We start from the raw sequence: 103,364 nt of genomic DNA, 5'->3' as shown, positions 1-103,364 counted from the left end.
TCTTTGTCTATGACTATTCTATTGATCCCAGATAAAATCTTCCTGGTGAGGCTTATTTCTTACAGGGGGATTTAAGAGTTTTTTTTTTTTTACAAAAGTTGAGAAGATTGTATAATTCAGCCTACCTTGCTCTATTTATAGGTTACTAGACCAATGGGGTTACCTAGTGCTATTTGAGTTCCACGGCAAGTCTTTCTTGTTGCCCCTTCACAAACTGAATTTTCTGCTGCCCCTTCTGTTGACATGTTGCCCCTTACATACAATTCCCAAATCCAACACCCGTAGCTCTTCTCTCTGAGATCCCTGGGTCAGTAATATTGGCCTCTCAGCTCTAGGGATCCCCTGCTGCAGAAGCTCCTTTCCCCAGTGCCATATTTTAAGATTCTTTTAGTCCTACAGTAAGAAATAAAGTAACATATATTTCTACAGGGGCGTAACTACAGAGGAAGCAGACCCTGCGGCTGCAGGGGGCACCAGGAGGCATAGGGGCCCCATGAGGCCCTAATTAATGAGCAATTTCAAAATATATTGGTAAAGAAGGGCAACTTGTGCTTATGTTGGGGGCCATAAAATGAATTTGCTATGGGGCCCAGTAACATCTAGTTACGCCACTGTATTTCTACACACTTTAAAAAAAAAAAGTGCTTTTAGTGCATTGAGCCCTGGTGTTGCCATATCCCCATGTGAATTTGTATCAGGACATTTCACTATAAAATAACAACGAATATAACTGTCTGAACACCAACATCTAATGGTCTCAACAGGTGAGTAAAGGTGGTGCCAAACGAGCGGATCTCTCCTCGATATGCGGTGGGCAATATCGGGCTGATCCAATCGTGGGCCCTAGGGCCCAACGATCGGATCCTAATGGTGGCTTTACGGGCAGTCAGATTGCGGGACCGCATCAACGAACAGATGCGGCCGCGATCCGACGGGATTTTTAGTCCCATCCGATCGAGATCTGGCTGACTTTCGGCCCGTCCATACATAGGCCAATAAGCTGCCGACTCGATCTGTTGGGAGCTTTTATCGGCCAGTGTATGGCCACCTTTAGAGAATAGAAAGGGGAACAGATACCTTGTTTGGGTGCATTAAAAGGATTCCAGTGCTGATAGGCCAATATTACCAGTAGTCTGAGATCTTCTTTAAAATCCACATGCACCAACTGCTTCTGTAGAGACATCTGTGCAGTTCTTATATATAAATATGACAACATAGGAGGGCTGAATATTTTGACTTCCATCCATTGTCATTTCTTGCCACCATCAGTCTCATTACATAACTCACAGAGATACCAAAACCAAACATATTTAGTATTTATGGGAATATCCAAACACACTCCTGAAATTCAGCCAATTGCTAATGTTTTCGTCTATGTCCATTCAGGTTGGTGTAAAATCCTCCCAGTGTGACAATGATTGTTTGAGTACGTAGCAGTGCCCTTGTGAAATCAGACTGCTGTAATTATATATAAGAATATAAAATCCCTCTCTACCCAAGTTATTAGAAGGGTTAGGGTGGAAGTGGCTCATCCTCACTATGGCAGAATTGTCCAAATCAGTGTTGGGTCAGTACCATTTAAGGAGTAACTTTCTGTTGCTGATTAGGGTTTCTCCACTCAACTTATATAGAGTAGACCAAGAGCAGGATCTTTGGGGACATGGGAAACTGTAATAATTTACTCAGCAGGCAATTACTAATGGGGTATATGCAAATAGCCAAGAAGGTCTGAACATTTTTTCATGACCCCTCAATTTGACTTTCTTTTAGCCTTAACACATTTATGTGTGGACTCTGTTCTTTAGCCTGGTAGTGGAAGCCAAGGAATTTTTCAATCGCTGTCTCCGAATCAGAAAGCAATTACTACCCCTTCTGGGACAAATTGGAAACATCTTCAGATCACCCAGACATTTGGTAAACACTATCTGAGCAACGTTTGCATTAGAATTACTTTGTTACTGTGTGATAAATGTGAGGCTTCCCAACAACTAGGGGTGTAACTTGAAGAGCCCTAAAAATCCTCAGTTACTTTCAGCCTTTCGAACTATCACCTCCATCTAGACCTATTTTTAGATCTTGCTCTAGTGCCACCATCTCTTCTTCATGGCCTACCATTGCCATCTTGCTCTACAGTCTCCCTTTTTTAACATGTTATGCTACTGTTGACTCTATGGCCTAATGGAGCCATACATGCCTACTGTATCTATCTTGTCAAACTGTTACCATGTTGCTCTTCCATTTCTATCTTGATCTCCTGTCTTAATCTTCTCCACTGACTATTGTCTTTGTCTTACCAACTGTCACCATGTTGCTATTCCATTTACTTCTCGATCTTAGTCTACTTTCTACCCAGGCTACTCTTTGGTGTGTCCATCTTAGCCTAGTGTTGCCATCTTGACCTATTGCCACCATGTTGTCCTATCATACTTGTGCAGCCCACTTTTAAATCGTACCGCTGAGCAATCACCTTTATTTGACCCACAAAAGTCAGATTTGTTTAACACCATGTGTTTGCATCCACAAAACATTCATAGCTGGCAATAAGAGTTGTGTTACGTACAGCAAATGAACAACTATGGAGTGTAAGGAACAGTTAGAAGAACCTTCCGAGATACTGAGTTGTAAATGAAAAATGTTATGCCTGACCATACCCTACATCTCAGTCACATCCCATAAAGCGCCATCTGGCCTAAACACCCAGTTTATGCTGCAGAAAACAGCAGAAAAAGCCTGACCTGCCAGTGCCACTACTACAAGTGCTCCTCATAGCTCTATGTCCCCTCTTACAAGCAATTTTGCTTGGTATATGGAGTTCAGGAGTTCATTTTAATATTCATTAGCCTCACTTGGGTTCTCTCCTTGGGTAATACCAAATATTTACATAGATACAACTTACTATGCAAAGCCAGACTTGCTGCTGGGAGCCAACAACCTCGCTCCACCCACTGGACTTTGGGGTAAAGAGAAGCCAAGACTGCCTGGGTTTTTTTGCCCCATCCGATGGGCAGGTTGAGGTTGTTGACCCTTAGCTGCAAGTCTGGTGTTATTGGCTAGCCTACAGTTAAAGGGCCAGCACATATGCAACTACTAGTATATCTTGAAGGTCTTTTCATGTGGTGAGTTTGGTAAGAAGCTGAATCGCTGGGTATGTCTGAGAACACTGGAATATATTTTGCTCACCTTTTGCAGCACTAACACTTTTTGATAAGTGACTATTGGCACAGCAAATATTTTTCAGTCTTGTCAATAGAGATGACTAATTTTATATAGATATGGTTAATTATTAAAGATAAAGCATGTTTGCACTTTGCACCACTGGATAAATAGCAGCAACACATTGATATGAGGTTCTCATCCACTTGACCTTCCTGGTCATAGGAACCAACTTTCACTGTCTGGCCTTGTGGCGGGAGGATTTTGGGACATGATAGAAACATCCATATTATAAATGGAAAGATCATTTGACACATTTTGGGCAAATAGCAAAATCCCAAATCCCATCAGTGGGACTGGGCCTCCAAAGAATACTATATTCTGTAGAGAAGATCCAACTTTTGTTGCACCTTGCTCTTTTATACAGATGTGGTGTGCAGATCCTATCAGAATCTTGATTTGATACTGGTATTGACTGGATCTGTTGGCCTGTTCACCAACATTTTTTACCCGTGAGACACATTTAAATGTAAAAGGAGTTGGGGAGCAACACGAGCATTAAAAATGTTCATGGGGGACTTCAAGGACTTTGATTGGCTAGTTGGCAGCCAGCATACAGCAGGTTCTGTTTGGCAGTAAACATGGTTTTTATACAACCAAAACTTGCCTCCAAGCCTGGAATTCAAAAATAATCTCCTGCTTTGAAGCAACTGGAGCAGCATCCAAGGGGTTGCTCACAAGCCACTGGATGGGTATCACTGGTCTACACCATCTCTCTTGCTTCTCCATCACTGCTCACGAGCCGACCATCCCTTACAGGTGGCTCGGAACCAGTGTAGACGGTAGGAGGTTTTGTTCCAAACAGCTTCAAAATAGCCCAATGAAAGGGTCCCAAGTTATTAAACGTGTACATTATAAGTACCGTGTTCTGATTTCATACAGGGCAGCAGCAACTCTAAGGAAAGCCTTGGCTTTCAGCACACTCAACAATTGGCAAAGTAATGACCAATATAAATACCAGTCATATAATTACTTGGGTTTCTAATCAGGACATCTGCCTGTGTCTAACTAATACCACCCAAGAGGAGTTTGGTCCAGCACTCAGGAAGGGATAAAGAAGCAGTTAGTGCAGCTCTGGTGTAACCTGTACCCACAAAGTTTTAAGCCAGGTGAGTGCATTTAGACTGGGGTTGTGCCCTCTATTCATAATTCAGCTGAATGACAGAACTTATTGAAATATTGGGACCCAATGTCTGGCTTAATACATAAAGTATTTATATTTATTTTATCCTCAGAATGGGCACAGCGTCCGGCATCAGTGTTACATGGGGTTAAACGTTCCCGTGACAAGAACATGGTACAGATTGAGAAATCTCCTGGCATTGATCTCCGTTGGTCCCATTTATCATGCGATAAGAACATTTATCAAGAAATAAAGCAAACCCCAGAGGAATTCTTGCTTCCTGGTTTACAAAGTAGAATTTTAATTGATTTTGCACTTGATTCCATGCCAATATGTGCCAAGGGGCAGTCACTGGAATCTGAGGCCCTGGCACTGAATTGTACCTATAAGACTTTGTGCACCCCCTTCGGTGTTCATGTATTGGACCATATATCTATATGTGCAGTATAGGTATATACATCTCCTGAGTACAAAGTAAATAATATTCCTCCTGATACCCCATCAAAAGCCTTGCCTGGTGTTTTGAGATTAATTGGAGCTGACAGTGGATAATGGCTCTTTGTATATGTTAAAGTCAACCCTACTGCCCAACAGTTAATACCATTTCACAAGCAGATCTATACTCCACTGTCCTTTCCTATACAAGCCCAGTGCCAGTTACATAATTAGATGATTCTCAGTCATTTGCCCAGTCCCCTCCACAGAGAACACACTTCTAGTGCAGAACAATAAGCGGACGGCTGATGGAAACCTTGGTGTAGTCTCTGCCTACATGTGCTGGGAACTGGGGCTAGTGTAAAATGCTGGCAAAGAATAAACATCACATGGCTTGTCCTTCATAGATGGGCTAAAGCCAACGTTCACAGGCAGAGCAAATTGTTTTCCATGATAAAATATTGTGATTTTGCCTCAGGTTGAATTATTAGGAATACTTTTCATCAGTCAAATACATTTGACCCTCCAAAAACTGCTCCAAGTAGTTGTGAAACATATTGTAGGCTGCAGGTTGAGAGAATTCTAGAAGACTATAATTGACTTTATCATCGTTTTCTAACTTGCACATATGGCATCCAGCCCTTTCATGTGTCTGACAGTACCAATACTTCAGTGCAGGATTGGACTGGGTCAGCCCGATCCCCACCAGCGCCAATCTTCCACCCCCAATGCGCTGAAGGTAGGGTGGGTGGGGGCTCCGTAGGGGCTCCTTGGGGGTTCGGGGCACCTGCCAGTCCAACCCTGCTTCAGTAAATACTTTACTCTTCTCTGTACTTTTCTGCCTCTAGTTCTTTAATATCTTATGCAACACTGGAGATCTAAACTGTACAGCACATTCTAGATCGGACCTTCCAGTGATTTGCCAATGGGCAGAATAAGTCTAGAACAGGGTCGGACTGGGGCCGGCGGGAAACCGGGGAAAAAAAAAACGGTGGGCCCCATCTCTTTTGGGCCCTGCTGGCCAAGACCCGCTCCTGCACTCCCTTTCTTTTTTGCCACAGAATTTGCGGCACAGATAAGTTTGCGGCTGGGGGGCCCAGAGGATGGTGTGGGGGGGCCCCTGAGGCTGCAGGCTAGGTGGGCCCCCCAGTATGGAACTGGTCTAGAAGCTACATTTCTTTTAATACAGGACCTTGCTGGCTCTTCCTGCTTCTGACTGGCACTGTATGCTACAGTTTATTAGCAATAAGTACCCCCAGGTCCCTCTCCATCAAGGATCTGCTTAACTCAGAGTTCATGTCTGCATATGCTTAAATCCCAGGTACATAACCAAACCCTCATCTGCCACTTATCAACTTAAGTCTCTATGTGGACTGAAAGCTTACAGGTTGGTCTGTCCGGCAGTGCACCTGTTTTTATACAACCAAAAATTGCCTCCAAGCCTGGAATTCAAAAATAATCTCCTGCTTTGAGGCCACTGGGAGCAACATCCAAGGGGTTGGGGGGCAACACGTTACTTATGAGCCACTGGTTGAGGATCACTGGACTAGAACATAAAATGCAGCCTGGGGTTTTGGATCACTGAGACCATTGCTACAAATCCAATATCAGCTCCATGAATGATTGATAAACAGTAGTTAACGTTAATACTTTTATTATCAGTGTTAATGGGTCGTTTGCTCTTTATGAACTGCTTTATCTGCCCGACTGTAACAATTAAGGAGAGATATGACTCCCTGTGATAAAGAAGGTTTTATGGTGATGTTATTGTAAGGAATGCTCCTGTCTCACCATGAAAAGTGAATTGTTGATAGTCTTAATGGAAAGGAAAGCAAAGGGAAGGTGATTATGTGAGGTCAGGGAAATGACCCGGCTACGTTTCTTTTGCCTTGATAAAGGTCAGACATATCGATGTGCAGTAAACTCAACCTGAACATGACCGTAACCCACAAAATATTTCCATTGTAGGAGCAGAACCAAACTCATGTTATCCTACTCTTTACGTTACTTCTCTGCTCAACCCATTACTCACTAGTCAGAAGCACAGGGCACCCAGTTCAACCCATTCCGTTGTGCTTATACCTATACTAGATCTACAATCTCACATTATGGCACTTTAACATTCTGTCCTGTCCTACTGGAACCTCTTGCTTTGGCCATGAAACTTTCTATTCAGCACTGAACCTCCTCTTATACATATGGACAATTCAGGCATGTTATATGGCAACCTAGAAAAAATGCAGCTGCAGCACCTCTTTGTTGCAAAAGTGACAAGTTGATTTTATCAGGTCAGAAAAACGGGCAACGTTTCAGGTTTAGTGTCACGCTTTCTCAATCCTGTCTGGTGATACAATGTCCAACCTTTTTATTCCTACCATACCAGGACCCGCTCCCAATCATACATAAACCAATTATGTGTAGCCAAAGTGCATATAAGTCAATAGGTCAATTTCGATTCACTGAATGGTCTTTAAATCACGTCATAAAACAATTTCTCTAGAGCTCTGGACTGCTCAGTACCCCACCCACGGGGCTTTATAAGGTGCTTGAAGCACACACAACCTTTAACAATTTTGATATATGGGAACGAGACATGTTGTCCATGTGATAAAATGAATTTAGTACTTACCTTAATTCCTTTTCCCTCAGTCCCGAAGGCAGCACTTACTATAGAGAGAGAGCTCCGCCTTTGGGTAGGAAAACACCGCCCAGCATAATAAAAAACTCCTCCCATGTTCCCTATAAAAGGTCCCTTCACCCATATCCCCTTCAGTGATAAATAAGCAATAACACACCACGAATGCCAAAATATTTTAATAAAGGGGGGAAAAAAAAATGTGCTGCCTTCGGGACAAGGAATTTACAGTAAGTATTAAATTAATTTTTTTCCTCACGACCCTTGGCAGAACTTACTATTTTTTGAGAGTTTTTGAGCAATTTTTCGGGAAGGTTTAATTTGCTACAGTACTTAATACTGCTTTTGCAAAAGCCACTTCCCTGGGTGTACCAACGTTGAGCCTGTAATGGTCCGAAAAAGTCTTGAAGCTTGACCTGGAGGCTGTCCTGCAAATTTGGTCCACAGAGACAGCACTTTCCACCCATGTTCTGACACTGCCCGAGTCGAATGTGAACACAAATCCTAAAGGAACTGGCTTTTGTTGTGATGTATATCCAATAGTAATTGCGTGTTTTATCCATCAGGATATTGACATCTTTGATGCGGCCTTGCCTTTCCTAATACCTGTATGTGCTATAAACAGGTGATTTGAAATTCTAAATTGTTGCACCACTTCCAGATATTTGAGGATAGATCTTTTCACATCCAGTAAGTGTAGATTCTCTTCATGCTTACTTTAAGGCTCCTGATAAAAATCAGGCAAGACAATTTCAAAATTGATATGGAAGTCTGATGAAACTTTCGGTGTAAATGAAGGATCCACTCTAAGAATTATCCTGACTTGAAGAATTTGTAAGTAAGGTTTCATGCAGGATAAAGCCTGTATTTCGCCAACCCTTCTGGCAGAGCAAATGGCTACTAGAAATACTGGTTTGATTGTAAAATGGAATAACGAGGCCTCTTCTAATGGTTCAAATGGAGCTTTCTGTAGAACTTTAAGGACCATATCCAGAACCCACACTAGTGTTAACGGCTTGCTTTTTAGTTTGATGTTCTGCATTGCCTTAATCAATCTCTTCACCAGTGGATGTTCTGCTAATGCTGTATTCTTAAAAGCTCCCAAAGCTGCTATTTGTACTTTAATAGTGTTTGGAGCTAGATTCTTCGTGAATCCATCATGTAAGAAATCCAAAATTTTCGAAATGGAAGCTGTCTCTGGAAGCAATTGTCTTTTAACACACCAATTTCTGAAACTTGTCCAGATTCTTTGTTAAATATTGTTGGTCACTTCTTTCCTGTTACATAGTGAAGCTTTTATCACCGCTGGGGAAATGTCTTGTAAAATTAATGCATCCCTTTCAGTCTCCACGTGGTCAGTTGTAGCGGAATCAGATCTGGATATGAGATTGGCCCTTGAGTCAGCAGATCTTCCCTTCTGGGCAAAAGCCATGGTGGGCTTACTGACATTTGAATTAACTCTGAATACCAACTTCTCCATGGCCATGCTGGAGCTATTAGAATTACCTCTGCTGAGGTCAGTCGTATTTTCTGGACTACGTTACCCACCAAAAGGAATGGTGGGAACTGAAATTCCATGGTTGAGCCAACACGTCCACAGCTACCTCTCCCTGACCACTTGTCAGTGAGAAGAATCTTGGCACTTTTTTGTTTTGCCTTGATGCCATGAGGTCTATTTCTGGAAAACCCCACTTTTTGCAAATTTGCAAAAATACTTCTTGGTTTAAACTCCATTCTCTTCGATGTATATCTCTGCGAATTAAGAAGTCTGCTTTGAGATTTGAATGGCCTGAAATGTGACGAGCAACAAAGCTGTTTAGATTTTGTTCTGCTCACTTGAATATTCTTTTTATTTTTTGAATAAGGTCTTGACTTCTTAGAACTCCCTGGTGATTTATGTAGTAAGCTGTTGTTACATTGTCCGTGTGGATCAGAACATTCTCGTTTCTTATATATGGGCTGAACGCTCTTATGGCCCTCCACACTGTCTCCAGCTCCAAAGAATTTGCTGAAAGACCTACCATACCATCTTCCTTGTTTTGACAGCACTTGAAGTTGAGCACCCCAGCCTCTTTTGCTTGCATCCGCTGTAATTCATTTTGCGGGAGTAGGAAACAATTGGGTCCCTTTCTCCAGATTCTCTATCTGTAGCCACCAAGTGAGCAATCTCTTTAGTTCCTTTGGTAGCTGGATTTTCTTGTTTAGAGAATTCTTCTGGTGGTCCCATATTGAATTTAGGAATCTTTGTAAATCTTTCATATGAGCCTGGGCCCAGGGGATAGCCACTATGGCTGCCGAAAAGAGTCCTAAGACTTCTATGACTTGTTTTATAGAAGACAGTTTTCTTTCTCGTAATAATCTCACCTTGTTCCTGATTTTGATAGCCTTTTCTAATGGTAACGACACTTTCCCTATTTCGGTATCCAGAATCATGCCTAGAAACTTTATATTTGTTGTGGGATGAAGATTGGATTTTCCCCAATTTATAATCCATCCAAGCGTTTGCAGAGTTTGAACAGTTACATTTAAGTGTTCCTGCAGAATGGCTCGAGATTTCGCTTTTATGAGACAGTCGTCTAAATATGGCATTATTGAGACTCCTTGTATTCTTAAAAAGGCTACAGCTGTCACCAATATTATTGTAAATACTCTTGGGGCACTTCCAAATGGAAGTTCTGTAAATTGGAGATGTTCGATAAAAGTGGGGCCTTTTATTGCTATTCTTAAGAATCTTTGATGACATGGTTTTTTTGGGACATGTAAATATACATTTTTTAAATCTAGCGTCACCATCTCTTCTCGTTCTCGAAGAGCTTGAATTGTAGATCGCATGGTTTCCATTTAGATTTTTTTCTTTCTTATAAAGCCATTTAGATATCTCAGTCTATGACTGCTCTGAATTTTCCTTTTGATTTTGGCACTAGGAAAATGGGAGAATAGACTCCTGAACCCCTTTCTTCTTGAAGTACTTGAATTAACACCCCTTGATCCTTGAAGTCTTGAATTGCCGAACATCTAGCTTTCTTTTCTGTTTCTCCTTTTGGAAGATATGTCTTTACAAATTTTGTTGGAGGAAACGAGTCGAATTTGATGGAATAACCTTTCTCTATTGTTTCTATTACCCATTTGTCGGATGCTATTTTCTTCCATTCTGCTACAAATCCCTTCAATCTTCCTCCAACTTGTCTGGCGTCATGCTGAAAATGGTCTTTGCTGAAAGTTTGTACGTCCTCTTCCTCTACTGGATCATTCTCTTAACTGACTAAAGGATCTATCTTTTGATGTCTTCTGACTTCTCCAGTCTTGCCGATATTTATATGAGGTACGAAACCCACGAAAGGGGCGTTTGGAAGCTCTTCTATCCTGAGGTTGACACCTCACTTTATCATCTGATTTCTTCTCCACTAGCAGTTCCAGTTCTGAACCTTCAAATGGAAGGTTAAGTAAGCGATTCTTCAATGTTATATCTGCGATCCATGGCTTTAACCATATAGACCTTCTGGCCGATGTTGCGAATGCTGTGGATTTTGATAAAATATCTATTGAAGCTAAAGTTGCTTCAGTGAGAAAATCAGCTGCTGGAAAACATGGGAAGATCTGACAAAAACTTGTCCCTTGACACTCCTTTCTTCAATGCCTTCTCCAATTGCATGATCCATACTTTCAGTGATCTACTGTAGCTACTGAAGCCACGGCCGGTTTGAATCCTTCTGCTGCTGCTAGAAAAGCCTTCCTTAATGCACCATCAGCCTTTCTGTCCATAGGGTCAATGAGACCTGCACTGTCCTCCAGGGGAAGCCTTGTTCTCTTAATTGTCTGCGCCACTGGAGGATCTAACTTCGGAGCATTATCCCAATCTTTAGAATCAGCCCCATCTAAGTTAGACCACTGATTTTTTATTTTCCCTTTAATAGCTTCATCCAGTGGAAAACATGCTTTACGTTTATTAATATTTGCAAAAAGTTTGCTTGTTTTTTTCGGTGGTTCCGAAGTATCTTCTAACCCCATTGTTTCTCTGACCGCTAAAATCAGAGATTCTATATCCTCCATGGGAAAAAAATCTTCCAAGTCAGAATATTCTGATTCGGAATCCAGTTTATGTTTTGATGAACATGGTTCATTTGAATCATCTGAAGAAATATTTTCATAAAGGGGGGTGTCTTCAGTAGATACATCTCTATCCTGCTTAGCTTGATTAAATGACTCCAAAGCTTGAAGCATTGCACCCTTCATCCATGACACTAGTTCATCTGAACTAGTAGTTGGGGTTGCTGGACTATTTATCTTTTCTTTACAGGTCAGACATAGTTTATTCCCTTCAGTGGATACAAATTTATTATCACAGCCGAAGCAATTCATTGAAGACATTTTCTTAGTAACATCTTTCTTATCCTTAGGTGATTCAAGATTTTTTCAATCTTTATTTTTGGTCTTATCCTTCATTTTGCCTTTAACTTTCCCTCTGTGTCAGCCATATTGTGTGGCGAGTGCACAGCGTTTGGGGACCTGGACAGCAAGCATACACCCAAGAGCAGCGATCCGCCGTTACATGGCATGTTGTATATAGACGCTGCCGAAACCTGGAAGTGACGAATGCGTCGGCGTCACTTCCGCCGCTACGTCCCACAAAGCTCTCGGCTATTGCGTACACACTAGGAGGCCGGTCATCTGACGGGCGCTCAAACTTACAACCCATTGTTCCTTTTCCACCGGAGGCATATCCATCTGAATAGCGGATGGTTATTCCTATTACCTTATGTCGAGGGCACAGTCATCAGACAGGCGCCCGCAGTTTTCTTGCCAGAATTTTTTCTAGTCGTCTTCTGCTCAACGATGTTCCTCATCCGGTAGGAAATTTAACACTGAAGGGACCTTTTATAGGGAACATGGGAGGAGTTTTTTGTTATTTTTTATTATGCTGGGTGGTGTTTTTCTACCCAAAGGAGGAGCTCTCTCTATAGTAAGTGCTGCCAAGGGACGTGAAGGAAATTCTGTTCTTTTCTACCAGAGCATCATATTATATCCATGGAGCCTTCCCTAACTGTCATGTAATACTCTGTTCTATTGTACTGCCTCCAGCTGGCGTTTCCAGGCCACCTACGTCCTCCCTCCCAACTGGCAGGTAGAAGAGCAGCTTGGAAAGGGGAAATCACTTCCAGCTATAGAGGAAGCAGACCCCTGTTCTCCCTCGACCACGGGACTGCTTCCTCTATAGTTACGCCACTGATGACGGGTTAAAGGAGAAACAAACCCCTTATTAAAAAAACCCCAACCCCACATAGACCCCCCCGCATCATAGTCGTGTCCCCCGGGGAAATGCCCTTAACTTTTTACTTACCCCTCGGTGCAGTTTCAGGGCATTGGAGTTCACAGCAGCCATCATCCGGGTCTTCTTCCGTCACTTCTGCAATTTTCGTCCATTTCGGCGCATGCGCAGTTGTCACAAATAAATTGCTCCAACTGCACATGCGCCGCTCCGCCGGTCTCATTCTCAGATTACCGAAGACCCCGAAGATGGCTGCTGTGAACCCCAATCCCTGCATCTGCACCAAGGGGTAAGTAAAAAGTTAGGGGCATTTGCCCAGAGTAACAGCTATGCTGGGGGGGAGGAGGGTCTATGTGGGGTGGGGGGTAGGGTTGTTTTTTTATAAGGGGTTTGTTTCTCCTTTAAGTATCTCCTGTGTAAAACCTGAACAAAATCATATTATCCCTAACAGTTATGTTGGGATTTCGAGATAAGTTGAAAATAGGGGTAAAGAAGCACTTGCCTAGGGTGCAATGGTGTAGGGGTACGAGTAGGGCCGACGTTAGAAATCACCCGGCCCCCAAGCCCCGCCCACTTTACATCACAGTTAAAAGACCACACAGACATCAGCGCTAAAAAAACAACCCCATACAAGTTAAAAAAAAAATTTGGACCCCAAATATTTTTTTGGGGCCTATAGAATATTAAAATAATACATCGGTGATCAGGGGATTAAATAAAAATACACAAATTGGTGTATATGAATAGAACTCGTGGCTTCAGGACTTCAACTTCGCCTCCGTGAGTGACTTCAGGTCTTTTCGCTATTTTCGTGACTTCGGGTCTTTTCGCCGCTTAGGGAGTTTGGCTTCGGCTGTTTTCGTGGCTTCGGGTCTTATTGCCGAGTTCAATTCAAGCTATTTTTGTGGCTTCGGGTCTTTTCGCCTCTTAGGGAGTTTGGCACTTCTGCATTTCGGGTGATCGGGACTTCGAAAGGGCGGCACGGCTTTGGCGCTGTCAAGGGGAGCCCCTAAAAGTTCAGCACTCCCGGACGCAGTACACTTGTACCCCCCTGTCCCCCACTGATGGCGGCCCTGGGTACGAGGCACATACCCTCCAGACTACCCACATGTTTTGGTGAGGGATGTCAGTCAGCAGGGGGAAGTGTATCATAGGTATAAACTGTCACCTCTCTGCTTTTCTATTGAGTCTTATGACTTATATGAACTGATTTAAGAGTAGAGAGCGGCTCCATCACTAGAGCAAGTAACAGGGGTAAAAGGGGAGCAGAAACAATTGTGATATTGTCATTCCTCTTTGAAGCGTACACACGTGTGCTTATGTAACACAATGACACTGGAATTATGGAGGGAACATGCTGCATTTATGAATAAATAAGTCTCTGCACACTGCAAAGCAATGAGTAAATGAGCCCTATAGTATTAATGTTGAATCTGTTCCCATGGAAAAGAATGTTCCATCCTACAGACTGCAGCAGTTTTCATAGGGAAGGGCGCCACCGGGAGGCTGGTTTGTTTCCTGCACTTTCAGTACTGTCTAATAATAAAATGTGACCTTGTGGTTTATTGAGAATCTGCAACCCCACAAAAAAAACAGAATTTATAGAAAAGGAAACATTGGAATATAAGTGAATTGTTTTCTTCCAAGTTTAGCCATTGCTTTGATAACACATACACATTACTTGTGCTCCTTGGGGTTGATACAGGGACATTACTGGGTGCTGCCCAATATGCATGTGACAGTTGTGTTGTCTTGTGCAGAAGTTTGTGGAGACCCTTGTGCTGCTGGTGGACACCTATTAGTGACCAGACACATGGCTGTGTATAAATAGATTTATCATACTCAAATTTGACTATTTGCCACCTAAAAATATACCCCTCAAACAATGTAGGTCTCTATAAAAAAAAGATATTGCACAAAACAGCTCATATGTAAAACCCTGCTTCATGTAAATAAATAAATATCATAATGATATACTTTTTTAGTAGTACGTGCCATTGGGTAATCATAAATAGAAAATTTCCATTTTAAAAAATAAGGGCCACCCCCTGGGATTGTAGGATTCACGGTGCACACAAACAAACCAAACAAACCATACTTGTTGGGTCACATGAGCCAATTAACAGATAGAGTTATGTCTTTTGCTTCCTCACTTCTTCCTGTTACAGTTAGAGCTGCAGTATTTCTGGTCAGGTGATCTCTTCCTGTTACTGTTAGAGCTGCAGTATTTCTGGTTAGGTAATCTCTTCCTGTTACAGTTAGAGCTGCAGTATTTCTGGTCAGGGGATCTCTTCCTGTTACAGTTAGAGCTGCAGTATTTCTGGTCAGGTGATCTCTTCCTGTTACTGTTAGAGCTGCAGTATTTCTGGTCAGGTAATCTCTTCCTGTTACAGTTAGAGCTGCAGTATTTCTGGTCAGGTGATCTCTTCCTGTTACAGTTAGAGCTGCAGTATTTCTGGTCAGGTGATCTCTTCCTGTTACAGTTAGAGCTGCAGTATTTCTGGTCAGGTGATCTCTTCCTGTTACAGTTAGAGCTGCAGTATTTTCTGGTCAGGTGATCTCTTCCTGTTACAGTTAGAGCTGCAGTATTTCTGGTCAGGTGATTTCTTCCTGTTACAGTTAGAGCTGCAGTATTTCTGGTCAGGTGATCTCTTCCTGTTACAGTTAGAGCTGCTGTATTTCTGGTCAGGTGATCTCTTCCTGTTACAGTTAGAGCTGCAGTATTTCTGGTCAGGTGATTTCTTCCTGTGCCAGTTAGAGCTGCAGTATTTCTGGTCAGGTGATCTCTTCCTGTTACAGTTAGAGTTGCAGTATTTCTGGTCAGGGGATCTCTTCCTGTTACAGTTAGAGCTGCAGTATTTCTGGTCAGGTGATCTCTTCCTGTTACAGTTAGAGCTGCAGTATTTCTGGTCAGGTGATCTCTTCCTGTTACAATTAGAGCTGCAGTATTTCTGGTCAGGGGATCACTTCCTGTTACAGTTAGAGCTGCAGTATTTCTGGTCAGGGGATCTCTGAGGCAGCACACAGACCATCACTAAATAGTGGTTCAAGGCAAGAAATGTTAAACTGCAAGATTTACTTAAATATATATCCCAGTTTGGTCAGATTCTTTAATATGCCACTTAATATGATATAAACTAGCTGTTGCTCTAAGTGCTAACATTCGAGTTTTTTTGGGGGGGAAAAAAACTCGATTTTAGTTTTTGAGTCAGAGTAATTCACCCGAGTTTCTCGATTTTTATAATAAATCTCGACTGGTCGAATTTGGAGTTCATTGGGGTTTTAAAAAACATTTGGATTTTAAATTCGACCTTTGATAAATGTACCTCTAGTTGCTCTCCAGGCGCATAATTAAACTCAAAAACAAACGACTGCAATCATTTTGTAAACTAAATATTTATTTTGCGGCAAACAAAATGACTCCTTAAATTTCTGTTATAAAAAGAACCAAAATCGTTAAGGCTAAAAACAGAAATGCTTCCTAGAAACTAATAAATAACTCACGATTTTCGGCAATTGTAGTTTGTCCAAAAAAATATAAAAAAGGGACATATTTAACAGAAATTCCTATTTATCCATTTTTTTTTTTTGTTTTGCCTGCAGCGTTGTCATAAAAAATATCCGACAACCGTTTTTATCTTGTGTGCGTTCTCTGAAACTCCAGAAGTAGATAAAAGTAGGAAGAAATAATCATTTGCACCTAAACTGGGAAAGTGCCTCCTAATACTGAAGTACAGAACTTTATGTAGCATAAAGCACTGGGGCCAGAAAAAAAAAAAAATATGATGATGAATTATGACTTTTAAACTAATTATGATTTTTAATCTCATAATTATGACTTTTAAACTAATTATGACATTTAATCTCATAATTATGACTTAATCTCATAATTATGATTTTTAATCTCATAATTATCACTTTTAAATGAATTATGATTTTTAATCTCATAATTATGATTTTTAATATCATAATTATAACATAAACTCATAATTATGACTTTACAAAATCCAAATTATGACTTTTAAACTCATAATTATGACTTTTACTCTCATGATTATGACTTTTAAACTCATAATTATGACTTTAAAAAATCTAAATTATGATTTTTAATCTCATAATTCTGACATTTAATCCCATAATTATGATTTAAAAAAAATCGAATTTTTACTTTTAATCTATAATTATGATTTTGAATCCCATAATTATGACTTTTAAACTGATAATTATGACTTTAAAAAATCGAAATTATGACTTTTAATCTCAGAATTGACTTTAAAAGTAAAGATTCAACTTTTTAAAGTCAATTCTGAGATTAAAAATCATAATTATCAGATTAAAAGTAAAGATTCAACTTTTTAATCTGATAATTATGATTTTTAATCTCAAAATCATAATTATGAGATTAAAAGTCAGAATTATGAGATTCAAAATCATAATTATGAGATTAAAAATAATAATTCATCAGAATTTTTTTTTCTTTTTTGCTGGCCCCAGTGCTCTTCTGTACTAAAGCTATTCCATATCGTCTTTCTGAAATAACGCACGTTTTTTTTTTTTGTTTGTTTCCGTTTGTGTTCCCCACAAACATAACCGGTTAGTAATACAGTTTATAAGAATCAAAGGAAATAAGTATTAAAAATACAAAAATAAACTAAAATATGACAATAATTTATAATAGGCGTGAGATCTAGGGGAAATCGACTTTTATGTTGGTCTGTCGACTGGAGAGAAGGAGCTTTGTCTGGTGTAGGCGGGACAGGGCTGTGGAATGTTTGGGGAGGAGCTCTGTGGAATGGGGTGATCGTATGTTTTGGGGTACTGCTGATAGTGAGGGGGGTAGTGAGGCAGGTACTGGTGTGTGGGTCCATTGTACATGTGAGGTTCTGCGTAACCTTGTAACAGTTCCAAGATCTGTATTTTGGCCTTGGTTTTCCTGTGTTGGGGAATCATTTTAAATTCCGACACCAGGGAGAGTAGGAAGAGTCGGTCTTCATCTTGGTCGCTCTCGTAGTTCTTCTCCCGGACGTACTTGAAAGACTCGGCGATGGTGATGGTCTCTTTATCCGCCACACAGTCTGGGACGTTCTTCAGCTTTTTGGCGTGTTTCCCAGAAGGCATTTTGGGCGCTCGGTTTATGGGAGATTGCTGGGACAGTTCTTCAATATCACACGACGCTACTTGTCCTGAGGTGGATTCATCGTCGCTGTCATCTGTATAAATGTTTCCTGAAGCGCTGGAACACATTTATACACATCCGCTTATTATATATGAGAAATAAGTGAATGTAAAATGGATGAGGGGGCTAATCTAAGCACTGTTGTAATGTACATTCATTATTTATTTTTAATTCCAAGATATTAAAGGAGAAACGAAAATTGACGAAAAATTTCGGGGCATGCGCAGTTATTCGGGACAGAAAATCACTCCAACTGTGAATGCGCTGAAAACAAAAGTCTGCTTCTGAAGTCGGCTCATGCGCAGTTGGAGTGATTTTCCCGTCCCGAACAACTGTGCATGGGCCGAAAATTTTCGGCGCATGCACTGAAAGTCACGACAAATTGCCGAAAATTTTCAGCGCATGCACAGTTGGTCGGGATGGGAAAATCTCTCCCAACTGTGCAAGCGCCGAAAACGAAAGTATGCTTCCAAAGTTTAACGAAGAAAAGAAGATGGCTGCCGTGAACTGCGGGGGACAGGATCTGCACCGAGGGGTAAGTAAAAAATTAGGGGCATTTGCCCCGGGTACCACCTAGGCTGGGGGGGTCTACAAAGGGTAGGGTTTTTTTATATTACGGGTTTGTTTCTCCTTTAAGGTATACATGTAGTGTTAATATGAATGAATTTTGTTACAACAGCGCCACCTGCTGGTCAGTTTCCCACCAGTCTGACCACCAAGTAGTCAAGGAAGTTGTCAGGAGAAAGAAAGAGGCTGATGTTCTTCTGCTTAGGAAAGATGTGAGAAAGGTTTCTAATTTTATTCCTAAGCAGAAGAACATCAGCCTCTTTCTTTCTCCTGACAACTTCCTTGACTACTTGCTGGTCAGACTGGTGGGAAACTGACCAGCAGGTGGCGCTGTTGTAACAAAATTCATTTATATTAAAAGTACATGTATCCCTTAATATCTTGGAATAAAAACAAAATAAATAAATAATGAATGTACATTACAAAAGTCCTTAGAATAGCCCCCTCATCAGTTTTACATTTGCTTATTTTAAAGGTTTACTTATCCTTTAAAGGTAGCAGAAATGGAAATCATGGAAATGAATACCCCTACCCTGCAGCTAGATAGATGTATTCACTACTGTATAAAGACTCTGCATCAGACAAGTGAGGTTACAGAAGTGAGAGGATGACTTATTAGCTGGAGGGCTGCACTGTTGTTTTATAAATATATATTTTAACATGAGTGATGTCACAAGTGATGTAAACATATGAACGCCCTTGTCCTGAATCCCAATATACTCACGGTTTAGCTTCCATGGTGGGTAACAGGAATAAAAGATCATCAAAATAAATGTAGATTTTTCTTTTAGACGGGGAGGAGCCGCTTTTTCTGGCTTTCTTCTGAGCAGCCAACTCTCTTCTAAAGCAATCCTTCAGTGACCGCCATCTCTTCTGGACTTCTTTCGCTGAAATACAAAGGGAATTTTTATGACATTTCACATTACTGCTGTACTGCAAGGTAGAAATATATCCCTAATACCTGTAGGTATAAATATATTAGGGATGCACCCAATCCAGGATTCAGTTCGAGATTCAGCCAGGATTTGGCCTTTTTCAGCAGGATTCGGATTCAGCTGAATCCTTCTGCCCGGCTGAACCGAATCCTAATTTGCATATGCAAATTAGGGCGGGAGGGAAAGCGTGTGACTTTTTGTCACAAAACAAGGAAGTAAAAAACGTTTTGTTTGTGCTGGAATCAGTGATTTCAGTGAGCTCGAATACATCTCGTAGGAAAGGGACCCCCCCCATAAAAGATATATTGGATCTAACTGTCAATCCTAATCTGACCACAACTCCTGCATGAAGAGAGGGAGATGCTGAGAGGGGAAGTGAAGGGAAACGATTGAAGGTTGTATTATTGTTTTTTAAAATGTTCACAATAGTTCCCATTTAAAGGATCATTAAAGGGATCCTGTCATTGGAAAAAATGTTTTTTTCAAAACGCATCAGTTAATAGTGCTACTCCAGCAGAATTCTGCACTGAAATCCATTTCTCAAAAGAGCAAACTGATTTTTTTATATTCAATTTTGAAATCTGACATGGGGCTAGACATTTTGTCAATTTCCCAGCTGCCCCCATGTGACTTGTGCCTGCACTTTAGGATGGAACTGCTTTCTGGCAGGCTGCTGTTTCTCCTACGCAATGTAACTGAATGTGTCTCAGTGGGACCTGGATTTTACTATTGAGTGTTGTTCTTAGATCTACCAGGCAGCTGTTATCTTGTGTTAGGGAGCTGTTATCTGGTTACCTTCCCATTGTTCTGTTGTTTGGCTGCTGGAGGGAGGGGGGTGATATCACTCCAACTTGCAGTACAGCAGTAAAGAGTGATTGAAGTTTATCAGAGCACAAGTCACATGACTGGGGGCAGCTGGGAAATTGACAATATGTCTAGCCCCATGTCAGATTTCAAAATTGAATAGAAAAAAAATCTGTTTGTTCTTTTGAGAAATGGATTTTAGTGCAGAATTCTGCTGGAGCAGCACTATTAACTGATGCGTTTTGAAAAAAACATGTTTTCCCATGACAATATCCCTTTAAGCTTATAGGGGTCACTTACTATGAACCTGAGCTTAAGTGCTAAAGCAGTAAGGGCCTTTAAGAAGCACTTTTGTGTAAATTCAATGCTGGGTGCAGAAAGCTGTGCAGGCAGCCCCATAGGGCAAGTGATAAGTACAGGGCTCAGTTGTGGCCTGGGCCATTGGCTCTTCCTAATTCGCACTTCTAATCTCAGCGAAAGTTACTGGAAAGGATTGGGGGAGACAACTTTGTACCTGCACCTATGCCTGATAAAGTGTTTTATAAATAGGGCACAGGTATGTCTCTGAGTTTGTGCAAAAACATGGCAGACTGTGCCCGCTTTATAGGGTCCAGTATCCCTGTGATTTTGTACACAACAACATGTAGTTACATGAAGAGCTAGCAACAGTTTTAAAGGTAAAAACCTACAATTGAATGGTTAGTGGAGGCAAATAAATTCAATACATGAAGTCTGAGTGAGCTGCAGGTAAGATGATTCATTAAAGGAGAACTAAAGCCTAACTAAAGAAGTAGGTAGAAACGTTGTACATGATGTTTTGTGCTTCTGTACCAGCCCAAGGCAACCACAGCCCTTTAGCAGTAAAGATCTGTGTCTCCAAAGATGCCCCAGTAGCTCCCCATCTTCTTTTCTGCTGATTCACTGATTCACATGCTCTGTGCTGCTGTCACTTACTGAGCTTAGGGAGCCACTCACAATATACAGTACACATAGAATAGAAATGTCACAATATAAGGCTGATTAGTAATTAATACACATAATTACTACATGGCAGCACAGAAACCAGTGCAATTAGCATCAGAATTGAATAATCAGCAAACCTGTAGCATCAGCTTATATTACAGCCAGGGAAGCTCATTTTCTGCTGCTGGATAATTAGTGACGAGCCCTAAGCTTAGCTTCTCAACAGCCAATCAGAGCCCACTGAGCATGTGAGTGTCACAGACACTTTCCAAGATGGTGACCCCCTGTGACAAGTTTGAAGTCCTGGATCATTGCTGCTATTGACAAGCTCAAACTTTAGCCTCATGCAATAAGTTCACTATATAAAATAGGACATTTTTAGCCACATTCATTTTTAGAGTTTAGTTCTCCTTTAAAGATGGGGTCTCTGGGCTAAGGATAAATATGGGGTGCTCTGTATTCTATCGCTATCAGACAAGCACCTACTTCTTTCTGCTTTCTCCTTCTTGCTAAGTTCATACCAATCTGGGATCAGAACTTCACACACTTCATCCCACAATATTTTCTTTTTGTACTTGTCTCCATAGTCTGGAAAAGTCTTGTTGAACAGTGCGGGTCGTTGCTGTACCTCGTGGATCAGCAGTTTGGTATTGATGTTCAGCCTGCTGCAAAACGGCCTGCTGGACAAGTACGAAGAGCGGTGGTGAGCCAGCTCTGAAACACACATTGGATACCAGTAAAGAAAAGGTCCAGCAGATAAAGCAACAGGCAGGCACAGGGCAGAATCATATACAATTCCAAATATATATTTAAACTCCCTGTTCATAAAGCACCAAGAATTCCATCAATATTAAAGGGATCCTGTCATCGGAAAACGCATCAGTTAATAGTGCTGCTCCAGCAGAATTCTGCACTGAAATCTATTTCTCAAAAGAGCAAACAGATTTTTTTTTATTCAATTTTGAAATCTGACATGGGGCTAGACATTTTGTCAATTTCCCAGCTGCCCCTGGTCATGTGACTTGTGCCTGCACTTTAGGAGAGAAATGCTTTCTGGTAGGCTGTTGTTTCTCCTACTCAATGTAACTGAATGTGTCTCAGTGGGACCTGGATGTTACTATTGAGTGCTGTTCTTAGATCTACCAGGCAGCTGTTATCTTGTGTTAGGGAGCTGCTATCTGGTTACCTTCCCATTGTTCTTTTGTTTGGCTGCTGGGGGGGAAAAAGGGAGGGGGGTGATATCACTCCAACTTGCAGTACAGCAGTAAAGAGTGACTGAAGTTTATCAGAGCACAAGTCACATGACTTGGGGCAGCTGGGAAATTGACAATATGTCTAGCCCCATGTCAGATTTCAAAATTGAATATAAAAAAATCTGTTTGCTCTTTTGAGAAATGGATTTCAGTGCAGAATTCTGCTGGAGCAGCACTATTAACTGATTCATTTTGAAAAAAAAAATGTTTCCCATGACAGTGTCCCTTTAAAGGGAAACTATCGCAAAAATAAAATATAAGCTTCATCATACTGAAATAAGAAACTTTTTAAATACAACCAATTAAAAATTCTGTGTCATTTCTGAAATAATCAAGTTTATCTTCACTATTCCTCTCTCAGCATCTGTTTCTCTTCATTCTCTCTTCATGCAGCAGTTGGGTGTAGAGATGCATTGAATCCAGGATTCGGTTCGGGATTCGGCCTTTTTCAGCAGGATTAGTTGAATAGTTGTGCCCGGCCGACCTGAATCTGATTCCTAATTTACATGTGCAAATTATGGGCGGGAAGGGAAATCAAGTGACTCTGTCACAAAACAAGGAAGTAAAAACATTTTTCCACTTTTTCCTTTCCAGCCCCTAATTTGCATATGCAAATTAGGGTTTGGATTCGGTTCGGTATTGGGCTGAATCATTTACGAAGGATTTGACCAAATCCCAAATAGTGGATTTGGTGCATCCCTAGTTGGGTGTCAGATATTCATTGACAGTTAAGAGCCAATATATCTTATAGGGGGGCTCCTTTCCTAGCAGATGAATTAGAGCTCACTCAAATAACTGATTCCAGTACAAACAAAATGTAACAAAATAACTGCCTTTTGCACAAATCCTGCATGTAGAGAGACATGATGTCTGGTGAGTTTAATAGAGTGACCTCTAATACATCTTCTAGGCAAAAGGAGCCCCCCTATAAGATATATTGGATGTAACTGTCAGTGAATATCTGACACCCAACTGCTGCATGAAGAGACAATGAAGAGAAACAGATGCTGAGAGAGGGACAGTGATTTGATTATTTCAGACAGAATTTTTGTCTTTAGAACGTTTTTTATTTCAGTATGAGGAAGTTTATATGAAATTATAATTTTCCTGATAGTTCCCCTTTCATAGAAAGGACAATTAGCACTGGAATCTGTATCTCTATAATATAATGTTGGTGCAATCCCATTACTTTATACCATTTTGATGACTTTGCCACAGCTTTTCAGGTTGGTAACTTTCACTCATTTTGCCAAAGGAAAAGTCTTCCACTTCCCGCCCGCAGGAAATCATGGATTTCGTCAGCTCTGGAGGGAAGAATAGCTTGGTTATATAACATCGGATGGAATGTTTTATAAATAAAAACACATGCACTGATTTTCAGCAAAACTGAATGATAAAAGCACATGAATGAGACACATGCCCCAGACTGCAGATCATTTGAATGGTGGAATATGATGAGATATTATTAAGAAAGTACAGAATGTTGATAGGAAATGGTTTTATCTTTGCAGAATGAGAAACCACAGAAGGAAAGACCTGCCTCATGCACTAGTGAATATATCAATGAACAGTGTTAAAGGAGAAGGAAAGCTAACGAGGCAGTTAATTGCCAATAGATTAGCCACAATAATGCACTATATTTAGGGGCAAATTTACTTATGGTCGAATATCGAGGGTTAATTAACCCTCGATATTCGACTGTCGAAGTTAAATCCTTCGACTTCGAATATCGAAGCCGAAGGATTTACAGCAATTCGAAAAATCGAAAACCGTTCGATTCGAAGGATTTTAATCGTAATCGAAGTAGTCCATTCCATGGTCGAAGTAGCTAAAAAAAATATTCGAAATTCGAAGTTATTTTTATTCTATTCCTTCACTCGAGCTAAGTAAATGGGCCCCTTAGTCTGCAGAATGCTTTACCATAGCTGAGTAATCAGCTCTAGAAACTCTGTTTGTTTAGGATAGCAGCTGCCATATTAGCTTGGTGTGACATCACTTCCTGCCTGAGTCTCTCCCTGCTCGCTTATAGCTCTGAGCTCCAATTACAATAGGGAGGGGGGGAGGGAGAGAGGAGCAAACTGAGCATGCTCAAGTCCTAGCCCTGGAGGTTTAAGCTGAAAACAGTTAGTCTGATACAGAAGCCCATGAGTACACAATAGAAGGAAAGAAATGTGCTGTTTCTTTTGTCAGAGGACTCAGAGCAGCATTACTTTGAGGGGTTACTGGTGTATTTATATAGACCTTTCTGATAAAGCTTACTTACTTTTAACCTTTCCTTTTCCTTTTAAAGGGGAAGGAAACCTAGTCAGCGCAAACCCCCCACCCCCCTCCTGTTTGTTGCCCACCCTCCCCCCTGGCCTACCCGTCCCGCTGGGCAAATGCCCCTAACTTGTTACTTACCCTTCTGCGCAGGTCCAGTCCAGGGAGTTCACCGACGACATCTTCTTCCACGCGATCTTCTTCCTGCTTTGAACGGCGCATGCGCAGCAGGATCATTTCGCCGGTACGATCTACTGCGCATGCACGTGACTTTTGGTGCATGCGCAGTAGATCCGTACCGGCGAAATGATCCTACTGCGCATGCGCCAAAACGCCATTCACAGCAGGAAGAAGATCGCGTGAAAGAAGATGTCGTCGGTGAACTCCCTGGACTGGACCTGCGCAGAAGGGTAAGTAACAAGTTAGGGGCATTTGCCCAGCGGGACAGGTAGGCCAGGGGGAGGAGGGAGGGTGGGCAACAAACGGGAGGGGGGTGGGGGTTTGCGCCGACTAGGTTTCCTTCCCCTTTAAGCACCACAATAATGAGACACCTACCCCCATCAGCATAGGATAATTCAGGGCTTTTTATTATGTTCAGATAGTCTTCAGAATCCAGCACATCCTTCTCTGTTTTTATCTGTAATGCTTCTGGTTCAGTCTCTGGATACCCTGCTGTTAAAACATGAGCAAAACTTTAATGTAGAGATGGAGAAAGGGGATGACAAGTAATCAATATGGAGAGGCTGCTAAAGCAACACATTCTGTACACGGGATAATTGTACTGCAAAGGTTTATTCATTGCCATATCTGTTCCACATCGTCTCTCCCTATCTCTGTCACTGCCCATTCTTACTCCAGCTTGAAACTGTCATGTTCATGAGTGACTGGGGTTTCATCTAAGCAGACTTACCCTTTAAACTGGAAAAATATAACAAAAACACTGAAGTATTCATTGAGCCAACTTCTGCTTATTAAACTTTCTTTTAATCAGAGGGGCAGATTTATCAAAGGTCAAATTGAAAATTCAAATTCAAAATTTCTGTCAAATTCGACTACGGAGTTATTCAATTTTTTTTTAAAAAAAAAAAAAATTAAAAATTAGATTTTCGAGATTTATCATAGTCTGGCCCTTTAAGAATTTGACTATTCACCACCTAAAACCTGCCGAATTGCTGTTAGAGTCAATGGGAGAGGTCCAGGGATCAATTTGGAGTTGGTTGCAGCCTTCCTGACATTTGAGTTTTTTAAATTCGAATCAAATTAAATTTGAATTCAATCCGAGTTTACGGGTCGATTTAATTCATCCAAGTTTTAAAAATTACATTTTTTTTTAATAAATTTCAAATTTCGAATTTATGTGAGGTTAGGGGAGTTTTTAAAAGCTCACATGAATTCGAAATTCGACTTTTGATAAATGTGCCTCATAGTGTCTCTACACAGCCCCAAAAGGCCCAGCAACACCAATACTGATGCAGAAAGGGCAAGATGGATCTATCACTTGCTGTTCCTGGGGTTAATCACTGACAGGAGAATGCAAGAACTTCAATTTCAAGAGGCATTTCAAATACTTTTTTTTGGTGCTAAATGTCTCCTTTAAAAAGATAAAGGGGCGTGGCCCCGAAATGTTGCACTTCCGCACTGCAATAAAGCAAGGTTTTCCTGCTAACACTTGCCTGTGTGCTGGAAAATTTGTTTGTCCTTTAAAAAGACACATTTCAAGCACCATATCAGACATAAATAAATGTCTTTAAAAACCTTAAAAATAAGTGAATGTAAAATTGATGAGGGGGCTATTCTAAGCACTAATAGACATTCATTATTTATGTTTAATTCCAAGATGTGCTGTTACTATGAATGAATTTTGTTCCAACAGCGCCACCTGCTGGTCAGTTTCCCACCAGTCTGACCAGCAAGTAGTCAAGGAAGTTGTCAGGAGAAAGAAAGAGGCTGATGTTCTTCTGCTTAGGAAAGATGTGAGAAAGGTTTCTAATTTTATTCCTAAGCAGAAGAACATCAGCCTCTTTCTTTCTCCTGACAACTTCCTTGACTACTTGCTGGTCAGACTGGTGGGAAAATGACCAGCAGGTGGCGCTGTTGTAACACAATTCATTCATATTAACAGTACATGTGTCCCTTAATATCTTGCAATTAAACATAAATAATGAATGTCTATTACAAAAGTGCTTAGTTAGAATAGCCCCCTCATCAATTTTACATTCACTTATTTTAAAGGTTTACTTATCCTTTAATTAAATGATGTACGATATTTTCAGTCACACAGAAGATTAGTCAGCGGCTCGAAAATCTGTAAACTCGACTATGACCCTGAGTAAGAGTAAAGGTGGAGGCTTTCTTAATGTCACGGTGCTAATGTAATGGACCCATAGCCACTCAATGGCCTAGGACAGCATAGTGATGATAATAATAGAGATATGGGATCCATTATCCAGAAAGCTCCGATTTACAGAAAGCCTGCCTTCCATAGATTTCATTATAATCAAATAATCCAAATGATTTCCTTTTTCTGTGTAATAATAAAACAGTCGCTTGTACTTGATCCCAACTAAGATATAATTAATCCTTATTGGAGGCAAAACCAGCCTATTGGCTTTATTTAATGTTTATATGATTTTCTATTAGACCAAACTACAGAAAGATTTGTTATCCAGGAACCCCCAGGCATTCTGGATAATAGTAACAAGATATAGTAAGAGCAGCAACAGAAATAATACTACTGTTGGTACTAGTAGTACAGGTATGGGACCTGTTATCCAGAATGCTCGGGATCTGGGGTTTTTCAAATAAGGGATCTTTCCATAATATGGATCTCCATAGTTAATTCTACTACAAAATCATATAAACATTAATTAGACCCAACAGGAGTGTTTTGGTTCCAGTAAGGAAATCAATAAGAATAGTGAAAGGAAGAATCCTTCTCGGTGCTAGCGGGTGCCACACTGCTCTTCTATTCATGGAAACGTGAAATCAGCGGATAAGATCACTGGTACTGACCTTCATCTATAAACGTAACGGAAGCGCTGGAGCTCTTGTCTAAATGAACATCGTTGGCCGGTTCTTTCTCGATTTTTATCTGCAATATTTCTGGTTCAGTCTCAGAGAAACCTGCCAATAAGGAAGAGACATTTCATTCCTCCATTTTGTTATCACCCAACATTTATCCTTCCCGTAGCATCCAGTCTTCATGTTGCACTGGGGTTTGCTACGTTTTCTTCTCCTCCAGTGCTGAATATATCAGGACACGTGTTACATATCCTCCTAGAACAGTATAAAGGCAATTGTAAAAAGAATAGACTTAGGGTGCCCGCTGCGTAGGGTTCCTTGGCATACGGCACTGCTGTAAAGACTGCCGATATTAAAGGGGAAGGAAACCTAGTCGGCGCAAACCCCCCCACCCCCCCTCCCATTTGTTGCCCACCCTCCCTCCTAACTTGTTACTTACCCTTCTGCGCAGGTCCAGTCCCGGGAGTTCACCGACGACATCTTCTTCCATGCGATCTTCTTCCTGCTTTGAACGGCGCATGCGCAGTAGGATCATTTGACCGGTACGCTCTACTGCGCACGCACGTGACTTTTGGCGCATGCGCAGTAGATCCGTACCGGCGAAATGATCCTACTGCGCATGCGCCAAAACGCCGTTCACAGCAGGAAGAAGATCGCGTGGAAGAAGATGTCGTCTGTGAACTCCCTGGACTGGACCTGCGCAGAAGGGTAAATAACAAGTTAGGGGCATTTTGCCCAGCGGGACGGGTAGGCCAGCGGGAGGAGGGAGGGGGCAACAAACGGGAGGGGGGTGGGGGGTTTGCGCCGACTAGGTTTCCTTCCCCTTTAAAGTGGACCTGTCACCCAGACATAAAAATCTGTATAATAAAAGTACTTTTCAAATTAAACATGAAATCCAAATTCTATTTTTTTTATTAAAGCATTTATAGCTGTTGTAAACGCATTTAAAGATCTCAGCTGAAGAAAGGAGCAGGAGCGCTCTAACCCCCTGCCGTATATTTAATTTATTGGACACTTTTTCTTTTAGCGGTCAGTGTACTAAACTGAAAACTCGCTCACCACAATTGCATATTGGCTCGGGTGCACTTGACCCGAACCCTCCGCTAATAACACTCCAAAACAGAAAGTATGGGTCACTCACCGCTCCTGTTCAATGACCCGGATGCTGCACCCGAACCCTCAGTATATGATTACGAGTGTTAACACACGAAACACGGTAGGATGATTTATGTTTGTGTAATAAATTGAAGTGATTTTAACCGGCGTGCCAATCTGCCGGTTAAAAATCTCAGCTGTCAATCAAATACTGTCTGCCCCTCCTCTATGCCTCAGGCAATCGCCCCACATTCCCCCCAATCTCTTCACCATTTAATTGTGTAGCCAGGACATGGGGATGGACATCAGGTCCCCCATTCTGGTGCACAAACAAGATTCTGAGATGATACAAGGCTTGTCTTAAGCTGCTGTGTAGCCATGGGGGCAGCCATTCAAGCACAGGATACACAGTAGATAGCAGCTTCTTTAGATAAATTATAGTAGTACTTATCTGTTATCTACTGTGTATCCTGTGCTTGAATGGCTGCCCCCATGGCTACACAGCAGCTTGTTTATATAAACTATAGTAGTACTTATCTGTTATCTACTGTGTATCCTGTGCTTGAATGGCTGCCCCATGGCTACACAGCAGCTTGTTTATATAAACTATAGTAGTACTTATCTGTTATCTACTGTGTATCCTGTGCTTGAATGGCTGCCCCCATGGCTACACAGCAGCTTGTTTATATAAACTATAGTAGTACTTATCTGTTATCTACTGTGTATCCTGTGCTTGAATGGCTGCCCCCATGGCTACACAGCAGCTTGTTTATATAAACTATAGTAGTACTTATCTGTTATCTACTGTGTATCCTGTGCATTACCAGTGCAGAGCAACACAACATTATACTGTCATTCCTTTAAAATGCTTTCGTTTGGTGTTACTGTTCCTTTAACCCAGCCTGGTGCATGAGTACATTCAGTACCTACTTACCTCCATCATTAAGTGTAACTGACGGGCTTTTCATTGCTTTCAGGGGACCTTCAGAATGTGGCTCCTGTTATATTTCCAGATCAGCCTCTGGGACACCTAATGACACAAACAAGCAAAGTTTGACATCGCTTGTAACAACCAAGGGACTTACATGAACATTCTGAAAATGAAAGCGAACTGCGCAAAATGTTGGCTCTCTACAAATAAATTTTAATTACAATAACTAAACTGGCAGGCACAATCATGACAGCAAGGAACAAGAAAGAACAAACACCCCATGATCCGGTTATATCTGTGCCACCAAATGCAGAGAGCTGCCAGGTCACAGCAAACCTGATGCCATTTTTGAATTATTTGCCTTTTCCTTCACTTTCCAGCTTTCAAATGGGGGTCACTGACCCCATCTAAAAACAAATGCTCTGGAAGGCTTCACATTTATTGTTACTTATTATTAATTGCTCACTTTTCTATCCAGGCCTCTCCTAATCATACTCAAGTCTCTTATTCAAACCAATGCATGGTTGCTAGGGGAATTTGGACCCTAACAACAAGACTGCTGAAATTGAAAACTGGAGAGCTGCTGAATAAAGCTGAATACCTCAAGGTATGAAGATCCAAATTATGGAAAGATCTAGGTTTTTGAGGTATTCAGCTTTATTCTGCTAGAAAATCATGTAAATATTAAATAGACCCAATAGGCTGGTTTTGCCTCCAATAAGGATTAATTATATCTTAGTTGGGATCAAGTACAAGCGACTGTTTTATTATTATACAGCAAAAAGGAAATCAGTTTTAAAAATGTGGATTATTTGGATAAAATGGGGTCAATGGGAGAAGGCTTTTCCTTAACTGGGAGCATTCTGGAGAACGGGTCCCATACCTGTATGAATAAAAAAACATGCTACATGAATGTATTTGTTGCAAACTAAAAAGTGAACATTTCCTTAAAATCCTGGGAATAAAAGTATATACCTACTAAAACTGCTACAAATGAGTAGTAGGTGTGTCCAAACACTCCTTGCCTAGTACAAGGGCCAATCACAACGTGGCCTACACAGAGAGAAGACTGCTGTTCCCTTTCAGATCCACCTAGCGGCTGATTGGTGTGTCGTAACAGTCCCTGCCAGTAGCACAGTAGGAGGGGGACAGCCAATCACAGCCCTGCAGTCACACAAGCACAGACAGAATTCAGTTCCCTATTAGGTCCAGCTAGCTGCTGATTGGTTCCTGTCCTACAGTGCAGTGAGCTGAGAGCTGCCCTGCACAGCCTGGGAAAGGAGGCAGCAGCCAGTGGAACACATGGGCGGGACTAGGAGGGTAGTAACTAGAAACAACTTTTTTGGGAGTCACTTGGGGGTGCTGGGTCATACCGGGACTCAAAATACTTTGGAGCATGCACTCAAATGAAAGCAATTTTTCACCAGGTTTTTGAAGCAAAGTAAAAGTTTATTGTGTCTACAGCCATACAGGGACTCACTCAGGGGTGCTGGGTCATACTGGGATACATTTGTGGGTGCTGGCATTCACTCGGGGGTGCTGGGTCATACTGGGATACATTTGTGGGTGCTGGAATTCACTCGGGGGTGCTGGGTCATACTGGGATACATTTGTGGGTGCTGGAATTCACTCGGGGGTGCTGGGTCATACTGGGACTTAGGGGCACTGGGACTCACTCAAGGGTGCTGGGACTTAATCAGGGGTGCTGGGTCATACTGGGACTCACTCGGGGGTGCTGGGTCATACTGGGTTATTTAGGGGTGCTGGGACTCACTTAGGGAGGCTGGGTCATACTTGGACTTATTTAGGGGTGCTGGGACTTACTCTGGGGTGCTGGGTCATACTGGGACTTATTTAGGGGTGCATGGTCATACTGAGACTTAAGGGGTGCTGGGACTCACTTAGGGGTGCTGGGCCATACTTGGACTTATTTAGGGGTGCTGGGACTTACTCTGGGGTGCTGGGTCATACTGGGACTTATTTAGGGGTGCTGAGACTTACTTAGGGGTGCTGGGTCATACTGGGACTTTTTTAGGGGTGCCGAGACTTATTTAGGGGTGCTGGGTCATACTGGGACTTATTTAGGGGTGCTGGGTCATACTGGGACTTATTTAGGGGTGCTGGGACTTATTTAGGGGTGCTGGGTCATACTGGGACTCACTATAGGCCACATACAAATCATACGAAAAGGAATGTGAATGTGCGGCATGTGCTTGTGATGTGTGAGTTGAGGGTCAGTACAAGTGACATATGGTATGGGGGGGATTTCCCAGCATCCCCTCATTAGCCCGAGTCCTGGGGGCACATCCCCGGCGGTGGGTCAGAGGTAAAGAAGTCTCGGGGAATTACTTGTGAGCTGCACAATCAGTTGCCTCACTATTGGCCCCGGCTGCATTTCTCTGGGTCTCTCCTCACAACTGAACTGTCAAGTCCCGCTGAGAGTGCGAGTGTCCCAGTCACAGACAAGTCCTGAGTCCGCCCGTTACTGTGAGGCCATAACGTGCCACGTACCGCCCAACACTCCCGCTTTTCCCGCAGTTCCCGGATGACCGCATAAAAGTCCCGCAGCGCCAATAAACGTCTAGCGCCTTCACTCTTGCCGCACAACTAATCCCAGCGTCTCAAGTCTCATCTCGCGAGGCTGTGACGTCAGCGCGCACGTAGCCGCGGGGGGAGTAGCGCGTTCGTGTTACAGAAGGGCAGGCTGTGGCGGCTACGGAAAGCCGCGAGTTTCCGCTCAACAAAAGCCATTGTTTCTGCTCGCAGCTTGGGCTGAGTCTGTGAGAGAAACATGTTGTGTTCTTTATGGTGTTGCCATCCGTGCCCTGTGCCCCTATAGTATCAGCGCTCGATTATACAGAACTGAGAACTCATTTGTAGGAAATCTTTCTCTTTACACTTTCTTATTAACTTGTAGGGACTTGATTTTCCTTCTGGTTATTACCAGGGCTTGAATTGGGAATAAAAAGGTGAAGAGATGGTGTGTGTCATGTCTAGCCACGCCCACACGATAAAGCCACGCCCAGAAAGATCACACCCCTTTGTGGTCACGCCCCCAACCAAAACCAGGATGGGATAATGCCATTCTAACCCTTCCATTGCTCCTTGTGGGGCTGATAAGTAAATGGCTGTATTACTGGCTTGGGTACTGATTTACTGAAGCTGGACTGGGACTGTTAAAGGAGACATATAGGATCAATGAAAAAACCCTAATTGTGTAGGCAATTATAAGTAATATATGGTGTTGCTTTTACATGGTGCTAAAAAATTATATTATCTTTAAAAATAGCCCCTTTATTGGAGCTCCCTATAGATGCTCTCTGGTCCCTGTCTGTGTTTCAAATGAGGGGTGGGCGTGTCCCTGCCAGAAGCACAGTAGGAGGGGGACAGCCAATCACAGCCCTGCAGTCACACAAGCACAGACAGGCTTCAGTTCCCTATCAGGTCCTGCTAGCTGCTGATTGGTTCCTGTCCTACAGTGCAGTGAGCTGAGTGCACAGCCTGGGAATTCAGGGAGCAGCAAGTGGAAGAGAAGGGAGGGATTATTAGGGGTTTTGCAGAAATATTCAATAAATCAGCCTGAAACACTACTTTTTTATATACAATTCTTCTATATCTAAATGAGTATAATGCACTGGTACACTCTTATTTTTTTTTTTTTTTTTTACACAAAATGTCTCATTTAACATAGATAATAACCTTTTGCATTTGTATTTGGGAAAGGAAAAAAGGGAACCAGATAACTACAGAACACCTCTACTGCGTTTACTAAAAAGTCACCCCTATATCAGGGCCTTAAAAACCTTTACACTTCCATCTCCCCATGTGTTTTATCTGCAGCTCAATTGTACCTGTAAAAAGCACATATTGTATACAAGAGACTATACCAGAGTATTCAATTGCTCTAAATACAGAAAATGATGCGTTTCATGCTGCCTCCATTCCCAGGCTGTACAGCGGAGCTAGTCTCACTGCTCTGTAGGACAGGAACCAATCAGCAGCTAGCAGGACCTGATAGGGAACTGAATCTGTGCTTGCAGGGCTGTGATTGGCTGTCCCCTCATACTGTGCTTCTGGCAGGGAAGGATGCAGAAACACAGGAATCTCCATTAAAGGGAACATTGTTAAAGAGAACATTAGCCCATAAGGAATCTGTTCCTCACAGTCGGGGAATTGATGACGTAACGCCACCTCATACGTTGTTTCATTACCTCTTACTATTTATAGCTTTCGAGGTTACATTTCCCTGAACTTCCCACACGCGCAGTCGCTTCACTAAAATAGAATTCGGTTCATGACCCAAGTCATTTCCGCTAGCTTGCTGTACCCTCCCCCTTGTGACGTCTTTGCGCGGTTAGAGACCTCCGCTAGCAACATGGCGAGAGTTGAACTTCAGCTTTCACGCTATTGGCCCGTGATCTGTGGGCGGGGCACAGTCTGTTCTGCCTGCTGAGAGGAGATTAGAAGCATCCTGGGGCCTAGTGTCGCTCACGATCAACATAAAGATGGAATAAATCGGTGAGTGAAGCGGTTAACGCCCGTGTCAGTCCGCTGCCTTATTCCTCTGCCGCTTTATATACGAGGGTTATTATGTGCGGTGTTTGGATCCGCTATGCCGGGCTGTATGAGGAGAACAGGAGCCGTGGGTATAATTGCTGCTTGGATGAAAGGACTGGGGGCGGGGAGCTGGGAAATAGTCCTGCGACCCCTGACAGAGACAACTGGGACTTTATTTCTCTTATTCCTCTGTCTGAGGCACAAGTTTTACTGTGATCTCTCAATGTCTCACTTCTGGGCTATTTCCCTTCACACAAAGGGGAACTGCTGGGGCACTAGTTATATTGTGTCTTGTCTGAGTGCTACTGACCTACTGATAGACTTACATAGTAACATACTAATAACTGATAGACTTACATAGTAAAAGAGTAACATACTAATAGAGTAATTTAGTAACATAGTAAGTGAGGTTGGAAAAAGACCTTCAAGTTCAGCCTTAAGTCTATATATAACCTGCCTAACTGCCAGTTGATCCAGAGGAAGGAGAAAACCCATCTGAAGTCTCTTCAATTTGCCTCAGAGGGGGAAAAATTCCTTCCTGACTCCAAAATGGGACCAGTCCCTGGATCAACTTGTACTATGAGCTCTCTCCCATATCCCTGTATTCCCTCACTTGCTAAACACCATCCAACCCCTTCTTATACCTATCTAATGTATCAGCCTGTACCCCTGATTCACTTCCCAGCTCTCCCTGTAACACCCCTTTCCCTCCTCTAATCTCATTGGCTCCCTCCTGTCTGCTGGGAGGAGCTACTGGTGAATAAAGCATCCGACCCTTCCTTGTACCTATCTAATGTATCAGCCTGTACCCCTGATTCACTTCCCAGCTCTCCCTGTAACACCCCTTTCCCTCCTCTATCTCATTGGCTCCCTCCTGTCTGCTGGGAGGAGCTACTGGTGAATAAAGCATCCGACCCTTCCTTGTACCTATCTAATGTATCAGCCTGTACCCCTGATTCACTTCCCAGCTCTCCCTGTAACTCCTCCTTTCCCTCCTCTAGTCTCATTGGCTCCTTTCCTGTCTGCTGGGAGGAGCTACTGGTGAATAAAGCACCCGACCCTTCTTTGTACCTATCTAATGTATCAGCCTGTACCCCTGATTTCACTTCCCAGCTCTCCCTGTAACACCCCTTTTTCCCTCCTTAATCTCATTGGCTCCCTCCTGTCTGCTGGGAGGAGCTACTGGTGAATAAAGCATCCGACCCTTCCTTGTACCTATCTAATGTATCAGCCTTTTACCACTGATTCACTTCCCAGCTCTCCCTGTAACACCCCTTTCCCTCCTCTAATCTCATTGGCTCCCTCCTGTCTGCTGGGAGGAGTACTGGTGAATAAAGCATCCGACCCTTCCTTGTACCTATCTAATGTATCAGCCTGTACCCCTGATTCACTTCCCAGCTCTCCCTGTAACACCCCTTTCCCTCCTCTAATCTCATTGGCTCCCTCCTGTCTGCTGGGAGGAGCTACTGGTGAATAAAGCATCCGACCCTTCCTTGTACCTATCTAATGTATCAGCCTGTACCCCTGATTCACTTCCCAGCTCTCCCTGTAACTCTCCTTTCCCTCCTCTAGTCTCATTGGCTCCTTCCTGTCTGCTGGGAGGAGCTACTGGTGAATAAAGCACCCGACCCTTCCTTGTACCTATCTAATGTATCAGCCTGTACCCCTGATTCACTTCCCAGCTCTCCCTGTAACACCCCTTTCCCTCCTCTAGTCTCATTGGCTCCTTCCTGTCTGCTGGGAGGAGCTACTGGTGAATAAAGCATCCGACCCTTCCTTGTACCTATCTAATGTATCAGCCTGTACCCCTGATTCACTTCCCAGCTCTCCTGTAACACCCCTTTCCCTCCTCTAATCTCATTGGCTCCCTCCTGTCTGCTGGGAGGAGCTACTGGTGAATAAAGAAATCCGACCCTTCCTTGTACCTATCTAATGTATCAGCCTGTACCCCTGATTCACTTCCCAGCTCTCCCTGTAACTCTCCTTTCCCTCCTCTAGTCTCATTGGCTCCTTCCTGTCTGCTGGGAGGAGCTACTGGTGAATAAAGCACCCGACCCTTCCTTGTACCTATCTAATGTATCAGCCTGTACCCCTGATTCACTTCCCAGCTCTCCCTGTAACACCCTTTCCCTCCTCTAGTCTCATTGGCTCCTTCCTGTCTGCTGGGAGGAGCTACTGGTGAATAAAGCACCCGACCCTTCCTTGTACCTATTAATGTATCAGCCTGTACCCACTGATTCACTTCCCAGCTCTCCCTGTAACACCCCTTTTCCCTCCTCTAATCTCATTGGCTCCCTTCCTGTCTGCTGGGAGGAGCTACTGGGGGAATAAAGCATCCCGCCTTCCTTGTACCTATCTAATGTAATCAGCCTGTACCCTGATTCACTTCCCAGCTCTCCCTGTAACACCCCCTTTCCCTCCTCTAATCTCATTGGCTCCCTCCTGTCTGCCTAGGAGGAGCACTGGTGAATAAAGCACCCGACCCTTCCTTGGGTACCTATCTAAGTATCGGCCTGTACCCCTGATTCACTTCCCAGCTCTCCCTGTAACACCCCTTTCCCTCCTCTAATCTCATTGGCTCCCTTTCCGTGTCTGTGGGAGACTACTGGTGAATAAAGCATCCGAACCCTTTCCTTGTACCTATCTAATGTATCAGCCTGTACCCTGATTCACTTCCCACCCTCTCCCTATAACACCCCTTTCCCTCCTCTAATCTCATTGGCTCCTCCTGTCTGCTGGGAGGAACTACTGGTGAATAAAGCATCCGACCCTTCCTTGTACCTATCTAATGTATCAGCCTGCTACAACTGATTCAGGGAGACAATTCCACATCTTCACAGCTCTCACTGTAACAAACCCCTTCCCAATATAGCTGGAACCTCTTTCTTCTAATCGGAATGGGTGACCTTGTGTCAGATGGAAAGACCTTACTGGTAAATAAATCATTAGAGAGATTATTATATGATCCCCTTATATAAAATTTATACCATAGTTAATCATATCACCCCTTAAGCGCCTCTTCTCCAGCGTGAACATCCCCAATTTGGCCAGTCATTTCCTCATAGCTAAGATTTTCCCTTTACCAGCTTAGTTGCCCTTCTCTGTCCCCTCTCTAATACAATAATGTCCTGTTTGAGTGATGGAGACCAAAAAATGTAGGGCATATTCTAGATGGGCCTTACCAGTGCTCTTTTACATGGGACCCCTCCTCCCGTGGACTCTCTGCCCCATTTAATACAAGTTCAAGACCTTATTTGCCCTTGATGCTGCTGACTGGCATTGCTGCACAGACAAGTTTATTATCTACAAGGACTCCAAGCCTCCGTCTCCATTATGGATTTGCCTATGCAGTCCCATTAAGGGTATAAGTGGATATTGTTACATCCCAGGTGCAGGACTTTACATTTATCATCATTGAATCTCATTTGCCACTTAGCTGCCCAGATTGCCAGTTAGTCAAGATCCTGTTGCAAGTGCCACATCCTGGATGGAATTAATTGGGCTGATAGTTTTGTCTCATCTGCAAACACTGACGCATTACTTACAATGTCCTCCCCTAAGTCATTAATGAACAAGTTAAATAATTGTCCCATTAACAACCACCCTCTGTACCCGATCCTGTAGCCAGTTTCCTATCCATGTGCAAACTACTTCATTAAGCCCAACAGACCTTAGTTTAGAAAGCAGTCGTTTGTGGGGAACAGTATCAAATGATTTGGCAAAATTCAAATAGATCGCATCTATACTACCCCCCCCTACTGTCCAGCATCTTACTTACCTCATCATAAAAAGCAATCAAATTAGTCTGACATGACCTGTCCTTCATAAAGCCATGCCGATTGCTGCTCATAATGCCATTCACTAGGACAAACTTTTGAATGTGATCCTTTAACAAGCCTTCCAATAATTTGCCCACCACAGATGTCAAGCTTACTGGCCTATAATTGCCAGGCTGAGATAATAATTCCTTTTGAAATATTGGAATGACATCAGCTTTTCTCCAATACATAGGTACCATCAGAAAATCAGAAATAGGGACTGGTCTAAAACTGAACTAAGCTCTTTTAGAACCCGAGGGTGTATGCCATCAGGCCCTGGAGCCTTGTTTACATCAATTTTTATTAAAGCTTTATGAATCATATCCTGAGTCAGTCACTGACTAGATTGAGCTGAGCCATTAGTGCATCTATGAAGTGAGCCTGGGAACTCAGACTCTTCTATTGTATACACTGAAGAAAAGAACTGATTTTGCACATTTGCCTTTAATCTATTACAACCATACTGGTACCATTATTTAAAGGAGCAACACTCTCAACCTGTCACTTTTTACTATTAATATACTTAAAAAACTTTTTGGGATTAGTCTTAGCCTCTGCCGCAATACGCTCCTCATTTCCTATCTTTTCCTTCCGGATTGCTGATTTACAACATTTATTATATTGTTTATATTTATTAAATGCAGCTTCTGTCCCAACAGACTTGTAGTTTGTAAATGCCGTTCTCTTATTTCCTATTAACTTTTTTACTTCTATATTAAGCCACATAGGGTGGAATAAATTGAGAACAGTAATGATTTAATATCATTTTAAATAACAACCATTTCTGTGTTTTTAGCTGAAAACCTAATGCCCCAATCAATACTCTGTAGGGCAGCCCTCAAGGCACTAAAATTAGCTTTTCTGAAATTCATGGTTTTTGTTGCCCCAGTATATATTTGTTTCTTGCACCAGACATTAAATGATATAACATTATGGTCACTATTTCCTAGGGGTTCAATAACTTGCACATTAGAGATCACTAGATCCAGAATAGAAGAATAGTACTATTGTTGCCCTTTGTGCTACATTACAGTAAATTCCCACCAATTCTTTGCTAACACTGCCCATCTGTTCCATTCCCTGCTGCTCATTTTCCACACTGTATCGGGGAGCAGCACTGTACAGTGGCAGCCAATCAGCAGCTTGCTGAACCTGATAGGGAGCTGCTGCTAATATCTTTTAGGGTGAAGGCAACCTTGTGATTCGCTGTCCACTCCCTACTGTGTTTCTGGGAAAGGACCATTACTATACAAATGATGGGAAGCTCAAATAAAGGGGTCATTTTTAAAGGTCTATCTTAGCCCAAACTGAATTCAGGCCCCATCATTGCCTACAAGATATGGACCGAGAGCTCCTTATACAGAAGATATTCCCATGCCTCATAGAACTGCCTGAACAGCACAAATGAGAGGCCTTTAACCCTCAAATTATGGATTAATGGCGGAGACATTCAAATGGCTCTTTAAAGGAAAACTATACCCCCAAAATGAATACTTAAGCAACCGGTAGTTTATATAAAATTAAGTGGCATATTAAAGAATCTTGCCAAACTGGAATATATATTTAAGTAAATATTGCCCTTTTACACGTCTTGCCTTGAACTACCTTTTCTTGATGGTCTGTGTGCTGCCTCAGAGATCACCTGACCAGAAATACTGCAGCTCTAACTGTAACAGGAAGAGATCATCTGACCAGAAATAATGCAGCTCTAACTGTAACAGGAAAAGATCACCTGACCAGAAATACTGCAGCTCTTTTAACTTGTAAACAGGAAGAGATCACCCTGACCAGAAAATACTGCAGCTCTAACTGTAACAGGAAGAGATCACCTGACCAGAAATACTGCAGCTCTAACTGTAACAGGAAGAGATCACCTGACCAGAAATACTGCAGCTCTAACTGTAACAGGAAGAAGTGTGGAAGCAAAAGACACAAAGCTGTCTGTTGGCTCATGTGTGGTTTGTTTGGGTGCACTGTGAATAAAATCATACAATCCCAGGGGGTGGCCCTTATTTTTTAAAATGGCAATTTTCTATTTATGATTACCCAATGGCACATACTACTAGAAAAGTATATTATTATGAAAATGGTTTATTTACATGAAGGATTTTACACATGAGCTGTTTAACTCAATATCTTTTTATAGAGACCTACATTTTTTGGGGGTAAATTTTCCTGTGTAACCAGAAGCCCTGGTTTCATAGAACAGATAACACAGTTAAAGTGACACGTGTGGGGACAAACAATTTCTTCTATTTCAATGTGATTCTATGTGTGTGTTATTAGATCTGTCCAAAAACCAGCAGAGATGGTGTTATAATGTATATAATGCCCAGAAGCATCTGTCCCCTCCCCAACCATTGGGATTGTGGGCGGAGCTATCACTGGGATTCACCTCTTGTTCTGTCTCCTCCCATGGTTATTAATTATTGTGCCAGTTTATATAACGTTTGTATGTTGTTTTGGATACATTACTGGGGATCTTTTTATTATGGGGCCATTTGTATTCTCTGTTTAATGTGAGCTCTGTCCCTTTCTTATTCTCAGGACCAGAACTAAAAGGGAGCCAGCAGTTACACCAGGAAGTGGCCCAAGGACAGAAGCAGTTACACCAGGAAGTAGCTCAAGGGCAGAAGCCATTACACCAGGAAGTGGCCCAAGGGCAGAAGCAGTTACACCAGGAAGTGGCCCAAGGACAGAAACAGTTACACCAGGAAGTGGCCCAAGGACAGAAACAGTTACATCAGGAAGTGGCACAAGGGCAGAAGCAGTTACACCAGGAAGTAGCTCAAGGGCAGAAGCCATTACACCAGGAAGTAGCCAAAGGCCAGCAGTAGTTACACCAGGAAGTGGCACAAGGGCGGCAGTTGGAAGTGGCCCAAGGGCAGCAGCAGTTACACCAGGAAGTGGCCCAAGGGCAGCAGCAGTTGGAAGTGGCCCAGGGGCAGAAGCAGTTACACCAGGAAGTGGCCCAAGGGCAGCAGCAGTTACACCAGGAAACAGAACAAGGGCAGCAGCAGTTACATCAGAAGTTATGAGAGGCCAGCAACAAAACTGTGCTGCCCAGGAGCAGGCTCACCAGGACCACATGAGAACTGAGCTGCAGATGGACATGGAGTCTGGGATTCTGGAGCAGGAAACAGACAAGGCTGCCCAGGAGCCTATAGAAAACCGGTTCACTCAGACGGAGCAGCGGGGCATGGTGGTGCAGAAGAAGAGGCTGCAGACGATCTGGAAAAGACCTGCAGTGATGGAGTACAGGACCACCTCTGCTTATAAGACAGTGCAGAATCTATTAGAGAAGATGAGCCCGGACGATGATATTGAAACCTTCCTGGCAGTGTTTGAGAGGGTTGCAGAACACTCAAAGCTTCCTCACGACGAGTGGGCTGAAGTCATTGCTCCCTATTTGTCAGGGAAGTCCCTGAAGGCATACTTAGGCTTAAGCAAGCAGGATGCCAAAGACTACACTAAACTCAAAGAAGAAATCCTATCCAGTGAGGGGATCACGGGCTGCCGTGCGGGAGTCTTGCACAAATGGAGCTACTCCCCCGAGAGGTCCGTCCGCTTCAGATGTACGGGCCTGATTGTCCCTGGCTAACAATTGGCTCCAGCCAGAGGTCTCTACACAGTGGGCCCCGGGTTATAGAGAGGATCGTGCTGGACAAGTTTGTCAGGATCCCTTCCTCCAGCATTCAAGTTTGGATTGCGTTAAAAGGGGCCCCAGAGATGTGGATCAGTTGGTGTCCTTGGTGGAGTGGTACAACGCTACGGTGGATCATCTCCATGGTTCTTCTCCAAAGTCATCCTTGATGGGCGGAACTTTTCCTGGAGTCCTTGGTTAGGAACATTGCTTTCTTACGTTTATTTTCCTGAGCATGATTTCCCACTTTTACTAAACCCTCTTTGTTCTTATTACCAGGCTACCCAGGGGCTGAAGGAGATTTCTTCCCAATAAAGGTGGAGACAGAAGAATCATATTCTGAAGATGAACCTCAGCCAGTGGAAAATGCACTTTCTGGACGGGGTAATTAGCCAGGGATCTAGCAATGTATTCAACATTTCCTGCATGTCCTTATGTATGCATGACAAACTGTCAATCAAGGGTGAGAATGAATACAAGATGTGAAGTAGAGTCCTGCATCGGGACTCAGCCAGTTTATACTTTTTGTGCCTGTTGTTTGGGTGGGCAGTGGGTACCTGATCCGCTGCAGTAAGGGGGACTACAGGAGGGAGGAAAACTATGCTTCTCAATGTAAATAGTCACGGCTGTGAGGTCACTTCCAGTTATGGCGACATCACTTCCGATTTCTGCAGAAGGCGGGTAAGAGGGTTCGTGTATGGGTTAGGCTAAGCTGGTCTGGGTTGAACTTGGGTCTTAAAGGAGAAGGAAAGCTACAGAGGCATTTTATTGCCAATAGGTTAGCCACAATAGTGCAAGCTAGAATGCTATATTTATTGTGTAGACTGTTTTACCATACCTGAGTAAACAGCTCTAGAAGTTCTCTGTTTGTTTAGGATAGCAGCTGCAGTATTAGCTAGTTGTGACATCACTTCCTGCCTGAGTCTCTCCCTACTCATTTATAGCTCTGGGCTCAGATTACAGCAGTGAGAGGAGGGAGGGGGGGAGAGGAGCAAACTGAGCATGCTCACGCCTGGGGCAAGGAGGTTTAAGATGAAAAAAGTTATTCAGATACAGAAGCCCATGAGTACACAATCGAAGGAAAGAAATGTGCTGTTTCTTTTGACAGAGGACTCAGAGCAGCATTACTTTGAGGGGTTACTGGTGTATTTATATAGACCTTTCTGATAAAGCTAACTTAATTTTAGCCTTTCCTTCTCCTTTAAAGGAACAGTAACATCAAAAACAGAAAGTGTTATACAGTAGATCACAGATAAGCTCTGTACTATACAATTACAACTATCTATTATCTACTGTGTATCCTGTTCTTGAATGGCTGCCCCCATGGCTACACAGCAGCTTGTTTATATAAACTACAGTAGTACTTATCTGTTATCTACTGTGTATCCTGTGCTTGAATGGCTGTCCCCATGACTACACAGCAGCTTGTTTATATAAACTATAGTAGTACTTATCTGTTATCTACTGTGTATCCTGTGCTTGAATGGCTGCCCCCATGGCTACACAGCAGCTTGTTTATATAAACTATAGTAGTACTTATCTGTTATCTACTGTGTATCCTGTGCTTGAATGGCTGCCCCCATGGCTACACAGCAGCTTGTTTATATAAATTATAGTAGTACTTATCTGTTATCTACTGTGTATCCTGTGCTTGAATGGCTGCCTCCATGGCTACACAGCAGCTTGTTTATATAAACTATAGTAGTACTTATCTGTTATCTACTGTGTATCCTGTGCTTGAATGGCTGCCCCATGGCTACACAGCAGCTTGTTTATATAAACTATAGTAGTACTTATCTGTTATCTACTGTGTATCCTGTGCTTGAATGGCTGCCTCCATGGCTACACAGCAGCTTGTTTATATAAACTATAGTAGTACTTATCTGTTATCTACTGTGTATCCTGTGCTTGAATGGCTGCCCCCATGGCTACACAGCAGCTTGTTTATATAAACTATAGTAGTACTTATCTGTTATCTACTGTGTATCCTGTGCTTGAATGGCTGCCCCCATGGCTACACAGCAGCTTGTTTATATAAACTATAATAGTGTTTCCAAAGCAAACACAGCAGTTGTACCATTGCAGGGCAACAGTACATTATATTGTCATTCCTTCAAAACACTTTAATTTTTGGTGTTACTGTTCCTGTAAAAAACAGACCCATGCAGTCTCTAGTGTGAAGCCTGGAGCAATTTTAGGCAATGCTTTATGTGGAAATCACATGAATTAGTCTGTGTGAGATAAGATTGAACCATTTCACAGTAGGTACATTGGGAGTGATTTGAGGGAGATGAATACTTCTGTAAAACGTAATGGGAGGTTGTTTATAAACACTGGGCAAATTGTCACCTCAGCAGTAACCCATGACAACCAATCAGACGATTTTCAGTGTCTAATTTACAGCTGATTGGTTGCTATAGGTTATCGCCCAGGTACAAATTTAGCCACTATTTATACATGAGCCCCGAAGTCAGCTGTTGCCTCTTGCTAGGGTATTGTTACTCCTAATCTTATTTTACACCAATAAAAATAATAATTGATAATATTCTCTGTTTCGGGGGGGGGGGTAAATTAGGGCCACACCTATCAATTAAAAAGTCAAGAGTAATTCAGTAGAGTAAAAACATACTTTTTCCTGTCTTGGTGCAATTATTATGGCTTGTTCCTTATTAACAGGTTTCCCTGAGGCTGATCCTGATGTGTTACAGGTAAAGGTAGAGACACAAGAGCAGCTGAACCCAATGGGAAGCTCAGAGATTACATTTACAGCCGGGGGTAAGCAGCATGGAATCCTTTAACTAGAACCTACAACTAAAGGATAAGAGTAAATAGATCAAAATGTAGCTTATATATATATATATATATATATATTAATATACATACACATACATACAGTCTATTTGGAAAGAAATTCCAGGACCAGCACTACCCCTTGTGTAGTTTTAATTCACAGACATCTAATACAATTCCGTTGTTTTTGAAGGATATAATGCTATGTGCAAACTGTGTTTAAATACTTAAACAGTGCCTCAGAATTACGGAAATGCTCCCATAGACTCCATTTTATCCAAATAATCATATTTTTTAAAACTGATTACCATTATCTGTGTAATAATAAAACAGTCGCTTGTACTTGATCCCAACTAAGATATAATTAATCCTTATTGGAGGCAAAACCAGCCTATTGGGTTTATTTAATGTTTATATGATTTTCTAGTAGACTTAAGGTATGAAGAAACATTGATTATCCCAGGTCCCAAGCATTCTGGATAACAGGTCCAATACCTGTTTGTGTGTATGTATATATATATATATATATATATATATATATATATATATATATATATATATATATATATAATAGATAGATAATTAGATATATATTAGACAGATAATAAGATAGATAGATAATAGAGGATAGATAAATAAATAGATAATTAGATAAATAATTAGATGATATATAATAGATTATTAGATAATACATAGATAATTAGATGGATACTAGAGGATAAACAAATAAATAATTAGATAGATATATAATTAGATGATACATAATAGATAGATGGATGGACAGTTATATAGATAATAAATAAATATCTATATACCAGAAGGAGGCTCACACTCACAGGTCTTACAAAGAAATAACGGTGTATCTTTTGTAAGGCTAGAGTACTAGTTAGTTCTTATTTTTGACTAATAAACACCGTTATTTCTTTGTAAGACCTGTGAGTGCGAGCCTCCTTCTGGTATATACTTATCCTTTTGGGCTTTATTTGCTCCCCGGCACGAGTTGTGCCGGCATCCAGATAGATATATAGATATATAGATATATATATATATATATATATATATATATATATATATATATAATATCAAAACAGGGGGGTTGTGGGAGCACTCTAAAGGCTTTAAAGTATAAATATAAGTATAATAAATGCTATTGCATATGTACCCAAATAGGGGTTATTTTGTTACAAAGTTATGATCATAAAATTGATAAGCCACCATACCACGTCAAGGTAAACCCCGAATGGCGGTCCCTAACTTGTTTTATATTTTATGTGCATTTTAGCATTACCTGTAATCAATGTCCATTGAACGCTGTTTTTTATACTAATAATATATATAAAATAAGATAGATGATAGAGGATAATTAGATAGATAATAGATATAAGTAGATATTTCGATAATTTCGATAATTAGATGATGAATAATAGATAAATAGACAATTAGATGGATGATTAGATATATAGATAAGTAGAAAGATGATAAATAATAGACAATTAGAGGATAATTATATATAGGGATAGATAGATGATAGAGTAGATAGATGGATGAATACAGTATCAGATAGTTACTGTAGATAGATGATAACAATTGGAATTAAGTTCACTTGTGATTCGTGTTTACTCACTTCTTATTACCCAATTTCAGGCTGTGTAGAGGTATACAGTATATACTATAACAAGATTACTGAGAACAAGAAAAAGCAGTACAACCCCACACTTCCTTATTAAAATTAATTGAGATCTACAATTCCATTGAGATTTCTATGGATCCAAATTGCTGTTAAAATGAAAAAGTAAGATTTCAGTAGGATTTAAAAAAAAAAAAAAATTTAGGCTTGAAGGCTCACCGACGCGCGTTTCGCAGTACACTTTATCAAGGCAAATGGGCTTTTTCTCCATCACGTAACTTTTTATTGCTTCCGCATGTGACGACATTAGGATCTTATTGAGATCTTGCGAGATTCTTACAATGTGAGGCCGCGTCATTGCGCTTCTGTCAATATGACGCTCACAGTTCCTCCCTCACTCGGACCCATCCAAATATGTAGGCATGACGACCCAAATGCTGAAGACAAGAGTCCAGCAACATTGCAGTTCCATACGCAATGCTGGTAAAACCAATAAAGCCGATGCAACCTTATCTACAGTTGCGTGGCATTTCAAAAAATTCCATGATATGAATCCAATAGACCTAAAGTTCTGGGCCCTGGAAAAAAAAAAAGTATTATGGGACTTATGTACTTCATGTGATTAAAATAGATTCATCAGTTGCCAGGTAAAATTTCCATGGTAACCTGCCCCGTTTCCCTAGATTCGTGGTAAATCATGACGTCCCCTGTGGGAGGAGATCGCTTGGTTCCTGAGCTTGGATAGGTCCGAGTGAGCGTCATACTGACAGAAGCGTTGTCTCACAGTGTAAGAATCTTACGAGATCTCAATAAGATCCTAATGTCGTCGCATGCGGAAGCAATAAAAAGCTACGCGGTGGAGAAAAAGCTCATTTGCGTTGATAAAGCGAAACGCGCGTCGGTGAGCCTTCAAACCTAATTTTTTTAAAAAAAATCCTACTGAAATCTTACTTTTTCATTTTAACAGCAATTTGGATCCATAGAAATCTCAATGGAATTGTAGCGCTACCAGCGCAGCATTCATTCTCCTTGTTCTCATTGAGGCACTGAGGATTAGTTGGATTTATAGCAAAGCTAGGTCTCTTTTAGACAGTTAAATGTAGCAACGAGACCGCAGTCCTCAGTGTTCTGCCTTTCTCCCACGTGTGATGTCCCAGGGCTCAGAACAACTCAGACAGTTTTTTTGGGACAACTCCACCTCTAAACTATTTTCCAATTTCTTAAACTATTACTCATGAATTGCCGACGCCAATTTTTTAACTGCTTAATATTATGAACTCACTTTGAATTATATTTATAGCTCTAGCACTTTAATTTATTGAAATACGGATAATTAACTTTAAAGGAGAAGGAAAGCTACGGAGGCATTTTATTGCCAATAGATTAGCTGCAATAGTACAAGCTAGAATGCTATATTTATTCTGTAGAATGTTTTACCATACCTGAGTAAAAAGCTCTAGAAACTCTCTGTTTGTCTAGAATAAGAGCTGCAGTATTAACGTGGTGTGACATCACTTCCTGCCTGAGTCTCTCCCTGCTCTGGGCTCAGATTACAGTAGAGAAGGGAGGGGTGGGGGGAGAGGAGCAAACTGAGCATGCTCAAGCCCTAGCCCTGGAGGTTTAAGCTGAAAACAGTTAGTCTGATACAGAAGCCCATGAGTACACAATAGAAGGAAAGAAATGTGCTGTTTGTTTTGACAGAGGACTCAGAGCAGCATTACTTTGAGGGTTTACTGGTGTATTTATATAGACCTTTCTGATAAGGCTTACTTACTTTTAACCCTTCCTTCTCCTTTATGTTGTTAATAATTGTGCACAGATCTAAAGAATAGCTTAGCACTTAATTTATCATAGCACTTTAAACGAATGAATACATTCTATATAGCATCATCGATTGAAATCCCATGAACTGTACGCGGGTGTGAAATGAATGTGATTACAATAGCACTAAGCACTTTATATAATTAGATCTCAATTCGTTTTTAATAAGGAAGGGGTTGTCCTGCTTTTTCTTGTTCCCAGTAATGTAGATGGATGATTATTAGATCAGAGATCATTAGATCAGAGTAACTGTAGCAGATCTAACCCTTTCATAGATTCTTTGTGAATGTTCATATCAAGCACATCAGTGTATATGAGTGTGACTCAGTGTGGGATGTACTTAGTAGCCACATACATTTTATGACTCTCATGTGTTTTCTCTCTCAGTAGAGAGTTGTCTGGAGCACAAGGCAAGCTGGGACCCAGGAATGCACCGGATTGATTTAGCTCAGCAGAATTTACCTGTTCCCGAAGCCAAGGCTTCCACACACACCCCGGAGTCTTCCCAAACCTCCAGCGCATCTGCCGCATTTTCACTTCCCAGGGAAAAGACTAAACCGCAATCAAACGTGAGCCCGAGAAATGGGCAGCGTTCAATGAGGTGGAAAATGACACATTTCCCTTGTTCCAAGTGTGGAATGACTTTCTCTACCAGGACAGATCTTATCAAGCACCTGTGTGTGGGGAAAAACGACAGCATTTCTCAGCACTCTTCAGAAGTCGGCGACCCCCTCGGGGCAAAGGCGGAACGTTCCGGCCACGCGGAAGGGAAACCTTTCAAATGCCATGAATGCGGGATGGATTTTGCGGATGAGCCGTCTCTTCAGTCCCATCAGACGCTGCACGCAGAGGATAGACCGTTCCAGTGTAACCAGTGCGGGAGAAAGTTCTCTCTGCGGAGCAGCCTTTCCAATCACGAGAGGAACCAGTCGTGCGAGCAGCCGTTCCGATGCGAAGAGTGCGGCAAAATCTTCTCCCGGAAGAGCAGCCTTCACAGCCATCAAAAAATCCACACGGGGGAGAGGCCGTTCATCTGCATGGAGTGCGGCAAAAGCTTCTACGAGAAGAGCGACCTCCGCAAGCACCAGAAGAGTCACACGGGGGAGAAACCCTTCAACTGCCCCGAATGTGGGAAGAAGTTCTCTCTGGTGTGTAACCTTCACAAGCACCGCAAGCTGCACGAGAAGGAGCACGTTTCACCTATGGATAACGATTTCCTTGACGGGATGATCTTCTGACCCGTGTTCCTTAAATGTTCCTTTATTTATGGCGCCAGAACAAAAAATGTTGTTGAGTTTTCTATGTATGTGAGTGTGCGAGTACTTCAGGCCTTCCTCAGGCAGCGTGTGATCATTTGTGCCCAGAGCGTGACTGCAAAGAGGGGCGACCCGTCCCCTAATCTTTTCTGCAGCACAAGCAGTTTGTTCACAAACACAAAATGTGTCTGGAAATTGGGGAAGGAATTGCTTAAAGTTAAGGAAGTTTTACCTGGAATTTGACTCACGTTTCTTGCCCCCTGGAATATCACTAAGATTTGTCAATTTACAAGGTTGTCCTTGAAGGACAGAATTTTGGGAAAACTTTATGGCACTCGTGCTCACGCTTCTAAACCTTTGGCAACGTTTATGCCATCCCAAAACAATTGGCAAAGTTTTAAAGCATAAAGCCTTTAAGGAGTTTGTGAACCTTGCTCAGCTGTGATCAGAAAGTACGTCTAGCAGCAAGCTGGGTGGCAGTGGGTGGCTGACCGCATACTGGGTGACAGGGTGGGTGACCGTGGGTGGGTGACAGTGGGCTGGGTGGCAGTAAGGTGGGTGACAGCAGACTGGGTGACAGTAAGGTGGGTGACAGCAGACTGGGTGACAGTGGGCTGGGTGACAGTAAGGTGGGTGACAGCAGACTGGGTGACAGTGGGCTGGGTGACAGTAAGGTGGGTGACAGCAGACTGGGTGACCGTGGGTGGGTGACAGAAAGGTGGGTGACAGCAGACTGGGTGACAATAAGGTGGGTGACAGTAAGGTGGGTGACAGCAGACTGGATGACAGTGGGCTGGGTGGCAGTAAGGTGGGTGACAGCAGACTGGGTGACAGTAAGGTGGGTGACAGCAGACTGGGTGACAGTGGGCTGGGTGACAGTAAGGTGGGTGACAGCAGACTGGGTGACCGTGGGTGGGTGACAGAAAGGTGGGTGACAGCAGACTGGGTGACAATAAGGTGGGTGACAGTAAGGTGGGTGACAGCAGACTGGATGACAGTGGGCTGGGTGGCAGTAAGGTGGGTGACAGCAGACTGGGTGACAGTAAGGTGGGTGACAGTGGGCTGGGTGACAGTAAGGTGGGTGACAGCAGACTGGGTGACCGTGGGTGGGTGACAGTGGGCTGGGTGACAGTAAGGTGGGTGACAGTAAGGTGGGTGACAGCAGACTGGGTGACCGTGGGTGGGTGACAGTGGGCTGGGTGACAGTGGGCTGGGTGACCGTGGGCTGGGTGACAGTAAGGTGGGTGACAGCAGACTGGGTGACAGCGGGCTGGGTGACAGTAAGGTGGGTGACAGTAAGGTGGGTGACAGCAGACTGGGTGACCGTGGGCTGGGTGGCAGCGGACTGGGTGACTGTGGGTGGCTGACAGTGGGCTGGGTGTTTGTGGGCTGGCGTTCCCAAATCTGCTTGTTTTATTGGGGAGATATATGGCGAGAGCAGAAAAGACTCCGTAGACTGCTGCAGCTGAAGCAAAGGGGTTTTATGAACTATACGGAAGTGGAAGTTCTGTGCACAAGTTCTATGTTATCATCTTAATCTAAAATACCTGTTGGTTTCAATAAAAGAGTTGTAACGTGTGTTTGTACCTTTAAAGGTTCCAAGAGCTTCTCAGAACTCATTGTGCTAAAGCTTCATAGGGCCGTGGGGATTTAGAGCAAATTTTGTTACCCCGGCATTTTGTAGATCATTTGGGGAGGGGACAAAATCCTCGAAATCGCCCCTTCGTTTATTTGCACTTGCATAATAGTCTTGCGCGATTGTTTCCCTTCTTGAAAGTGCACTGGGCAATTTCAGGCGGAGTGTGATTTTTATTTTATTAAAGGTTAAGTAAACCTTAAAAATAAGAACGTAAAACTGACGAGGGGGCTATTCTAAGCACTTTTGTAATGTACATTCATTATTTATTTATGTTTAATTGCAAGATATTAAGGGATACATGTACTGTTAATATGAATGAATTGTGTTACAACAGCGCCACCTGCTGGTCAGTTTCCCACCAGTCTGACCAGCAAGTAGTCAAGGAAGTTGTCAGTCTGCTTAGGAAACAATTAGAAACCTTTCCTAATTGCCCCAAACTCATCCCATATAAACATTTCCTTTATGTTGAGAAGACTCCTTAAAGGGATCCTGTCATCGGAAAACATATTTAATTTTGAAATCTGACATGGGGCTAGACATTTTGTCAGTTTCCCAGCTGCCCCTGGTCATGTGACTTGTGCCTGCACTTTAGGAGAGAAATGCTTTCTGGCAGGCTGCTGTTTTTCCTTCTCAATGTAACTGAATGTGTCTCAGTGGGACCTGGATTTTACTATTGAGTGTTGTTCTTAGATCTAAGACAAAATGTCTAGTCCCATGTCAGATTTCAAAATTGAATATAAAAAAATCTGTTTGCTCTTCTGAGAAATGGATTTCAGTGCAGAATTCTGCTCGAGCAGCACTATTAACTGATTCATTTTGAAAATTTTTTTTTCTTCCAATGACAGTATCCCTTTAAACCTAGTGAGCTGCAGCAATGCGTCCCATGTAAATGGTTAATAATAAAGGTGAGAAGCTGACATTGGATAAGCATAAAGTCAGCGTCACATTTTGGGAGTCAGTACCTTTTCCCTCCAACCATCCGCGCCCACCCGAGCCCGACTTCTGGGTTCCTTTTATAGACCCGCGCAGACCCACCCTGCAGATGATGTCACAAAAGGGGCGGGCAGGCGCATTAGCGATCCTAGAGGGGGGCGGGCCCTGGTGTGACGCGCAGCCGAGCCCCGCCCCCTCCGTACTGCCGCATTTTCAGCGGCGAATGGACTGCACCCCCTGCTCCGCGGTAGTTCCGCCACTGGGCAGGCGTGCGTCTATGTCAACTCAGAAGCTGCCATTTGTAAGGTCGCGGGCGGGAAGAGCAGTCAGAGCTCAACCCGGCCGCGACGTGAAAAGGGGGTGTGAGGTCGGCCCAAACCCGCGGGTAAACCCACTGGTATCAGGCCGGCCAACATATCATTTGTACCCAGCCCAACTAATGGACTCCTGGGAATCCAGGGAAATGGAGCCGTCACACTGCAGTTAGGCTAGGGCTACTTGGGGGCAGAAAACCACTAGCCAAAATCCGCTGCTTGATTTCTGCCCTACCACAGGTAACGGCTTTCTCTCTCTCTTCCACATTGATTCTGCGGATTTAGTTTCAAAACGTAGTTACAGATATTGACCAAAATCCGCCAGTTGGGCTTCTTGCTTTACTTCAAGGCAACTGATTCCATACAGTGGGCAAATTATTATTATACAGTGAGGATCATAAAAATCCTCTTGGTGAGTCACATGTAGCCCATAGGCCTCCAGTTGGTCAGCTCTGCTCTATTACAAGTCCCATCATTAAAAGGATAAGTAAACCTTATAAATAAGTGAATGTAAAACTGATGAGGGGACTATTCTAAGAACTTTTGTAATGTACATTCATTATTTATTTATTTGTAATCCCAAGATATTAAGGGATACATGTACTGTTAATATGAATGAATTGTGTTACAACAGCGCCACCTGCTGGTCAGTTTCCCACCAGTCTGACCAGCAAGTAGTCAAGGAAGTTGTCAGGAGAAAGAAAGAGGCTGATGTTCTTCTGCTTAGGAATAAAATTAAAAACCTTTCTCACATCTTTCCTAAGCAGAAGAACATCAGCCTCTTTCTTTCTCCTGACAACTTCCTTGACTACTTGCTGGTCAGACTGGTGGGAAACTGACCAGCAGGTGGCGCTGTTGTAACACAATTCATTCATATTAACAGTACATGTATCCCTTAATATCTTGGAATTAAAAATAAATAAATAATGAATGTACATTACAAAAGTGCTTAGAATAGCCCCCTCATCAAGGTTTTTTTTTAAGGTTTACTTATCCTTTAATTTCCCTTTGGGGAAGCAAGATGTTAAATTCTGTGTTACATTCCCATGGGGGCAGATTTAAAAGGCTGTTTAACACAAGAGGGCTGCAGAGTTGTTTTTTGTGATTATCAATATGTTTTTGTAAAAAAAAAAATAATTGTGACGTTTTCTTTTATTCCCTTTATTTCGGCACATACCTGTAATTTCTAGCTGGGAAATACCCTCTGATTCTTAAAAAACTCAAAATGACAACCAAACTATTACCTGGATCTGTGCCCTATGGTAAATATAATTTCAGATTTCATATACCACCAGCGGTCACCTGTGGACCTGGCCTTAAAGAAAACACACTGGGAGTCATTTATAAACACTGGGCAAGTTTGCATAGGCAGTAACCCATAGCAACCAATCAGTGATTAGCTTTTTCAGCCAGCTGTAGGTTGAACACTGAAAGCAATCATCTGATTGGTTGCCATGGGTTATTGCCCGGGTGCAAATTTGCCCAGTGTTTATAAATAACCCCCACTGTGTGAAAAACAAGGATGTGCCAGTGCATCATATGCTTTTAAATACAGAAGGAATTTGCTTTAAAGTTGTCCCACCCACCTGCTGCTCCCTGAATTCCCAGGCTGTGCACTCAGCTCACTGCACTGTAGGACAGGAACCAATCAGCAGCTAGCAGGACCTGATAGGGAACTGAAGCCTGTCTGTGCTTGTGTGACTGCAGGGCTGTGATTGGCTGTCCCCCTCCCACTGTGCTTCTGGCAGGGACACGCCCACCCCTCATTTAAAACACAGACAGGGACCAGAGAACATCTATAGGGAGCTCTAATAAAGGGGCTATATTTAAATATAATATTCATTTTTAACCCAGAGTAAAACCAGCACCATACTGTATATTATACAATATTGCCTGCAAGATTAGGGGTTATATATATATATATATATATATATATATATAATCTCATTTAAGCTTTAAACATTAAAGAAGGCAAGCGAGTGAAATTACAAATAAAAAATTCATACAAAAATATGAGAAATGAAAAAGATGAGGCAGCAGCAGGGCCTGTAAGGTTCCCCCCAAAATCAATGTTATTAATATCAATGTTATTAATGACTCTTCCAACTAGAAAATAAACCGTATGCAGCATATGGGGAGCAAAGGCCGTGGGTTCGACTCTGACCTCCGCTTCATTCTGCCCTCGTCTGAGAATCCTCAGGATACAAAGTGTAAATACAGTCAATTTATATGAGAATAAGGACCTGATATTGGCAGAAATAGTCCTACGTTGGCTTAAAGTCCCTGTGTTGTTCTTCAGCCACAGATGGATAATGTGCTCTCCTTCTTACAAATATAGGGTCCCCCGCAGCTGTAGAATGGGGGTGCTGGGGTTGTGCAGGGGGGATGGGAACACACGCAGCTACAAGACCCATCATTTGCCTGAAGATTTGATTTTGTTGCTCCATGAGCTGAAGGTGGTGAGATAAGAATCGTTCCTGGCCCTCCCTCAACAGTCTCACCTCGCGGATGAGAGCGTCCATGCCATTGCAACGATCCTTAGTCTCTTCCTGTAGCTCCGGTGGGGGAGGAGCTTGCACTTCATTTAACCTATGGCTTGGGGCCATCATACCTTCTGCCATCCTCTGATTAGTTCCAGGTGACCGTTCCATCGGTGGTTCTGACCTTGCAGAAGAACGTTTGAGGAGAAGTAGAGGAGCTAACGTTGTGTCCGCTGTGTCTACCACTCGTAACCTTCTTTTGTTTGACTCACCATCACCTATGGGAACACGGAATATCCACTGAACATCGATAATTGTACCCAGCATGCACAGGGACGAGAAGGAACTTCCTGCAACGGAGAAGCTAATCGTTTGACTCCATTGCTGATATTATGAGACAAGAATATTGACACTTACTTGATAGGTTGGAGGCTGTATCTAGATCAGCCAGAGGCTCGGAGATTTGGGCAAATCCTGAAGGAACACAGAGGGCTGTAAAACAACAAAATATTAAGAGGCTCATTTATCAAAGGGTGAATTCAGGTGAGATTTTTTAAACTCCCATGAACTCGGAATTCGACCAATCAGAATTTATTACAAAAATCGAATTTTTCGGGTGAATACAATCGACCCAAAAACTCGAATCAAATTCGATTTGAATTTTAAAAACTGCAAATTGATCCCAGGACGTCTCACATTGACTTTAACGGCAATTGGGCAGGTTTTGGGTGGCGAATAGTCGAATTTGAGTTCTCAAAGGGCCAGAGTATGATAAATCTTGAAAATCGAATTCGAATTTTTTTTTTAAAAAAAAACTTGAATCTAATTTGAATAATTCCCTAGTCGAATTTGACAGTTTTGACCATAAAAAAATTTGAAATTAAAATTTTCACTTCGACCCTTGATAAATCTGCCTTAAGTGTGATACTTGGCAACAAAGGTTGGACCTTCAAGGGGGGCTTGGCCAAATGTTGGACCTTCAAGGGGGGCTTGGCCAAAAGCTCAATCCTTCAAGGGGGGCTTGGTCAAAGGTTGGACCTTCAAGGGGGGCTTGGTCAAAGGTTGGACCTTCTTGGGGGGCTTGGCCAAAGGCTCGACCTTCAAGGGGGGCTTGGCCAAAGGCTCGACCTTCAAGGGGGGGCTTGGCCAAAGGCTCGACCTTCAAGGGGGGCTTGGCCAAAGGCTCGACCTTCAAGGGGGGCTTGGCCAAAGGCTCGACCTTCAAGGGGGGCTTGGCCAAAGGCTCGACCTTCAAGGGGGGCTTGGCCAAAGGCTCGACCTTCAAGGGGGGTTTGGCCAAAAGTTGGACCTACAAGGGGGGCTTGACCAAAGGCTCGACTTTCAAGGGGGCTTGGCCAAAGGCTCAACCTTCAAAGGGGGGTTTGGCCAAAGGTTGGACCTACAAGGGGAGCTTGGTCAAAGGTTGGATCTTCAAGTGGGGCTTGGTCAAAGGTTGGACCTTCAAGGGGGGCTTGGTCAAAGGTTGGACCTTCAAGGGGGGCTTGGTCAAAGGTTGGACCTTCTTGGGGGGCTTGGCCAAAGGCTCGACCTTCAAGGGGGGCTTGGCCAAAGGCTCGACCTTCAAGGGGGGGCTTGGCAAAAGGCTCGACCTTCAAGGGGGGCTTGGTCAAAGGCTCGACCTTCAAGGGGGGCTTGGTCAAAGGCTCGACCTTCAAGGGGGGCTTGGCCAAAGGCTCGACCTTCAAGGGGGGCTTGGCCAAAGGCTCGACCTTCAAGGGGGGTTTGGCCAAAGGTTGGACCTACAAGGGGGGCTTGACCAAAGGCTCGACTTTCAAGGGGGCTTGGCCAAAGGCTCAACCTTCAAAGGGGGGTTTGGCCAAAGGTTGGACCTACAAGGGGAGCTTGGTCAAAGGTTGGATCTTCAAGTGTGGCCTGAGTAGAAAAAGTCTGACAAAAACATTGGGGCATATTTATAAACACTGGGGCAAATTTGCACCTGGGCATTAACCCATGGCAACCAATCAGAAGTTTGCTTTCATTACTGAACCTGCAGGTGGCTGGAAGAAGCTTCTCACTGATTGGTTGCTATGGGTGACTACCCAGGTGCAAATTTGCCCAGTGTTTATAAATAAGCCTCACTGACTTACAGGGATCTTCAGAGGAAAAGTCATCTCCTTCCATGGCCTCTGGGTCTGGTCCCAGGGGAGACAGCCGACCTGGGGGGGCACACGGAGCAGATGTTGAGGTTCCCCCTGTGTGGGACTTGTGGTGAATTCTTGCACGAGAACGTGTTGAGGGCCCTACGACTTCTGTTGGTGAAAATATATCACGTCAGCCCCTTTGCGTTACACAACTTTTATATGACAAAAGCCCCATATGAGATCATCAAGGGACAGAAAGACGACATCCCCCCAGGACAGACAGAATTAACGTATGATAAAGATGAGAAGACTAATGTGAGTGATGTAAAACCATGTGCTGATTCCTGTAGTTACCAGGGTGATCCATGTCCCGGTCTCCTCCCTCCAGCTCTGGGCCCAGCAGTTGATGCAGTTGTTCTTCATAAGGGAACAAGCCCAAGTATTGAGGTGGGACCCCGACTCTGATCTGTTTCCTGGCAGCCGAGAGCTTCTTCTTCAGGAGACGTTTAATGTCCTGGTAGCGCTTTTTACAATTGGCGACTGAACGCTGAAAATTGCTGACAGAATTCACAGCATCTCTTATCTCCCCCCATATTGCTTTCTTCCTGCAGGCGGGGGTCCGGGCTGCCCCCTTCCCAATAATGTAGTCGTAATGCTGCACAATCCGGCCCATCAGCGCGTTGTTCTCCCCAGAAGAGAATCGAGCAGCCCTTCCTGACGAGCCCACCACTCCCTGCCTTGGCTTCCTCATCACTGGCCCCTGATAGTCGTCCTTCTCTGCACTCGGAGGGAAAAAAGATCTCCTTTTAATAAATATCAACATTTATAAAATATGGATTTATTAGTCATAGGAATAGCTTAGAGTTTGAGTTCATTTTCCAGATTTTCCCCCTAAACAAAGACTTTTTTTCAATTACTTTCCATCCTTTATTTTTGACCAATTTTCCCAATATTTAAATTTAATGTTTAAGGTTTGTGTCTCTAGTGTCTCAGTGTGGCAGCTCAGTGATCCAGGAGTACCGTATATACTGGAGGATAAGCCGTCCCAAGTATAAGCCGAGGTACCTAATTTTACCTCCAAAAACTGGGAAAGCTTATTGACTCGAGTATAAGCCGAGGGTGAGAAATGCAGCAGCTACTGGTAAGTTTCAATCAAAAAATTGAGGGTTTCTGGTCCAATTGGAGGTGCCGCGTCTCGTTTTTGGATGCCGGCGACCATTCTTGGACGCCGGCGAATATTCTTGGAGACTATTCTTGGATGCCGGCGACTATTCTTGGGCGCCGGCGACTATTCTTAGGCGCCGGCGACCGTTTTTGCGCTTGACCCGAGTATAAGCCGAGGTAGAGTTTTCAGCATATTTTGGGGGCTGAAAAACCCGGCTTATACTCGAGTATATACGGTATCTGATCAGTTACAATTTGCTACATTTCATTTCATTTGCTACACCTCTGGAATATTGGCAACTATTGCATCAATTCTAGCTGCCTTTAAAGGAGACATTTTATGTAAAAAATAAGAACGTACCAGTGCATTTTACTTATTTAGATATAGAAGAATTGAAAAAAAAAAAGTAGTGTTTCAGGCTGATTTATTAATAATAATAATAATAATATTTCTGCAAAACCCCTAATAATCCCTCCCTTCTCTTCCACTTGCTGCTCCCTGAATTCCCAGGCTGTGCACTCAGCTCACTGCACTGTAGGACAGGAACCAATCAGCAGCTAGCAGGACCTGATAGGGAACTGAAGCCTGTCTGTGCTTGTGTGACTGCAGGGCTGTGATTGGCTGTCCCCCTCCTACTGTGCTTCTGGCAGGGACACGCCCACCCCTCATTTGAAACACAGACAGGGACCAGAGAAGATCTATAGGGAGCTCCAATAAAGGGACTATTTTTAAAAAATAATATAAATTTTTAGCACCATGTAAAAGCAACACCCTATATTACTCTGTGGAATATTAGTAACTATTGTATCAAGTGTAACAGCTGCCTGTAATGAAACCCAGAGATTCTGCTCAGCAGGGACAAACAGAAGAAATGGATCAACTAAATGTATCAATGTAGAACAGTTTACAGGGTCGGCGACCCCCCCTCCCAGAGCTGCCTTAGAAGGAGAAAAATTACACTTTACACTTCAATATCAAAACTGTCACAAATAGAAAGTAATTGGAAAAAGTGTTTATTTCTGGTGAAAAATCTAAGACCAAGTGAACTGAAAAAAGTGTTTGAAGGTGAACAACCCCTTTAAGTCCCCTTAGGATGAACCCTCAGTACACTGTCCCTCCCCCAGGTACCCCGTTACAAGTCTGATTTTCTGTACTTTCCTCTCATGTGCTGCTCTCCTTCCCATGGTCAATTGGTGGAGAAGGAGAGGTTCATATCACTGTGCTCTGTGGGCAGTTTCAGCAGACTGATGGCACTTTGGCAGCTAGAGAAAACGCTTATTCTATTGGTCTGGTTTTCTAGATGGCAATATATATATATATATACACACAACACAAACAATGTCATTCTCTTTGCTACTGGCTGTTACAAAGAGACTACTTACCACTATTTATTAAAGGCAACATTTCCAGCTCTTCGTCCTCTACCTTTATCTGTAATATTTCTGGCTCATTCTCGGTGTAACCTGCCAGTGAGAAGGGGTTGGATCAGTCGAGTGTTTGCTGAATGTCACATAAGGACATCACATGACACCAAGGCAGGATTTGGCTTTTTACAACTGACAGCTTTTAAAGGAGAAGGAAAGCTCCAAGACGGTTTATTGCCAACAGATTAGCCACAATAGTACAAGCTAGAACACTATATTCATTCTGCAGAATGCTTTAACATACCTGAGTAACAGCTCTAGACATTATCTCTGTTTGTTTAGGATAGAAGCTGCCATATTAGCTTGGTGTGACATCACTTCCTGCCTGAGTCTTTCCCTGCTCACTCATAGCTCTGGGCTCAGATTACAGCAGGGAGGAGAGAGGAACAAACTGAGCATGCTCAAGCCCTAGCCCTGGAGGTTTAAGCTGAAAACAGTTAGTCTGATACAGAAGCCCATGAGTACACAATAGAAGGAAAGAAATGTGCTGTTTGACAGAGGACTCAGAGCAGCATTACTTTGAGGGGTTACTGGTGTATTTATATAGACCTTTCTGATAAAACTTACTTACTTTTAGCCTTTCCTTCTCCTTTAAGGGCACAAAACAATCAGCTGGGCTACTGTGGCCATTAAATACTCACTTGAGATTACTCGTATTGATTCCATGTTTGGGATCCCTGAACTCTTTTAATTCTCTTCATGTATTTAAAGGCTGCAGTGATACTCACTCTCCCGGCTGTTACACACACACAACATTCATTCAAAAAAAAAAAGACCAATTGAATCATTGCTGACTATAGAGGACTATATCTGTGTTGTGTATAACCAGATCCTGTAATACAGAAATATTACTCACCAGACACAGAATCCGTTTCCCTCTTTATCGGGATCATAAGTCTCTTACTGTCCGGCTCTTCATTCTCCAACTTCACCTCAATCCTCCTGATTTTAATTTCGGGAGTTGCTGGGAACAAGTGGGAATAACATGAGGGATGGTCACATTTTATACAAAGTTTTCACTTGTGTTTGATCCACAAGTTCAAATTATAGATCCTCACTGTCCACTTACAGAATATAAACGACTCCATGTTGGTTCTGTATTGAGCTCCTCTGGCTGTAAAGGCTGCGCCAGAATTCTTATTCCACATTCACCCTCTGTGTGTTGGACCGACCTGTAGGAAACAACATATAGACTATAAACCCCTGAATGGGAAAACTCTCTGGTCTTCATGTTACACATTCTACCCCATTGTCCCCTGCAGCCCCACAACTGCCACCCCCATCATTCCCTGCAGCAGGATTAACCCCCAGTCTCCCCTCTCTATCAGTCCCTGCAGCAGGATTAACCCCCAGTCTCCCCTCTCTATCAGTCCCTGCAGCAGGATTAACCCCCAGTCTCCCCTCTCTATCAGTCCCTGCAGCAGGATTAACCCCAGTCTCCCCTCTCTATCAGTCCCTGCAGCAGGATTAACCCCAGTCTCCCCTCTCTATCAGTCCCTGCAGCAGGATTAACCCCCAGTCTCCCTCTCTATCAGTCCCTGCAGCAGGATTAACCCCAGTCTCCCCTCTCTATCAGTCCCTGCAGCAGGATTAACCCCCAGTCTCCCCTCTCTATCAGTCCCTGCAGCAGGATTAACCCCAGTCTCCCCTCTCTATCAGTCCCTGCAGCAGGATTAACCCCCAGTCTCCCCTCTCTATCAGTCCCTGCAGCAGGATTAACCCCCAGTCTCCCTCTCTATCAGTCCCTGCAGCAGGATTAACCCCCAGTCTCCCCTCTCTATCAGTCCCTGCAGCAGGATTAACCCCCAGTCTCCCCTCTCTATCAGTCCTTGCAGCAGGATTAACCCCCAGTCTCCCCTCTCTATCAATCCCTGCAGCAGGATTAAGCCCCAGTCCCACAGACAGTACAGGAGGAGGAGGAGGAGGAGGAGGGAAAATGACTTACCCAGTAGATGAGGCTGGAGATGTGAGTGGGGGAGGGGAATGTGAGGGACACAGACAGGATAAATACAGGACAGAACTCGCAGCCGATTCCTCACAGTTTTCCCTTTACACCTCGGCTCTATTTCAGTCTGTACAAGAGAAGAGGAATTTGCATTTCAGAGCTCCGCCCCCGGGGCGGTATTTACGATTCTTCCTGTGACGCTTTTGAGTTCCGCCTAGAGACCAGGAGCCAATGAAATGACTGCTTTCAATATAGACCTGTCACTATTAAATAGAGGCGTAGCCATTTTATTGGTGGGCAGAATTGAACATCGCAGACTTGGAGCGAGTAAGAGATTCAGGGTGTGGAGTTGAGAGCGGAAGTGCGGGCTCCTGAGCTGGAGAGACTGTGTGTCGCACTGAGCGTCTGATTCCCTCCATGGTGTAAGCGCGGGAGATGATCCTCCTGGTCTCGGAGCTTTTCTGTCAGTGACGTCAGGTTTGGGTGAGAGGACGCGGAATATCACGCTGTACGTTAAGTGGGCGGAGCTCCTCCTGATAGGGGGTTCCCTTTACGTGCCCTGAGCGCTGCTGCTGGATCCCTGTTGCCAGACTCTGCCTTCTCCTCTAGCTGCTGCTTCTCTTATCTTGACATGAACTTTGCTTAAGTGCACAAAAAGTTCCTCCAGTGCTAATATTGCTGCTTTCTGATCTGGGAGACAAAAGAGGTTGTTTTCCTTTAAATTAACTGTTAGTATGACCTAGAGAGGGATATTCTGAGACATTTTGCAATTGGTTTTTATTTTTTGAGTTATTTTAATTTTTATTCAGCAGCTCTCCAGATTGCTATTTAGGCAATGTTGTTGCTAGGGTCCAAATTCCCCTAGCAACCAGGCACTGACTCGGAATATGAATAGGAGAGGCCTGATTAGAAAGATGAGGAATACAAAGTGACAATAACAATACATTTGTAGCCTTACAGAGAATTTTTAGATGGGGTCAGTGACCCCCATTTGAAAGCTGGAAAGGGTCAGTGGAGGAAGGCAAATAATTAAAAAACTTAAAAAAAAAGAAATATTGGAATTGTCCATTGTATAATATACTAAACGTTTACTTTAAGGTGAATCATCCCATTTAAAGGGTAACAGTCGGTTGAACGTGAGCCCAGGGCTGGAGATTTGATAATAAACCAGTTCTGTGGGTTGGAGTGTGTGACACAGATCATCATCTGAACAATACGGGGGCCCTTAAAATATTTCTCTGTGGGGGCCCAGTAACTTGCCCATCTTCACAAACGGCAAATAAACAAGAGGAAATCCTGGGCAGCCCAAGAACTTATACAGTAATCTTCTATTTAAAAGGAGACATTTTATAATAGTGCATTATACTCATTTAGATATAGAAGAATTGTATATAAAAAAGTAGTGTTTCAGGCTGATTTATTGAATATTTCTGCAAAAACCCCTAATAATCCCTCCCTTCTCTTCCACTTGCTGCTCCCTGAATTCCCAGGCTGTGCACTCAGCTCACTGCACTGTAGGACAGGAGCCAATCAGCAGCTAGCAGGACCTGATAGGGAACTGAAGCCTGTCTGTGCTTGTGTGACTGCAGGGCTGTGATTGGCTGTCCCCCTCCTACTGTGCTTCTTTCATGGACACGCCCACCCCTCATTTGAAACACAGACAGGGACCAGAGAACATCTATAGGGAGCTCTAATAAAGGGGCTATTTTTAAAAGCAACACCATATATAATTGCCTACAAAATGAGGGTTTTTCCATTCATCCTATATGTCTCCTTTAAAGATCTGTCTCATTTATGATAACAGACACTAGATGTGGGGCTACTTCTGTCCTGCCAACTGGGCTATACAAGGTGACCCAGGGCCTCCCTACAGACACCGCAGCAACATCACGTCAGAGCCTCCCTGAGCTTTTGTCATGAAACTCCCAGGCCCCTGGGCTATTATAGCTCTGCTTTGTCTATACTCCCCTAGTCTTACAGATACACAGAGCAGGGCTGGAACTAGGGGTACACAATAGACACATGCCCAGGGCACAAAGTTTGGAGGCACCAGGCTCACACCTTCTCTGCCTTTAGGGTTGCCACCCAGCCGGTATTTTACTGACCTAGCCGGTAAAAACCCTGCCGGGGCCGGTATTATATATATACCGGCAATGTAGCTGCCAGTAATTTGTAATACCCTTTACAAAAGCCCTTGCCCTCCAGTAAAAACTTACATTTCCTTTGGCTTCTGCGATGTGGCCCCAGCCCTTTTGCGGCGCTACCCTGTGGCTCTGCCCCTTTTTACGTCGCTGACTGCTGGCTCCGCCCCCTTTTGCATCACGGCCCGCCCCCTTATTATCTGCCCCCACCACTGGCCGGTATTTTTTTCTTTAAAAGGTGGCAACCCTATCTGCCTCCCACCCCTTAGTCCAGTCCCTTGTGGCCGGCATGTCTGTCCTTCTTTGCGTTTGTTTTCGAATGAGCGTCTTTTTCGTGTTACCTAGGTTACACAGGGCGTCTGCCTGGCCTTGAAACATTGATGCAGCGAGTTACTGCGTCCTCCTTGTACAGACTGTCCTGTTACCCACGACTTACATTTAGGGATACCCCAAATCCTCTATTTGGGATTCGGTCGAAAATTCACCAAAGATTCGGCTGAATACCGAATCCTAATTTGCTTATGCAAATAGGGCTGGGAAAATAAAAAGTGGTAAAAACCACAGGAAAGAGCAGCACAAGCAATTTTAGTTTAGTAATGTCCCCCCTATTTAAGGGCAAGTGTACTTTCCTTTTTAATAATAACTCTCACGTCCAATGGATCCCACCACAGGGTAACGGGGCTACAGATATACACCTGGATGTATTTAAAGTCCAACCTTAAAACGTAGCATAAAATAACATCTGCAGACAGTAACATTTTTATAAAAGTTTTTATAGAATAATAATTGACAGTATTAAAGTTTAGATTGCAGCACATTGAATGGGTATTTAGTTACAACTGTAACACAATTAATACTGTTTAATGGATTACTTGGGATAAAACATGAGCCCACGTCTGCTAGTAGGACCCCCCGCCTGTGTAACATGAGATATGTAAGTAGTTAATTCTGCAGCTTTATATTCCTGACTCTGCATTCTGTCCCATTGCCAGGAAAAGAAATCAGCCCACAAGTAGAAAGCGCAGACAATAAAAACGAATTTCCTGGGGGGGGATATTGGGGTCATCAGTGAGAGGACTAATAGAAATAACCAGCATACAGGAAGCTCTTAGGATTAAATAAGTCAATTCAATAAATTCAATAAATAAATTAAAGTGCAATTAGTGCCTCCAAATAAATTAATCAATTGTACAGCTATTTAATTTTAAATTAATTAGTAAAATTCTATAAAGTGCCAATTAGTGCATGATATTCGAAGTAATTTATTCAATTATCATTCCCAAAAAAAAATTCAAGGTTAGCCTAAAACCAACAGGGCTAAAATAGAAATGATAAAATTCCTTTAGGGTGCAATTAATTGTGTAAAGAATTAAATTAAGTAAAATTATTAGAACCAAAAAAATTATATTGAATTAATCACTAATTTGTATATAATAATTGCTGGAGATTAAATTAATTACGAGATCTCGTTAAATTAAAAAATGACCAAATTAGGATTAGAAACTAAAACCAAATACTGCGGTCAAATAGAATAGAAAGAAGATATAATGAAACATAAGATGGTGGAGCTGTCCCAAAACTAACTACCTATTGTTTTCTAAAGGAATTTTATCATTTCTATTTTAGCCCTGTTGGTTTTAGGCTAACCTTGAATTTTTTTTTGGGAATGATAATTGAATAAATTACTTCGAATATCATGCACTAATTGGCACTTTATAGAATTTTACTAATTAATTTAAAATTAAATAGCTGTACAATTGATTAATTTATTTGGAGGCACTAATTGCACTTTAATTTATTTATTGAATTTATTGAATTGACTTATTTAATCCTAAGAGCTTCCTGTATGCTGGTTATTGATTAAGTTGTTACCCACGGGGTATTCTTTTCTTTATATTTTTAAGTACATTTGATTTTCGGACAGTTGTCGGTCCTCGTGTGGAACATTTGAGGTCTCTTTTATTTAGGGAGTGAAGAGTTGTTTCTCTTTTATTTTCAATCGACTAATAGAAATAGTCATGTGACTTTAAGGTAGCCATATGTGGGCAGCTTTAATCTGCTGATTTGGGCCCTTTAGACCTATTTGACCATTTATCTGTCTATGGGGACCTCCAAAACGCCAAAAATCATCCATAAGTCAATTGGGCAGGTTTGATTTTCCTGATGGATCAGAACCTCATTGGCGAGTTGTTGCGTCCTCACTCCAACGGCTTCTATACCCGCCGTTGTAATCTGATCAATCGGATTAAAGCCTGATATCATCCACCGTAGATGGGCAAATCCGGGATTATATAGCAACGTCGTCAATTAAAGGGGTTGTTCACCTTTGAAATAACTTTTAGTAGGATGTAGAGAGGGATATTTTGAGACAATTTGCAATTTGTGGTTTTTGAGTTATTTAACTTTTTATTCAGCAGCTCTTCAATTTGCATTTTAAGTAATCCGGTAACTAGGGTCCAAATTCCCCTAGCAACCATGCACTGATATGAATAAGAGACTGTAATATGAATAGGAGAGGCCTGAATAGAATGATCAGTAATAAAAAATAATAACAATTAGGGATGCACCAAATCCAGGATTCGGTTCAGGATTCGGCCTTTTTCAGCAGGATTCGGATTCAGACGAATCCTTCTGCCCAGCCGAACCAAATCCTAATTTGCATATGCAAATTAGGGACGGGGAGGAAAATTGAGTGACTTTTTGTCAGAAAACAAGGAAATAAAAAATGTTTTCCCCCTTCCCACCCCTAATTTGCATATGCAAATTAGGGTCCAGTTCGGTATTCGGCCGAATCTTTCGTGAAGGATTCGGGGGGGGGTTGGCCGAATCCAAAAAAGTAGATCCGGTGCATCCCTAATAACAATACATGTATAGCCTTACAGGGCACTTGTTTTTTTTAGAAGGGAGTCAGCCACGCCCATTTGAAAGGCAAATAACTATAAAAAAATAAATAATAAAAACCAATCGAAAAGTTGCTTAGAATTATTGGCCGTTCTATAACATAATAAGAGTTACCTTAAAGCAGAACCAGCCCTTTAGGGTAGGACTCCATGAGTGATTTTGTCGCGATCTGACAGTCGGATGCAGACGCAGCAGACAGGCAGATTGCGTCGGATCAACAATGCGACACCAGGCGACAATTCTCTCGCCTTATTTTTGTCGCATGCGACAATTCGCATGCGTTTTGTCGCAGCGCGTCGGATCGCGACAAAATCGCTCGTGGAGTCCTACCCTTAAGTGGATGTTACGGTGTATGGGCAGATTTAACCTTTGTGCGCGACTCCATACTCTGCCCAAAGCATTGAGCAATCAGTCTAAAGCCATAATTCTACCAATAAGATCAACGTAAAGTTTCATACGATATTCAGTGGACGTTCCAGACAGTATCTTTGTACTCTGGATATTGGTCAGTTCATTGATCAGATACAGGAGGCCATAGACATAACAATTGTGATCTTTCCTCTGACCATTGGTCGTTCATTTCCAATACGGACATGTTACAGCTGAATCGTCAGATACACAGGGAGGAACAATAGAATTTTACTTGTATCTGACGATTCAGCAGTAACAGGGGCTCATGTTTGGACTCCTAAAAAGCCGATATCCAAATCTTCTGCTGATTATGGGTGGGCTCGTCCCCCGCCATATACACACACTGAATACGTATCGTACATTATTATCAATGCGTCTATGGCCAGTCCACCTTTCATTTGGAATTGAATCTGCAGTTGGACCATGTCAACCAGCGAGGTGGTTAAAGGGATACTGTCATGGGAAAAAAAATTTTTTCAAAATGAATCAGTTAATAGTGCTGCTCCAGCAGAATTCTGCACTGAAATCCATTTCTCAAAAGAGCAAACAGATTTTTTTTAAATTCAATTTTGAAATCTGACATGGGGCTAGACATATTGTCAATTTCCCAGCTGCCCCAAGTCATGTGACTTGTGCTCTGATAAACTTCAGTCACTCTTTACTGCTGTACTGCAAGTTGGAGTGATATCACCCCCTTCCTTTCCCCCAGCAGCCAAACAACAGAACAATGGGAAGGTAACCAGATAGCAGCTCCCTAACACAAGATAACAGCTGCCTGGTAGATCTAAGAACAGCACTCAATAGTAAAATCCAGGTCCCACTGAGACACATTCAGTTACATTGAGAAGGAAAAACAGCAGCCTGCCAGAAAGCATTTCTCTCCTAAAGTGCAGGCACAAGTCACATGACCAGGGGCAGCTGGGAAATTGACAATATGTCTAGCCCCATGTCAGATTTCAAAGTTTAATATAAAAAAATCTGTTTGCTCTTTTGAGAAATGGATTTCAGTGCAGAATTCTGCTGGAGCAGCACTATTAACTGATTCATTTTGAAAAAATGTATTTTTCCCATGACAATATCCCTTTAAGAGCCGCCACAACTCTTCATCTACTGCTGCCTGTCAACCACTCCTACATTACCTGTCCGTTCAGCCCATGACCTGATCTGTTGGATATTGAAGAGGCCACCTCTAGCCATGATATGGTTTTGAGCAGCAGCTGGAAGCATCCGTGTGCCAGTCATAGGTCTCACCTACATTATGGGGTTAATCAGCTGCTTGGGAAAGAACAAAAGCAGATTCTGTCTATAACCATCTTTTCTGTGACTCTGTTCCACCTGGAATTAGTCTCTGTGCAATTTATAATAAATGTCTCTCCCTTAATAAGGGAATGTTCTAGAGAACATGGAGGTGTCACCAACACCTTCCATAAGTGCCAGTATTTATTTTCTCCATACCTCACATGGAACAGCAATGCAAAGGTACCCCTACATTTTGTGCAAACGATTGCTTAAAAGCATCAGAATGTTGCAAATGTTCATTTTCTTAAAAAAAAATAAACCCATAATTTCAAACATGTCCATCAACCCCATGATCACGACAATGTGTTAGGCCTCCGTTATTTTAGGAGCAATTTCTAGAGAAGTAAAGCACAAAATTCATCCAGTTGAGTTTTTGAAGATGAAACCTTACAGCACAGGTGCAGATTTCTGGGATAGGAAGATTCCCCAGCACCCCAATATTAACACCTTCAGCATAATACTTGTGCAGAGTGTTTGGTTACCCTTTAATTAGCGTTGAACCTGTGATTTATAGAAATATTTACTTGGAGACATTAAGTGACAAATGCTACGATCGTACATGAAGCTTTTGGTGTTTGAGAAAGGAACGTTTCATCAAGAAACCCTCCCCGCATTCTCTGCAGATAAATGGTTTCTCCCCCGTGTGAAGCTTCTGGTGGATTAACAGCTGGTTCTTCCAAGAGAAGCTCTCGCCGCATTCTGTACACGGGAATGGTTTCTCCCCCGTGTGCACTCTCTCGTGAGAGAATAGGTTGAACTTGCGGGAGAATCTTTTGCCGCATTTCGTACAGGTAAATGGTTTCACTCCGGTGTGAATCCTCTCGTGGCTCATAAGGTTGAACCTTTGGAAGAAGCTTTTCCCGCATTCTAAGCAGGTGAAGCTCTTGAGCCCTATATGCAGTTTCTTGTGTTTGTTAAGGGTGCTGTTTAGAGAGAAGCGCTCCCCGCATTCCGTGCAAGAGAAGGGTTTGTCCCCAGTGTGGGATTTGTGGTGGGACAGGAGACTCATCTTCTGGCAAAACCGTTTGCCGCATTCTGTGCAGGTGAAAGGTTTTTCCCCCGTGTGCACCCTTTCGTGTCTCAACAGGTGGCTCTTCTGAGCAAAGTTTTTCCCACATTCTGCGCAGACAAACGATTTCTCCCCTGTGTGAATCTTCTCGTGGGACAGAAGGTGGCTTTTCTGTGAAAAGTGTTTCCCGCATTCTGTGCAGATGAAGGGTTTCTCTCCCGTGTGTAACCTCCCGTGGGACAGAAGGTGGTTCTTCTGAGAAAAACATTTCCCGCAGTCTGTACATGTGAAAGGTTTCTCCCCCGTGTGCACCCGCTCGTGGGTCAGGAGCAGACTTCTCTGAGGAAAGTCCTTTCCACATTCCGTGCAACTAAACTGTTTCCTATGGGCACACTGTGCTCTATGTGAATTGAGTTGAGTTGACGTGAAACAGACTCTTCCTCTCTTCTTCCTGGTGTAGGGACTGACCTCAGAGATTAGAGAACTACTCAGGCCTTCTCTGCACTTACACTGTGTTCCAGAAACATTTTCTTGAAATTTTCTAAATGGATCCTTGGCTTGAGGCAGGGTATTGGGGCATGTATCGGACTCTGGTATCTCTGCTGTCTGGTGCTTCAACCAATCTCTCTGCAGCTCAGAGATGGAGTTTCCCTCAACACTCAAGCAGGGTTCTAATAAAGGCAAAAAATTTGACATTTTCTGAATTCTGAAATCTGGTTATAATCAGAGAAAAGAACATCAGTGCCTTGTTCTTGTGACCCCCAACCTAAACATGTACTTTCTTATTAGCAAATAAGGCAGCTTGTGGGCCACCTTGCATTGTGGGCAGATACTGATTTGTTATAGAGACATACAGTCCTGACAATCTAATGTAAAACTGATTTGTTTGAGGATCTAACTGGCTGGTGAGATTATTCACAGAGGCACCGTTGGTCAGCCAGGCTGGGTAAAGAGGACCAAATATGAGTAATTTAGGTATCTTGAATATCCCAATATTACTGGAAGAACAATGGCTCCCTACCTCCTTCACTGTAAGTCGCCTCCACATGGATACAATTATCATCAAGGTCCAGATCTTCTTCTGCCTTTATCTGTATTAGATCTGGTTCCCCAATGGAATCTGCAACATTTAGAAACTTGAAACACTAGTAGCTTTGTTATGATGACTGAACTAAACTAGGACATGGTTGGACTGGCCTGATAGATTACCAGAAGATCTCCCAGTGGGTCCTGATCATAGTGAACCACAGCCAAAGACCATTTACACCAGAGGTCTATATATTACCTATTACATTAAGGGCTAGGGCCACATGGGAAGAGTTCAGGGAGATTCTAATTGCCGCGTCTAATCTCCCTGAATAGCTTGCTGGTATCGCGCACCCACTAGCGCTAAAGTCGCCTGCGCCTATTCACACGCGGCGATACATTTTTCAAAGCCACTTGAAATTGCCTCGAGGCAATTTCCAGCGACTTTGTAAAACGTATCGCCGCGTGTGAATAGGAGCAGGCGACTTTAGCGCTAGCGGGTGCGAGATACCAGCAAGCTATTCAGGGAGATTAGTCGCCTCAAAGATGCGGCGATTAGTCGCCAGGCGACCAATGTCCCTGAATCTTCCCGTGTGGCCCTAGCCTAAGCACTATCTACATCTAATTGTAAGTGGAGAGTAGATCCTGTGATTCTCTAGTGAGTCCTAAGAGCACAGGAGTCCCAGTCTAGCACAGGACAGGAGTAAAGTAATTATCAGCAGTGATGGGCGAATAAATTCGCCTGTCATGAATTCGCGACACATTTCCGCATTTCACCACCGGCGAATAAATTTGTGAATCTCCAGCGAAAATTCGGCCGGTGTCAAAATCGCCACGCGTCAACCCTATTCGGACGTCCATTGACTTTAGCGCGAGCATTAAAATTGACGCACAAAAAATGTGTCCCTACTAGAAGAGTTCCATCTTGGCAATATGGGCTAGCATTGGAAGGGCTTCTATGTACCTCTTTACTGTCTGACGGGTCAGCCCTTGGACTAGCCGAGCAAAAAGAACAAATAAACAGTGAACAATAATCCAACTGGCCAAGCAGTGGGCTCAGGAATGAGAAATAAATTCTTGCTTTACAGTGAGTTGATGAATTCTCCCACCCTCTGGTAATGGGGCCAGAAAAATAAAACCCACCAACAGTTAGTGGGACTAGGTACTGGGTCTGACTGGGGACACTTACCATCGTCACTACTGGTGCTTCCCATATAATCCACATCTTCAGGTTCTTCTTCTTTTATCTTTATCCTCAGTATCTCAGGCTCCTCCTCAGACATATCTACAAAAGGGAGACGTACACATAAGAAGATGAGCAAGCACTCAGGGGCGTATTATTAAAGCACCCGAGGGCCTGTGCCTGGGGCGGCAGATTTTGGGGGGCGGCCCTTGGATGCCTATAAATTTAAAAAAAAAGATCGTCAAGCTTCTTCCATGGATTAACATAGGTAATCCAGTGAAAGAGCTGGGGGTGAGGGGTAGGGGGCTGGGCTGGTTGGCGGAAGTGACATCATGCGTACATGTCATGTGACATCACTTCCATGACATCCATGCATGCTGACATCACACGCGCCACGTAGGGGGCGTTTAGATCTGGTGACTTGGGCAGCATCGGACCTAAATACAGCCCTGCAAGCACTTCCTAGCCATCTCAGCACACCCTGCTTTTTAGCAAGTGAGGGAATACAGGGTTATGGGAAATAGCTCATAGTCCAAGTTGATCCAGGGACTGGTCCCATTGCCATTTTGGAATCAGGAAGGAATTTTTCCCCCTCTAAGGCAAATTCGAGAGGCTTCAGATGGGTTTTTTTTGCCTTCCTCTGGATCAACTGGCAGATAGGTAGTTAATAAAAAAAAAAAAAAAAAAAAAAAAAAGGTTGAACTCGATGGACATGTGTCTTTTTTCAACCTTACTTACTATGTTACTATGTTACCAGTTGTATTTGGGTTGGGTTTGGGTTGAGCTCTACTGCTTGCTCTCCCCGCCCACAACCTTACACTGCCGCCTTCTGGTTTTATATGCGCTCACCAACACCGCCCCTTTTGTGACATCATGAGCGGGGCAGAACAGGTCTATAAGTAGAGGGGTAAAGAAGGGTACAGGCGGATTCGGGTGGGGTTCAGGTTAAGGTTTTCTCGACCCACACATCACTATAGCAGGCCCATTCGTTTGGCTACGGTGCTACGTGTAAGCACATTTTATAGCCTGAGAGAGGCTTGAAGACATATTCATGACATAGCATCAATAACAATTATTTAAATTCTAATAATAGAGTTTGTACCTTTAACACATTTTCCCCAAAAACCTTGCTAGCACCACCCACCCAGTCCTCTTTCCCATTGCGATGTTAAAGAAAGCCAACCAGCAGATAGGCTGACCTGAGAGGGGACTGAAGCTCTTCTTTTGTTGTATAAATGCAGGGCTGTGATTGGATACCCATTGCCTACTGTGCTTCTGGGTAAAGGACTATTTGGGCACATCCACTACTCCTTTGCAACAGAGACCAGAGAGGATCTATCAACCATAATCCCCTTCCCGTCTGATCTACTTCTTGTCATTGTATTGAGTGTGAAAGAGAGTTATAGTGAAACCAAGGTCAGCCAGTAGTTATTGTACTGCACCTATTTAGTGCTGAGCAAACACTACAAGCCTGTTATTTACCAGCATTAGAATGTGGATCCTCCTCAGCCTTTATTATTTCATCGTTGGTCTCTTCCCTTGCTGAGTCCTCCTCTGATCTCCTGGAGAAACTGACAGCAAGAAAAAGCATCATAAATATCTGGTGCCAGGAGTTGTCATGGAGAGTAGAGAAAGTCTGATAGAGATGTAGGTGTTGGACTGTTATTCTATGAACCAAGGGTCTCTGTAGGAATAGGATTTAGGGTGGTCCAGTCACCCCACAAAACTTACCTTAGGAAAAAGTTCAGATGATTTGCACATACTTTGCCTTGGTCAGTGACCCTTATCTTTTCCGGCATTACTTACCTAAGTACAAAACCTCGATTCTCCATATTTCCTCTTCCTGATCTCTATTTCTGAGCCAGAAACTTCCCTATGGAAAAATGAATCCCGTCTGTTTTCCAAGTACTTACCGACTTACAACTCTGTTTATCTCTGTCTTCCCTCTTTCTGGGTTCTTCCATGTACCAATTTTAGATAGTGGGTCCTAACTTGGCCCTCTGCATGGATCTCTTTGCTCAGAAAAATAACTCATTGTGACAAACCAAGTTCTTTTTGTCCAAAAATGTGTCTTCCTGTAACAGGAAGTAACAAAGAATCAGAACCAGATTGGTGAGAGGCCCACCAGGGCTTCCACCACAGGGCCCCCAACCCACCTCTGGGCCCCCGGCACATACCTTTGCAGTAGTTGTGGCCACAATCGGGGCTGGAGTGAATACCTACAAACTGTCCCGTTTTTCGCAGGACAGTCACAATGTTGACTGAAATGTCCCGACTTTCTCTTTGACCTCCTGCACTGAACAGCCTGAAAAAGATACAATGTTTCTAACTTACTTGGCTTTTGGCAGAGAGCCCAGAGTACGTGACAGGTGCACTTAGATACTTTTGTATCAATTAAGGGGGAGGTACCTCATTCCCAATCCAGTGATGTAACAGTGTTTGGCTTCAGCTTCTGACTGAGATCCAATAGAACGGAAGCTAATGGTTTTGACACAAATATTCAGCCATGAAGAATGCCACCATTTTATTGGTGGTCATCTTTTGCTTTTGCTGATATTAACAGATTACAGCATATCGCAGATTCTCACATTTACCTAAAATACAGTCCAACTTTACATATAGACCATCAATTTACATGTTTCTTATAATGAGTTATTGTCCACCTGAAAAGCACAAAACAATTGCTTAGGTGCAGTAACCATAGCAACCAATAAGATGTTTGTTTTAAAACAGAGAGTGTTGGACTGGGGTACTGGGGTAAACCTGAGAACCTCACCCCAGGGTCCCACCAAACACATAAACACACCTGCCTCTGCAACCACCATCACCCCTTCACAACGTCCGCTGCACCCCATCTCTATACACAGGACTGGCTGCACCAGGGCAACATTTTTAGCTACTTTGTTACTTCATTTAGTCATAATTATCCAGATATCTCTGATAGATCTCTACTGAAAATGGTCAGTGAGGATATTAACCCCAGACATACCAGAAGGATCACTGCTGAAATAGATGAGCACTGCATATACAGTACTTATACTTCAGCGCTATTAAGGGGGGTCCTGCTAATTTGAAAAGTGCAGCACAGCCGGGCCCCCCTTTAGGCCCGGAACAACGGTATCCCCTGTGCCCCGCTGATGGTGGTCCAGAAGTGCAGGGCAACAGTACTTTGTGCAGTTTATTACTTTAAAGGAGACTTTTAGGATAAATGAAAAAACCCTAATTGTGTAGGCAATTATAAGTAATATATGGTGTTGCTTTTACATGGTGCTAAAAATTAATATTATCTTTAAAAATAGCCCCTTTATTGGAGCGCCCTATAGATGTTCTCTGGTCCCTGTCAGGTCCTGTTAGCTGCTGATTGGTTCCTGTAATACAACTAATGATACATGGTTCACACATGATGAAATTGAAAAGAGACTAGAACATGTTAAGATTAACAAAGGTCCGGGGCCAGATGGTATTCATCCCAGGGTAATTAGCGATCTTAGCTCTGTGATTGCCAAACCTCTTTACTTAATTTTTCAGGATTCATTGAGATCTGGCATAGTGCCGAGAGACTGGCGAATTGCTAATGTGGTGCCTCTATTCAAAAAAGGATCCCGTTCTCAGCCTCAAAACTATAGGCCAGTTAGTCTGACGTCAGTGGTAGGAAAGCTTTTCGAAGGGTTAATAAAGGATAAGATACTGGACTTCATAGCAAATCATAATACTATGAGTGTGTGCCAGCATGGTTTTATGCGTAATAGATCTTGCCAGACTAACTTAATTTCTTTTTATGAGAAGGTAAGCAGAGACCTCGATTCTGGGATGGCAGTGGATGTTATTTACTTAGACTTTGCTAAAGCATTTGATACAGTGCCACACAAAAGGTTACTGGTTAAATGAAGGAATGTTGGCCTGGAACATAGTATTTGTACCTGGATAGAGAACTGGCTAAAAGATAGACTACAAAGAGTGGTGGGAAATGGAACATTTTCTAATTGGACCAGTGTTGTTAGTGGAGTACCGCAGGGCTCTGTACTAGGTCCCTTGCTTTTCAACTTGTTTATTAATGACCTGGAGGTGCCATTGAAAGTACTGTTTCTATTTGTGCAGATGAGACTAAATTGTGCAGAACTATAGGTTCCATGCAGGATGCTGCCACTTTGCACAGTGATTTGTCTAAACTGGAAAACTGGGCAGCAAACTGGAAAATGAGGTTCAATGTTGATAAATGCAGGTTATGCACTTTGGCAAAAATAATATAAATGCAAGTTATACACTAAATGGCAGCGTGTTGGGAGTTTCCTTAAATGAGAAGGATCTTGGGGTCTTTGTAGATAACACGTTGTCTAATTCTGGGCAGTGTCATTCTGTGGCTACTAAAGCAAATAAAGTTCTTGTATAAAAAAGGGCATTAACTCAAGGGATGAAACATAATTGTGTCTCTTTATAGGTCCCTGGTGAGGCCTCATCTGGAGTATGGGGGCAGTTTTGGACTCCAGTCCTTAAGAGGGATATAAATGAGCTGGAGAGAGTGCAGAGACTAAGTGCAACTAAACTGGTTAGAGGGAGGGAAGAGTTAAATTATGAGGGGAGACTGACAAGGTTGGGGTTGTTTTCTCTGGGGGAAAAAAGGCGCTTGTGAGGGGACATGATTAGACTTTACAAGTACATTAGAGGACATTATAGACAAATAGCAGGGGACCTTTTTACCCATAAAGAGAATCACGTACCAGAGGCCTCCCCTTCAGACTAGAGGAAAAGAAGTTTCATTTAAAGGAACAGAGTAGGGGGTTCATCACAGTGAGGACAGTGAGGTTGGGGAATGCACTTCCGGGTGATGATTCAGTTAATGACTATAAGAGGGACTTGGATGATTTCTTGGACAGACATAATACAAAGGCTATTGTGATACTAAACTCTATAGTTAGTATAGATATGGGGATATAGAATTTAATTAAAAGTAGAGAGGGGTGTGTGTATGGGGCTGGGTGCCCCTCATTTGGAGGGGTTGGACTTGATGGACTTTGTCTTTTTTCAACCCAATTTAACTATGTAACTGTGTAACTATATTATACAGCTAAACTGTATGTTCTGGGGTTTTATATACGAAAGGAGAAGGAAAGCTCCAAGACAGTTTATTGGCAACAGATTAGCCACAATAGTACAAGCTAGAATGCTATATTTATTCTGCAGAATGCTTTACCATACCTGAGTAAACAGCTGTAGACACTGTCTCTGTTTGTTTAGGATAGCAGCTGCCATTTTAGCTTGGTGTGACATCACTTCCTGCCTGAGTCTCTCCCTGCTCACTTACAGCTCTGACCTCAGATTACAGCAGGGATGGGAGGAGGGAGAGGAGCAAACTGAGCATGCTCACGCCCTAGCCCTGGAGGTTTAAGCTGAAAACAGGAAGTCTGATACAGAAGCCCATTAGTACACAATAGAAGGAAAGAAATGTGCTGTTTGTTTTGACAGGGGACTCAGAGCAGCATTACTTTGAGGGGTTACTGGTGTATTTATATAGACCTTTCTGATAAAGCTTATTTAATTTTAGCCTTTCCTTCTCCTTTACATGAGAAAACTCCAATAAGGATTAATTATATATTTGTTTGGATCAAGTACAAGGTACAGTTTTATAAATACAGGGAAAAATGAAATCATTTTTAAAAATTCTAATTATTTGGATAAAATGGTGTCTATGGGAGACGGCCTTTCTGTAATTTGTAGCTTTCTGGATAACAGGTTTCTGGATCCCATACCTGTATAAAACACAGATCAATGTTTTACTTTTAGCCGTCTCTTCCCCTATAATAAAGATGCTTTTTTTTAAAATTAGATATCATGATCTCTGTAAAAAAGTTTGTTCCAGCAAAGTCCTGCTCATTGCACACATGTTGAACAAGAAAGTATAGCCCTGTTTTTGTGAATGAAGGAATGTCTTCCCATATTCTGGGTTTGTAAGGTTTTTGTTGTGTTTTGGTAGCTGAGGATGAGTAGAGTATATATATGCTTTATTAGCAGGTTCCTGCAGCCATTACACACTTCAACAGTAACTAACTCTAATGCTTTATGCTGTATAAAAATTACTGTGTATGCACAGTATAAGTCTTGTGTACAGTGACACCTACAGGCTATTTGTATAAACACCATATATTCCCCCTATAGTAGGAAAACATTCGGACAAATGAAATAAATAGCAACAATGCATCTTAAAGCAATATTATGAATTCTTCACATCACATAGTCCTTGGTCCATGCAGGTAGTTTTCTGATTCAGACAGTTCATATGTGTATGGTCCTCGCTGGAAATCTCACTTCAAGTGGTGTAGTAAATTTAGATTGTCCTTGTTTCAGTAGTGCTGGTTTCTTAATTCTGACTAAATATCCAGGCTGAAAGTGCACTTCTCTTGCACCAGTATAAGTATAAGCCTTGCATTTGGCTTGTTGACGTTTGACAATGTCAGCAGTAGATGATTTTGTAGGCACAGTATTTTGTGGAAGTTTGATGTCTGCAACATTTAACTTAGTGCGTATCTGTCTGCAATGTAATGATTTAGCTGGAGATGCTTGGGTTGTTGCATTGCACGTTGCTCTGTAGTTATGTAGGAACTCTGTTGTAAATATTTTCCAAGATTTCCCAGTAATGCAACAGTTTTCTCTGTATGATTGGCATGGATCTGTGTGAGAACTGCACCAACCCCTGAAGCATCTGTAGTAACCATAGTGGGTAGTGCAGGATCAAATAAAGCTAGTGCTGGACTGTTCACAATTAACTGTTTCACTATTTCGAAACTAAGTTGAGCAGTATCTGACCAAACCAGGCTTAAAGTTCCATGTGGTGTTTTCCATGTGGCTCCGCAACTCAAGCATAGTTGGGAATAAACTTAGAATACCATGAAGTAAGACCTAAGAAAGCTTGTAAGGTCTGGAAATCAGATGGAGTAAGTGCTTGTGTAACAGCGATGACATGGTCAGGGTCAGGCAGTAATCCCTCTTGTGAAATTATATGACCCAGAAATGACAGCTGAGTTTGTCTGAAGTGGCATTTCGAAAAGGTGTAAAATGCACATTGTGTGGAAGTGAAAGGTTTCAACCTGTGTGTTTTATCTGGTGACGGCGTAAGGTGGCCTTTGCAGGAAAGCCTTCTCCACATTCTGTACACGTGAAAGGTTTTTCCCCAGTATGGAGTCTCTGGTGAATAAGCAAACGGCTCTTTTCAAGGAATCTTTTGTCACAGTCTGTGCATGTGTATGGCGCCTCTCCGGTGTGAACTTTCTGGTGAGAGGTAAGTGCTCTCTTACTAGAGTACGATTTCCCACATTCTGTACAAGTGAAAGGTTTCACCCCTGTGTGTTTTATCCGATGACAGAGTAAGGTGGCCTTTTCAGGAAAACCTTCTCCACATTCTGTACACGTGAAAGGTTTTTCCCCAGTGTGGAGTCTCTGGTGAATGAGAAAACGGCTCTTTTCAAGGAAGCTTTTGCCACAGTCTGTGCATGTGTATGGCGCCTCTCCGGTGTGAACTTTCTGGTGAGAGGTAAGTGCTCTCTTGCTAGAGTACGATTTCCCACATTCTGCGCAAGTGAAAGGTTTCACCCCTGTGTGTTTTATCTGGTGACAGAGTAAGTTGGCCTTTGCAGGAAAGCCTTCTCCACATTCTGTACACGTGAAAGGTTTTTCCCCAGTATGGAGTCTCTGGTGAATAAGCAAACGGCTCTTTATAGGGAAGCTTTTGCCACAGTCTGTGCATGTGTATGGCGCTTCTCCGGTGTGAACTTTCTGGTGAGAGGTAAGTGCACTCTTGCTAGAGTACGATTTCCCACATTGTGTGCATGTGAAAGGTTTCACCCCTGTGTGTTTCACCTGGTGACGGCGTAAGGTGGCCTTTGCAGGAAAGCCTTCTCCACATTCTGTACACGTGAAAGGTTTTTCCCCAGTGTGGAGTCTCTGGTGAATGAGCAAACGGCTCTTTATAGGGAAGCTTTTGCCACAGTCTGTGCATGTGTATGGCGCCAAACCGGTGTGAACTTTCTGGTGAGAGGCAAGTGCTCTCTTGCTAAAGTACGATTTCCCACATTCTTTACAAACGAAAGGTTTGACCCTCAAGTGAATATCTCGATGGCTAATAAACTGGTTCTCTTGTTTAAAGCTTTCTCCTTGTTCTGTAGAAGGGAAACTTTTCTTCTCTGTGTGACTTTCCTGATGAGCGGCAAGAATCTCCTTTTTACTGGATTCTTTACAATTGAATGGTTTCTCCCCTGTGTGCGTTTTCAAGTGACTGACATAGTTGTGCCTATGGTGAAAGCTTTTCCCACATTCGGTACAAACATATGACGCCTCCCCGGTGTGAATTTTCTGGTGATGTACTAGGCTGCTCTTGTACCTGAAATTGATTCCACATTCTGTACAAGGGTAAGGTTTCTCCCCTGTGTGGATTTTCAGGTGGCGTAAGAAACTGTTCTTTTGTATAAAGCCTTTGCCACATTCTGAACAAGTGAATGGTTTCTCCCCTGTGTGTGTTTTCTGATGAGATTCAAAGCTACTCCTACTACCAAAGCCTTTGCCACATTCTGTACAAGTGAATGGTTTCACCCCAGTGTGTAGTGTAAGGTGAACTTGAAGGCTGCTCCTGGAAGACAGGGTTTTCCCGCATTCTGGACAAGTGACTTGTTTCTCCCCCGTGTGAATTTTCTGGTGAATGACAAGGATTTCTTTTTTATAGAAGCCTTTACCACATTCATTACAAGTGAACGATTTCGTCTCTGAGTGGTTATTCCGGTGACGGAGCAGGTTTTTCTTTTCAGCAAAGCTCTTGCCACATTCTGTGCAAGTGAATGGCCCCAGTGTGTGACTTTTGTGGTGAGCTACAAGAGAGCACCTATGGCCGTAGCGTTTCCCACATTCTGCACATTCAAAAAGTGTTTCTGCTGTAGAAGTTCTCCTTTGGCCCTGAAGGTCTTTGGTTAGAGATGATTTTTCAGTACTGGTGAGAGAACTGGGCACAGTGTGGGTTTTCAGGTGATATAACAAGTTGCTTTTATGTGCAAATGTTTTCCCACAGTCTGAGCAACAGAATGGTTTCTCCCCTGTGTGTTGTTTCATATGAGAAAGAAGGCTAGGCTTCCTAGCAAAGTCTTTGCTACACACTGTACAAATGAACGGTTTCTCCCCTGTGTGTATTACCATATGAGATACGAGTTGACCCTTTAGAGTAAAGCCTTTGCCGCATTCTGTGCACGTGAATGGTTTCTCCCCGATGTGTATTTGTATATGAGATACAAGGTTACTCTTTTGAGTAAAGCCTTTGCCACATTCTGTACAAGAGAATGGTTTCACCCCCGTGTGTATTTTCATATGAGTGACAAGGCGGCTGTTATTGGCAAAGCCTTTGCCACATTCTGTACAAGTGAATGGTTTCTCCCCCGTGTGTTTTCTAAGGTGAATTAGAAGGCTGGTCTTGGAAGACAGGGTTTCCCCACATTCTGTACAGGTCACATTTCTCTCCCCCGTGTGAGTATTCTGGTGATTGACAAGGAAACTTTTTTGAGAGAAGCATTTCCCACATTCCTTACAAGTAAATGGTTTCTTCTTTGAGTGAACACGTTGGTGACGGAGAAGACTGGCTTTTTGAGGGAAGATCTTGTCACATTTTGCACAACTGAAAGACCCGAGTGTGTGAATTCCCTGGTGAGTGAGAAGGGAGAACCTACTGAGGAAGCTCTTCCCACATTCTGCACAATCAAAAGATTTTTCTCCTGGAGAAGTTTTCCTTTGCTCCTGATTTTGGTCTTTGGTTAGAGATGATGTTTCCTCACATTCAGGATTGGGCTCAGTACCAAAGTCCTGCCCAGACTCCTTGCTGGCCAAATGTTTCTCTTGGGGGTCCATCCTCCTTAGTACAGAGGTGTACGAGAAGATAACTAGTCACAGAAAAGCTTTTCGAACAAGTCAAAAGGCAGTGATCCTTATTTCATACAGTTGGCTCACACTCATACTCAGCCTGGGTTTCGGTTGTGCCAACCTTAAAAATTCTTCCACACTGGGTTGCCCAAACGTAGCCTTTATAGACTTTACCAGTATATTCTGACGACTCTTATCATGAAGCAATGTCCTGATAAAAGAAGAACAGAGACATTATATAGAAAACACAAGACAAAGTCGGGGATACAAATTGCGCATAATGATTGCAGAAACAATAAGTAATATAGTTCCCTATCAGGTCTGCCAAACTGCTGGCTGCTAATACGGTAGATGGGGATTGGCTGGCACTAGAAGATTCTCATTCCACAAGGTACCTGACTCGCTGCAGGACTCTAGTCCTCGGGTTGAAATACATTTTCACCCGAGTGCCACCCTCAAAAGCAGTCGTCGTAGGCACAGGCCCTTTGGGTTCCTACTGTGTATATAAATATGGTCCTGGGCAGGTAATTGAGGGATATGCCTAGCGCCCCCTAATCACATGACCAGGGGCAGCTGGGAAAATGACAAAATGTCTAGCCCCATGTCAGATTTCAAAATTGAATATAAAAAAATCTGTTTGCTCTTTTGAGAAATGGATTTCTGGATAATAATGCTGGAGCAGCACTATTAATTGATACGTTTTGAAAAAAACATGTTTTCCCATGACAGCATCCCTTTAAAAAGAAACACATTTTTTAAAAAATAAATAAAAATGATGTTACGGGTCCTTTAATGATTTCCTCTGAGCCCTCCTCCCTCATCACCTCTCCTATAATAACTGTCTCCTCCCTCAGCCCCGAGTCCTCATTCGTCAGAGTTCATCTTCTCCAGGAGCCTGGCTGGTAATGAGGCTGGTAACGAGGCTGGTAACGAGGCTGGTAACGAGGCTGATAATGAGGCTGATAATGAGGCTGAGGGAGGAGTGGGGGATGGTTAAAGTAGAAAGCTGAGGGCTGAGGGCTGAGTTGGGTGAGAGGAGGGTGAGATGTGAGAGAAATACGCTGCTGCCAGGACTGAGGAGTGAATAGAGACTTATTACAAAGGGGGAACATAACAGGAGATCTCACATCATGGACTTTGGCTGAGGATGTCCTAAAATGGTTTCAGCAGATGAATTCAGCATCGGCTGCTTTTTCTCTCACCAAAGGCTGTAGTCTCACCTCCGTCATGTGTCCTCCCTCCTCAGCCAACTACTCCTGGTTCTGACATCACTACTGCCATAGTCTCTTCTCACGAGACTTCAGTCATCACAGTGTCAACCAGGAAGTGGGGTAAAACTGCAGAAATGTATGGGCTGTCTTTTTCTCTTTACTGTAATTCATGTAAAATATGTGACGGATTCTGCAGCCTTGTGTCTTTATATGGACAACCCCTCAGTGACTTCTAATATCCTTATCATTTACAGTAGGGGGTACATTATCCCTTATAATACATGAGTGATACTCAGAGTTCCCTGTATAACTCAGCCTGCAGCCTTGTGCCTTTATATGGTCACAGAATAACCCCTCAGTGACTTCTAATATCCTTATCATTTACAGTAGGGGGTACATTATCCCTTATAATACATGAGTGATACTCAGAGTTCCCTGTATAACTCAGCCTGCAGCCTTGTGCCTTTATATGGTCACAGAACAACCCCTCAGTGACTTCTAATATCCTTATCATTTACAGTAGGGGTTACATTATCCCTTATAATACATGAGTGATACTCAGAGTTCCCTGTATAACTCAGCCTGCAGCCTTGTGTCTTTATATGGTCACAGAACAACCCCTCAGTGACTTCTAATATCCTTATCATTTACAGTAGGGGGTACATTATCCCTTATAATACATGAAAAAATACCGGCCTTCCTATATTTTTCTATTCTGCCCTATTAATAACATTGGCATCAAGCACCATTTTTACTGGCTGGGCCAGTAAAATACCGACTAGGTGGCAACCCTAACCCCTGGCTGGGACACACACACAGCACAGCATAGGCAGCAGCAGCGTGAGAACAGAGAGGAGTGGGAGGGGCGGAGCCACAGCAGGAGATAGGGTGGAGGAGCGGTCTTAGTGCCTGCCGGATTGATCAGGAGCAGTCCACTTACACAAGATATAGCGGCCCCGAACAGACAGATGGCCAGTCTGGGGAGGCAGGTTTTTTTTAGCATCTGAACTTTTCCAGGGAGATTCTAGCTATCTGTATAACAGAACATTCTGTCCCAGTGGCTGCACAGATCCTATCTGATCCCCATTGTAAGCAGCAGTCCTGTCCTGCTTTATGGCAGCTGAGATTCTAGCTATCTGTATAACAGAACATTCTGTCCCAGTGGCTGCACAGATCCTATCTGATCCCCATTGTAAGCAGCAGTCCTGTCCTGCTTTATGGCAGCTGAGATTCTAGCTATCTGTATAACAGAACATTCTGTCCCAGTGGCTGCAAAAATCCTATCTGATCCCCAACTTCAGATGGCCTGTGCATTTTGTCTAGACAAACGTCGCCCACTATTACCCAGCCTAGGTCAAGTCTTTGCGCATAGGGAGCATCATGAAGACCATTGCACTGTTGCCGTACCTCATGGACTCTAAGAATGTCTCTCCCCAACAAGAGCAGGATTTCAGCATCCTTTTTAATGGTAGGAATCTGAGTGGGGTTGGTGGCATGCAGCTTCTGGTGTGGGAATCTCTTTCCTGCTATTAGGTATCTCATTACATTCAATTAGTGTAAGTAAAGGCAGATGAATGTTACCTTTAATTGAGGAGACAATGTACCCATTAGCCCTCCTGCCCAGAGTCTCTATATGACCAGCACAGGTATTGAGGATATAGGGTTTTGCATCTCCCTTGATGGTGAAAATCTCAAAGAACTGCAGTCTTGCCAAAGATCTGTTGCTTTGGTCATCAAGCATAGCATAAGTCTTTATTGCTTCGACCTTCAGGATATACCTGGACTAGGCATACCTTGGCACAGCATTTGGGACTATAGCCTTCTCCGCAGACTTCAGTATATGAAGTTGAAATCTTTGTTGAAGCAGGAACACATCCTTGTTTCTCCCTGCCATGATTTGAGATGGGGGTTGGAGACTGTGGTCTATCAGGAAGAGGTATTGGATGCATTGCTGCAATATGCTTGTCACTGCTGCACTCAGTACACTCACGCAAGTCTCTGTGTTTAGTAGCTGTGTTGTCATGCCATGAGGTAGAAAGGTTGGGTTCACTAAAGCTGAAGCTTGGATCATTCTTGACCCAGGAATAGTCACTGATGAATTTGCAGAAGTATGAAAATGGAGGAAAGGATACATTGTATTGTTTCTTATACTTTGAGCCCGCTGTGGCCCACTTCTCTTGCAACCCATATGGTAGCTTCACCACTACTGGGTTCACACCATGAGCTGTATCCAAAATGCTAAGTCCTGAGAGATGAGTATCTGCCTTAGCTAACTCTATCTCCATCAGAAGGTCACTGAACTCTTGCAGCTTGTGATTGTCTTTATTGGTTATTTTTGGGAAAGACTGTAGTCTCTTAAACAAGGCACTTTCTATGGTTTCAGAGCTGCCATAGGTTTGTTCAAGTCTTTCCCAAGCAGCAGCAAGACCTGCATCTGGGTAGTCGACATGCACAGCTCTTAGTCTCTTAACACAATCTGCAGACTCTGGACCTAGCCATTTGATGAGTAAATCAAGTTCCTCTTTGGCTGTGAGGTTGAGGTCAGCCATTGCACCTTTAAAGGTAGATCTCCAGGCTCTGCAATTCTCTGGACAGTCATCAAACCTTGAGAGACTAACGTTAATGAGCTCACGACTTATCATGTATCTGGCGAAGTCATAACCGATGGTCCGATGTGCGGAATCTCTCTTTACCTGGCGAAGTCAGTCAGGTCTGATCTCTCACTCTTTGGTGCCTGGGTAACTTGTGGAACCTGGAGGTTGTATAAACTTCCCGGTGTATAAAGGTGAGGTGAACCAGGATAAAATGAAGTGGCGCAAGCATTAAGCAGTGGTTTGGTCTCTAAGGCTTTTGCTGGCTCTAGTTTAAACTGAGGGTCGTTGCTGGAGTTCACCTGAGAGATGGTAGGAGGTATCATCTCATGCTGAGTGACTACATCTGTGTGGTTGGTCTGTTGCTGTGCCAGCGCTGGAAGCCCCATGGTTTGGGTACTGTAAGGTGCACCAGTGTTAGTAGTAATAGGTAAAAGGGACTGACCTGTATTATGAGTTGCTGGAGTTATCCTTGGATTTTGTAAGATTGGTTGGTTTTCATTAGATGCATCCTGGTTCAGTACATATTTACTTGTACGTTCAATAGGATCTTCAGACTCTGCAGAGTAGGCACGTGCCGACTCTGCCTACCACTAGTTCTGGCCCTGGCTGCAGGTCAAAAAGAATATTTCCTTCCTAACCTCTGAGCTGTAGCTAGGGTTGCCACCTTTACTAAAAAATATTACCGGCCAGTGGGGGGCGGGCACCAAAAGGGGGCGGTCTGTGATGCAAAAAGGGGCGGGGCTACATGGTGTGTCACAAAAGTGGCGGAGCAACATCGTAGAGACGTCCACGGTGCTGGAAAAAAGGTAAGTTCTTTGCAAATTGGGGGCAGGCCAGAGGCTTTTTTTAAAGGGTATTACAAATTACCGGCAATTGCATTGCCCGGAAATTTGTAATACCGGCCCCGGCCTTGGCAGGTGTTTTACCGGCTAGGCCGGTAAAATACCGGCCGTGTGGCAACTCTAGCTGTAGCTCCTCACTTATGGAAGGCAGGAAGTGACATCACACACAAGGAAGGAATAGGAGGAGGGTTTACAAACAAGGAAATACAGAGGCTGCTGAATAGCTTTGGTCACTAGGTGGCAGCGTAACAATGGGTATGTATATAAACAAAGCAATTAAACATATATATTCTAACCCTGATAACTTTAACTGCTGGGGCAGCACACTCTATTACAGGTATGAGACCTGTTATCCAGAATGCTTGGGACCTGGGGTTTTCCTGGATAATAGATCTTTCCGTAATTTAAATCTTCATACTTTAAGTCTACTAGAAAATCATGATAACATTAAAGGGGAAGTAAAGTCTAAAGCAGAATATGGCTAGTAACGCTGTATTTTGTATAATAAACATAAACATGAACGTATTTCACCAGAAACCTTAAGCTGGCCTTAGACGTGCAGATTTACCTTCATATCAGACGATTGATCGTTTGGTGCCATCTCCCGACCTGTTAGATCAAATAAAGTAGTAAAAGAACAGATCAGCCAATGTTCTGCCCCTGACAGCAATCGTATGAAAGTTACATGTATGTCCGACCAAAGCTGGTGACCGTCTCCCACAGCAGATCTCCAATACATGCAGAGATATTATCAACTGAACGACCGATCGTCGTCTCACTAAAAATGTTGAGAAACTCCACACACGGCCTGAAAATCATACAATCAAATCTTTGCGTCTGTGGCCAGCTTAATAAATCAAATGATTTATGCTTTCAAAGTTGGCCACAGGGGGTCACCATCTTGTAACTTTGTTATAAATCTTTGCAAGACCAAGACTGTGCACATGCTCAGTGTGATCTGGGCTGCTTAGGGATCGTCTTAAACAGGGGCGTAACTATAGAGGAAGCAGACCCTGCAGTTGCAGGGGGGCCCAGGAGTGTAGGGGGCCCAGTGAGACCCTAATTAATTAGTAATTTTAATATATCTTGGTTATATAGGCCAACTTATAAATATTTTAGGGCCCTAAATTGAATTTGCTATGGGGCCCAGTAACAACTAGTTACGCCACTGGTCTTAAATGATCAAAACAGCACAAGTCAAATAATATCTGCCAGAAGCCGATACACAAGACTGATTAATAATCAGAATATACAGACTGCACTGGGTCCTGTGTTGTCATGTAATCTAATGTGGATTTTATAGTTTTTGTATTGTTTAATACAAACTTTCTCCAACTCTGCAGAACCAGTGGCTGCAGTAAAATAATCCTCCAAATAGAATCCAAGTTTTTATAATGAAATGCCTGTTATTACTAACTTTCACTTTTCTCACGTTGAAATTCCTTTTTTTTTTCAAATGTATCATGGAATATACATGGACTAACATACTTTATACTGAATTGAATACTTTGAGGCTATACTGATAGGAGAATACTTTATTACCATTATGGATACATGTATACAAATTGCTCATACGCTATGTTTTGTAACATTACACATTGCTACTCTTTTGAAGCTGTTTACTAAGTAGGCCACAAGATGTACTGATGTGTATGTACCTGGCCAGACTATGGAGCTGGTGCAAAGTTGTTGGTGAGATGAAAGTGTAAATAGCTTGTTGTTCCACTGTAGGTCGTTGTAGCTGAAACATTGGAGATATGTTTCTTTTTCATTAAAGACAGTAAAAATGGTATTTTATTTTTTGCCTTTACATGCCCTTTAAATTAATTAATTATATCTTAGTTTGGATCAAGTACAAGGTACAGTTTTATGAATACAGAGAAAAATGAAATATTTTTTAAAAATTCTGATTATCTGGATAAAATGGAGTATATGGGAGACAGAGCTTTATAGATAGCAGATCCCATACCTATCATTGTTTTACTTTTACCCATTCCTTCCATTGTAATAAAGATGCTTTTTTTAAAGGAGAAGGAAAGGTTAAAACTAAGTAAGCCTTATCAGAAAGGTCTATATAAATACATCAGTAAACCCTCAAAGTAATGCTGCTCTGAGTCCTCTGTCAAAAGACAGCACATTTCTTTCCTTCTATTGTGTACTCATGGGCTTCTGTATCAGACTAACTGTTTTCAGCATAAACCTCCAGGTCTAGGGCTTGAGCATGCTCAGTTTGTTCCTCTTCCCCCCCCCTTCTCTACTGTAATCTGAGCCCAGAGCAGGGAGAGACTCAGGCAGGAAGTGATGTCACACCAAGCTAATATGGCAGCTGCTATCCTAAACAAAAAGAGAGTTTCTAGAGCTTTTTACTCAGGTATGGTAAAATATTCTACAGAATAAATATAGCATTCTAGCTTGCACTATTGCAGCTAATCTATTGGCAATAAAATGCCTCCGTAGCTTTCCTTCTCCTTTAAAATTAGATATCATGATCTCTGTATAAACAAACTGCTCCCTTCTCCCAGCTTCAGTCTGTTCCAGGCTTTTAAGATAAGGAGGAGTTCATTATACATCGGCCCTATTGATTGGTAAAACCACAGAAAGTGAAACCGCTATCTGTTTAATACTTTTTAGAGGAAGATATTACAAAGAGCAATGACAAAAGCATTCATTCAGATCACAGGCAAAAAGTAGGTTCCAGTCCTGTTCATTGCTCACATGTTGAACAAGAAAGTATAGTCCTGTTTTTGTGAATGAAGGATTGTCTCCCCATATTCTGGGGTTGTAAGGTTTTCCTACCGTGTGAAGATTATAGACATAGAAAATGTTCCATGTCTTTTTGTACGTCGTAAAGGTTTTGTCTCTTTTTTGTGAACAGACTAATGTCTAATCCTTTCCCACATTCTTTACAAGTGAATGGTTTCTCCCCTGTGTGAATTATTTGATATGTTTTGAGATGATTCGAGGAAGGAAATCTTTTCCCAAATTCTGTGCAAGTAAATGGTTTCTCCCCCGTGTGAATTCTCTGATGGACATAGAGATAACGTAAGAAGCAAATCATTTACCACAAGAGAAAGGTTTCTCCCGTGTGTGAACAGCACAATGTACTTTAATCTCATTTGTGGTAGAGAAATGTTTCCTGCATTCTAAACATGTAAAAGGTTTCTCTTCTGTGTGAACCCTACTATGCACCTAAAGATTCCCTGAGAAACGGAATTGTTTCTCGCATTCTGAACATTCAAACGGTTTTCCTAATATGAATTTTGTGGTGAATGCACAGGTTGGCTTTTCCAGGGAAGCTTTTCCCACATTGTGTGCAAGTGAAAGGTTTCTCCCTTGTGTGTTTCACCTGGTGACGGAGTAAGTTGGCCTTTGCAGGAAAACCTTCTCCACATTCTGTACACGTGAAAGGTTTTTCCCCAGTATGGAGTCTCTGGTGAATGAGAAAATGGCTCTTTACAAAGAAGCTTTTGTCACAGTCTGTGCATGTGTATGGCGCCAAACCGGTGTGAACTTTCTGGTGAGAGGTAAGTGCTCTCTTACTCGAGTACGATTTCCCACATTCTGTACAAATGAAAGGTTTCACCCCCAAGTGATTATCTCGATGGCTAATAAACTGGTTCTTTTGATCAAAGCTTTCTCCTTGTTCTGTAGAAGGGAAACTTTTCTTCTCTGTGTGACTTTCCTGATGAGCGGCAAGAATCTCCTTTTCATTGAAGCTTTGGTCAGATTCTATACAAGTGAATGGTTTCTCCCCTGTGTGTGTTTTCTGATGAGATTCAAACTTACTCCTACTAACAAAGCCTTTGCCACATTCTGTACAAGTGAATGGTTTCTCCCCTGTGTGCGTTTTCAAGTGACTGACATAGTTGTGCCTATGGTGAAAGCTTTTCCCACATTCGGTACAAACATATGACGCCTCCCCAGTGTGAATTTTCTGGTGATGTACTAGGCTGCTCTTGTACCTGTAATTCCTCCCACATTCTGTACAAGAGTAAGGTTTCTACCCTGTGTGGATTTTCAGGTGGCGTAAGAAGCTGTCCTTTTGTATAAAGCCTTTGCCACATTCTGAACAAGTGAATGGTTTCTCCCCTGTGTGTGTTTTCTTATGAGATTCAAACCTACTCCTACGAACAAAGCCTTTGCCACATTCTGTGCAAGTGAATGGTTTCTGCCCTGTGTGGGTGTGCATATGAGATACAAGTTTGCCCTTATTCGCAAAGCCTTTGCCACATTCTGTGCAAGTGAATGGTTTCTCCCCAGTGTGGACATGCAAGTGGGTTAGGAGGTTGACCTTGTGTGCAAAGTGTTTCCCACATTCTGTACAAGTGAATGGTTTCTCTCCTGTGTGGATTTTCATATGAGATACAAGGGCACTTTTTTTAGCAAAGTGTTTCCCACATTCTGTACAAGTGAATGGTTTCTCTCCTGTGTGGATTCTCATATGAGATACAAGGTAAGGCTTTAGAGCAAAGCCTTTGCCACATTCTGTACAAGTGAATGGTTTCTCCCCTGTGTGCATTTTCAAGTGACTGACATAGTTGCGCCTATGGTGAATGCTTTTCCCACATTCGGTACAAATGTATGTCGCCTCCCCAGTGTGAATTTTCTGGTGATGTACTAGGCTGCTCTTGTACCTGAAATTGATCCCACATTCTGTACAAGTGAATGGTTTCTCCCCTGTGTGGATTTTCTGATGAGATTCAAACCTACTCCTACTAACAAAGCCTTTGCCACATTCTGTACAAGTGAATGGTTTCACCCCAGTGTGTAGTGTAAGGTGAACTTGAAGGCTGCTCCTGCAAGACAGGGTTTTCCCACATTCTGGACAAGTGACTTGTTTCTCCCCCGTGTGAATTTTCTGGTGAATGACAAGGATTGGTTTTTCCCCTGTGTGTTGTTTCATATGAGAAAGAAGGCTAGGCTTCCTAGCAAAGTCTTTGCTACACACTGTACAAATGAACGGTTTCTCCCCTGTGTGTATTACCATATGAGATACAAGGTTACCCTTTTTAGCAAAACGTTTGCCGCATTCTGTGCAAGTGAATGGTTTCTCCCCGATGTGTATTTGTATATGAGATACAAGGTTACTCTTTTGAGTAAAACCTTTGCCACATTCTGTACAAGTAAATGGTTTCTCCACTGCATGTTTTCTCAAATGAGTGGCAAGGTGGCTCTTACTGCGATAGCTTTTCCCACATTCTGTGCAAGTGAATGGTTTCTCCCCTGTATGGGTTTTCAGGTGATATAACAGGCCATTCTTCCGTGCAAAGGTTTTTCCACATTCTGTACAAGAGAATGGTTTCTCCCCGGTGTGTGTTATTATATGAGAGACAAGTTGACCCTTTTGAGCAAAACCTTTGCCACATTCTGTACAAGTGAATGGTTTCTCTCCTGTGTGGATTTTCATATGAGATACAAGGGCACTGTTTTGAGCAAAGCTTTTGCCACATTCTGTACAAGTGAATGGTTTCTCTCCTGTGTGGATTTTCATATGATACACAAGGGCACTGTTTTGAGCAAAGCTTTTGCCACATTCTGTACAAGTGAATGGTTTCTCTCCTGTGTGGATTTTCATATGAGATACAAGGGTACTGTTTTGAGCAAAGCTTTTGCCACATTCTGTGCAAGTGAATGGTTTCTCCCCTGTGTGGATTTTCATATGAGATACAAGGCTGTACTTTTTAACAAAGCTTTTGTCACATTCTGTACAAGTGAATGGTTTCTCCCCCGTGTGTTTTCTGAGGTGAATTAGAAGGCTGGTCTTGGAAGACAGGGTTTCCCCACATTCTGTACAGGTCACATTTCTCTCCCCCGTGTGAGTATTCTGGTGATTGACAAGGAAACTTTTGTGAGAGAAGCGTTTCCCACATTCCTTACAAGTAAAAGGTTTCTCCTTTGAGTGAACACGTTGGTGACGGAGAAGACTGGCTTTTTGAGGGAAGATCTTGTCACATTTTGCACAACTGAAAGACCCGAGTGTGTGAATTCCCTGGTGAGTGAGAAGGGAGAACCTACTGAGGAAGCTCTTCCCAGACTTTTCTCCTGGAGAAGTTTTCCTTTGCTCCTGATTTTGGTCTTTGGTTAGAGATGATGTTTCCTCACATTCAGGATTGGGCTCAGTACCAAATTCCTGCCCAGACTCCTTGCTGGCCAAATGTTTCTCTTGGGGGTCCATCCTCCTTAGTCTCTGCCGGCAAAGCCTTTTCTTTCCAGTACAAGCGCAGAGATGGGTGAGAAGATGACCAGTCACAGAAAAGCTTTTCCAGCAAGTCAAAAGGCTTGTGAGCTCAGTCAGTGATCCTTATTCCATACAGTTGGCTCACACTCCTGGGTTTGGGCTGTGCCAGCCTTACAGATTCTTCCACACTCGGTTGCCCAAACGTAGCCTTTATAGACTCTGCCAGTATATTCTGATGACTCGTATCATGAAGCAATGTCCTGATAAAAGAAGAACAGAGACATTATATAGAAAACATAATACAAAGTCGGGGATACAAATTGTGGAAAATGATCGCACAAACGATAAATAATATTGTGCCAATTGCTTTAAATTTGTGATTAAAAACATTCATTAACTTAAATAAATCTCCCCATAGATTATCTTTGCTCTGTGTAACAGTTGAGCAGTAGGTATGACTTAAAGGAGAACTAAACCCTACAAATGAATATTGCTAAAATGTCCTATTTTATATAGTGAACTTATTGCAAGAGGCTAAAGTTTGAGCTTGTCAATAGCAGCAATGATCCAGGACTTCAAACTTGTCACAGGGGGTCACCATCTTGGAAAGTGTCTGTGACACTCACATGCTCAATGGGCTCTGATTGGCTGTTGAGAAGCTAAGCTTAGGGCTCGTCACTAATTATCCAGCAGAAAATGAGCTTCCCTGGCTGTAATATAAGCTGATGCTACAGGTTTGCTGATTATTCAATTCTGATGCTAATTGCACTGGTTTCTGTGCTGCCATGTAGTAATTATGTGTATTAATTACTAATCAGCCTTATATTGTGACATTTCTATTCTATGTGTACTGTATATTGTGAGTGGCTCCCTAAGCTCATTAAGTGACAGCAGCACAGAGCATGTGAATCAGTGAATCAGCAGAAAAGAAGATGGGGAGCTACTGGGGCATCTTTGGAGACACAGATCTTTACTGCTAAAGGGCTGGGGTTGCCTTGGGCTGGTACAGAAGCACAAAACATCATGTACAACGTTTCTACCTACTTCTTTAGTTAGGCTTTAGTGTTCTCCTTTAACAGTCATTCCTAAACACACAGTTGCCAGTGGATAGCCAATCACCTCTCTGTTTTAACAGGAAAAATAAAAAAAGCAGTTCCCTATCAGGTCTGCCAAACTGCTGGCTGCTTGCACAGTAGATGGGGATTGACTGGCATTAAAAGAGAAGGCAGTTGGAAGAGCAAATATTCATTTGCCAGAATCTACAGATTGCCAGTTTGGGTCTGAATTAAGAATAGAAATAAAGGATATAAAAGCATGAGTGGGCACTTTCTCCTACCAGGAATTTTGCCCACTGGGCAGCTGAAAGTCCTCTACTAGGGATGTAGCGAACGGCGGAAAAAATGTTCGCGAACATATTCGCGAACTTGCGTCCAAAAATGCGAACGGTTCGCGAACGTCGCGAACCCCATAGACTTCAATGGGAAGGCGAATTTTAAAAGCTAGAAAAGACATTTCTGGCCAGAAAAATGATTTTAAAGTTGTTTAAAGGGTGCAACGACCTGGACAGTGGCATGCCAGAGGGGGATCAAGGGCAAAAATGTATCTGAAAAATCCATTGTTGACACAGCGCTGCGTTTTGTGCTGTAAAGGGCAGAAATCACACTACGTCACTCAGGTGATGTTTCTGGACACGGAATGTGAAAAAGCTCACACAGCTAGGTGGCACTTGGTTAAAGACTGGGCAAACAATGCCTGTAAGGGCAACGTATACAGTAGTGGATACGGAATATATTATTGCTGCTGTAAAAACATCACTCAGGTGATGTTTACGGACACGGAATTATTATTGTTATTTAGACAGAATGTGAAAAAGCTCACACAGCTAGGTGGCACTTGCATACCTCCCAACTGTCCCTCTTTTGACCACTCAACCCCCTGTCCCTCTTTTGTACTGGAAAGTCCCTCTTTTCTCTGCACTGAACAGCCAGAAAAAAAACAGTTTCTAACTTAATTGGCTTTTGGCAGAGAGCTCAGAACAGCTAACAGGTGCAAATAAGATACTTTGTAAAAATTTTGACTCTGGTTGGTGCTGGTAGTGGTGAACTACTAGGAGGAGCAGCACACCAGTCCCTCGTTTCTCTGCACTGAACAGCCAGGAAAAAAAACAGTTTCTAACTTAATTAGCTTTTGGCAGAGAGCTCAGAACAGCTAACAGGTGCAAATAAGATACCTTGTAACAATTTTGACTCTGGTTGGTGCTGGTAGTGGTGAACTACTAGGAGGAGCAGCACACCAGTCCCTCTTTTCTCTGCACTGAACAGCCAGGGAAAAAAACAGTTTCTAACTTAATTAGCTTTTGGCAGAGAGCTCAGAACAGCTAACAGGTGCAAATAAGATACTTTGTAACAATTTTGACTCTGGTTGGTGCTGGTAGTGGTGAACTACTAGGAGGAGCAGCACACCAGTCCCACTCCCCAACACAGCTAGACTAATAGCACTGGGCTCTTACAGTAGCAAAGTAAAAAAACAAAAAAGAAAATAAAAGCAGTCCTTATAAGGACTATTGGGTTACAGGCAGCAGTCAGCAGATGAGATCAGAAGCAGTGCCCACAGCAGCTACATACAGAGCACTGCAGTAGAAGGTAGATTACTAGTCAGCAAAGCTAACTAACCTAAACTCACTGTCCCTCAAATCCCTGCAGAGTTCTGTCCCTACAATACAGAGCAGTATCAAGTAGATTACTAGCCAGCAAAGTTACTATCAACTGGGGGTGGTCCAGGAGGGAGAGCTTCCTGATTGGCTGCCATGTATCTGCTGGTCTGGGGTGAGAGGGCAAAAATAAGCGCCAGCTAAGGCGAACCCAAATTGGCGAACGTCGCGCGACGTTCGCGAACATTCGGCGGACGCGAACGGCCGATGTTCGCGCGAATTAGTTCGCGGGCGAACAGTCTGCGACATCCCTATCCTCTACCCTAACATCTGGCCCTTTTGAGAATCACTGGCTGCCCAACTGAAAACTGTGTCCTTAGAAACTGAAAAGAAATTGGAACACACAGCTATCTTAAATCATTATGCAAGCAGTCACGGAGAAGAAAAGTAATGCTTTTAGTCTATCTATTTTCTGTAGTTATCTTCCTGGCAAGTATGGGGTTAATGTGTTTCATTGCCCATGTCTACACTGCTCTTACTGGTATGTCAGGGTTTCAAATGTGTGTTATACCTTTTTTGCACTGATTTTACTGCCACGTCTGGGATTCATATGGTGCTTATCTATTTCTGAATTGATCGTATTGTTATGCCTCTAGTTAATGTGCTCATATTCCATTTCTACACTGGGATGTATGGAGTTAATATGTGTGTAATACATTTCTGCAGTGATCTTGTTGGCATGACCCAAATAATGTCTCATATTCCATGTTCTGCAATGGTCTGTCTGTAGTTAATGTCCTCATAATCAATATCTGCAGTCATCTTCCTGGCATGTGTGGGGGTAATGTGTTTATTGTCCATTCTGCAATGGCCTTACTGGCATATCTGTGGTTACTGTGCTCATAATCCTTTTATCCTTTAATACATTTTCACCTTAGGCAAGTGACAGGCCTGCTCATCCATGTATATAGAAGAAGAAGGTTGGGGGTAGTAATTGCAGTTCTAATGTTCTTATGTATTTGGTGTGCCCCTGGGGTGAGTTTCTCTGGTGGGCCCCATGTACCACAGTCCAACAGCGTGTGGCCCCACTGCTAATGTGCCCTTGAGTCTTTCTCAATTTTGTAAGCCTTTAAAGGATAAGTAAAACCTTTAAAATAAGTGAATGCAAAACTGAAGAGGGGCTATTTATTTATGTTTAATTCCAAGATATTAAGGGATACATGTGCTGTTAATATGAATGAATTGTGTTACAACAGCGCCACCTGCTGGTCAGTTTCCCACCAGTCTGACCAGCAAGTAGTCAAGGAAGTTGTCAGGAGAAAGAAAGAGGCTGATGTTCTTCTGCTTAGGAAAGATGTGAGAAACGTTTCTAATTTTATTCCTAAGCAGAAGAACATCAGCCTGGGTGGAGTTCCCCTTCAACAATTTATTTCCTACACCGGAACAATCTATTCCGGGGAGGATGCAGGATGGCCATTCAGTGGATATTCATTCATATAATTGTCCTTCAAATCTGAAATGTAAAGAAGCAACACATGGGATGTCTTATAGGTGGGAGCAGAGGCAGACCAGTCAGCCAGATCGCCCCCATCCCCGTCGCGCATGTAGCGGTAGTGGCATCGGGACGTGTTGGTTTGATATAGGCGTTTGCGCGCACATGCGCAGTAGAGGCTTTTGCACACATGCCCATAGAGGTGTTGGTGCTCTCAGTAACGGCGTTCATGCACAAGTCTAGTGGCAGGTCCAGTCTAGGGGTAGGAAGAGGTTACGCCCTAGGCAGCTGCCTCTTCTGCCCACCCCTAGTTCCAGCCTTGGGTGGGAGAAGTGTTTCCCATGAGGATGTATCTATTCATGGACAGAGGAAAGGCTTGGGACACAGACACACACATTCATATAATACACTTTTGATACATCGTATACTTATATATACTTAGAGTTGCCATCCTTTCAAGAATAAAATACCAACGTTCCTATATTTGTAACTGTTCCCTCTATTAATAACATTGGAATCATTGTTACTGGCCAGGCATATCAGAGGCACCAGCAGCATCACCTCCATACTCCTGAATCTCCAGCCATAACCCCAATAAGGATTAACTGATTCCCAGTCCCACGGCCGTGCAGGGAATAGGGGGAATTACTCACCCAGGGGAGAGACAGCAGTGCAGAGAATAGGGGGAATTACTCACACAGGAGCCCAGGGGAGAGACAGCAGTGCAGGGAATAGGGAGAATTACTCACCCAGGGGAGAGACAGCAGTGCAGGGAATAGGGGGAATTACTCACCCAGGAGCCCAGGGGAGAGACAGCAGTGCAGGGAATAGGGGGAATTACTCACCCAGGAGCCCAGGGGAGAGACAGCAGTGCAGGAAATGGGGGGAATTACTCACCCAGGAGCCCAGGGGAGAGACAGCAGTGCAGGGAATAGGGAGAATTACTCACCCAGGAGCCCAGGGGAGAGACAGCAGTGCAGGAAATGGGGGGAATTACTCACCCAGGAGCCCAGGGGAGAGACAGCAGTGCAGGGAATAGGGAGAATTACTCACCCAGGAGCCCAGGGGAGAGACAGCAGTGCAGGGAATAGGGGGAATTACTCACCCAGGAGCCCAGGGGAGAGACAGCAGTGCAGGGAATAGGGGGAATTACTCACCCAGGAGCCCAGGGGAGAGACAGCAGTGCAGGGAATAGGGGGAATTACTCACCCAGGCATGGATGGGGCAAGGAGGCATCTGTGGGCGGGCCTGTGAGATAGGTGGGTGTGTCACTGCCATCAGGGGGTGGAGCTATGCCACGGCGATCAGCCGATCGCCAGGTCAATCAAGGGAATCCTGCACAGTTTCCCTAATTTGAAAAACCATCCAGGAAGTTTTGACCCGGGCAACCCTTCAAAATACCGGTTGTCTGACAAGTGGCAACCCTAGTTCACACAAAGATGGCAAAGTGGCAAGTTCATGTATAAATACCCCCAGAACTCACAAACAGATGGCACAGGGGCAAGTAATTGTATAAATCCCCCCAGAACTCACAAGTACAAGGCTGCAGACTGCAATAGATAGGGCTTTCCTTCCTTCGTTTTCTCCCGCGCTGCAATCTGTGCTACTGGCCAATCAGATGCTCCCTGGCTGCTCTCTCTGTCACAGCTGAAGTAATAAGATCCGGCAGCACCGTGACAAGGGAGGGGGGAGTGAGCACCTAGGGAAGGAGCTAAAAGAAAACTCTGCTGCACAGAAGAAAAATCTTCGAGGGATCGCGACAGAAACCACAGTAAGCTGGGGCCAATGCACGAACACTGGCATACCTCCCAACATTTTGTAAATCAAAAGAGGGACAAAAAGTTTAGCCGGGCGTAGCGTGGCAAAAATTTTTTGTGACCACGCCCATTTTTGTGGCCACACCCCCTAATTACCATGTTCATTTTACAAATTGTAAGTAAGCCGTATCACTTTAAATGGGGAGGGAGAGCTGTATGGCAGTCCCTACTAAGGTGATGTATAAAGTTGTGGTGCAAAACACAAACACAGTAACACATACACACTAACAGGCCCTGCCATTCTAAGTCCACAGAGGCCCAAATAGCCTGCTACCAGCCCACTATATGGTAACTTTCTATGGAACCATACAGCAGCCCTTTTGGCACCTGAAGAAGGGTGTGCTAAGCAACAAATGCACAATACACTGTATACAAACAAATCGCATACACATGGCACACGTAAGGCCACACAGGGAAATGTACTTGTAGCTGGATAGATACAGATAGATACAGATAGGTACAGATATTAGAGGTGTCTACAACAGCAAGTGGTTTATAAAGCCCTAAAGAAAAGCTCACGTGGGTGTAACACTATGGCATTTCTTTAGAGACCATGGGGGCTGATTTACTAAGGCAGGTGCTAAACTGCACCAGGGCAATTGCCCAGAACTGTAACTGGTAACAAGCTATTTGCAGTTTGATTGCTTTCAGCAACTGCACTTGGACTTGACTGTTTAGCACCAATGTTTACAAATGCCATTATGCCCTGAACCCAATGCATCATTGGTGAGCCCAAATGGCACTGCCATAAAGCAAATTCTAGTGTTGGGACCTGTAGACTTGAGTGTACACTGTCACACTGAACCCTACTCACACATATGGTGCAAAACCAGCTCTGGCAGATTGGCATCCTGTGCTAAAGAGCTGCTGTCACTTGAAAAGCAGCCCAAATTGTGCCAATCAGAAGCAGAGCCTAGCCAAGGTAACGGCCCCCCAATCAGTCAGGGGGAGAAAAAAACAGAGAATACCCGGCTCCCTATACACTGCCCACGCGGGAGGCACCTACTCATATAATGGTATCGCCCTGAGACACGTGACTGGAGCCCTGTTCGCTCTGCGCTGCCGCTCCTCAGTGCCAAGTAATTAGGAGCCAGTGCTGCACACTGGGAAGTGACTGTGCCCACACACATACACACACACACACACACACACACACACACACACACACACAGTGACACACACACAAACAGTGACACACACACATACAGTGACACACACACATACACACACACACACACACACGGTGACACACACACATACAGTGACACATACACACACGACACACATACAGACACACACACAGACACATACACACACACACATACAGACAGTGACACACACACACAGTGACACAGTCACACACAGACAGATACACACATACACACACACACACACAGACAAATACAAATACACACACACACACACATATTGTTGTTATATTTGTACCTCTATGACCTCGTACGTAAAGCAAAACCACAAAATAGTGCAAGTTCAAATACAATGAGATAGTTTATTGTATCCAAAATACAAGAGAATAGGTTTTGCCTGGGGAAGCAGTGTCATTGAAAATTATATCTGGAACGGTCTAATTCCTAAGACGGACGAATGGCTAGTGTCAGAGGGTTGATAGTTGTCACCCCCGCCCTCTATGACGCCATAACGCTATAGGGCCCAAGGCAGGATGGACTATAAGGGCTAATGGTCAACTGTGGACAATGATCACTCATATAGCTTATACTAGGCCATACAAACAAAAGATCATCACTCTGTTACTTAAATTCCAGAGTGTCGGCATAACGCCAGCTTGTCTTGTGGGGCCCCTTTTGCAGAAGTGTTGCTCAAACTTACTGGAAATACCACAATGGCCTTGGTTAGCCAATAGCTGATTGCGAGACCGTGGACCGTTGGAACTAAGAACAATATGTTGCAATATTGTCTGAAATACTTGTAAGACTAAGCAAATTATCTAGACATTAATTGTACAAGTAGGAGTCGGACCATGTATGGTATTGGCATACCCCCATTTGTTATCACCCCCATCTATGACATCAAGATGGGTATATAAACTTATGTTATGTGGGAGTATCTTTGGAAAAGCATTCGGGTACCACCCAGGTGACACACGACTGCTGATGCTATTTTTAGTAATACCATTTTTGACCTCGTGTAAGACAAAACTCAGTAAAGGAAAACCTTTAGTAATAGTCAGGCAATTTATTCATACATAATACAACATAACAGTTGTGTCTGGGGAAGCTGTTGGAGTAACACACAGAATGTCAGCCAAGGACTTACCAAAGACCCACCTCTTGGTCCAAGCGTTATATAACTTTCAGAAGGCATTTACAGTAATTGTGACAAGGGGTTCACGGAAACACCATACATGGTCTGGCGAGGAGACTTACTGGCATATATTTGTACATTCCTGTAAGATGTGCAGTTTTGCAACATAAGAGATTTCTGGTTCCAACTGTCCACAGCCTCGTAGACATCTGTTGGCTAAACATAGCCATTGTGGTACAGACAACTATTGAGCAACACTTCTGCAAAAGGGCATAAGAGACATGCTGACACTATGCTGATACTCTGGAATCTAAGTAACAGAGTGGAGATCATTTATTTGTATGGCCTAGTATAAGTTATATGAGTGACCATTGTCCACAGTTGACCATTAGCCCTTATAGTCCATCCTGCCTTGGGCCCTATAGCGTTATGGCATCATAGAGGGCGGGGGTGACAACTATCAACCCTCTGACACTAGCCATTCGTCCACTTAGGATTTAGACCGTTCCAGATATAATTTTCAATTATATTATACACACACAGTAACTCACACACTCGATCTGTAACTGACTCCTTTGCCCGGCTGCAGCCTCACTAAATCCACCCCTCCCCCAAGACAAGCACCGAGCAGTTTTACTCACAGTTCATGAGATCAGGCAGGAAATCCAGACCAGGTTAGGCAATAGGCAGCAGTGTTGAAGGGGAATGCCTGGAGCCATGCTTTCAGTTTGTTTACCGGCTCCCTCCCCGCACTACACTAAACTCCAGTCACGGGGAGGGGAGGGCGGAGTTTAGAACAAGCTTCACAGAGTCTACAGTGAAGCACTGTAGGTGCCGCCCCCCAATCATGACGCCTTGGTAGGAAACTCTGGATGCTGAGAGGGGGGAGGGATTTTTGCACGATGCGGGCAAATTAATGGATATCGGCCCGCATTTGGCCCGCGGGCCGTAGCGGACCGCGGGACATCTACAGCCACTATCCGGGACGGGCGGGACAGGCAGGCAAAATCGGGACTGTCCCGCGTGATGTGGGACAGTTGGGAGGTAACTTATGTGCACAGTCCCAGGGGGGGCACTGCCCCCTCTTGCCCCCCTCTGTGGACGCCCATGCACCCAGGAGCCCAGGGGAGAGACAGCAGTGCAGGGAATAGGGAGAATTACTCACCCAGGAGCCCAGGGCAGAGACAGCAGTGCAGGGAATAGGGAGAATTACTAGTGATGGGCGAATTTGCGCCGTTTCGCTTCGCCGAAAAATTCGCGAAATTCGCGAAACGGCGGAAAATTCGCGAAACGGCGTTTTTTCGGCGAATTTTCGCGGGCGTTTCGCGAATTTATTCGCTGGACGCGAATCGCGCAAATTCGCCGCGAATTCGCGCCTGGCGAATAAATTCGCCCATCACTAAGAATTACTCATCCAGGGGAGAGACAGCAGTGCAGAGAATAGGGGGAATTACTCACCCAGGGGCCCAGGGGAGAGACAGCAGTGCAGGGAATAGGGGGAATTACTCACCCAGGAGCCCAGGGGAGAGACAGCAGTGCAGGGAATAGGGGGAATTACTCACCCAGGAGCCCAGGGGAGAGACAGCAGTGCAGAGAATAGGGGGAATTACTCACCCAGGAGCCCAGGGGAGAGACAGCAGTGCAGGGAATAGGGAGAATTACTCATCCAGGGGAGAGACAGCAGTGCAGAGAATAGGGGGAATTACTCACCCAGGGGCCCAGGGGAGAGACAGCAGTGCAGGGAATAGGGAGAATTACTCACCCAGGGGAGAGACAGCAGTGCAGGGAATAATTAAAAAATATATCTGGAACGGTCTAATTCCTATGACGGATGAATGGCTAGTGTCAGAGGGTTGATATTTGTCACCCCCGCCCTCTATGACGCCATAACGCTATAGGGCCCAAGGCAGGATGGACTATAAGGGCTAATGGTCTACTGTGGACAATGGTCACTCATATAGCTTATACTAGGCCATACAAACAAAAGATCATCACTCTGTTACTTAAATTCCAGAGTGTCAGCATAACGCCAGCTTGTCTGATGGGGCCCCTTTTAGCTGAAGTGCTGCTCAAATTACTGGAAATACCACAATGGCCTTGGTTAGCCGATAGCTGATTGCGAGGTTGTGGACCGTTGGAGCTAGGCACAGTATGTTACAACATTCCTTTCATAACATGTAAGACTAAGTAAATCATTTAGATATTAATTGTACAAGTTGGAGTCAGACCATGTATGGTATTGGCATATTCCCATTTGTTATCACCCCCATCTATGACATCAAGATGGGTATATAAACTTATGTTATGTGGGAGTATCTTTGGAAAAGCATTCGGGTACCACCCAGGTGACACACGACTGCTTCCCCAGGCAAAACCTATTGTCTTGTATTTTGGACACAATAAACTATCTCATTGTATTTGAACTTGCACTATTTCGTGGTTTTGCTTTACGTACGAGGTCATAGAGGTACAAATATAACAACAATATTCAGTTTCTGAGGGTATTTATGGGCCCTTCCCAACCCTAAAAGTCATTGCAGTAATCACATATACATAACATGCCCCACACAAGGGTCCTGCCCAGGTCTCCATTGGGCTTATGTGTTGAAACACATTATGTTTGTCCAGGTGCAGTAACCTAGAACAACCAATCAGCATGTAGCATTCATGGGTTAATGGGAAAACATCCTATTGGCTGCTATGAGTTAAGCTGGGGCCATAGATGGGAAGATTATGTCATACAAATCAGGGGATCGGTCGTTTAGTTGATGAGACAAGTTAAGCTGGACACAGACGCAAAGATCTGATCGTACGAATCGAGAATTGGTACGATTTTCAGACCGTGTGTGGAGAGTCCTGACATTTTTCGTCCGGCGGAGATCGGTCGTTTGGTCGATGGGACAGGTTAGAAAATATCTGTCGGCTGCTGATAATATCTCTGCGTGTATTGCCGATCGTACGATTTTCAGTGGGAGACTGTCACCAGCTTTGGTTGGACATAGATATCGTACGATTACTGTCAGGGGCAGAACATCGGCTCATCTGTTCTTTAACTACTTTATTTGATCAGAATGGGAAGACTTTGATCTGAATGGTTAGTGGCAGGTCGGGCGATGGGAAAGTCCAATCGTACATTGATTCATATGATCGGATCTTTGCGTCTGTGGCCAGATTAAAAGATTTCTGTCGGCTAATGATAATATGTCTGTATGTATTGCCTGTCTGACCATATCAATGGGTGACTGTCAC

The 103,364-nt window shown here is 43.2% G+C and overlaps 5 protein-coding genes across 9 annotated transcripts; 2 read left to right on the top strand and 3 right to left on the bottom strand.

The window, feature by feature from the left end:
- Nucleotides 1-17,205: 17,205 nt before the first annotated feature.
- LOC108695586 lies at nt 17,206-34,000 on the bottom strand. 4 transcript variants are annotated; one of them, XM_041567269.1, is made up of 8 exons: nt 33,888-34,000; nt 29,680-29,775; nt 27,642-27,752; nt 25,185-25,301; nt 23,567-23,674; nt 21,604-21,831; nt 19,140-19,302; nt 17,206-17,905 (listed from the first exon to the last, which is right to left on the bottom strand). In XM_041567269.1, exons 2-8 carry the CDS (start codon nt 29,711-29,713, stop codon nt 17,377-17,379), a joined length of 1,290 nt encoding a protein of 429 aa, XP_041423203.1. In that variant the 5' UTR covers nt 29,714-29,775; nt 33,888-34,000; the 3' UTR covers nt 17,206-17,376. The 4 variants fall into 4 exon arrangements, with proteins under 4 accessions (XP_041423203.1, XP_041423202.1, XP_041423204.1 ...); XM_041567268.1 differs by lacking the exon at nt 33,888-34,000 and adding an exon at nt 32,188-32,333; XM_041567270.1 differs by lacking the exon at nt 33,888-34,000 and adding an exon at nt 32,026-32,171.
- Nucleotides 34,001-34,041: 41 nt separating this feature from the next.
- Nucleotides 34,042-41,652, top strand: LOC108695561. The gene is made up of 2 exons (XM_018224145.2): nt 34,042-34,194; nt 40,599-41,652. The coding sequence occupies exon 2, from the start codon at nt 41,086-41,088 to the stop codon at nt 41,650-41,652; it is 567 nt and encodes a 188-aa protein (XP_018079634.2). The 5' UTR covers nt 34,042-34,194; nt 40,599-41,085.
- Nucleotides 41,653-41,737: 85 nt separating this feature from the next.
- LOC121394984 (gastrula zinc finger protein XlCGF52.1-like) lies at nt 41,738-50,766 on the top strand. Its single transcript, XM_041567267.1, has 4 exons — nt 41,738-41,891; nt 41,974-42,078; nt 44,371-44,469; nt 48,320-50,766. Exons 1-4 carry the CDS (start codon nt 41,864-41,866, stop codon nt 49,168-49,170), a joined length of 1,083 nt encoding a protein of 360 aa, XP_041423201.1. The 5' UTR covers nt 41,738-41,863; the 3' UTR covers nt 49,171-50,766.
- A 3,255-nt stretch (nt 50,767-54,021) lies between these two features.
- LOC108695536 lies at nt 54,022-61,702 on the bottom strand. Of its 2 annotated transcripts, XM_041567266.1 has the most exons (9): nt 61,191-61,702; nt 60,315-60,417; nt 60,102-60,209; nt 59,887-59,981; nt 59,204-59,284; nt 57,011-57,433; nt 56,663-56,824; nt 54,972-55,046; nt 54,022-54,832 (listed from the first exon to the last, which is right to left on the bottom strand). In XM_041567266.1, exons 4-9 carry the CDS (start codon nt 59,909-59,911, stop codon nt 54,339-54,341), a joined length of 1,260 nt encoding a protein of 419 aa, XP_041423200.1. In that variant the 5' UTR covers nt 59,912-59,981; nt 60,102-60,209; nt 60,315-60,417; nt 61,191-61,702; the 3' UTR covers nt 54,022-54,338. The 2 variants fall into 2 exon arrangements, with proteins under 2 accessions (XP_041423200.1, XP_018079599.1); XM_018224110.2 differs by lacking the exon at nt 59,887-59,981 and having other exon boundaries at nt 61,191-61,701.
- Nucleotides 61,703-68,189: 6,487 nt separating this feature from the next.
- Nucleotides 68,190-101,024, bottom strand: LOC108695580 (zinc finger protein 850). Its single transcript, XM_041568229.1, is given in 5 exon segments — nt 68,190-69,321; nt 78,311-79,375; nt 81,444-81,447; nt 89,506-92,133; nt 100,757-101,024. Coding segments are annotated over 4 exon segments (4,266 nt in total). The 5' UTR covers nt 91,871-92,133; nt 100,757-101,024; the 3' UTR covers nt 68,190-68,489.
- Nucleotides 101,025-103,364: the final 2,340 nt, after the last annotated feature.

This window comes from Xenopus laevis, chromosome 6S (genome assembly GCF_017654675.1).
Source record: "Xenopus laevis strain J_2021 chromosome 6S, Xenopus_laevis_v10.1, whole genome shotgun sequence".
Lineage (NCBI taxonomy): Eukaryota > Metazoa > Chordata > Amphibia > Anura > Pipidae > Xenopus > Xenopus laevis.
This window is presented reverse-complemented; position numbering and strand designations above follow the sequence as displayed.

Excerpts from the sequence above, each read along its gene's own strand:
- LOC121394984 (XM_041567267.1), top strand. The coding sequence starts at position 41,864 with ATGGGCGGAACTTTTCCTGGAGTCCTTG. Across the intron at positions 41,892-41,973 it reads AACTTTTCCTGGAGTCCTTG|GCTACCCAGGGGCTGAAGGA; the intron begins GTTAGGAACATT and ends TCTTATTACCAG. Across the intron at positions 44,470-48,319 it reads GATTACATTTACAGCCGGGG|TAGAGAGTTGTCTGGAGCAC; the intron begins GTAAGCAGCATG and ends TTTCTCTCTCAG.
- LOC108695586 (XM_041567269.1), bottom strand. The coding sequence starts at position 29,713 with ATGAAAAGCCCGTCAGTTACACTTAATGATGGAG. Across the intron at positions 27,753-29,679 it reads AGTTACACTTAATGATGGAG|GTTTCTCTGAGACTGAACCA; the intron begins GTAAGTAGGTAC and ends CCTTATTGGCAG. Across the intron at positions 21,832-23,566 it reads GTGGCAAAGTCATCAAAATG|AGCTGGCTCACCACCGCTCT; the intron begins GTATAAAGTAAT and ends TGTGTGTTTCAG.
- LOC108695561 (XM_018224145.2), top strand. The coding sequence starts at position 41,086 with ATGAGAGGCCAGCAACAAAACTGTGCTGCCCAGGAGCAGGCTCACCAG.
- LOC108695536 (XM_018224110.2), bottom strand. The coding sequence starts at position 60,393 with ATGTGGAATAAGAATTCTGGCGCAGCCTTTACAGCCAGAGGAGCTCAA. Across the intron at positions 59,285-60,101 it reads GGAAACGGATTCTGTGTCTG|GTTACACCGAGAATGAGCCA; the intron begins GTGAGTAATATT and ends TCTCACTGGCAG. Across the intron at positions 57,434-59,203 it reads GTTGCCTTTAATAAATAGTG|AGAAGGACGACTATCAGGGG; the intron begins GTAAGTAGTCTC and ends CTCCGAGTGCAG.